We start from the raw sequence: 144179 nt of genomic DNA, 5'->3' as shown, positions 1-144179 counted from the left end.
AACTCTTTTCTTTATGTATTGGAAACTAAACTCAAAACTCTTCCAATTCTTTAGGTATTGGAAATAAAACTCGTAGACTTGATATGCTAAACATTAAATTTATAAACTTTAAGTGTTGATTTTTTTTTTTTGGTACCAAACTCTATTCCTATATAGAGGTTTTACTGTAGTATAATAAATTCAATAAAACCAAAATTCCTTTAACTTATTTAATCGAAGCAATTGCATAATAAATTCAATAAAACCAAAATTACTTTAATATTTTTGAAAGTTTATCATTATTCCTCTTCTCCAAGTTTCCATATTCCAATGGACCCTCATTCCGAAAGTTTTCTGATGAATCCCTCCTTCCCAAAGTTGGGTAACCCCTCCTTCCCAAAGTTTTCTGATGAAGATACATGAGGATGAAGGAGGTTTCCGAATTAGATTTGCAAAACTCTCTTCCATGCATGCTTATATTTGAATGAGATTTCCTATTTGTTTAGAGATCTTTTAAGATGACATCGAAGAAACATCCGTTTAGTTCATTTTCTAGTGACATCGAAGGCACATCTGAATGATGTTCTAATTTGTTCAGATTTAGAGGAGGTTTCTGGTTTCCAAGTAGGAGGTTTCCCATTTTTGTGAAATCCGACATTTACTTCCCATTTTTTTTCCTTATAAATGGGGTGCTAAAAGGCTTTGTTAAGCTGAGTCGGGGTCTTTGACAGAAGGATCCTCTTTCATCTTATTTATTTTGAATTTGTGCGGAAGGGCTATCAGCTTTGATTAGAAAATCAGAGAGTATTAGAGCTTTGCATGGTCTTCGGGTTAGCAACACTGGGCCTATTATTTCATATCTTTTTTTTGTAGATGATTTAGTTATCTTTTCCGAGCAACTTCTATTGAGTGTTTTGCTGTTTCTAAGTTGTTGAGTATGAATCAGCTATTGAAACACATTTCCACACTAATTTTGATTTGACAAATCTATTTAAATTAGAATTAAATCCCTAAGATGAATTCCCAACACATTAAATTAAAAAGCTTTGATTTTTTTTATTACTAATGTGTTTGTTGAGTAGTTTGGATAAATTAAATCATAAGTGCAAAAGAAATTAAAGAGAAAGCCCAAGCCCACCAACCAAGTCAAAGCCCAAGAAAGCAAAGAAGAAAGTCAAACAGATCAAAGGCTTTCGGATCCACTCAGCCCAGCGGAAAGAATGATTCAGAAGGAAAGCCAGTGCCTTCACAACGAAGTTGCTGACTTCGAAGGGCAAAAGAGAATGTAGAGAAGCTACAAAGTTGACTTCCTAACTTGCAGACAAAGGTTATCTAATTGAGGAAAGATTCAGACGCAACAGAAGAGTTGTCGTTGTGCTGTCTTGGAATATTTGCCAAAAATGGTGAGACCATCTGAAGACTCTGAGTAAAGCGACTGAAGTGCTACTGAACAAGACACAAAGAGACAGAAAGACTTCATTCTTATTGGCCGTGGCACTGAGCGATGAGGGTGAAAGGGACAGCAGAGCCGTTTTCCTCCAACGGTTATTTCGAAATTTGAAATGACTGATGCCTTGAAGTGTCACTATAAAAGGCATGTCATTTGCTTCATTGGAACTTGATCTTCAACAAGCCAAAAATCTGAGTAAATTCATACTTGAAGTTCCCTCTGAAAGCAAAGCAAAGACATTTACACAAACTCTTATTCTTCTGTGTAAACAATAGATTAGATCATTCAAGCGTTCTTTATTATAGAACAAAACTTTATCAATCACTAAATTTAGTTAGGAGACTCTGAGTTGCTCGGCATTTAGCACTCAGAGTTAGATAGTGCTGAGTATAGGTTTATAGAGGATGGTACTCTGTAACTGCTCGCAGACTATTGTAAGGGGTTTGTGCTCTACCTAAAAGAGCTCAATAGTGGATTAAAGCTCGGAAAAGGAATTCCGGAGACTGGATGTAGGCAGGAGGCCGAACCAGGATAAACTGCTGAGTAGTATCTCTATCCCTTATCTCATTTACTTGCTTGCTTTTATATTTGCTAAGAAAATGTTTAACTTGAACTGCTGAGTTGCTTGATCTAGTGATGTGTTCAGGAATAGACTACCAAGTGCTATTTTCTGAACTAACCTCAGAAACAATTGCTGACCAAAACTAAAGTTGTCTCTGACTGTACTCAGCATCATTGTGCTACTTAAATTTGTGAGGATAAAAACAGCCTAAATACTTAAAATTTTAAATAGTTCCTTTAACCCCCCTTAGGAACTTGTTCTCGTAACACAAGGGACCAACATCAACTTCTGTACAACAAATAAATTTTGATAAAACGGATATCACATTTAATAAGGGTGTGGCTGTTGATAGTCCATCAGATATGCGACATTGTTAGGGGTAGGTGAGGTGCAGTCCTTTGTGAAATATTTGGGATTACCATCTGTGATTGGATGATAAAAAAAATAGTCGTTAATTTTGTGAAGGAAAGATTATTAAAGAGGATTAGTGGCTGGAAAGAGAAGTGCTTACCTTATGAGGGTAAAGAACTATTGTTAAAAGTTGTGGCACAAGCAGTCCCTCAATATATTATGAGTTGTTTTTTTTTGCTTTCAAAGACTTTATGTGATGAGTTACAACAAATTATGGTCAAATTTTGGTGGAATCATGATTATGGGCAAAAGCGATCCATTTACTTAGTTAGGAAAAAATGTGTTTATCGAAAGATGAGGGTGGATTGGGTTTCAGGAATATTTTTGCATTTAATCTAGCTCTTTTTTGCAAAGCAGGTTTGGAGAATGGTTGAATTTCTTGATTCTCTCTATTTCCAAGTTTTTAAGCATAAGTATTTTCCAATGGTGGGTGTGATGGAGGCAAATGTTGGTTTTATGCTAGTCATGTCTGACAGAGTCTTTTAAAAGTTAGATATGTTATTACTGATGGAAGTTATTGGAGAATTGGTGAATGTAGATCTGTTAACTTGTTACAATCTCGTTGGGCTCCTAATGTTCAGTGTAATCGTCCACTCTATCTACTGAATCCAACGCCCTCATAAAGTGTTTCTTGTTTGATTGATTTTGATGAATTCTGTTGGAGAAAAAAATTGATAGATTTTTGTTTTTCTACAGATGTTGCTGCAGCTATTCTGAAAATTCCATTAAGCAAAATGATTATCTCTGATTTTTTATTTTAGTTTTTTTCAAAAAAAATGGGGAGTATCTTGTGAAATCAGGTTAGAAAGTTACAATTAGTGGTTTATGTTGAAACCCGATTTCGATGAAGTTTTTTATATGACAAAAACTACAATTAAGGAATTAGATCCCCAAGTATCAAAAATTCAGAATTAATTTTGTATGTTTATTTGCTAACAATTGTATTAAAGTTTTTTAATTGTTCAGAAGAAATATACACAAAAAAGCAAAAAAGGCTTAAAGAAATAAAGGTCCAGCCGAAAAAGTCCAGAACCCAGAAGTAAAAGTCCATGTGAAAGTCAAACAGAAGACTTTCCTAAGCTAGTAATATATCAGAAGACAGAAAACTCTGTCAGAAACTCATCTCTCTCTGTTATCACAAAGAAGGAAATGCACAACTTGCAAGTTTGCAAATTCATATTCAGAAGAAGATCATTGGATGCCCTCCCTTCTTAACGGTCGACAATCTTTTGAATTTAGAAACGGCTATTTTCTTAAATGGCAAAATGGGCGCAGCAATTAGAAGCTCTAGAGAAGAATAGAAGTTGGTTCTTCCCAACGGCTCTCTTCTGATTCAAACGACTAGTTTGAATTCTCCACATATAAAAGTCAAGTCCAAACTCCATTTTTACAATGGTTGGGATCTGATGCTGCAGACATGAGAAATTCAAGAAAAGGTTTTGGAATAAAATGTTGAGATCTGATATTGTAAACATGAGAAATTCTCATTAGATTTTGATTTTGTTAGCAAATACAAAACTAAATTCCTAATCCTTTGTATGTGTTCTATAAATAGTGTCAAGCGGCAACGGTCAATATTAACAGGTAAAACTTATAATGGAAGTAGGGGTGAACATGATCCGGTATGGTTCAAAAACCGAATCGAACCAAATAAAATGGAACCAAACAAATGTAATTTTTATAAACAAATGTAATTTTTACATGGTATCAGAGTCATGATTCAATGTTGGGGGTCTTAATGACATTAGCATCACACACCAAATGAATTGAACGAACCTCAAAGTGGCTCTATTTCATTATATTCCATTAATATATCAATTCCATTCATTTAATATCTCCGTGAGAGAGCGTATTAAATATCTCACATTGTTAAATTAAAAAGCTGTATAGCTCCTTATAATATATGAAACAATTTTAACCCTTTGATATACTTTTTAGGATTAGCAAGATATTTATTTACAATTAGTTTCCAAAGCTGAAGATGTATATGCATTTACAATTTATGCTTATTAATCAAATAACTTATATTTTTTTCTTTTAAAATGAAAATTTGCTATTTGTAAGTTTAATTTAGATAGATTAAATATATCAAGTTTTTCGAATCGAAGCAAGGAATAGTAATACATAAATATGATAAGTTAGTGTTCATTTATTTTATGTGGGTGAGTTTGTTTCTTTTTAATTCTGTACATGCAATTACATGGGTGGGCTTAGTGTTAAACTTCAATTTTAGATTTTTGGGCTTGGCACACTACTAAAAACCCTAAAATAAAATAGAGTAATTCGGTTTTTGGTTTTTTTTCGATTTATACTCAAAACAAACCGACAAAAAACACCAAAAATGCTGAGAAATCAGAACCAAATCAAACCGAATTACATTTTGGTTCGATTTGATTCGGTTTTTTCGATTCGATTTTTGGTACGGTTTTGCTCACCCCTAACGGGAAATGTTAACGGCTCTACCGTATTTTTATATTTATTTTAAACACTTCAAATTTATTTATTTAGTTATTAATTTTTAACCATTCTTATCCAAAACTATCTTCTTTTTACATCTAGGGTATCAGAAATTTGTTTATTAGTATTATAGATATTAGCTTACCTTCCTCCAAATTGTTTCTCAATTCTAATCAAATATACTTTTATATTGGATTAAAAAGACACTTGGTAACTTCTTCTTTTTTTTCTCAAGATTACAATTTTAGGTATTAGCTTAGTAACTTCTTTTTTTCTTAAGAGACATTGTAAATTTTTTTCTTATGGTATTTGAAAGTTATTCCATTGTACTACTCAGGAGTGATTTCTAATTTTGAAATTCAGGAGCATCATATTAATAACACTAAAGTTGAGGGTCATTGATGTATTTTACAATAATAAACTATGTGAAAACCAAATATAAGCATAAGCAATAAGAAACTAGACCAAAATAGGGTTAAATGCATTATTGGTTAAGTTGTGTTAAACTAATGTTCATTCAACTTCAATTTGTCACATAAAATCATTCAACTAATATGGCGTGGCTTTCATGTCAGCAACAGTCAACTTTTACCGCTGAGCGAAACGACGCATGACTACCACCTAGCTAACATGTGTCATTTCGATCATCTAGGTGGAAGCCACATATCATTTTGGTGAGCTGTGAAAGTTAACTATTACTACTAATATAACAACCTCATGTTTTTCAGTGTCTTTTTGCTTTTAAAGTGGCTATTGACTTAATTGATATAGAATTCAAAGTTGAATAATTTTATTGACACAAATTGAAATTTTGTTACCATCTTTGAACAACCATAAAATTCAGTCAGCAATGTGCCTTTAACCCGATCAAAATATGAACAAACATACATTCAAGAATGTAAGAGAACGGATTACAAATTGTCCAGATGCAGATAACAGTTGCACAATAATTAACTAGGCCTGCCAATTATTAACACAACAAAGACTTCATACCTCAGTATTATAATCCAAGATTGCTTCAGAAAAACTCTTTCATCAGATGGAAAATTATATGCCTCAATTGCATTAGAAGAAAAATCTAATTCCATATCTTAATAACTGAGACAATCAAATATACAACTTCCAAGGAAAAATTTAGAATGATGTAACTGACAGGACTAAATCTTCTGTTAGCACAGACTCCAAGTAACACAAAATATGTGATCTTTTCTTTTCAACCACTTCTCAGCTATGTTGAGAGCGCGCGAAAACGGAAATGGATACAGAAACCGAGACCGGAACATTATTTCTAAAACACAACCTTCGTATAATAACCTTCAAACAAAAGCAGACACAGAAATGACACAGATACAAGATGCAGAAACACTACTAAAGAGAATCAATAGAGAGATGGCAAAGAAACTCCATTGCTCAAGCATAAAGCCGAATACTAACTGAATTCCCAAAAGATGTCTTTCACAATCTAAAGTCTCACACATATATATAACCTATAGTGCTCTCTCCTTCTCTCTCAACAAACTCCAACTAAGCCGATAAACCTCATATGTCATTCGGTTCCCAATTTACCCTCTTATTCCATTATCACATTCTTTAAAAGACTCCAAGATAATTAATATTCCATGGATCCAAAATTCTGGTATTATAGGAAAATTGAGACCATGAAGCACAGCAGAATTTATAGACACTTGATTGAGGAGCAAATTACTTATGAAGTGTGTTCCATTTCAAAATTTACCATACCTTGCAAGTTCAAAATTCTTAAACTCCACCAGTTACATATTTGCACTATGCACAAATATAAAACTGTACATCTATCAGTCCAACAAGCCGGAATCACTGAATTAACTTTAGAAAAAAGGTAAAGAAACCGAAACCAAAATAACATGCTCTTTGGTATACTAGAAAATAACCAAAAGGACTATACCTTCAAAGCTTGTAGAGAAGAATAAACTTGAGCAGTGATCGAAACCGGATAAACTGTGCTAAACCAATGATCGATTCCAACCCAGTATGCTAAAAGAACTGAATTGAGTCGATTCAGTTCAGTAATTCGCCTAATTTTACCCCATTTCTTCCTATATAAACATGCGTCTTCCTCATGGATTTCAACAGAATACATAACTCGTTTTATATACCCTTTTGCCCCAAATATCATATCACCATGGCCACTCTTCAATGCATTCAAAAACACCAGCAACATCAGGAAGAACATGTTCAAACCCACACTATCCATGAATATGATGAGCACAAAAACAGCCATGGCCAAAACATGTTAGCTCAGCTATGTCACAACCAAACCAATGGACAGGAACAGAACCACCAGGCTGAGCAGGCTAAGATCGAAAAGCACTACGAATCAAGCCATGGCCAAAACATGTTAGCTCAGCTATGTCACAATAAAGGCAATGGACAGCAGTTGAACCATCATGCTCAGCAGGCTAAGCTCGAAAAGCTACACGAATCGAGCCGTGGCCAAGACATGTTGGCTCAGTTATGTCACAACAAAGGCAATGGGAAGCCAATTGCACAATCTGCTAATCTTTGCCTTTTGGGTCACATCTCCAGCAATCATTTATGAAATGCAGAAAGATCACTCAACAAAACAGAAAGTTCAGTATCCAAGTCTGAAATTTATGAAATGCACATTGCAAGTTCCATCATTCTTCAGCTTCACCAACCATACATAGACCCATAAATATTAAAAACATGTAACAACCAGTGAAACAAGCCTGAAGCATTGAATTAACTTTAATTTTTGATTCTATTGAAACAACAACAAAAAGAAAAGTTAGCAAGACCATGATTTTAACTTTGAAGTGCCTCAGTTTCAAAAGCATTATAAAATGAAACTATAACTCCTCTAGTTACATAATCACAAGGCATACTACAAAAGATGAATTTAACTTGGTATAGACATCCATATCGCATCGACCAATTGACGACAACATTTCATCCCAACCTATCAAAGAGAGGTACCAATCAAAAGAGAGATACATAGCAATAAATACTTTGCTATTTCAAATAAAAGTCAACAAATTATAAATCGGAAACTCTAACAATAAAACTGGAATTGGAGGGGTGAGCCAGGCCAATGCTATAGTGCAACACAATAAAGTCAACAAATTATAAATCAGAAACTCTAACAATAAAACTAGAATTGGAGGGGTGAGCCACGCCAATGCTATAGTGCAACACAATAAAGTCAACAAATTATAAATCGGAAACTCTAACAATAAAACTGGAATTGGAGGGGTGAGCCAGGCCAATGCTATAGTGCAACACAATGGCGACTCTTGAAGACCCCAATGGCAAGCCATTGATACAGGCCTTCCCCCTAAAAAAATTAATTTAATATCGTGTGAACCATTGGTCCACATATCAGATATTAAACCGATAAGAACAGATACTACACTTGATCTTAGCCAAAAGGCCGAGAAAGGTATGCTTCTACTAGTGTTGGGTTTCTCTTTTTATATTTCACTTCTTGGTCCTCAAAGATCTTTCTTTCCAATGTGGGATTTCTGTATACACTAGCATCAACAACTAGCTTTCCCTCTGATCCCTTAGTAAGTTAGTATCATCATCTAGAATATCAAGATGGCCATAATACTTCACAACAAAATAGCAAGAGTGCTACGGGTTTCCTTTGTGACCCCGACATGCCTAATAGATTGAAGTGAAAATTCTACCGCGCGGCAATCAGACTAGCACTGTTATATGGTACGGAGTGAGTGTTGGGCAGTGAAACATGTCACATTCATAAGATGTCGGTGGCGGAGATGCGTATGTTGAGATGGATGTGTGGTCATACGAGAAATGATCGGGTGAGTAATGAAATAATTAGGACAAAAGTAGGGGTTACACCTATTGAGAATAAAATGAGGGAAAACCGACTAAGGTGGTTTGGCCATGTAAGACGAAGAGCGCTTGATGCACCGGTTAGGAGGACTGAAGAGTGGCAAAGGGATGTAGTGGTGAGGGGTAGGGGAAGACCTAAGCAAACTTGGAGGAGGGTAATCGAGAGTGATATGAGTTTATTGGGGATTGAGGAAAATGCTATTTCGCACATAATCACAAGGCATACTTAAAAAATACAATCCGCTGTCCGTACTCCATGAGGTAGATTTCTTTCAAGCTACTCGACTAACTAGGATCGGAGTGGAATTAAGACTCCCCCCTCGGAGTTTAACTGTGAACTGACTTAGCCCTTCACTTCTTTCTTTCCCTCACATTTACCTCACATCAAGGAGAGCATTCTTCAAGACATTTGAGAAGCATCAAGGGGGAAAAATCAATATACTTTTAATGTCGAATCAGGATCAACTAGGAGAGAAATAAAGCATTGGGTACAGAAGATGAATTTAACAACATGGTATAGACAACCATATCAACATTTCCTCCCAACCTATCAGAGATACATAGAAATAAATTCTTTGATATTTCAAATAGATATAAATACTTTGATATTTCAAATAAAAGTCAATAAATTATAAATCAAAAACTCGAAAGATAAAATTGGAATTGGAGGGGTGAGCCAAGCCAGTGCTATACTTTAACAAAATGGCGACTCTTGAAGACCCCAATGGCAAGTCATTGATATAGGCTTTCCCCCTAAAAAAATTAATTTAATATCGTGTGGACCATTGGTCCACATATCAGATATTAAACTGATAAGAACAGATACTACACTTATCTTAGCCAAAAGGCCGAGAAAGGTATGCTTCTACTAGTGTTAGGTTTCTCTTTTTATATTTCACTTCTTCATCCTCAAATTGTTTTCTTTCCAATGTCGGACTTTTTTATACACTGGCAAAAACTAGCTTTCCCTCTGATCCCCTTAGTAAGTTGGCCATAATGCTTCACAACAAAATAGCGAGCTGGTTGCTTACATTCATCTAGCATATCAAGATCCCCTTAAAAGAATAACCAACAACAACAACAAAGCCTTAGTCCCGAAATGATTCGGGGTCGGCTACCTTAAAAGAATAACCATGTGTGTAAAATTCTAGCATCACAGGTAATATTGGACAATGAATCACAAAAAGATATCACGCTTTGAATCATAAGTAATATGTTGAGACTTTTGGATGTCCAATTTAATGTCTTTGATTATGTTGAAACAATAGAACAAATAAACAAGCATCTGATCTCCATGATTTGAACTTTGAAGTGGCTCAGTTTCAAAAACATCGAACAAAACGAAACTATAACTCCTTCCAGTTATCCATATACCCAAACAAAAACTTCTTTCATCACATACTAATGAAAAAAGGGAGTTCAAAATTTGATGAAAACCTAAAGCTAGTTCAATTTTTACCTTGCAATGGATGCCCAGTAGATAATCTTTGCCCCAACATAGCCTCCAAACAGAAAGAATTGATTACCTAATCGATAACGAGAAGCAAAATAAGCAATAACCTATACATTGTTTGATCAATAAATAAATAAACAAACAAATAAACAATCGCTATTGCTGGACTAATGAAATGATAACAGGAATTACATGTTAAATTTCTTGTTTGGTTACTGAGAAAAGAACAGAAACACATCTTTTGCATGATTATAAAGTGGATCAAATTAACATAAAATAAAGCTGAAACTAGGATTGGAAGGGGCCGCGCGAACGCAGGCCCCAACTGCCACAAATTAAGTTAAAGAAAAAGATAACTAACCACATTCCATCCACGAACTGACCCATGAATTCTGTATCCCAATAAGACACAATGTGACTTTGTTTATCCGCTTCTCAGCAAGAGCATTTGCAGTTCTTCCTCCATATCGAGTAATAATCAACATTGCAAAGATAATAACCCAAGACTCGAAAGCATTGCCTTGTGGAGCACATCTGTTTCTGATTTGGCTAAATAACATCACTCCAGAGAGGGGGGACCAAAAATATTAAGCTCATTGGAATGCCTCAGAAGATATGATAAATATTGTGTAGTTTGAGGGACTCCAAGATAATTAATACCATGGATGTAAAATTCTAGCATTACAGGTAAAAGGGAACACCATGAAGCACAAAAAAGATTATATAATTTGAATCCCAACTGAATCTAACTTTATAGAGTGAGCAAAATAGCAAACTACCTTTGAACTATTTATCACTCAACAAAACAGAAACTTCACTATCCAAGCCTGAAATGCGCACTCTCTTGAACTCTTAAGTCCACTTTCTAAAAATAATATAAACAATTGAATTGAATATCAAGCAACAATATTTCAAATAAAAGCCAACAAATTACAAATTTAAAACTCTAAAGATAAAACTAGATTTGGAGGGATGAGCCAGGCCAATGCTATAGTGCAAAACAATGGAGACTCTTGAAAACCCCAATGGCAAGCCATTGATATAGGTCTTCCCCCTTAAAAAATAAATTTAATATCGTGTGGACCATTGGTCCACATATCAGATATTAAACTGATAAGAACAGATACTACACTTGATCTTAGCCAAAAGGCCGAGAAAGGTATACTTCTACCAGTGTTAGGTTCCTCTTTTTATATTTCACTTCTTGGTCCTCAAAGTGCTTTCTTTCCAATGTGGGATTTCTGTATACACTAGCAGCAGCAACTAGCTTTCCCTCTGATCCCCTTAGTAAGTTAGTATCATCATCTAGCATATCAAGATCCCCTTAAAAGAATAACCTCATCAGGGACTCCAAGATAATTAATACACCATCTGTGTAAAATTCTAGCATCACAAAAAGGTATCACTCTTTGAATCACAATATAATTTAATGTCATTGAAAGATAAGACTTTCTTGATTGAGCGAATTACTTTGAACACCCAAGTACGAAATTTACCAAATGCACATTGAGAATTCCATCATTCTTCAGCTTCACCAATCATACGACCTATAAAATATTAAAACGTTTAACTACCAGTACAGCTTCACTGAATTAATTCAAAAACAAAGGTAGAGAAAGCAAAACTAAAGTAATATGTTGAGACTTTTGGATGACCAATTTAATGTTTTTGATTATGTTTGAAACAATAAAGCAAATTAACAAGCATCTGATCTCCATGATTTGAACTTTGAAGTGGCTCAGTTTCAAAAGCATCGACAAAATGAAACTATAACTCCTTCCAGTTATTCATATACCCAAACAAAAACTTATTTCATTCACATACTGATGACCCGCGAAGCCAAACCGGGCCGAATTCATTACACGGGCCCAGCCCATACTTAGACCCATGGTCTAGGATCGGATGGGACCCGAATAGAGCCCGAATAGAGGAAGCGGGTGAAGTAAGTAACTGCCCCGAATTCCTAAATGGAGCATCAAAACTCCCACTCAGAACAAACGATACCACTTTTGTTGCCACGAAAGCCACGAAAGGGACATGGCCTAAAAAGGAGTAACCGCCCTCGGAACGTGGCCTGGAAGGAGTAACCGCCCTCGGCGGTTACTTAAGAACACTTATAAAAAGCCATAAGGCCAAAGGGGAGAGGTACGTTCACATTTTTCCCCGTAATGCTATTATTACCAACCCTCATACAAAGAACTGACTAGATCGTCGGAGAGTTTTCCCGGAGATCCCGTCTCCGGTTCTGTTTTGCAGGTAACTCCGACGGAGATCATCAAATCGGATTCAGCAAGTTATCATTGGTGCGGTGATCGTGGACCTTTTTTACCAACATTTGGTTAAAGGTACACAAAGAACATGTTAGAACCATCACGAACGACCGGCGTTACAACCAGATCAACTAGTATGAACTCAAGGGGTCCACGGACTGCGAATTCGCAGCCTGCGAGTACACAACCTGTGGTGCCTAGCTCGACGAACCCTTCGGGACAATTGAGTCCATTATTGGAAGTCCAAGTGCAAACTGAGATGGAGATGTCCAATAGCGATTTCGTCCAAATGGCAGGACAAGTCTTGGCTTCAAATATGAGCCAAGCGGCGGGGGATCGGATGATTGGTTTACTAACCGCAATCGCTGATCACAATAACACTGTGGCGGCTGCTCCTCAACAACCTGTTGTCATCTCCACACAACCATCGACTACTGCCACCATATCTGCGCTTCCGCAGCCATCTCGAGAGCCAAATCAGATAGGTCAGAGTAGTCGCATGAACCCACACAGCCACCCAGGCAACTACTCGTATCGCGATCCTAGTATGACGATCCATCCGACCTGGCAAACATCCCAACCAACGTCGGGAATACCAGGAATCCTTCCACTACAACACACGGAGCCTTTGGTTTGCGGGCATTCAGAGTTAATGACGTCTGGGGCGAATACGTCTGGGCAGGGGCACACTTGGAACTTTGATCCTATAACCGGACAGCGGCTAGAACCACGGCGAGAACAAATCTCAACATCAATTGGCGGGTGGATGTCACCCAGAGTTCACCAGCAGCGGATGGAGGAGATTCGGCGAATACCCCATCCTGAGTTGGAAGATCAACTACGGAACATGATGGAGCGAATGGGGTACACGCCTAGGGCGAGAGCAGAGGTGCAGAGTGATTCGCCTTTTGCTCCGTCGTTGCGGGAATTTATACCAGATCACAGGATAAAGGCGCCGGCGATACCTAAATACTATGAGGATCCAAATTCTGATCCTGAGGCTCATGTCAGGAACTATAGAGAATTAATGGATGTTGCCGGAGCGAGTGAAAGCATAATTTGCAGATTATTCTCGACCACTTTGGGCGGAGCGGCATCTGATTGGTTTCGGTCTTTACCTGCTGAATCTATTCACAACTGGAATCAATACAGTCGTGATTTCTGTGCAAAGTTCGTGGGCTGTAAAGCAGCGGATGTGATGGATAGGCAGCTGAAGGAGATCAAACAGAGGAACTATAATTCCCTAAGGGAATTTGTTGTCGCATTCAACGATATCCTGGTGCGGTTGCAGAACCCGGATATCGTGAGCATTCGCAACATCATGGCGGATGGAACCACGGATTGGAGCATGCGGGAGGAAATCATCCGCAACAAGCCGCGCACAGTGGCCGAACTCATGAAGATAGCAAAGGAATTCATGGAAGTGGATGATGTCAACAGAGAACATAGAGCTCAAACCCGGAGAGAGAGAGATGCTGCTAGATCCACTTCGGAAAATCGGCGCCTGACCCAGTCCAAGGGTAATTATGTTCGCAGAAGCGATCGCTCCTTTCAAGGGGGAGGATATCAAACACCATTGAATACGACTCGCCAGGAGGTGTTACTTTGGATCGAAAAGAACCCCCTGAAGAAGGATGTGCGGTTCCCCGAGGCGAAAGGCCGAACTAGTTTGGGGCGATATCCTAACAAATATTGCAGGTTCCACAGATTGAACGGCCATGACACGAACGATTGCTATGAACTGAAGAAGGAAATAGAAAAGCTGATTGAGAGGGGAAAGCTAAGCCAATTCGTAAGAAAAGAAACGATTGATGAGAAAACAACGCTCCTGCATGAGGGAGAAGCAAGGCCCAAAAAGAAACAGAAGAAAGGGGTGATAAACGTGATAGCTGGCGGGATCTATGAGCCGCCAACAAAAAGGGCTCGCCTTGAACAGCGAAAAAGCAACACGCATAGGGGGGATGCCCTCAATTACTCATTTGCGCGAATCACGGAGCCGCATGCGGATGCCTTGGTGATTACGATGGCCGTAGAAGGATGGGACGTTAAGCGGGTCCTTATTGATACCGGCAGTTCTTGTAATGTTATTACTCGGACTGCATTCAACAAGTTGGGAATTAATGACGAGCGAGTGGAACATACATTCATGGATGTAACTGGTTTTGGGGGTCAATCATCTCAAACAAGTGGACAGGTGGTGTTGGAAGCAGAAATGGGCGATAAGAATCTAAAATGGCGAGGTGATCTAGAATTCGCAATTGTTGATCTCCCGTTGGCCTACAACATAATTCTAGGGCGTCCGTTCCTATCGGAAACGGAGTCGCTCATCTCAATGAAGCATTTGACATTGCATTTGCCAACACACCAAGGGCGAGTCATAGTTGAAGGAGATCAACTTGTGTCTCAACAAGCTTATACATTGTCACTTGAACTAAAGCCAGATGAAGATGATAAAGTTGATGAGAAGTTGCCGGCAGAAGCATTAGGAGAAACAGAACTATTCGCCATCTCAAATGACAAGAATGTACGAATAGCGGCAGGACTCCCCGAGGAAACGAAGAAAGCCATTACTGAGGTGTTGATCCAATGCGAGTCGGCATTCGCCGCTCCGAATGAAGTGCTGAAAGGAATAAGTCCAGATATAGCAACCCATCGGTTGAATGTGGACAAAGGTGCAACCCCAGTGCGATAGAAAAAGAGAGGACACGCTCCAGAGCGGCAGAAGGCGATTGAAAAAGCAGTGGCAGATTTGCTAAAATCGGATGCGATTCGAGAAGTCACGTATCCGGAGTGGCTAGCCAATGTGGTGCTAGTCAAAAAGCCAAATGGAACGTACAGAATGTGCGTCGACTTCAAAGATCTGAATAAAGCATGTCCGAAGGATATGTATCCGCTGCCTAACATTGATATATTAGTAGATGGAACTGCAGGATTTGAGGCTTTATCGTTCACCGATGTGAAATCCAGCTACCACCAGATACCCATGGAGAAGGCGGATGAAATCAAGACATCATTCATAACTCATCAGTCAACTTATTGCTTCAAGGTGATGCCCTTTGGACTGAAAAATGCGGGAGCAACATATCAACGAATGATGAACAAAATATTTTCAGACAAATCGGGCGAGAACTTCTCGATCTATGTGGATGACATGATCATTAAAAGCAAGAAGATGCAGAACCACCCGAAGGACATTAAGGAAATCCTGGAAGTGCTAATCAAATATGGCCTCAAATTGAATCCAGAGAAATGCACATTTGGGGCAAGAGCGGGAAAATTCTTGGGTTTCATTGTTAGTGGCAAAGGAGTCGAGGCAAATCCCGAGAAAGTTAAAGCGGTAATGGAGATGAAGACACCGAGGAACATAAGGGAAGTACAGAGACTGAACGGGCGGCTGGTGGCATTAGGGCGATTCATATCATGCTCAGCTAGGAGATGTCTACCTTTTTACAACACCATCAAAAAGTCTAAGTCCTTTGAATGGACGGCGGATTGCCAAGAAGCATTCGAAGGGATAAAGCGACTGCTATGCTATCCGCCCCTAATGAGCAGGCCGGAGGATGGAGAAGATTTATTTCTTTACGTATCCGTCACCAGTATGGCGATATGCACTGTGATGGTGTGAGAAGAAGAGGGCCAACAATATCCAGTGTACTATGTGAGCAAAGTCTTGAAGGATGCAGAACTTCGGTATTCGAAGTTGGACAAAATGGCTCTCGCGGTGATAACCACGGCGGCTAGGCTAAAACCATACTTTCAGGCGCATACTATCATTGTGAGAACCGGAATTCCAATGCGGAAGGTACTGCAGAAACCTGACGCATCCGGCCGATTAATGGAATGGTCAATTCGCCTGGGGGAATTCGATATTCGCTACGAAGGAAGACCAGCACTAAAGGGTCAAGTACTTGCCGATTTCGTGAATGAATTCACGTGGGATGAAGATGAACGTCCAAAGGCACAAAAAGAAGAGTGGAGCATGTTCACAGATGGGGCATTGTCCACGGATGGAGCTGGACTAGGAGTCGTCATCAAAGGTCCGGAGGTTATTCGCCTGTACTATGCGGCAAAGTTAACATTCGAAACTACCAATAATGCCGCAGAGTATGAAGCAATGATATGCGGATTGAAGCTGCTTAATGAACTTACGCCAGAAAGAGTGGTGATCTACAGCGATTCTAAACTCATGATAAATCAGATCACAAAAAACTATCTGGTGAAACAAGAAGATCTGGTCAAATACCATCAGGTAGTAGGCAGATTGACGCAGGAGTTAACACACAAGGGAGTCATCTAGGAAATGGTGCATGTTCCAAGAGGCCAAAACACAAAGGCTGATGAACTGGCAAAAGCAGCGGCGAGTAGAGAACCATGGAATCAAAAAGCATGCAATTTGGAGATAAGATCCGCACCGGCATTTGAAGTCGATCAGATTATGGTCATTGAAGAGCTGGAAGATGATGAAGATTGGCGGATACCCATCCGCCAATATCTGGAGCAGGGAGATTTGCCGGATGACAAAAGCCTAGCCAGAAAGCTAATTGGACAATCAGCGAGATACTCAATTCGAGATGGAACTTTGTATCGAAAATCATATACATGTCCATGGTTGAAATGTGTTAGCCGCAATGAAGGAGACTACGTACTGCGAGAACTCCATGAAGGAATGTGCGGCGCACATGAAGCATCCGCGGCGTTGGTAAGAAAAGTCAAGCTAATGGGATACTATTGGCCAAAGGTGATGGAGGATTCCCAGAAGATGGTAGCGGAATGTCACAGTTGTCAAATCCATGCGAATGAAAAGCATGTTCCCGGAGCCGAACAAATCTCTATAATGACGGCATGGCCATTCGCAACATGGGGAATCGATATAGTGGGTCCATTCCCAGAAACGACAAAGAAAAGGAAGTACTTGGTAGTCGCAGTTGACCACTTCAGCAAATGGGTAGAAGCGGAGGCAGTAACCGCTCAAACACCTGAACGAATGATCGAGTTCTTACGAGAGAACATTATCATGCGATTTGGAATCCCGCAAAAGCTTATAACTGACAACGGCACCCAGTTCAACTGTGTCAAGTTCAAAGCATACTGCGAAAGCATGGGGATCAAGAATCATTTTTCTTCCGTAAACCATCCCCAATCGAATGGTATGACAGAGGTTACCAACAGGGCCATGATTCAAGGGATCAAGAAGCGGCTAGGCGATAAAAAAACAGGTTGGGCGGATGAGATACCCCATATGTTATGGGCATACAGAACTTCTGTAAAAGCAGCAACTGGCAAAACACCTTTCTCGCTGGTTTATGGAGCCGAAGCAGTCCTACCTGTTGAAATCAAGTCGCCTACAGATCGAATAATTTATTATTGTGACACACAAAATCCTATCAACATTAGAGATGCATTGGATTCTGTTGAAGAACGAAGAGAAAAAGCTTACATGCAAATGGCAGTATACCGCAATAGGGTCAAGAAATATCATGACAGAAGGGTGCGAAAAGTGATAATCAACGAGAATGACTTGGTCTTGAAAAAAGCGGATAAAATACAATCCAGAGATGGCAAAGGCAAATTAGGCGTCAACTGGATCGGACCATACAGAGTATCCAAGAAGTTGGGACCATCAACTTTTGAAATAGAAGAAATGAGTGGAAAAAAGCTCCCGCGCACCTGGAATCTAGAAAATCTGCGCCTATATAAACGGGCTGGGTAGTTCAGGGAAATGACGAGTACTCTTTTTCCTTTTATGAGTTTTTTCCCACTGGGTTTTCTGATAAAAGGTTTTAATGAGGCTTTGATCCCACACATTTCATATACCAATGTAACAAAAAGTCTTTTCTTTTATCAATAAAGATATTCAATTGTTGCATACAGCGTCTGAGTACGGATCCTTTTTAGGACAACCACTTCAGTGTGTTATCTACAAACAAAAGGCGGGTAAATCGCGCAAAAACCTTATGGTTAAACTTAAAAACACATAAATGTGTTGCCTATTAAGAAAGGCGGATGCATGATTACGCATCACTCGCAAAAACCTTATGGTTAAACTTAAAAACACATAAATGTGTTGCCTCTTAAAGAAAGGCGGATGCATGATTACGCATCACTCGCAAAACCTTATGATTAACCTTATGATTATATTATTTTCGAAAGAAAAATTATAAGATAAGGCATAAAATTAAGCGAATTAACGAGTACTCAAAAAATTGCAAAAAGGGTCTGGCCACCCTAGCGGAAACGAAACTAAACTACGAGGAAATACAAATATGGAGTCGGCAAAAGGCAAGGGTCACGTATGAAAACAAAGGGCAATAAGGAATAAAACAACAATCGCACGTATAGGTAAAGCGGCAAGCAAAAGAAAATATATATATACGGGCAGTTTGTTACATACAACAGTCCAGATATAAATCAAACTATGCTACAGCTTCCTCTCCTTCACCCCTATGGCCCTCCTCGCCTTCAGCGGCTCCCTCATCTCCTCCAGTGGGCGGATCTGCTTCAAGCGAATCCTCAACCCTCGAATCAGTAACCGCTTCAGAGGGCGGTACCTCTTGCTCAGGCTGAGAAAGGTCTTGTGGTGCCTCTTTTTCCGCGTTCTGAGTAGGGATCTCGCAGCTAATTGGAGAGTTCTGAAAACTCTGCCAATCTAAGAAGAGTACCTCATCCATATCAGCATCCTCGGCTTCCAGCTTGTCCCACTTCTCAGTTAGATCCTTTTCGGGGATGGGAACCTTGGGGCGGCTAAGTACTCGATCTGGATGCCCATGCTCATAAGCGGCATGAATTCGCTCCCCATACCAATAGATGCGAGCACCATCTTCGGCTAGAATCTCCTCAGCTTTCTTCTTTTGCATCTCCAGAGCCTCCTTGGATGAATTTAGATCATCAAGGACCTTTAGCAGCTCGTCGGACTTAGCCTGGAGGGATCTGAGAGCTTCCTCCTTCTCGCTCATAACCTTCTGACAAGCGCCTTCAAGAGCCTTTACCTTCCCTTGGACATCATCATAAAGCGACTTCTGAGTCGCCAATTCAGTACCAAGGTTCTCCAACTCTTTGGCTCGTTCAGCATCCCTTTGGAGAGCGCCCTCCGCGAAATTGATAATCTGCATATAAGACGGCTCATGAATAAAAAGGGCGAATAGAAACATACGATTACTATGGACACAAGATCCTTGAAAGGGAATGACAAGCCTCTACCCCCAAAACAACAATATACCTCTATGGCACGCTTCTCAATCCCCTCCATTGCAGTAGGAAGCGGTACTTGTTCTCGCACACGGGAAGCAGAGGGGAGCCGCCCAAGGACATTGCATATGGAAGAGACAATGTCCTTACAAGAAAAGCTCACGGCCATACCAAAGGTCCTAGTCCACCACCCGCTGATGTCGGGAATCGGCTGCGAATGCATAAGGAGAAAGATCAGGAGAACAGCAGATAACTCATGAGGAAAAGTTAACAACATAAAAAAAGGGGGGAATGGATTGAGATACCTCGTGAATTGGAGTACTGCTCTTTCCTTTGGACGGGGCGGATACGGGTGTGCCGCCAACAGTGAGGGACACAGAGGTGTTTTTCTTTCTGGAACGAGAAGACTCTGTATCCGCATTATGCTTCCGCTTCCTAGTTAAGGGAAGGTCCTCGGAAGCAGAAGCTGGACCTTGTGAAACGGAGGCCCTTACGGGAGAAGCCGCCTCAATAGAAGTAATCGCCCCTCTAGGAGAATTCGCCCCTGCAACGGAGGTGGTCCCCGCCATCCGCCTCTTCCTTCTCGCTAGGGCTTTCGCCTCCCGATCTGCAGCGAGTTGAGATAAAGGATCACCCCTGCAAAGGGTTAAAAGAAATCATCAACTTGGAAATAAAAAAAATACCTTGAACAAAAACGCGATAAGGGATATAGACAACGCGATCTCCCTCGCGGTAGGCAATCGCTACTCGGCTCCTTAGCATATGGAAGGCCTGGTCATATGTCCATACGAAAGGAGGCGTACTCTTCAAGAACTTTATAACAGCGGATTCTTCCTCACTGGGGTAACCGAAGTTCAAACTCTTTACATTGGGCCGGCCCCAGCAGCGAAGGAAGTTTGGATTCCCTTCATTAAACTTGATAAAGAAGTAAGATCGGTCCCACTCGCGGATCTTCTTCAGCTTCTCGTCGAAACCATAGTAACCGCTCTGACGGATGAAAGTGAAATACCCCGCCGAACTTTTGAAATGATGAAGCTTGGAGAAAATTTTGAGCGAGAAGGGAACCTCCAGACAATCCGCCAGAAATTTGTCCAGAGTTAAGTCGGCCCATCCGTTGGGATGCAATTGACCAGGTGCGATTCCGTAACCGCCAAGGACGGAGGCAATCTCATCCGCCAGCGGATACGTGAAACCGCAGATAATCTGGGCGACGAAAATGGTGAAATACCCCTTTGGGTAGTCGCCCGGTCCTCTATCCTCCCCGGGAATGAGGGCTTCGAGACCTTGAAGCCATAAATACTGCTCCCGCAAGTCATCAATTGTCTCCTGACAAACTAGGCTTCCCGATCTGTCCTTCTTCCGTAGCAAACGAGGGGTTGGGACAGGTGGCGGAATCAACTTTTTAGGGTCAAAACCTAAACCCTCATCGGATGTATTCGCTAGGTGGAGGAAGTCGGCGGGATGAGAATCAGACCCAGGAGAGCTGGTTGAAGCTTCATCAACCATCTCATCGACCTCATGAGATACCTCGCGGACGTAATTTTCGTCGAACGGTGCGAAGTCGAGGTCAGGGTTCGACATATTGATGAAGAAAAATGAACAGAAGTAAAGAGTCGAGCGAGGTACAAGTTGTGGAAAGGAAAACTTACATATGAAAGACTACACAGAGAAGAATGAACGCGAAGAGGTTGATGCCGAAAAAGAAACGACGATGCCGGAAAAGAAACGATGGATAAGGAAATTCACAATTTTTGAATTTTGAATATCCAGACAAAAACGAAGAGTCCCCTATAAAAAGACCCTAAAGGGCTCTTGCCAAACTAAGGGGGAGGCATGTGATGACCCGCGAAGCCAAACTGGGCCGAATTCATTACACGGGCCCAGCCCATACTTAGACCCATGGTCTAGGATCGGATGGGACCCGAATAGAGGAAGCGGGTGAAGTAAGTAACTGCCCCGAATTCCTAAATGGAGCACCAAAACTCCCACTCAGAACAAACGATACCACGTTTGTTGCCACGAAAGCCATGAAAGGGACATGGCCTAAAAAGGAGTAACTGCCCTCGGAACGTGGCCTGGAAGGAGTAACCGCCCTCGGCGGTTACTTAAGAACACTTATAAAAAGCCATAAGGCCAAAGGGGAGAGGTACGTTCACATTTTTCCCCGTAATGCTATTATTACCAACCCTCATACAAAGAACTGACTAGATCGTCGGAGAGTTTTCCCGGAGATCCCGTCTCCGGTTCTGTTTTGCAGGTAACTCCGGCGGAGATCATCAAATCGGATTCAGCAAGTTATCACATACTAATGAACAAAGGGAGTTCAAAAATAGTTCAAAATTCGATGAAAACCTAAAACCAGTTCAACTTTTACCTTGCAATTGATGCCCGAGGGCTGTCTATAGCACGGAAGAATAAAACTGAAACTAGGATTGGGAAGGGGCCGCGCGAATGCAGGCCCCAACTGCCACAAATTATGACGTAAGCTCTCCCTCTTGGGGAGACTTTAGGGAAGCACCCCTCCAGAGTGCAATGGAGGTCACAACCCTAGGCCATGAGCCTCATTGATCACCCATTGACCCCGTCCAGGTAAGTATGTTGATCTGTTGATCTAGAGTCGTTTTTATACCATGATGCTTCATTGTTCCGGTCGTGCAATTCCGATGTGGGATTGGCTCTGAAGTGAATATTTTTCTTCCTTCGTTACGAGTTACCACCGGAGAAGGACTGTGCCGCAGTAGAGGTATGAGCCGGGGTCGGCTGCGAGACATTGCTTTTCTAATTTTTTTTTTTTTTTATAAGACATTGTTTTTCTAATTCGAATTAAAGGTTTTAAAATTAAAAAATAAAAGAACTTAAAGTGTTATTTAACTCTTGAACAACCTAAAATTTTGCCATTTCGCTACTATTATTTGGTTACATGAGTTCTCTAAACTATTTAAATCCGTAAAATCTATATCTATATTCTATATATATATATATAATATATATAATATAAAACAGTAACGATGGAGCTGAGGTGTCAACTCCTCGATTTTTGTTGATTACAAATAATACGAAAGAATTATCTATTTTTTCTTTAATTTTTTATTTGATGGGATAAAAATATATAATCCAAAATATAGTGGTACTACAATTCGTTTTTTATAGTAATTATCCATAAATTCATAAAATATACTACAATCCAATCCAATGACATCTCTTCTATATCTAATCCAAAATACAGTGGCACTACAATTCGTTTTTTTTATAGTAATTATATATGAATCCATAAAATATACTACAATCCAATCCAATGACCTCACTTTTTACCAATTAAAAAGAATATTATCTTTTTCTTTTTTACTATTATAAAAATTCAAATATTAAAAGATTGAGTCCCAGCAATAAACTACATGTTAATCTCAATAATAAACTACACCTTATATGTTTAATAGTTTCTTAAGTATTTTTTTCAATCTTTTTGCTATATATTTTAACTTGAGGATAAGCATATCACTTCCTTCTTTCTCTCTTTCTCTTCACCACTTCTTCTTCAACTAAGACTTTAACTCCTCATCTTTTAAATCCTTTTTGTTATAAATTTTCGCAAATCCTATTGTTTTTTTTTTGTGGCTCACCGTCTCTTTCAGGTAAATTCTTAGGTTTCTCTCAATCTATCTCTCATCAGTTTTTTTATTGTAACAATTCATCTCACTAGCATTGTTTGATCTTCATCAGGAAGCTTGCTCTTTATTTCCATTATCAATATTTAAGTTTTCTCCACGCTTACTATTTCACATAAAGAAAAAGAAATAAGAATAATTTTTTTTTCTTTGTCTGATATACAGAATTGATCCGGCAAGGTTATTGCATCCTTTTGTTTTGGTGGTATATTGGTTAGTATTTCTCTATTGATTAGCTGGAAAGTTGGATAACTTTGAATCGTTTTTTATACCTATTATCATGAGAGTAATTGCATTTGGCATAAGTATTTTTAATCCTAATATTGACCAGGAATATGTTTAGGTATATGGCATTCTAGTGTTAAACTTTTTCACTGCAATAATATATGTAATGTTGGTAATCTATGTGTTATACAAATAGATGTATAACCTTATATAGGCTAATTTTCTATCTTATACTATTTTTGTAGGAATCGTCCTTCCTGATGAAGGACACGCTCATATTATAATGTCCGTTAAATTTCCTCTATTGACTAGCGGTTCTGATCAAACAACCAGTTGATTGGTATGGCCTATACAAATAGATGTATAACCTTATATAGGCTAATTTTTTTTATCTTATACTGTTTTTGTAGGAATCGTCCTTCCTGATGAAGGACATGCTCATATTATAATGTCCGTTGAATTTCCTCTATTGACTAGCGGTTCTGATCAAACAACCAGTTGATTGGTATGGCCACATCTTTGTTTCAATTGCTATTTGACCTTATTGATTTGTCTGAATTTATGCTTGAGAAATCCTTTTTATGCTTTGTGTATGTATAATTAAGCAATACATTTTCAAAATTTTGTGCTACTACTGTATGTTTAAATGCTTTTTTGGGAATTGCTTCCATATATTCGATATGGAAGCTAAAAAAATGTTAATATTTATTTTTTATTCATTTAAGCTATATACATTTACTGTTAATAGTAAAAAACCCATGTTAATAATTTTATTTTTTTCTTGGATTGTTCTAATAGGTTTTTGCTGCACTTTTCTGTTGGTGAATGACAATAAAATTATTAAAAAAAATATACATTTCTATTATTTTTATTAATTTAGTTGGTATATTTGTTTTTGTACATTATTAACAATTAAATTATCTTAAAATTAGTCAAATTTTATATAATATTTAATTTTTTCCCCAAATAATAATTTTTTTGTGGAAGAAAAATAAATTTCATTAAACGGAATCAACATACAAAGAATGTAAAATAAAATCTGGCCCCACTCCACAAGTTCTCATAAGGAATAAGAAGACCTAGCTAAAACATGAATCACCTTATCCCAAATGATCATTATTCGGTTCAAATGATTATAAATAATAATGATCAAAAAGTATAATTTGTTACTTATATAGAGTTGTTAAAAATTAAACTTCTTTCCAAAAAAAAAAAAATTAAACTTTTTTCTCAAAAAAATAATATTTTGGTATTAGTAAAATTAAATTATAGTATTACTAAATATGGTGTTCGCTATGGTTACTTTGTTTTTAACAAAGTACCGTTACTTGGTGTGGTTTTCACCATTGGATTAATTTTATGCTCTATCATCCAATGGTGAAAACCACACCAAGTAACGGTACTTTGTAAAAAATAAAGTAACCATAGCGGGCACCAATATACTAAATATATTAATTTAATTTAATTCTATTCTATCATAGCGTAAAGTACATGGGTTTTTTTTTTTTTTGAGAAAACGTGAAGTTCAGGTTTTAATATAATAATTTGTATTATATTTTAATTTTTTCTCTAATAAAAATCATTGTTAATTTTAAATTCATTGTTAATTACTACAGCATAATATTTTAGTTTCATACATTAAGTAATGAATCTTGATTATTACTATAGATTTTTTTTTGAGAAAATTATTATTGATCTTTTAAATTCTAATGAAATAAATAAAACAAAAAATTATAAGATAAAATGTATATTTTAATTTAAAGTAAATTGTTATACTGATTAAGTAACGGGTTACATATTTTTTTTCTTTTCAAAATTTATATTAAGTTAAATTATTATGATTCATTCATTTATGAATTTGATAGTTAATTATTACACAAAATATTAAATAAAAATATATTAAAAATGACTTCAAATATTTCTGTTAAATAATATATATATATATATATATATATATATATTAAATTATTTATTAACATTAAATAATATTATAATAACTTATAAAAAAATAAAGCAATAACTTAAATATTACTATTGAAAAACAATAAACAAAAGTTACAATTCTTTCAAAAAAAAAAAGTTACAATTCTAATACAATATTTTAAACTACTAATAAAAACATAATTAAATGGTCTTTAATAAAAACATAATTAAATGGTCTTTTATATTCCGCGCAACGTCGCGGGTCTAAAACTAGTTTCATGTAAACTTGACAAAATCATTATTTTTATGGTGATATTTGGACACATGGATTTCATACATCGCATGGTTTAAAATTTATTTGCCACATAAATTTTTTTATATGAAAATAATTAATTAGATTACAAAAATAAAATCAAATTCCTAATGTTTCGTGTAATCGTCCACTCCATCTGCTAATCCAATGCCCTTATGAAGTGTTTCCTGTTTGATTGATTTTGATGAATTCTGCTGGAAAAAAGAATTGATAGATTTCTATTTTTCTACCGATGTTGCTGCATCTATTTTGAAAATTCCATTAAGCAAAAGGATTATTTCTGATTCTTTATTTTGCGTTTTTTTTCAAAAAAAAAAATGGGGAGTATCTTGTGAAATCAGGTTATAAAGTTGCAATTGGTGGTTTAGGTTGAAACCCAATTATGATGAAGTTTTTTATATGACAAAAATTACAATTAAGTAATTAGATCTCCAATGTATTAAAAATTGAGAATTAATTTTGTATGTTTATTTGCTAACAATTGTATTAAAGTGTTTTAATTGTTTAGAAGAAATATACACAAATAAGCAAAAAAAAAAAAGACTTAAAGAAATAAAGCTCCAGCCAAAAAAGTCCAGAACCAGAAACAAAAGCCCATGCAAAAGTCAAACAGAAGACTTTCCTAATCTGGCAAATTATCAGAAGACAGAAGGCTCTGTCAAAAACTCATCTCTCTCTGTCATCATAAATAAGAAAATGCATAGTGTGCAAGTCCACAAATTCATAATTCAGAAGAAGATCATTAGACGTCATTCTCAATGGTCGACAATCCTTTGAATTCAGAAACGACTATTTCTTTAAATGGAAAAATGGACGCAACAATCAAAAGCTCTAGAGGAGAACAGAAGTTGGTTCTTCCTAACGGTTCTCTTCTGATTCAAACGACTAGTTTGAATTCTCAACCTATAAAAGCCAAGTCCAAGCTCCATTTTCACAATTGTTGAGATCTGATGCTGCAAACATGAGAAATTCAGGAAAAGGTTTTGGAATAAAATGTTGAGATCTGATGATGTAGACATGAGAAAATCTCATTAGATTTTGATTCTATTTGCAAATACAAAACTGAATTACTAATCCTTTTTATATGTGTTATGTAAATAGTGTCAAACAGCAACAGTCAACATTAATGGGTAAAACTTATGCGGGAAGTAGGGGTGAGCATGGTCTATTTTGATTTAAAAACCGAACCGCACCAAACAAATGTGATTTTTACAAACCAAACCAAACCGAATTTTAATTCGATTCGGTAAACCGAATTGCATTAGCTATTAAAAGTTTCGGTAATTTTTTCATTTTTTTGGGTAAATTACAGGCATGACCACTGAACTTTACTCATTTTGACATTGTGGCCACTGAACTTCAATTCTTAACGGTATGATCACTAAACTTTATACTTTTTAACACCAATGGCCACTAAAATCCTTAAAACGACCAATGACGGTCTCAAAATAAAAAAAAATTAAAAAGTTAATGATACTCTAAGGAACTTTAATTCTTGAAAATTTTCGTTTTGAGGTCATTTAGGTGTTGTTTGGTTAGGAGAGAGTGTGAATTTTTAGAGATAGAAAGCTCCAAAAAATGTGATTTTGGAAAATAAAAAATATGGTTTCATGGTAAATGTCATTCTGAACAACTTTAATTCTTGAATATTTTCATTTTAAGGTCGTTAATGGTCATTTTGGAGAGTTAGTTAAAGTTGAGCGGCCACCGATGTTAAAAAGTGTAAAGTTCAGTAGCCACATCGTTAACAATTGAAGTTCAGTGGCCACAATGTTAAAATGGGTAAAATTCAGTAGCCATAAATATTGTCATAAAATTCCACCATTAGTAGCCAACTAAACCATTTTTAACCAAGGCCCGATGAGAGTCTCCTTCTATCATTCATGTAGCTTATTGTTTCTTCTTCACCTTTCTTTTTCTACTTCATTTTTTTTTCTTTGCTTCTTGTCTTCTTTTGTTTGTTCATCCTTTTCTTTTCTTAAATAACTTATAGCTCTCATCCCTCCCGTTAGACCGTTTGTCCTCTTCTCTCTTGAGAAGTTTTTAACCTAATTATATTTTATATTACAAGCTAGGGTTTCGACCTGATTTTTAATGGACAAAGGGAATGGATCAATGGAGGCCCATTCCTGATTATGTTTAGAAGACGAAGAGGAACAAAGGGTGATTTTGGGAGAAGAACATGTTGTTAATTCTACGAATCAAGCTTTCTACTCTGCTGTTTTTGTAACAGCCAAATCTATACACCTTGAAAGTATGAAGAATATGCTAGCATCAATATGGAACCCTGTGAAGAGAGTCACCATCACTGAATCGGACTTGGAGGGGAAATGGATGGCTGAGGAATCCATTGGAGGCAGTTGATGAAGATAATTTAGACAGTTCAAATGTTGATGAAGTTGTTGTAGGGGATAAGTCTAAATTCAGGGCATTTAGGAGCAAGAATATACCAACAAGTGGTGGCCCCTCCCGAATTGACAGTTCAAACAATAAGGAGAGTCAGAATCCCTCTATTGAAGACGGACTTATTCACGATCCAAAATGGCCACGCATGGAGAATGTCAGTATGGAAGTAGAATCTGATATCCTATCAAAAAAAGGACATGGGGCGGGTCTTGGAGTCCAGTCTCGCCTGAGGTTATTAGTCTTGTCATGGAACCATTTGAACTAAAAGCTTAAGTGATAGTTAAAGGTCCACTTCATATTAATATCTGACACCCCCCCCCACACGCGAATGCCCACTGGGCTTGAAGCGTGCATAATACGGGCCCATATTACTATGTCCTGCAATTAACTCAACAAATGGGGGCTTCCGAGAATCAAACCCTGGACCACTTGGTCAAACCATCTCTGATACCATGAAATGATGAAAGCATTTCTTATTCATAATTTTGATAGCTAAGCTTTACATATATATACAGTGATGAAAGTATGGGTGTAGGAAGAGACCCATAACTAGTAAGGAGACCCATGACCTATACAGACTCAATAATATAATAAAACAGACAATAATGATACACACTCAATAATATAACAGACTTAACAGACAATAATAAAATACATACTTATTTAATTTGTAACACTCCCCCTCAAGCTGGAGCATAGATATTTATCATGCCCAGCTTATTACAAATATAGTTTACCCGAACCCCGTTCATGGTATCAGAGCTGCCCTTATGAGCAGTGATTCTGGAAAAAAAAAATTGAGTGGTTCTGGATTTTTTTCCACTACATCTGGTTTGTGTCTTGTTCTGTCCCAAGTACAAAACAGTTAGACACTTCTTTTTTGGGGTTTCACAATACACTTGAGCAGCAAGTCCTCTCGGTCGATGGTTTCGTACAAATCCAGTCACCAGAATTGAAGCGCGTCCGGCGACCCTTCGGCTTTCTCCTCCGACATTGTCCAGACTTCCGGCCTCCTTGGTTAGTTTTCGGTTCCTCCAACTTTCGGGTGTTTGTTGGTCACTCTCCACTGTCTGGGCTATTTCCTTCTTTCTTAGAAGCTTCTGCTGCTGGTTTCTTGTGTCTACATACTACTTGCTGTCCTTTTTTTTTGGGAAATTTGTTATCTATTTGTGATCCAGTGTCATGGCTGCGGAACAAAAACAAACCCCTAAAACTGCAGTCACTACCAGTATTATTCCTGTATCTCACAAGATCACAGAACACAAATTGAATGGTTCAAATTATTTGGACTGGTCCAAAACTGTGAAGATTTATCCGCATAGTATTAGAAAAGGTCGACACTTGACTGATGAGCCCAAATCAGAGCATGAGGATTGGTCAGAAGATGATGCTCGTCTCTTCATTCAAATTAAGAACTCAATTGACACATCCATTGTAAGTTTGGTACAACATTGTGAGTATGTCAAGGAACTAATGGATTATTTGCATTCTTTATATACTGGTAGTGATAATATGTCGCGTGTATTCGATGTTTGTAAAGCTTTTTATCATTCCGACCGGAAGGGTCAACCTGTTAAGACATATTTTATGCAGCTTAAGCAAGTTTTTGAAGAATTAAATGAATTATTACCTTTGGGTACTGATATCAAGGTGCTTCATAAACAACAGGAATAGATGTTTGTCGTTAGCTTTTTATGTGGACTTGTATCAGATTATGAGTCTATCACCTCTCAAATTTTGTCTAGTGCTGAAATTCCTGATGCAAATGAGGCACTCACTCGTGTTCTACAGAGTGACATTTCTTTTTCCACACCTTCAGCTCCTCTTATGGCTCCTGTATCTAGCGCACTTTTTAGCAAGTAAACTGGGTATGCTCGCCCTTATCCAGGAAAAGCTTCTGATGAAGGAAGAAAAGTTGTGTGCTATTACTATCACGAACCTGATCATACCAAACGTAATTCTCAGAAATTACAAAACAAGTCGAAGAGGAATCGTTTTGCTTATGTTGCCACCATTAATGCCACATCCTCTTCCTCAAGTCCAACCTACACTCTTACTGCAGAAGAGTATGCCAAGTACCAAGAAACATTAGCTTCGCAGCCTTCATCATCGCCTATTGCTGCAATTGCTGAGTCAGGTAATACAAATACATGCCTTCTTTCATCCTCTTCCAAATGGGTCATTGATTCTGGTGCCACAGATCACATGACAGGTAATTCTTAAATTTTCTTATCGTATTCTAATAATGTTCCTTCACATGTCACCCTAGCTGATGGAACAACTTCATCTGTAATTGGCATTGGCACTATTAAACTCACCCCTACGCTTTCTCTTTCATTTGTCTTAAATGTACCTGGTTTTGATTTTAACTTGATATCTGTGAGTAAACTTACTAGCTCCCTCAACTGTTCTATCTCATTTTTTCCCGATCATTGTTTGTTTCAGGATCTCCTGACGAAGCAGATTATTGGTAGTGGACGGGAATCTGGGGGTCTCTACATGTTGGGTACTCATGTTAGAAGACCTATTGCTTGCTCTAGTGTATCCACTCCGTTTGATGAGCACTGTCGGTTAGGACACCCCTCTCTATCCCTTTTGAAGAAGTTGTGTCCTCAGTTTCAAAATTTATCTAGTTTAAATTGTGAGTCGTGTCAGTTTGCTAAACACCATCGCGTGTCTTCCTCTCCAAGAGTCAATAAATGGTCCAATTTTCCCTTTGAATTAGTTCATTCTGATGTTTGGGGACCATGTTCGGTTATGTCTAACTCAGGTTTCAAGTATTTTGTTACATTTGTGGATGATTTTTCACATACTACGTGGTTATATTTAATGAAAAATCGTTCCGAATTATTTACTCATTTTATTGCTTTCTATGCTGAAATTCGAACTTAATTTAATGTTTATGTGCATACATTAAGAAGTGACAATGCTAAAGAATACTTTTCTGGACAATTCCAAACTTTCATGCTTCATAATGGTATTCTCCACCAATCTTTATGTGTTGATACACCGTCTCAAAATGGTGTTGATGAGCGCAAAAATCGTCATCTTCTTAAAACCGCTCGAGCTCTTTTATTTCAAACACATGTTCCCAAACACTTATGGTTTTCATTGACTTGGAGAAGGCATATGATAAGGTACCAAGGGAAGTACTTTGGTGGGCCTTAATGAGGAAAGGCATTTCGCGGCAATATATTGACATCATAAAGGACATGTATGATGGAGCATACACGAGTGTACGCACCAGTGTTGGGAAGACTGAAGAGTTCCCTATTATGATTGGAGTGCATCAAGGTTCTGCACTAAGCCCATTTCTTTTTGCCATCGTTATGGATGAACTAATGAGTTCACTTCAAGATGGTATACCATGGTGCATGTTGTTTGCAGATGATATTGTGTTGGTTGATGAGACGAAAGAAGGCGTGGAGAGGAAGTTGGAAGGGGTGCACACAAAAATCCGAAAAACCGGAAAACCAAACCGAAACCAAACCGAAAATAAGGTTAACCGAAACCGATGGACTAGTGTACGGTTTTTAATTTTAAAAATAATGGTTAATGGTTACGGTTACGGTTTTTTTATTCCAAAAACCGTGGTTAACCGAAACCGACCGAATCTCAATTAAATATTAAAAAATATAAAAATAAATTTATTTATACGGCTAAACAATTATTTAGTCTCTATAGTTTTTTATAATTCATTAATCAATCCACTATTTAATTATAAGGTCTCTAATTTTTTTCACTTTTAATGATTTAGTCCTTATATCAAATATTAACATCAAATGAGATGAAAATGTGTAAATAACTCTGAGTTAATTTCTTACTATCTCTCTAATTTCAGTTTATGCGGTTTTTTTCTTTTATGTTTTTGGATGTTTGATTAGGGGCATTTTGCCTTTTTTTATCCGTTTAATTGTTTTTTAACATGTTGTTAGCCGGAGATTTGATATAGGGACTAAACAATTTAACGGAATTAAAACTGAGGGATCATAATGCACGTACATCTCCCTCTCCGCAATTAATTTCTTCAACTCGCTATTGACCCGCCGTCTCTCTCACAATAAAAATTATAATTCTTTTATTATTTTTATTTTTATTTACTAATGGTTAGAAACCGAAATAAAAGGTTAACCGACCGAAATAATTGGTTAACCGATTAGTGGTTAACCGAATTTAATGGACTAGTGTATGGTTAGTGTTTTTAAAAAACCGATTAAATGGTTAACCGACCGAATTAACCTTAATGGACTGGTTAACCGATCACGTGCACCCCTAGTTGGAACTATGGAGACAAACTTTAGAATCTGGAGGCTTTAAGTTGAGCCGAAGCAAGACAAAATATTTGGAGTGTAAATTTAACGGCGATAGAAGTAGGGAGACATGGACAATCACCCTAGATGGGAGAGTTGTTCAGGCATCAGAGTGTTTTCGATATTTAGGATCTATTATCCAAACTGATGGAGAAGTATATGGAGATGTTGCTCATAGGATTAAATCTGGTTGGGCGAAGTGGAAGAGTGCTACGGGTTTCCTTTATGACCACGACATGCCTAATAGATTGAAGGGAAAATTCTACCGCACGACAATTAGACCAGCACTGTTATATGGTTGATGACTTGTGGAGAAATTCCGTTCAGCTTCCGTCCCTGTGGGGGCGTCGTTGGGTTCGACGGGGGGAAGCTCCGATGCCAAAGTCAGTAAGGAAGAACAAGAGAGCAAACTGAATTGACAAAGGGTAAGTGAGTGTGTACCTTGATAGCCTGAGACACAGGCTATATATAGCTATGAAGTTGTAACTTCCAGTAACTAGAAAGTCTACATTAATGCCTCATTAATGGCGGTTACAAATTACCCTTAAGTTGGCGGTGTAGATACCCATTTTGTCCGGTGTAAATTAGCATATTTTGTGATTTTACGGTTTTTTAACCAATTTATTTCATGACTAATCATGATTAGGGAAATGACCTAGGCCTTCTTTGGATCGTTCATTCAACCTTTAACCTACCCTTACATTATATTCTTTTGTTAGCCCCTTTGAGCCTTGATAGCCTTTCTTTCATATCACCAAATTTTCATTTTTTATAAAAAAGCTTTCTAAAGCGAGAAAGCCAGTTGATAGAAGACATGAACCAGAAAAAAGCATTGACACCACAAAATCTTACTTCAAATCGATTTAAGTGAGATCATCTCGACAATACAAAATCTCGAGTCAAAGAAAAAAACCCATTAGATTGAATCCTGCAAAGGCAACCTAGGCAACAATTAGGGCGAGAGAAAAAGAAAGGAAATGCCTGATAGATTGAAAACTCCTAAAGAACAATCTATGCAACAATTAAGGCAATAAGAAAAAGAAGAGAAAGAAAGAAAATATATGATGACAGCAAGATGGTACAATGTATGAAGTCAATGTGATGACCATAATGAATCTTCGAACCTTACAAATCAAAGAGTGAATTCCTTTATGGTGATACAAGTCCTTTCAAGCTGTCTTTCAGTCTTATCTCACATATCCATGTCAATCCCTTCTAGCACACTGCTACCCCTAACTCCTACAAAGCCTAAAAAGTCCTTTCGATCCCTAATCATGATGTTAGTTACGGTTAGTGGAGAGGAGTATGAAAAATAAGCATATGGTAGTTTTAATGCAAAATTAATTTGGTTCAATAACCTTGAAATTTTACTTGAGAATGCATGTTATCATAAACATTGATTGAGGAAGATGAAATTATGCTCAGGATGAACACATGGAACAAGAATAAGAGTTATGGTGTACCATCGCCAAATGATAAAAGGAATACTCTCATCATTCAAGGGAAAACATTTACTCTGGAACTATTGAGAATTTATCAAGATCAACAACTATGAATGAATTCAATGACGTATATTCATTCACGACATGTGCAAAGACGTCAAGCAACGCATCGAAAGAAGATAAATCAAGTCAGAGGATGGAGTAAGTTCATCTTAAAAGCGGGCATAAAAAAAAACGATTAAGAAAAAAAAGAAAAAGAAAATTTGGCCTGTTAGGTTGAAAACCCGCAAGGGCAATCTAACTAGAAAATAAATGGCAATAAAATAAAGAGCCCGCTGAGTGAGAAAATTACAAAGAATCACTCAGGCAACAATCAAGGCATGTTAAGTCGAAAACCCACAAAGGGCGATTTATGCAAAAGTTGTAGCACACTCCATTTTGGGGGCATCATTGAAGCATCAAAGTAAAATGACATTTGATTCTGATGACAAAATTCATTATTCAACGACAAGGTGGGAGCACTCAAAGTGCTGAAACCAATGAAGATTCAAGATTTTGGACAATGACATCATATAGGAATATGTTGAACAATGAAATCTTCCTTATTTCGCGATCATTAAAAAATTTCAAATAACTTTATGGTCATAATCACTTTTGGATAAGCCTTTTTGAACCGAATCTCACAACGAAAATCCCACATCATTGAGGTATGACACTCATTTTCAACCAGATATAGCTTTCATGCTTACACTTACTTTATGCTTTGCCGAATCTTTTCCCTGAAAATGGTATTGTGCATTTATTAAATAATTATGATTCTGAGAATATTTGAAATGAATGTTTTCCAATTCTAGTGTCATGTTTGCTTTGGACAATGAGGTATCAAGATAGTACCCCAATTTTTGTGGTTCAACATCCATACACATCATGAAGATGACGATTCTCTAGAAACTTAAGCATGCGCAATTGATGAATATCAGGGGCAATGTGGGTGACCCTTCTAGCAAAGTTGAACTCTTTCTTTTTCAAGCAGTTAAGAGAGGAAAGAGTCAGGGGCAAGATACCTTTCGACAAACATGAAGAAAGAGAATGGTTTGAAAAATACACATTATAAATAACCATAATCTTCAATAGCACAATGATTCGGGGATTTCAAGACTAAAAGAGTTGCTTATTCTTTGTGGAATGAGTTTGCATGATTCATCACGAGTTAATATCGGACAAGGTCACTGACCATACACGAAATTCTGAAAAAAAAAATCTTCTTAAACCACTTCAAGAAGAAATGTTGCATATCGAGAGTATGTTTATCGAATTCGAAGAAACAATTGTCTACTACAAGGGAAGGCATGAACACGTGCATTTTGACGAGATTAAGATGAGGTACCAGGAAAGCAATCTTGATCTTTCTTGGAATCTATGCATATGAATGAGCCAAATCGATAATTATGTAAAAAATTGACCTCGACAATTTTTTTTATCTCATTATGGATGTTTCAAAAAAATAGCCACATCACATTTTCATAAAAAAATACAGTTTTCTCAAAGGTTCCTCTAGTGACATTTTGCTTTTCTATTTAAAATAGAATCTTCTGTTCCTTTTAGTTTAATGAGATTAAGTCTCAAGATTCATTTTTACTTGAGATAAAAATCTTTATTATTTCAAGTCCACTGAGATCAAGTCTCACGAGTCATTTCTATTCCATATAGAAATCTTTAATAGATTTTAGCCCGCTGAGATCAAGTCTCATGATTCATTTCTATTCGAGATAGAAATATTTATTCATTTTGGATATGCTGAGATCAAGTCTCACGATTCATTTTTATTCCAGATAGAAATCTTTATTCCATCTCGAGTCCACTGAGATCAAGTCTTACGATTCATTTCTATTCCAGATGGAAATCTTTATTCATTTTGGATCAGTTGAGATCAAGTCTCACGATTCATTTCTACTCAATGTAGAAATCTTTATTATTTCGAGTCCACTGAGATCAAGTCTCACGATTCGTTTCTATTCAAGATAGAAATCTTTATCCATTTTGAGTCCACTGAGATCAAGTCTCATGATTCATTTCTATTCGAAATAGAAATCTTCATTTTGGATCCATCGAGATCAAGTCTCACGATTCATTTCTATTCAAGATAGAAATCTTTATCCATTTTGAGTCTGCTGAGATCAAGTCTCATGATTCATTTCTATTCGAAATAGAAATCTTCATTTTGGATCCATCGAGATCAAGTCTCACGATTCATTTCTATTCAAGATAGAAATCTTCATCCATTTTGAGTCCGTTGAGATCAAGTCTCACGATTCATTTCTATTCGAGATAGAAATTTTTATTCTTTTTCGAGTCCGATGAGATCAAGTCTCCTGATTTATTTCTATTTAAGATATTATTCCCTTTTCGAGTTTGCTGAGATTGAGTCTCACAATTCATTTCTATTCAAGATATGACTTTTTGTCGCTTTTTGAGTCCACTGAGATCAAGTCTCATGATTCGATTTAAGATATAAATTTTTGTTACTTTTTAAGTCATTTTTATCCAATTTATAATAATTATTTTTTTCACTTTTTGAGTCCACTGAGATCAATTCTCACGATCCGTCTCTATTTAGGATAAAATTTATCCCATTTGAATTTATTGAGATCAAATCTCAAGATTCTCTGTTCCTTTTAAATTCCCCAAACATCAAGCCTTCAGGATTCACTTCCACTCAAGATAAAAGTTTACCCATTTTGAATTCATCGAGATCAAGTCCCATGATTCACTTATAGTCAAGGTAGAATTTACCTTTTTTTAATTCTCTGAGATCAAATCTCAAGATTCACCCCTACTCAAAGTAGAAAACTATTTTCAAAGCGAATCTGATAAGATCGTGCATCTTTTGAGTCGGATCATATTCGATATAAAAATTTATTCTTCTTTAAATCTTTTGAAATCACGTATCTTTTGAGATCAAATTCTATTCAAGATAGAAACCTTTGTTGTTTTTGTTAATCCTTTGATCAGATCTCACGATCAATTTCTATTCAATATAGAAATGTCTGCTTTTTTAATCCTTCAAGGTTAAGTCTCGTGACCCCAATCTATTCAAGATAGAATTTACCCATTTCAATTCCTCGATATCGGGATCACTCTCATTTAACAACCAATTCCTTTAAGGTTTTTGGTCATGAAACCTTATATTCATCTCTCTCTTGAGATAAATGCCTCTGTCACAGGGCACTAATCTTCGAACTCGCGGCGAGCTGCTATAAAAGCTCACTTCATTCGCGGGGAGCCGCTCTAAAAGCTAGATTCAGTTACAGGGAGCCGTTTTAAAAGCTCATTTCCGTCACGAAATAAAAATTTTGGCATCCTATCTTAGATATAAACCTTCTTCTCACGAATCCCCTGAGATCAAGTCTCATGATTTTTTTTAGTTAAGATCCAAACCGTTGAATCCTCTGAGATCAAGCCTCACGATTTAATTACTTAATCCTTCAAGATCTAGTCCCGCAATTCATTTCAATTCAGGGTAGATATGTTCATCCGTCCAGAATCCTCTGTGATCAAGCCTCACGATTCGGTTCTGTTATTCCTTTGAGATCTGGTCTGACAATTTATTTCTATTCAAGATCGAAATGCCCATTCCCTTCCGAATCTCCTGAGATCAAGTCTCCGGGATTCGAACCCTAATCATGTGGATCCCTCGAGGTCAAGTCTCGGAATCAACGTCTATTTAAGATAAACAACATATTAAAAGCGTGCAAAATGTATATCTAGAGCTACTTTGTATATCTTTATTGCATAAAGCTATACAAAGGGGGGCAACTATAGATACCCATTTTGTCCGGTGTAAATTAGCATATTTTGTGATTTTACGGTTTTTTAACCAATTTATTTCATAAATATTTTTATTATGGATAGTTACTTAATAAACTAATATTTGCGAAAAGAAACTGGTTATTATGTATATAATCCCTATAATCGATTAAATGTTTATGTTATAAAAATTAATTTGATTGATTAGGATGTTCATTATTAATTAAAGGAATGTTATTTCTTTAATTAAATATGAATGAAATAATATTTAATTTTATTAATAGAGTTATAGTAAAAATATAAACATGTATAATCAAGTTATAAGATACTAATCAATTTTTAGTTGTAAACTCTTGATTAAGTAATTAAAGACAAGAATAAAACCTATATACTAAATGTTTATGTGATGAACACTTAATGAATAAACATAAGTGTTTATTAAATAACTTAAGAAATTACAAGGGTCCAAAGGCCCAAACCCATTATGAATTCTGAAATACAACCACCAAATGATACTCAAAAACAATACAAGCTCAAATACGAAATACACACAAAATACACAATAACAATACATACAAGTAGTAATACATAAAACAAAAATACTACTTAGCCAACAAGTTATGTTGGTTCTCTATTAATAGAGACCCAAATCAGACAGAAAAAAAGGGCAGGGCCCTCCATCTTGCTTCTTCCACTTTAGCCAGGTTTTCTTCTTTTCTTAATCTTTCTTTTCTTTTCCTTAATCTGCTTTTTCTTCTCCTTTGGTTTCTAGTTTGGAGGAGTTCTGTCTTCCCTTCTTACTCTTTTGTTCTTCCTTCTTTAATCTTTTATTCTTTCCCTTTCAAACCAGGTTCTGGTTTGGAAGTGTTCTGTCTTGCTCTTTAGACCAGGTTCTGGTTTTGAAGATAGAACAATACCTCTCTTTTTCTTCTCTTCTCTTAAAATTTCTTCTTAGGCCCCCCAATTTTTTACAGATTTGAAACTAGTTTTAGAGGGGGCCTCCATTTTTTTCGACAAAATGTAATTCTCAATTATCAATAGATATTTCTACTGCATGGATAAAGATCAACATTGTTGATCCCAAACTGATATCAGTTTGGCCTGTATGCTTTAAAATGATATGAGTTCACAAATCCCTTTATATTTATTCATTTATATACTACTTTGTTTATTGTTTAAACACACTAATATCTGCAACTCAAATACATGACATTCAAATTTCAGTTTCAAAAACCTTTGTGCTTAGTGTAAAAACAATAGAGGTTCGAATAAACCAATCTTTTCTGGTTAGAAAAAAACATAAATTAGTTTAAAACCCTTTTGTAAATAATAAAAAATCCAGATCATTCATACTTAATGAAACTAAACTCTTTCCATTAATTTCTTTTCCCAAAGAGATGTTTGTAAACTCTTCTTGTATTTTCCGGTTAAGGGACTCTACCACCCAAAATATAGAAATGACAAAAATCAAATAATAAAAACTAACCAAAAATAAACTCTAAAATGTGTATACATGCATTTTTATTTCCAGCTTTGCCCTCCAGGAACTCGACCACGTCGTGATCGGTGAAGACAACACCAGCCACCTCCGTTCACCGCCGTCTCCTGATGCTCGTAAAGTATATAGCATTTAATAGGACAAGTGTATCCTATCGCAACAAGTAATATTGTGCTAAGCACGAGATCGAACCACAAAGACTATTCGTTATAACTAGTAAATCTACCTAGAATGATCTAATTGTTTAGAGGGTTGGATAAAGATTTGGGTTTTTAATAACTAACTAATTGAATTAAAGGAAATAAACATAACAAAATAAAGTGAACAATTGACAGGGTAGAAGGTGAATTGACGGATGACACAATATAGGTTGAGGATTCCTTTGATTAAATCCTAAGTATGGGTTTAGGGAGTTCAGATTTGTGTTTTACCAATGATTGAAGGTAATTGTCCTAAGTGAAAGACAAATTTGTATGGGATTTGTCTAACCTATTCACATGCATTCGGGTGACGGCTTGATTAGGCATATACCCTAGGTCATGCAAAGCATTAGGTTTATTGACAACTAAGGCTAAAGCCGTAGCCCAGCCACAAAGCCTCATTCCTAGTGGTCTCTAGCGAAGTCAGATTTACACAAGTTCGGTATAGACGATTCCGTGGTCAGGTTCTCATCTATCTGTAATCCTATTTAATGTCAGGGTCACAGGCATTAAGCACATTATATACATAAACAGGCTAGTTGATCATTATCAATGTTCATTCTAGCATAAATCATGTTCCTAACAATTTTTAGGCATTAAGCATGCATAAACTGATCAATCAAAGGTCCTAGATCCCTAATCATACATATTCATACAACCAATTTCATCCCCATCCCAAATTGGATGGAGATAGTTCATAGACAAACCAATCATAACAAAAAGGATAATAGGAACAATGGAAAAGGCTTCAATTAAATATAATCGCAAAAGATAAAAGGGAAAGAGATAGAAATCCAAAACCCGTTTTGCCGATTACAATTATAGAAATAGAAGATGAGGAACTTCTCCCATCAATTGTTCTTCGACAAAAGAAAATAAAAACTGAAAATAAACCTAATCTAGAAAGCAGGAAAACTAATCTAAAAATATAAATCTACATTTTGGAGGAGAGAAAACCCTAGCGGCTCTCTAATTTATTAAATGGCTAATCCCCCCTCAAGGATTAGGATTAGCTCCCTATTTATAGAGTTAGAAAGGAAACCCTCATGCCTCAGGGGTAAAAATGACATTTACAAAGTGTTAAATGGGCTTTTAGGGCCCTGATCCGCGAATTTCAGCAAAGGGGAAGGCGCAGGCGCGACTTCCCCCGCCTCATCTCGTCGAGACAAGGCCTGTCTCGACGAGACGAGGGCCTGTCTCGACGAGACAGGTGATGTCTCGCCGAGACAGGTCCTATTTGAGGAACTGTGGCTCCGGCTTTTATCTGTTTAGGTCCATGGGCTTCCGAAAAGTGCTCTAATGGTCCCTGACGAATCCCAAAAGTGCTCTGATGGTCCCTGAATGATCCGAAAATGCTCCAATAGGCTTGGGTCTGGTTCGGAAATGCACGAAAGGTCCCTGAAAATCCATGAAAACACCAAAAATACCATAAATAAAGGAAATTACTAATTTTAACTAAAAAGTAATAAAACGATACTGAAATTAAATAGAAACAAAGGGAAAACAAACTAAATTAATCCCAAAAACCCTATATAAATGGGAGCTATCAACCTCCCCACACTTGAATCTTGCTTGTCCCCAAGCAAGACAGAATTCAAACCAGAGAAAAATCAACAAATAGCTCCCTTACAAAAACAAGAATCTTCTACACTTTATTATTCACAACAGTTCAGACTACTCATTTTGCAATTAAAAACATAATGAACCTCAGGCAAGTCTCCAAAACTGATTAATTGGTTTTATCAATCAACACTTCATGAAAACGAAAGAAAAGAACTAAAATTGATAGCTCACAAGTGGTCACTCTAACGCTCAAGTGTTTGGGTGTAAATTTTTTTTGGAAATGCTCTACATTTTATTGCACAAAGTGGTCACGTTGGGATTGCATCATCCATCCGGTCAAAATTAATGCATTAAAATTAAACAAAATCATAGGTCTTTAAGGGTTGTAACATTGGCTAAAGGTTGGGGTAGGAAAAAGGGAATTTATAGGCAAAAAGTTAATGACTCAAATAGTTAAAATTTTTGCAAAAAGGACACATTTTTCGCATTTAGGGAGCTATAAACCACCTCCCCACACTTAAAATCTTGCTTGTCCTCAAGCAAGTCAGAATCCAAAAGGGTCACGTTATCCGCTATAAGAAGGTTTAAGCTCAAGGTTGTGTTTGTGAATTCGGGAAGCAACTAAAATATAAACACATCTTTTATCCTTTCCTCTATTATTTTTTTTATTTTTTTTTTTAATTTGGTTTTTAACCATTTTTTTTTTCTTTTGAATAGAGGGGAAAAAGAGTGAAATTCAATTGGGCACAGGTTGCTTTTTCTATTAAAATTACAACCTTTTAATGATTGCTAGCAGGAATTTGAAGGATAGGTGTGTCTAAGGATTTATCAAAACTAAATTGAGTCAATTAACTTGGGTGAGAAAAGGTATTTAAGAAGGCTAAGGTTTGTAACAGGGTGATCAAAGAAATGGGTAAATATAGGCTCAAAGGGGCTTATCTAGTGGAATTGTTAAGCGATTTTGGCTAAACAAAGAAATAGGCTAAATTCACAAAGGGCTATACCTAGGGTGCCTAATCATGTCAAGTTTAATAAAAACACAAAATTCAACCAGTATTGGATGCAATTCCTATGAGCACAAAGACAATAAATGTAATCACACACCTAAGAGATCAATTGTTCCTAATCATGAGTCTAAAAATATTGATCTTTATGGCTCTAACTCACAATTGAAGGGTTATTGGTATCAATCCTAGCCTCAACTAACGTTCCGTTCCATGTCAATTTTAGGCAAATAATACTCTTTGGAGACTCAAACGTTGTTCAAGATTTTTCGCATGTATCAATTTCATTTAGAATGTGCAAATTTTTAAGCGCATTGTCAACTGTATTGTCGGGATAGCTAAATGTATCAAATTCAACTGTCTAGGATTCTTTTATTCCTAGAATTAAAAAGCAAACAAAAACAAAAAGCATGAAATCCTAAAATTAAAACAAAAACATGCAACCTAATATAGAAAAACAAAAAGAAAATTAAAAACATGCAAATGGCAGAATAAAAAATCATCATATCCTAGTATCTCCTCCCCACACTTACAACATGCATTTACTTCCATCATTACATTAAAGTAAAACATAAAGTGCAGAAAAGAAATAGGATAGAAAAACTCCCTCAGGGGTGGCTTGCCAATCCAACCCCGAATTTCCGATGCTAAATTTTCAATCCAAGCTGCAGTCCTGAAAATCAATCCGGCGTCGGTGAGTATTCCGATTAGACGGTTCTGCCAATAGAAAAAAAAGAAAACAAACATAAGAATAGAGAAAGCAACAGAAAAGAAAAAGAAAAAACGTTTAATTTAATTTTTTTTTTTAATACTTTTTTTTTTCGTGTCCGTCTCGGCGAGATGAACAGTGTCTCGCCGAGACGAAACGGAAATTTTTTTTTTTTCGGAAAAAAATTTTCGGGAAAAAAATTTTTTTTTCCTTTTTTTTTATGTGTCTCGTCGAGACAGCCAGGTGTCTCGACAAGACGACACGAAAAACCCAAAAAAAATATGTTTTTTTTAATTTTTATATACAAATCTAAACAATTGTTTCAACCTATTCAATTTACACAAATTATAAACGAAATAGTCCCCGGCAACGGCGCCAAAAACTTGATGCTCGTAAAGCATATAGCATTTAATAGGACAAGTGTATCCTATCACAACAAGTAATATTGTGCTAAGCACGAGATCGAACCACAAAGACTATTCGTTATAACTAGTAAATCTACCTAGAATGATCTAATTGTTTAGAGGGTTGGATAAAGATTTGGGTTTTTAATAACTAACTAATTGAATTAAAGGAAATAAACATAACAAAATAAAGTGAACAATTGACAGGGTAGAAGGTGAATTGACGGATATCACAATATAGGTTGAGGATTCCTTTGATTAAATCCTAAGTATGGGTTTAGGGAGTTCAGATTTGTGTTTTACCAATGATTGAAGGTAATTGTCCTAAGTGAAAGACAAATTTGTATGGGATTTGTCTAACCTATTCACATGCATTCGGGTGACGGCTTGATTAGGCATATACCCTAGGTCATGCAAAGCATTAGGTTTATTGACAACTAAGGCTAAAGCCGTAGCCCAGCCACAAAGCCTCATTCCTAGTGGTCTCTAGCGAAGTCAGATTTACACAAGTTCGGTATAGACGATTCCGTGGTCAGGTTCTCATCTATCTGTAATCCTATTTAATGTCAGGGTCACAGGCATTAAGCACATTATATACATAAACAGGCTAGTTGATCATTATCAATGTTCATTCTAGCATAAATCATGTTCCTAACAATTTTTAGGCATTAAGCATGCATAAACTGATCAATCAAAGGTCCTAGATCCCTAATCATACATATTCATACAACCAATTTCATCCCCATCCCAAATTGGATGGAGATAGTTCATAGACAAACCAATCATAACAAAAAGGATAATAGGAACAATGGAAAAGGCTTCAATTAAATATAATCGCAAAAGATAAAAGGGAAAGAGATAGAAATCCAAAACCCGTTTTGCCGATTACAATTATAGAAATAGAAGATGAGGAACTTCTCCCATCAATTGTTCTTCGACAAAAGAAAATAAAAACTGAAAATAAACCTAATCTAGAAAGCAGGAAAACTAATCTAAAAATATAAATCTACATTTTGGAGGAGAGAAAACCCTAGCGGCTCTCTAATTTATTAAATGGCTAATCCCCCCTCAAGGATTAGGATTAGCTCCCTATTTATAGAGTTAGAAAGGAAACCCTCATGCCTCAGGGGTAAAAATGACATTTACAAAGTGTTAAATGGGCTTTTAGGGCCCTGATCCGCGAATTTCAGCAAAGGGGAAGGCGCAGGCGCGACTTCCCCCGCCTCGTCTCGTCGAGACAAGGCCTGTCTCGACGAGACGTGGGCCTGTCTCGACAAGACGAGGGCCTGTCTCGACGAGACAGGTGATGTCTCGCCGAGACAGGTCCTATTTGAGGAACTGTGGCTCCGGCTTTTATCTGTTTAGGTCAATGGGCTTCCAAAAAGTGCTCTAATGGTCCCTGACGAATCCCAAAAGTGCTCTGATGGTCCCTGAATGATCCGGAAATGCTCCAATAGGCTTGAGTCTGGTTCGGAAATGCACGAAAGGTCCCTGAAAATCCATGAAAAAACCAAAAATACCATAAATAAAGGAAATTACTAATTTTAACTAAAAAGTAATAAAACGATACTGAAATGAAACTGAAATGAAATAAAAACAAAGGGAAAACAAACTAAATTAATCCTAAAAACTCTATATAAATGGGAGCTATCATCTCCGATCACCCGGAATCCCAGGGATCTAAAAAGAAAATAAAACGCTAATGTTAGATCTGGACCGTAAATGTGCGGATCTAAGCAAAAGATGGGAATCGGAGAGAAGATATGTGGAAGGAGGAGAGAATGCTTACTGAGGGAGTCATCGCCGTTCATAAAGCCTCTGCGATTCGCTGTCGTTAACCACCGATGAAGCCGTCGCCATCCATTGAAGAAATCACCGCGTCGAAAGGAAGAAACCATCGAAGTCGAACGAAGCAAGTGAAGAAAGGAGAGAGCTGGCCAGATTTGAAAGTCGTTGTTTACGGAGAGAGAAGTCAGCCATGGGAGATGAAGGTCAAGTGCTGTCTAGGGTTATGAATCAGATTTGAGAGAAGGAAGAAAGAAAAATGAGATGGTGGCTGGAGATGAGAAAATAGGGTTACCTAACCCTAAGGATGGATATATAATGGGTCTTTTACTTTTCTAACCCTGTTGATTCAGTCCCTGCTAATCCAAATTTGTGTCAATTAAATCCTTCCATGATTAAGAGTCATTCAAGTGAATCAATTGGATGAATGGGATTTAACAAGCCCATTTCGCCCTCCTCAACAATGACCAGACTAGGTAAGTATTCTAAGCCCACCTTTTTTTTTTATTCATTTGCACATGTATATATTTTGTTAATTCATAACTAGTTTATTATTAATTTTTGTCTAAATCAATTTATGTAGTATGTGTTAAATCTAATGAAAGACGAGTTGATTCAAAATGTTAGTTTGGATCTTCGAAAATCTAAATTAAATTGGATGACTCAAAATTTTATTTTGAACTATCCATAATCTAAACAAAAATAAATTAATTCGAGATGTTATCTCGAATTCATAACTAAATTAATTCGAATTGATGTGAAAACATCATTCGAATCCATAAACCAAGTTAATTCGGATTGATGTGAAAACGTCATTCGAATTCACAACTAAATTAATTCGAATCGATGTGAAAACGTCATTCGAATTCGTAACCAAGTTAATTCTAAATGATGTGCAAACGTCGTTAGAATTCAATATAAAAATTCAAAATATCTCTTATTAAAATCCATATTCTATTTATCGTGTATGTGATGTATGTTATATACGTAATTTTAAATTAAGTCCAACCTAAACCCAATAACCTTAAAATACACGAGTGTCTCGTTTATATCAACAATTCGAAGCATAACAAACAATTAACACATAAATCACGTTTTTAGTACCAATATTTAGACGGGGCAGGGTGATTAATCAAGTTTTTCTTCCCTACACGTAACCGACAAACGAACCAAAAATTTTTATTTCGCAGACCTCCTTATCCGTTAAAATTCAACCATTTTTGGTGTCCAATCACGCCTTAATTCTGATTGGTGGCGACTCTAAAAAATAGTGTTAATTAGGAAAGACTATTAACCGATCTAGCTTCCGGCGTTCGTGTCTGAAAAATCCGGTAGCGACAGCTGGCGACTCCGCTGGGGACTGTCAAGCTAATCCAAGATGTGGTTTGTGTTAATTTACTTGTTTGTTTTATTTGATTTATTTCTTTAATATATGTGATGTATTTTTTATTATTATCTTATTTTTTATTTATCACATTGTTCAGTACATATCATAATCCTCATTATCACACGAACACTCAAAGGCCAGGTTCTGATCTTACCCTTTTTAGGATTTTAGGTGAAAACAAAGTAGGGGTGCCGCCATGGGAAACCTGGTTAGGCCCGTGAAACGTTCTCAACTCAAACCACTTTCTCTCTAAGTTTTGGTGGGAAAGATTCTACTAAACCCGGTTCGGGAGTTGGTATCAAAAAATGGTTTGAGAACCCACCCGTTAAATTAGACCAAAAGCTATCCTGTAAAAACTATCCGTATTTTTAATAATGTCTTTTAGGAACACATTTTCCATAATAATATTACTTTAACTTCGGATTGCATTGTAATTGTAGTACATCTAACCTTTATCCACTTATACTAGTTGATTTAGTTTAGTTTCTAAATAAATGTTTCTAATATAAATATATTATTACTTTTCTATGCTCTTTCAAAAAAGGAATAGTTTTTCGCTTTTATTTCAAATTTATGGATTACTTTTTTCCGTGAAATTGAAAAAAAAAATCGTTTTACTATTTTTATGGTTAAATATTTTAAAAGGAAAATTAAAAAAAAGGAAAAAAAGAGATAAATTTTATTTTAATTTTGTATTAGTATTAATATGCTTTTTTTATAAATATTAATATGCTTTTAAGCCACGTTCTAAAAAAAAAGACGAAATTATATTCTTTTAGTTTTTCTTATGTTTGTTTAAAAATCACATAAAATCTTTTTAGACTCATAAAATGTTTATAGTTTATTGTTCGACATATTCTGATTGATGGAAAATTATCTTTTATTAATCTAGTTTAGATCTCTAATAAAAAGCAGTTTGAAATTTATTTATTTTTCCCAACTATTATTCAAAAAAACTCTCGAGTAATTCTTCAAAAAAAAAATTATTGACATCTCTTTTAATATTTGTTTTTTTATTCAACACTTAAATAAATAATTTTTTTTTAAAAAAAAGGGAGAAAAAATACATAACTATTTTATTTGGCTCGTTCATATAGTCCAAGAGAAAAACAAATGTCATCGATAAATAGTTACCGTAAGAGGTGAAAGACGACGTTGAGAAGATAACTCAAATATTGGGTTCACAAGAGAAACATGAAAAAATAATGACGAATTTGGTTAAAGAGCAGAGCGAGGTATGTCAACCTTTTGGAGCTTTATTATTACCATGACCTAGAAGGCAATCCAATGAAAGGAAAAAACCAAGATGTTTGACGGAACAGAAAGAATTGATTTCTCCTTAACCATACAAATTTGGTTTATAGTTTGTGCATTTTTTATTCAGAAACATGAAGAAATAATTGGCATTAACTTATTGGAATTCTGCCTCAATTTAAGGAAAGAATTGTAAAAACGGGAGTTCGTTTCAAATATTCTCAGGATTATCATTTTATAATGAATGCACTTTATCATTTCCATGTCATGCCTCAGTATTTCATTCTTTTTTTTTCATCATAATACTCGCCATATGTTTGTACATACCTTATAAAATGACCATAAATAATTTGAGAAATTATAGTGTTCATGAATAAAGGGAAAATTTTCATTGTTCTGGCACACATGATAAGTGAAGACGTTTTTAGACTCTGACTGATGTTGATACATGAATATGTCTATGTAAAAAAAAAATCTTCAGAGAACAAGTGCATATGACTATCGACTCAAATATTGAGGAAATCAAGAAGTCCTGTGCAACATAAACTCAATTTCAGATATCTCAGTCTGCTGCAGATAGTTATGTTAGTGATTTGTGCATGTCTTAGAAAAAATTATCTTGGTTAATGGATTAAATTAATTTCAAAACTCTAGAACTTATTTGATTATTCCTCGAGGCGACATACCTGACTAATCATGATTAGGGAAATGATCTAGGCCTTCTTTGGATCGTTCATTCAACCTTTAACCTACCCTTACATTATATTCTTTTGTTAGCCCCTTTGAGCCTTGATAGCCTTTCTTTCATATCACTAAATTTTTATTTTTCATAAAAAAGATTTCTAAAGCGAGAAAGCCAATTGATAGAAGACATGAACCAGAAAAAAGCATTGACACCACAAAATCTTACTTCAAATCGATTTAAGTGAGATCATCTCGACAATACAAAATCTCGAGTCAAAGAAAAAAGCCCATTAGATTGAATCCTGCAAAGGCAACCTAGGCAACAATTAGGGCGAGAGAAAAAGAAAGGAAATGCCTGATAGATTGAAAACTCCTAAAGAACAATCTATGCAACAATTAAGGCAATAAGAAAAAGAAGAGAAAGAAAGAAAATATATGATGACAGCAAGATGGTACAATGTATGAAGTCAATGTGATGACCATAATGAATCTTCGAACCTTACAAATCAAAGAGTGAATTCCTTTATGGTGATACAAGTCCTTTCAAGCTGTCTTTCAGTCTTATCTCACATATCCATGTCAATCCCTTCTAGCACACTGCTACCCCTAACTCCTACAAAGCCTAAAAAGTCTTTTCGATCCCTAATCATGATGTTAGTTACGGTTAGTGGAGAGGAGTATGAAAAATAAGCATATGGTAGTTTTAATGCAAAATTAATTTGGTTCAATAACCTTGAAATTTTACTTGAGAATGCATGTTATCATAAACATTGATTGAGGAAGATGAAATTATGCTCAGGATGAACACATGGAACAAGAATAAGAGTTATGGTGTACCATCGCCAAATGATAAAAGGAATACTCTCATCATTCAAGGGAAAACATTTACTCTAGAACTATTGAGAATTTATCAAGATCAACAACTATGAATGAATTCAATGACGTATATTCATTCACGACATGTGCAAAGACATCAAGCAACGCATCGAAAGAAGATAAATCAAGTCAGAGGATGGAGTAAGTTCATCTTAAAAGCGGGCATACAAAAAAACGATTAAGAAAAAAAAAAGAAAAAGAAAATTTGGCCTGTTAGGTTGAAAACCCGCAAGGGCAATCTAACTAGAAAATAAATGGCAATAAAATAAAGAGCCCGCTGAGTGAGAAAATTACAAAGAATCACTCAGGCAACAATCAAGGCATGTTAAGTCGAAAACCCGCAAAGGGCGATTTATGCAAAAGTTGTAGCACACTCCACTTTGGGGGCATCATTGAAGCATCAAAGTAAAATGACATTTGATTCTGATGACAAAATTCATTATTCAACGACAAGGTGGGAGCACTCAAAGTGCTGAAACCAATGAAGATTCAAGATTTTGGACAATGACATCATATAGGAATATGTTGAACAATGAAATCTTCCTTATTTCGCGATCATTAAAAAATTTCAAATAACTTTATGGTCATAATCACTTTTGGATAAGCCTTTTTGAACCGAATCTCACAACGAAAATCCCACATCATTGAGGTATGACACTCATTTTCAACCAGATATAGCTTTCATGCTTACACTTACTTTATGCTTTGCCGAATCTTTTCCCTGAAAATGGTATTGTGCATTTATTAAATAATTATGATTCTGAGAATATTTGAAATGAATGTTTTCCAATTCTAGTGTCATGTTTGCTTTGGACAATGAGGTATCAAGATAGTACCCCAATTTTTGTGGTTCAACATCCATACACATCATGAAGATGACGATTCTCTAGAAACTTAAGCATGCGCAATTGATGAATATCAAGGGCAATGTGGGTGACCCTTCTAGCAAAGTTGAACTCTTTCTTTTTCAAGCAGTTAAGAGAGGAAAGAGTCGGGGGCAAGATACCTTTCGACAAACATGAAGAAAGAGAATGGTTTGAAAAATACACATTATAAATAACCATAATCTTCAATAGCACAATGATTCGGGGATTTCAAGACTAAAAGAGTTGCTTATTCTTTGTGGAATGAGTTTGCATGATTCATCACGAGTTAATATCGGACAAGGTCACTGACCATACACGAAATTCTGAAAAAAAAATCTTCTTAAACCACTTCAAGAAGAAATGTTGCATATCGAGAGTATGTTTATCGAATTCGAAGAAACAGTTGTCTACTACAAGGGAAGGCATGAACACGTGCATTTTGACGAGATTAAGCTGAGGTACCAGGAAAGCAATCTTGATCTTTCTTGGAATCTATGCATATGAATGAGCCAAATCGATAATTATGTAAAAAATTGATCTCGACAATTTTTTTTTATCTCATTATGGATGTTTCAAAAAAATAGCCACATCACATTTTCATAAAAAATACAGTTTTCTCAAAGGTTCCTCTAGTGACATTTTGCTTTTCTATTTAAAATAGAATCTTCTGTTCCTATTAGTTTAATGAGATTAAGTCTCAAGATTCATTTTTACTTGAGATAAAAATCTTTATTATTTCAAGTCCACTGAGATCAAGTCTCACGAGTCATTTCTATTCCATATAGAAATCTTTAATAGATTTTAGCCCGCTGAGATCAAGTCTCATGATTCATTTCTATTCGAGATAGAAATATTTATTCATTTTGGATATGCTGAGATCAAGTCTCACGATTCATTTTTATTCCAGATAGAAATCTTTATTCCATCTCGAGTCCACTGAGATCAAGCCTTACGATTCATTTCTATTCCAGATGAAAATCTTTATTCATTTTGGATCAGTTGAGATCAAGTCTCACGATTCATTTCTACTCAATGTAGAAATCTTTATTATTTCGAGTCCACTGAGATCAAGTCTCACGAGTCGTTTCTATTCAAGATAGAAATCTTTATCCATTTTGAGTCCGTTGAGATCAAGTCTCATGATTCATTTCTATTCGAAATAGAAATCTTCATTTTGGATCCATCGAGATCAAGTCTCACGATTCATTTCTATTCAAGATAGAAATCTTTATCCATTTTGAGTCCGCTGAGATCAAGTCTCATGATTCATTTCTATTCGAAATAGAAATCTTCATTTTGGATCCATCGAGATCAAGTCTCACGATTCATTTCTATTCAAGATAGAAATCTTCATCCATTTTGAGTCCGTTGAGATCAAGTCTCATGATTCATTTCTATTCGAGATAGAAATTTTTATTCTTTTTTGAGTTCGATGAGATAAAGTCTCCTGAATTATTTCTATTTAAGATATTATTCCCTTTTCGAGTTTGCTGAGATTGAGTCTCACAATTCATTTCTATTCAAGATATGACTTTTTGTCGCTTTTTGAGTCCACTGAGATCAAGTCTCATGATTCGATTTAAGATATAAATTTTTGTTACTTTTTAAGTCATTTTTATCCAATTTATAATTATTATTTTTTTTCACTTTTTGAGTCCACTGAGATCAATTCTCACGATCCGTCTCTATTTAAGATAAAATTTATCCCCTTTGAATTTATTGAGATCAAATCTCAAGATTCTCTGTTCCTTTTAAATTCCCCAAACATCAAGCCTTCAGGATTCACTTCCACTCAAGATAAAAGTTTACCCATTTTGAATTCATCGAGATCAAGTCCCATGATTCACTTATAGTCAAGGAGAATTTACCTTTTTTTAATTCTCTGAGATCAAATCTCAAGATTCACCCCTACTCAAAGTAGAAAACTATTTTCAAAGCGAATCTGATAAGATCGTGCATCTTTTGAGTCGGATCCTATTCGATATAAAAATTTATTCTTCTTTAAATCTTTTGAAATCACGTATCTTTTGAGATCAAATTCTATTCAAGATAGAAACCTTTGTTGTTTTTGTTAATCCTTTGATCAGATCTCACGATCAATTTCTATTCAATATAGAAATGTCTGCTTTTTTAATCCTTCAAGGTTAAGTCTCGTGACCCCAATCTATTCAAGATAGAATTTACCCATTTCAATTCCTCGATATCGGGATCACTCTCATTTAACAACCAATTCCTTTAAGGTTTTTGGTCATGAAACCTTATATTCATCTCTCTCTTGAGATAAATGCCTCTGTCACAGGGCACTAATCTTCGAACTCGCGGCGAGCTGCTATAAAAGCTCACTTCATTCGCGGGGAGCCGCTCTAAAAGCTAGATTCAGTTACAGGGAGCCGTTTTAAAAGCTCATTTCCGTCACGAAATAAAAATTTTGGCATCCTATCTTAGATATAAACCTTCTTCTCACGAATCCCCTGAGATCAAGTCTCATGATTTTTTTTAGTTAAGATCCAAACCGTTGAATCCTCTGAGATCAAGCCTCACGATTTAATTACTTAATCCTTCAAGATCTAGTCCCGCAATTCATTTCAATTCAGGGTAGATATGTTCATCCGTCCAGAATCCTCTGTGATCAAGCCTCACGATTCGGTTCTGTTATTCCTTTGAGATCTGGTCTGACAATTTATTTCTATTCAAGATCGAAATGCCCATTCCCTTCCGAATCTCCTGAGATCAAGTCTCCGGGATTCGAACCCTAATCATGTGGATCCCTCGAGGTCAAGTCTCGGAATCAACGTCTATTTAAGATAAACAACATATTAAAAGCGTGCAAAATGTATATCTAGAGCTACTTTGTATATCTTTATTGCATAAAGCTATACAAAGGGGGGCAACTATAGATACCCATTTTGTCCGGTGTAAATTAGCATATTTTGTGATTTTACGGTTTTTTAACCAATTTATTTCATAAATATTTTTATTATGGATAGTTACTTAATAAACTAATATTTGCGAAAAGAAACTGGTTATTATGTATATAATCCCTATAATCGATTAAATGTTTATGTTATAAAAATTAATTTGATTGATTAGGATGTTCATTATTAATTAAAGGAATGTTATTTCTTTAATTAAATATGAATGAAATAATATTTAATTTTATTAATAGAGTTATAGTAAAAATATAAACATGTATAATCAAGTTATAAGATACTAATCAATTTTTAGTTGTAAACTCTTGATTAAGTAATTAAAGACAAGAATAAAACCTATATACTAAATGTTTATGTGATGAACACTTAATGAATAAACATAAGTGTTTATTAAATAACTTAAGAAATTACAAGGGTCCAAAGGCCCAAACCCATTATGAATTCTGAAATACAACCACCAAATGATACTCAAAAACAATACAAGCTCAAATACGAAATACACACAAAATACACAATAACAATACATACAAGTAGTAATACATAAAACAAAAATACTACTTAGCCAACAAGTTATGTTGGTTCTCTATAAATAGAGACCCAAATCAGACAGAAAAAAAGGGCAGGGCCCTCCATCTTGCTTCTTCCACTTTAGCCAGGTTTTCTTCTTTTCTTAATCTTTCTTTTCTTTTCCTTAATCTGCTTTTTCTTCTCCTTTGGTTTCTAGTTTGGAGGAGTTCTGTCTTCCCTTCTTACTCTTTTGTTCTTCCTTCTTTAATCTTTTATTCTTTCCCTTTCAAACCAGGTTCTGGTTTGGAAGTGTTCTGTCTTGCTCTTTAGACCAGGTTCTGGTTTTGAAGATAGAACAATACCTCTCTTTTTCTTCTTTTCTCTTAAAATTTCTTCTTAGGCCCCCCAATTTTTTACAGATTTGAAACTAGTTTTAGAAGGGGCCTCCATTTTTTCGACAAAATGTAATTCTCAATTATCAATAGATATTTCTACTGCATGGATAAAGATCAACATTGTTGATCCCAAACTGATATCAGTTTGGCCTGTATGCTTTAAGATGATCTGAGTTCACAAATCCCTTTATATTTATTCATTTATATACTACTTTGTTTATTGTTTAAACACACTAATATCTGCAACTCAAATACATGACATTCAAATTTCAGTTTCAAAAACCTTTGTGCTTAGTGTAAAAACAATAGAGGTTCGAATAAACCAATCTTTTCTGGTTAGAAAAAACATAAATTAGTTTAAATTTTAAGTAGTTAGATTTTAAGATTAAATTTTCGTTAGCTTAATTTGTATCATTTACTTTGATTAGTATAGTTTACCATATTCTAATTAATTTAATTGATATATTTTTACATTTATTAGCCTGGATGTTAATATTCGTATTTGTAATTGTCATTTGATGTTAAAAACTGTTTCGTTTCTTTTTATTAACTAAGCTCAATCCTAATTAGTTTAACCGTAACTATTTCGATCATCTCAATGTGTTAATTTAATTGAATTAGGACAATCATTCATAGTATATTTAAAATGCATGAATTTAAAGTTTCATGACTTTTTTTACGTATATGTTATATGCGTAAAAGTAATTGAATTAATCAATTTCATACACATGTGATGTGTTAAATCTAATTAAAGACGAGTTGATTCAAAATGTTATTTTGGATCTTCGAAAATCTAAATTAAATTGGATGACTCAAAATTTTATTTTGAACTATCCATAATCTAAACAAAAATAAATTAATTCGAGATGTTATCTCGAATTCATAACTAAATTAATTCGAATTGATGTGAAAACATCATTCGAATCCATAAACCAAGTTAATTCGGATTGATGTGAAAACGTCATTCGAATTCACAACTAAATTAATTCGAATCGATGTGAAAACGTCATTCGAATTCGTAACCAAGTTAATTCTAAATGATGTGCAAATGTCGTTAGAATTCAATATAAAAATTCAAAATATCTCTTATTAAAATCCATATTCTATTTATCGTGTATGTGATGTACGTGAAATAAAATGGGATTTCAATTCGATAAAACACGATTATGTGTATGTTATATACGTAATTTTAAATTAAGTCCAACCTAAACCCAATAACCTTAAAATACACGAGTGTCTCGTTTATATCAACAATTCGAAGCATAACAAACAATTAACACATAAATCACGTTTTTAGTACCAATATTTGGACGGGGCAGGGTGATTAATTAAGTTTTTCTTCCCTATACGTAACCGACAAACGAACCAAAAATCTTTATTTCGCAGACCTCCTTATCCTATAAAATTCAACCATTTTTGGTGTCCAATCACGCCTTAATTCTGATTGGTGGCGACTCTAAAAAATAGTGTTAATTAGGAAAGACTATTAACCGATCTAGCTTCCGGCGTTCGTGTCTGAAAAATCCGGTAGCGACAGGCGGTTAGCTAATTGATAGCTCATTAATGGTCTTTATTGCCGGATCGGCCCAGCCGTTCTAATGGCGGATTGAGAGCTTATGGAGATTCGCCTCACAGGTTCGCCCGCGGGTCTCTCTTGGCAAGTCCTAGGTGATCCGCCCGTCGGATCTCTTTACTTTGATACGACGCGGAATTCTTGTATCAGGTGACCAACACGTGGCGTTCTTTAGGCGAATATCTCTTTTGATCCTTGGGATAATATCACAATGTTATCAGAAGCCCCCCCAAAGTTCCCTTAAAGTCCTTTAGGGCTTTTCATAAACCGTCGAAGCGAAAGTCTGAGTCTTTCCTTACTTTTGCAAAATTTGGAGTGTATTCGCCGTTTAGTGGCAAAATGTCCAACGTCCATTGTTGGGATGAAAAGTTCTTCTACGTAAAGCTAAACGAGGGCGAATCACTGGGTTTTCCAACATTCTGGAATCCCAAACCTTTGCATATGGCGGGCGATATGCGTATATTGACGGATAGCGATAAGGTAGTGGCGGAGCTCATGAAGAGTGTCAAGGCGGATGCCTGGACATATGCGGATGCTTTAGCCTTCATGATGAGCGATATTCCCCTGATTCGCCAGGATGGGGACAAGTTCATTTACTCGAAGATTACACAATTTGACCAAGGTAACTTTGTTTTCTTCTTGAACCTTGATTACTTTATTGTTTTCTTTGGCAGGGGCTTATCTAAGGCCAATCACGCTCTTGCAGAGAAGCGTAGGAAGTTGTTGGAGGATGAGGCTCGCAAGAAAGCTCAGGTGGCGAATCCCTAAAAGGATACTGGGAAACGTCTGGCGGATACAGTGGCCGATCCGCCTCTGAAAAGGAGGAAACCTGCAGCTTCTGGTGGTCCAAAGTTTATGGCGGATGCCATGAGATCTTCCATGCCCGTGGTGGATATGGAACAGGTAGGTTGTCTTTATCTCTTATCTGTTAGCTATGTTTGGAATCCAAGTTTTGATCCTTTCATTTTCGTGCAGACGGCGAAGCCTGACCTAGGCAGATACTGGTCCGCCAAGTATGGTGTCCAGGGATCTTTGGAGAATGAATCCGTTATCAATGACCTTGATGAGGCTCTGGGTCAGCTGGGCGAGGTGCAGAGGAATCAGAACCAGATTCCAGGATCAATCCATGCTCAAAGGGGAAAGACGGAGCTTCTTACGGTAGGTCCCCTTGCTAGAATGGATCTCTTTTTTTAGAAAAAGTTGTACCTTTGTTCTTTTATTTTGACAAAACTATTTATCTTTGACAGATGTATACTCGCATACGCGCTATGGAAGCTGGGCTCCTTCAAGGCGTGGCGGATAAGGCTACCATAGAAAGGTTGGAGAAAGAAATAGCTGATGCCAGCGCGAATATCGCATCCGCCACGTCCGCCATGGCCCTTAAGGATGCCGAGATAAAGAAGCTAAAGGAGAAGATTGAGGCAGATGCCAAGGAGCATGAGAATGCTTTAGGAGAGGCTGAATACATGGCTGGAGAGCAAGCTTTCTTTTATGGCGAACTGATCATGGCGTATGTCCAGCTGGCGCATCCCGAGATCGATTTCACAGATCCGCAGTTCGTCGTCCCGGATCCTGATGATGTTATCAGATATAACAAAATCCCAGACATCAAGGACTACCTCCGTGACTATGTTCGGAAGTGGATGAAGGGACCCATTGAAGAAAGCAAACCTTCCACCAATGTCAAGATAGTGGACCTCGAGGAGGTGCCTCCGAAGGCGGATGAGGAGCCGATAACTGATGGCACCCTTCTTCCTGGTGGAACACCTTCTGTGGAAAAGGAGGTCTCCTTGGTGGGCGTATCTGGGGCTGCCGAGAAGGAAGCTTCTCAAGCAGGTGCTTCTGGCGAGAAGAATGTTAAGGAGAATGCTCCTGTTGTTACTTGATGTTTATTTTTTGTAAAACTTTTAAGTACAATTTTTAATCCTTATGTTTGCTATTTATTTTACCTTTACGTTTGCGTAAGTAAATATATATAGGCTTTTAGGATTTATTTTGGAGTAGGTGGCCAGCCATACTCCATTGTGCGAACCTTTGTGAAGGTTTGAAGCTGTTTTATTCCTTTAGAGGAAGTAAAGCTGCCTTTAGGGATCAACTTGCTACCTATCTTTGAGGTGAAGTGATCCGCCTGTAGGACTTGTGAACCCTTCTTTGGGAAGGGAGTAAGAGAGTGTAAAGACCTTGCGTCCAAGGAACGTTTTAACTCTATCTCGAATGGGGATCATCTTCAGATGGATCCGCCCATGAGATTGTTCTCCTATCTTTGAGGAGAAAAAGTAGCTATGAGATAGCAGTACTTTTTAATGTGGAGAGCGAGCGTTTGATGCCCCCCCTCTTTTTGAGACTGGAATATTTATATTGCTGCAAGAAAATACTTAAAAATAATATGGACAATAGAACAATTGCTTTTTATTAATAGGAGATACGCTTCAGTACAGCAAGCAGGTCTTATATGTGAGCCTCATTAAAACCTTTAATAAGAAAAACCACATGGGAAAAAAGCTTATCAAAGGAAAAAGAGTACTCAAGACCTTGTTTACATTCTATTTTCTGGCGAAGTATTTGCGGAGATTTTGGAGATTCCAAGTGCGTGGCAATGTATTTCCGTCCATGTCCTGTATTTTAAATGTGGCGAACCCAATCTTGTCCACTATGCGATATGGACCAGTCCAGGTGAGCCCTAGCTTGCCCTTCCCTTCTTTTGATTGGAATTTGTCGGCCTTGCGGAGCACGAGATCTCCCACATTCAATTCTACAAGTCTGGCATTTTTGTCATGATAAGCTGCGATCCGCACATATGCCTTGTCTCTCTTATCCTCCACTTGATCAAGACTTTCTCTTAATCTCTGACCGTTGTCCTCCTCGCAATAGAATGCAACTCTGTCATTCGGAACCAATATCTCGACTGGGATTACAACTTCCACGCCATGAGAAAGGGCGAATGGGGTTTCGCCTGTGGCCGTGCGAGGAGTAGTGCGATACGCCCATAAGACACTTGTTAACTGATCCGCCCATTTCTTATCATGCTCCCCCAGTCTTTTCTTTATTCCTTTTACGATTGTCTGATTCGTGACTTCAGTCATACCGTTGGATTGTGGGTAATATACGGAGGCGAATCTGTTTAAAATGCCCAATTTTTCACAGAAAGCTTTGAACTCGCCACAGTTGAATTGCGTTCCGTTATCAGTGATGATCGTGTGAGGAACGCCATATCTTCCCACGATATTATCTTTGACGAACTCTACCATTCGCTCAGCAGTGATGGAGGAGACAGCTTCAGCTTCTACCCACTTGGTGAAGTGATCTACGGCTACTACCACATACCTCCTTTGTCTACGAGTAGGAGGAAATGGTCCAATGATGTCAATTCCTCAGAGGGCAAAGGGTCGACCTTTAAGGATGGGCCTTTGGAGATGTTTGGCAGTATGAGATTCATTCGCATGAATCTGACAACTATGGCAAGATTCCACCAGTTTCTGTGCATCAAGTTCTATTGTGGGCCAATAAAATCCTGCTAGCCTGGACTTTTTTAGGATGGAGGTGGATGCCTCATGGGCTCCACATGCTCCTTCGTGCAGTTCCTTGAGGACCTGTTGTCCCTCTTCTGGCAAAATGCATTTTAACCAAGGATGGCTAAAAGATTTTCTATAGAGGCAGTCATTTACCATGGAGAAATAAGCCGCTTTCCTGACTATCTACCGAGCCTCCTCTTTGTCTGTAGGTAGTGCTCCATCTAACAGATACAGGCGGATGGCGGACCTCCAATCACCTTCTACTGTCGTGAGTAGGGATACTTCTTCCGAGGCGAATGCCAGAGCTGCCTTAATTTCGAATGGACATTGCGGATCCACCCAGTTCTCCTTGCTGGAAGCCATTTTAGCTAGATGGTCTGCTTCAGTGTTTGATCCGCGGGGTACATGGATCAACTCCCATTTAGTTTCTTTGGCTTCAAGGTGATCCAGCAATTTTTTAACTTCAGCAACGTATTTGGCCAAAACGTCATCTTTCACCTCGTAATTTTTGATCACTTTGTTGACCATCAGCTTGGAGTCACTATAGATCACGATCCACTCGGGAGTGATTTCTTTCAGCAGATGCAGTCCCAATATCAAGGCCTCGTACTCCACGGCATTGTTGGTTGCCATAAAATCCAATTTTGCTGCGTATCAGAGTTTTATAAATTGGGGGCCTTTGATCACGATGCCGATACCAGCTCCTTCGGCTGAGGAGGCTCCATCTGTATACAGAGTGTTGGGTAGTGATGATCATGGTACTCTTTTTTCCTAAAAATGCATTATTTCCTATCTCACCAAGGATTTTTGGAAGTACTTGCTTTGTTCGGGATGTTCGCCCACAAGTCACTAAACTCGACCCTAAATCCCTCAAATGTGTCTTTTTTGGCTATTTTCATCTTCAGAAGTGATATCGATGCTTTTGTCCCTCTCTTAATAAGTATCTGATATCTTCTGATGTCACATTTATGGAACGTCTTTCCTTCTTTTCCATATCATCTGATATGCCTGCTACTACAGATGATGATACTGTGTTAGTCTATCAAGTCCACCAAACTCAACCGCCTGTACCTACACAGCTGCCTAAACCACCAATTGTTCAGGTATATTCAAGACGTCAGAATCCTCCTACTTCTGCTCCAGTACCAATATCTATTTCGCCATCGGATCCACCGTCTAACACAAGTCCCGATGACTTTGTTCTCCCTATTGCACTACGCAAAGGTAAATGTTCATGCACTTACCCAATTTCGGCTTTTGTTTCTTATGATAAACTGTCGTCGACTTCACGTTGTCATGTTGTTTCCATTGATTCTACTTCTATTCCTAAGTCCGTTACGGAGGCCTTATCACATTCTGGTTGGCGTGATGCTATGATAGAAGAAATGAATGCTTTGGATGCTAATGATACTTGGGATCTGGTAACTTTGCCTGTTGGGAAGAAGTCTGTTGGATGTCGATGGGTGTATTCTGTTAAAGTCAATTCTGATGGATCTGTGGCTCGTCTAAAAACTCGTCTTTTTGCGAAGGGGTATGCTCAGACCTATGGGGTCGATTACTCCGACACTTTTTCTCCAGCCTCTAAGATGGCTTCTATTCAGTTGTTTATCTCACTAGCAGCATGTTCTCAATGGCCCTTACATCAACTGGACATCAAAAATGCTTTCTTACATGGGGACCTTCACGAAGAAGTCTATATGGAGCAACCGCCAGGGTTTGTTGCTCAGGGGGAGTATAGCAAAGTTTGCCATCTCCGTAAATCTCTATATGGTTTGAAACAGAGTCCTCGAGCATGGTTCATGAAGTTTAGTCAAGTAGTTGAGCAGTTTAGGATGAAGAAGTGTAAATGTGATCACTCTGTTTTTTATAAACATTCTGCATCGGGCATCCCTAAAATCCTTTCTTCATGGTCAATTTCATCCCTAAAATCCTTTCTTCATGTTATTACAGGAAGTGACGTTTTGGGAATTTCATCCCTAAAATCCTTTCTTCATGGTCAATTTAATACGAAGGACCTAGGTGCTCTAAAATACTTCTTGGGAATTAAAGTATCAAGGAGCAAGAAAGGAATCTTTATATCTCAAAGAAAATATGTTCTTGATTTGTTGTTAGAAACAGGAAAATCTGGAGCTAAGCCATGTAGTGCGCCTATGACTCCGAATTCGCATCTTACATCAGAAGGAGAGTTATTTGAAGATCCTGGGAGATATAGGTGTTTAGTGGGAAAACTGAACTATTTGACAGTAACTCGACATGATATAGCCTATTCTATTAGTGTTGTTAGCCAGTTTATGTCTTCTCCCACCCGTGCTCACTGAACTGCATTTGAACAGATATTATGTTACTTAAAGGGGACTTTCATTCATTGAGATTCAATGTTTCTCCGATGCAGATTGGGCAGGAGATAAGGACAATAGAAGGTCCACTACAGGCTATTGTGTTTTCATTGGAGGAAATTTGGTCTCTTGGAAGAGCAAGAAGCAACAGGTTGTATCTCGCTCCAGTGTAGAATTTGAATATCGAGCTATGTCCCGATCAGTTTGTGAAATTATGTGGATTCGCCATCTTTTTTCTAAACTTGGATTCAAGGTCAATACTCCAGCTAAGCTATGGTGCGACAACCATGCAGCACTTCATATTGCTTTCAACCCCGTGTTTCATGAACATACCAAGCGCATTGAAATATACTGCCATTTTGTCCGAGAAAAGATAGAACAAAATATCATCTTTACAGCCCATGTCAGGACGAATGAGCAACTTGGAGATATATGCACTAAAGCTTTAAACGGGGTTCGGGTAAACTATATTTGTAACAAGCTGGACATGATAAATATCTATGCTCCAACTAGAGGGGGAGTGTTACAAATTAAATAAGTATGTATTTCATTATTGTTTGTTGAGTCTGTTATATTATTGAGTCTGTATCATTATTGTATGTTCGGTTATATTATTAAGTCTGTATAGGTCATGAGTCTCCTTACTAGTTATGGGTCTCTTCATACACCCATACTTTCATCACTGTATATATATGTATATAAAGCTTAGCTATCAAAATTATGAAGTAAAAAATACTTTCATCATTTCAAGTCTCATAAGCTAGAACTGTCGTGGGCTGGGCAACCCATGAACAGTTAGTGTTCTAAAGGATCTGGTGCAGGTCCATAGGCCTATGTTAGTGTTTTTTATGGAGATAATGGTTAACTCAGAACGCATCTCGAAAATATATAAACACCTTGGTTTTGAGGTCATTTTGTCTTGTGTTAGTATCTTAAAAGAGTTAGGCAATTGATTAGTCTCTTATGTAAAACGTTCAGCAAATTCGGTCGCTCATCTCTTAGCTAAGGCGATCAATTCTTAGTCTGTTCGTGGTGTGTAGGCATGTCCACCAACCTATCTCAATGTTGTTCTTTCTTCCGATTCTAATAATTAAGAAGTGTTTTATTTCAAAAAAAAAATCATTTTTTTATATAAAAAGAAAAAAGAAAAAGTAAGGATGACAAATGAGTGCTAAAAATTGGCAACATTGCTATAACCATTTTGGCAACCTTTTTATTCCAATGCAATGCACTCTTTCAAGCACCCTCCACCTTATCAAACACCCTTTTAAACACGTTGCATTGAAGATTCTCTAACTCCGTAAATTTTTTCATAATTATATATTAATTAATGTACAATAATTATAATTCCACAATAATAGAAAAGGTTGATTTCCAAACCAAATTAATAGTCTAATATTGGATTGGGACTTATGTTGGAAAGTTTATGTAACTTTTACCTTTTTAAGTTCTTATTGTTTCTAATAAAGGAATATAATAAATGGCAAAGTATGAAAAAATGCCCGTAGTTTACTTTATTTGTAAATAGAGATATGTGGTTTAAAAATTTACAAATAGAGGTATATGGTATGTTTTTTTACAAAACAAAGTATTTAAAATTAAACTTTTAAGTAATTGATGATAATTAAAAATATTTTTTAAATTTTTTTCAATTACATTTATATATTGACAAAATAGATAATCCAAAATCAAATTACAACTGTGTAAAATGAACTTAAATATCAATTTAGTTTATAAACTGTCAGATTAGTAAAAAACGTTAAATTCCACCATATTATTTATTGTTTCGATTTTAGAAAGTTGTTTTTTCTGATGTTGTGTTTTGCTGATATGTAAAAATAATTTTTTAAAGATAAAAATGTCTTTGGTTGTAATCGGAACTTAACTGTGTAATTGTAATACTTTGTTTTGTAAATAAAATATACCACAGATCTTTTTTTTTTGTAAACTTTTAAACCACACGTCTCTATTTACAAATTGGGTAAACCACATGTCATACTTTTCCCTGTAATAAATATGATAAGTTTTAGTGTTGAATTTGTATGGATGGGTTTGTTTCTTTTTTTAATTGCAAATACATGAATGGGCTTAGTGTTAAACTTTAATTTTAGATTTTTGGGTTTGGCACACTACTAAAAACTGTAAAATAAAATAGGGTAATTCGGTTTTTGGTTTTTTCGGTTTATATTCAAACCAAACCGAACCAAACAAAAAACAAAAAATGCTAAGAAATCAAAACCAAATCGAACCTAATTATATTTTGGTTCAATTTGATTTGGTTTTTTCAATTCGATTTTCGATTTTTGGTACAGTTATCATCCCTAGCAGGAAATGTTAACGGCTCTACCATATTTTTTTAGGGATAATTACTAATCTAGCCCAATGAAGAACCCCACTTTACATATCTAACCCACATTCCTTTCATTTTACCAAATTAGACAAATAAACCCATTTTGGACAAAACTACCCTTATTCTCATATAACAACCATCTCCTCTTTCCCTTTCATTTACTTTCACATTCTCACAGAAAAATTTATCAACTCAACCCAAGATCTAAAGATATCCATACCCCATTCAAGTTCATGTAAATATCATTCCATCATTTTTCATACATATTACTAGAAATACACAGTTGGTTTTCGAATACATTTGTTTGAATCTTGACATTTTCCGATTCCGCCATTGTCTCCCGATCTGTCGCATTCGGTGGTCAAATGCGACACAGATAATAAAATGCGACAAGGACTAATATATAGCTTGTCGCATTCATATCTATGTCGCATTTGCGGTCGCATTTGGCGGTCGCATTTGATGTACCATGTCGCATTTGGCAGTCGCATTTTGGTATAGCTTGTCGCATTTGAGTCGCATTTTGGTGTATCATGTCGCATTTGAGCTTCATTTACATATGAATTGGCTTTATTATGTTTTGATCACGTGTCCATTTTACTAAATGTAGAAGTATGTCAATCAAAGAGAGGTGTACGTGTTTTTTATCTTGGAACGGACAGTGGACTACAGAAGGAAAAGTGATGACATACGTGGGTGGTAAAGCGAAGTTGTTGGTTTTGCCAATAGATATTGACTTGCAAAAGTTGAAAGAGAAAGTTTATGGTGCACTCCGCGTTGACTCAACCTCGTATGATCTCCAAATGTCAATGCAGGCGACATATGGTCCAAATAAACTACGTGATGGGATAGCAGATATTGATGACGATGGAGATGTCATGGGATTCATAGAGTACTGCCGAATGAATCCGACCGATTTGATTCCATTGTATGCTACTCTAAACATGCGAACAATACAAGCTTCAACATTGCGACCTAACAAGGATGGACATGTTGGTCAAAGCAAACCAACGGAAGTAGTAAGTAATGATCCCACCATCGTCTAAACATGCGAACAATACAAGCTTCAACATTGCGACCTAACAAGGATGGACATGTTGGTCAAAGCAAACCAACGGAAGTAGTAAGTAATGATCCCACCATCGAACTGGATGCTCCTATACATGGTAAGGATGACAACGATTGTGGAAATGGCATCGATGATTATATGAATAATGATAATCACGATCATTATGATGAGCATTATGATAATGATTATTGTTACGATAATGGTGCTAATGTGGAGAATGAAGATACCACTCAGAATGAAATTCCTGTTAAAAGTGTTCACGAAACAGTTAAGCAATCTAAATGCGTCCAACGTATCCCATATGAGGATGGCGATGAAGATAGAATGAAAAGGATGACTGATCCATTTCGATGGTGTCCAAAGCCATGCGATGCGCCCGTGAATATGATTGCACCTAAACAATCAAACAGAGGTACTGCTTTGAGGGTCAATGATATATTTTCAAACAAAGTTGAATTGCAAGATTCACTTGGAAAATATGCAATTGAAAATAAGTTTGAATGGAAGGTTTACAAATCAAACAAGTCTTTGTTTGAGGTGAAATGTAAGGATGTGGGCAAATGCAATTGGAGGGCTAGAGGGATCATCATTCCAGGTTCCAATTTGTTCAGGCTTTCAAGAATAGATGGTATGGACATGCATGCTTGTGGGAGAGATCAGATATGTCCGCACCATAGGCAAGCGGGGAAACGTGTTGCAGGGATACTACTCCGAAGCAGGTTTGATTTGGAAAATCGGGTGCATCGACCAAAGGATATTGTTTTTGAATTTGAACGAGATTTTTCCGTCAATCTTTCTTATATGCAAGCATGGAGAGCAAGACACTGGGCATTGGAAGCACAAAGTGGTTCCCCGGAGGAATCGTTCATGTTGTTGCCGGACTACTGTGAGATGTTGAAAAGTACAAATCCGGGTACCGTGACACATATCGAGACAGATGATGATGATCAATTTAGATTTTTCTTTATGGCTATGGGTGCATCATTGAGAGGTTTTAAACTACATATTCGACCTGTCATTGCCGTTGATGGAACGTTTCTAAAAGGTAAATATCCCGGCATATTATACATTGCAGTTGGTGTTGATGCGAACAAAATGATCTTTCCTGTTGCATTTGGAGTTGGACCGAAAGAAAGTAATGAATCATGGCTCTGGTTTTTCAACAAATTGAAAGAGTGTCTGAATGATGTTGAAGATCTAGCCATTATATCAGATCGGAACCAAAGCATTATACATGCAGTTAGTTTGGTTTTTCCTAATGCTGTTCACGGGGCGTGCGCACGTCATCTGCAACAAAATGTTAAGGCCAAATTTCGTGGAATTCGTAAGATAGATGAGGCATTTTGGAAATGTGCAAAATCCTATCGGGTATCTGATTTTGAGGAATCCTTTGCAACACTTCGTTCACTACATTCCGGTGCTGCCGAATATTTACTGCAAGCTGGAAAAGAGAAATGGTCCCGTGCATTCTTCTGTGGTCGTCGATATAACATTATCACGACGAATGTGGTAGAATCATTCAACGCGTTAATGGTGGAGGCTAGACGTCTACCAATCACAATGTTGGTTGAGTTCATACGCATGACACTACAAAAATGGTTTTACGAAAGACGTACAGAAGCAGGTTATAAACGTGTATTCTATTTTATTTTATTTTATTTAGACATACGTAATTATTTACGAGATTAATATGTTTCTGCAGAAGAACGTGTGGGCTATTTGGCAAGGAAGCCGGAAGAAAGGATGATAAAGCGTGTAGAGACAGCGATACGTTGTTCATATTTCCCTGTGGATAATCACACCTTTCAAATCGGTGATCGGGTTAAGGGGGGACTTGTTGATTTAAATGCAGGAACATGTACGTGCAGGAAATGGCAACTAGCACAATTTCCATGTGAACACGTATGCAAAATTGCTTCCAAACATAGGATGGATAACGCCTATAGGTGGGTACATCGCTACTACACCAATGAGTCAGTTAAGTTGGCATGGGGTGAGTCGATATATCCACTTGGTCATCAATCAGAATGGAAAGTGAACGAGAATCCTATGAAAGTGCTTCCTCCTAAGAAGGAGGGACGGTCTGCTGGTCGACCAAAAGGTCAAAAAAGAAGGCCATCTGTGGGTGAAGACGTAATTCGCACAAGGTGTAGCAGATGCGGAAGCATCGATCATAATCGTTTGAATTGTCCATCCATGCTTCCAAACACTAGTCGGCTTCCTAGTGTAATCTCAAGTTCAGCAAGTTGTTCTAACACTACTACCTCGAAGCATTTATGATCATTTGTCTTTATCATGTGCTTGTATGATTCTATTGGGGACAAACAAATTTATATTGTATAATACTTTATCTTGTTATCTTGTACAAATTGTGAATACTTCACGTCGCATTTGAGCGCATTCCACTCAAATGCGACAGCGTTTATAAGAATCCTAGTCGCATTTGTGCGTTGAATGCGCTCAAATGCGACTCAGGAAATTCATTGTGAATACTTCACGTCGCATTTGAGCGCATTCCACTCAAATGCGACAGCGTTTATAAGAATCCTAGTCGCATTTGTGCGTTGAATGCGCTCAAATGCGACTCAGGAAATTCATTGTGAATACTTGACGTCGCATTTGAGCGCATTCCTTTCAAATGCGACAGGGTTTATAACAAATTGTGCATAAATATTACATATATAACAACATCATGAATCAGAGTACAATATCATTTGAAGTCTAACAAACGTCCATGAAACAACTCAAACGTAAGTCGTAAACGAAAGAAAGCGCCATCCGTAGAATTGTATGGATATACATAAGAGTCGTCATGCGGGAGATCATGTAATCCACTTAAGAATTGTGCGTTTATGCAAGTCCAAACGCCACAGTCATTTGAGCCGGACATTTGTTGTGGCACCCCTGTAACTCTGCTCCAAGTGATCATCCGTCGCACATTTTCCCGTCCATCTACGAAATAGCCACTCAATTCCATTACTCTAACAATGACTTGCAAGGGTGTTTGGAGAACCGCATCCAAAGGTTGCTCCGACATGTTTGATACAAGACTGTCATATATATATAAGTGCATATTCCCCAACTCGAACACTCCTAGGATCCAGTGCTCTTGCTTGTAATTTATCGGAATAAACACTCTCTTCACTGTGTGCCAAGGGCGTACAAAATTATATGCATCACCTTTTACTCTTCGTACGAAATAGTCTTCACTATCCCACCCCGGTTCATTGAACCCCTTCACAAACATGGCTTGGCACATACATCCAACAAAGTCAGTATCAACAGTGGTCCATTCTGCAGCCACATCAGTTTGTACTGACTGTCGTCTAAGTAAATACAGCCAACCATTGATATGCTACAATAAGATTATGCAAACATTTAATACCGTAAAAGTCACATACTTACAAATGAATATGATATAAGATTAAGGTTACCTCATTCCAGATATATGTACCCACATCCCGAAGTGTATTGAAAAATTTTGCATCCAAACTGTATATTTCTAAACCTTTCAAACGTATTCCCTGAGTTGATTCAGGCCCGTTGATCCACGATTCCAGCTCTTCTATCAAACATGCATCTATTCGGTGGCGCTGATCATCAACATTACAAATGACTGGTCTTTCCTCAAATCCGGACTTGATATGGCCACCATATAATGCTACTGGATCGGTGTACTTTAATGGATCGGTCCACGGCGAATTCAAATACTTGCTAACCTTAGCAACCCGTTTACCTTTTCCACGTACTACTTTTGTTCCACGTCCTGCTCCTTTACCTCTAACTGTGCCTCCACCTCGGGTTGGAACTATACCTCCTCGAGTATTTTCCTTAACTTCATCTTTTCCGGTCCCTCGACCTTTATCTTCTTTTGGATCAACCACCTACAAAAACATGGTAATGAATAATTCATACGTGAAAGCTGTAATTCAACATCTTGTCGCATTGGAGATGAATGTGCTCTAATGCGACAAGCCATATTGCAACATCTTGTCGCATTGGAGATGAATGCGCTCTAATGCGACAAGCCATAGTGCAACATCTTGTCGCATTCAAGCGCATTCCACTACAGAATGCGACACAGAGATACGATATGTATAAATTCAACCAACTTATACCTCTTGCTGCAACTTTGGTGTCACTTCCTCAGGCACAGAATCATCAAGATGGACAACCTCATCTAATTGCGCAACTTCCTCCTGCACAGAATCGTCTGGTACCACAATAACATTCTGAACCTCCTCATCTTGAACCATATCTGCCTCTTGTTCCTTTCCATCTTTCATCGGCTCCTCTTGAACCATACCTGCCTCTTGTTCCTTTCCATCTTTCATCCGCCCCTCTTCGACCACTGGCTCCTCCCGAATTTTACTGGCCTCAGCCTCCTCATTCTCCACATTAGCATTGGGTCGACCCATCGCCTTTAATTCTTTTATATCTCCCTCAATCAATGATACCCGTTCATCTAGGTTGTCTAACCTACTATCGACCTTACTAAATTTTCCCTTGCACCACGTATGATGCCTCTCAAGCACATCCGTTAGAACTTTTTGAAGTTGTTTTATCTCGGTCATTTGTGACCGTGATGCAATGATATATCTATCAACTTCATCCCCTTCCTCACCACCCTCTTCATCATCACCTCCATCACCTCCATCATCACCCTCCTCCTCATCACCTTCCTCCTCATCACTTTCCTCCTCCCCATCACCTTCCTCTTCCTCAGCTTCAACCTTCTCCTTACCTTTCATTATTGGGGCAAATATAACATTTATATCAACTTCCCGTCCTTCAACATGGTCCACCAAATACGTGTACCAATCGAACTCTTTCTCTCTATCCTCAACCACAAGACACGAGTCTGGAGGATCAGCAACCTTACATTGAAAAAAAATAGCAATGTATTGGTAAACAAATACAAAGTAAAGAGAAACACACGAATCTCATTCCACTTACAGAAAACGTTTCTTTGATTGCTTTGTTTGAGGGGACTATTCTCTGGGACCATCTAAACAAGCGTGGAAGTGGGCTGCCACTTCTCATTGTGTAATATGCATGAGTCACATTCCACAACTCAATAATCCAAGTCTGCAAATAAGAGGTATCCATTGATAAGAATTATAACATTGTCGCATTCCATTTGAATGCGCTCGAATGCGACATGGTTATAACCTAATCATGTCGCATTCCAATTTCAATGCGCTCGAATGCGACACGGTTTATAACCTAATCATGTCGCATTCCATTTTCAATGCGCTCAACTGCGACACGGTTATAACTCAATCATGTTGCATTTGAGCGCATTCCATTATAAATGCGACACAGATGGAAATTGGGCGCATTCAAACACTAAACATATATAGACAAATCATACACAAATTATACAGAAATCATACCTGGAATACGTGTGCAAATCCAATAAGTTGATATGGCACACGTTTCCTATTTCCCGCTGCATTTGCCTCTAATTGCTTCAGTCTTTTGCTAATGACCCAGTCCAAGAACCTATACGTCTCCTCCCAAGCCAACGTCCCCCATGGAAACTCATTAAACAGGCTTGGATAATCTGCAAGATCCAAAACCCAATCCTTTGCATGCCTCTCGTTAGCATTATCCAATACATTGCCATGCACAAAGTACAACATGGCAATCATCACAGCATCTTGGTTAAATCGGTCGGTCGCATCCTTCTTCTTCTATTGTACACTTTTCAAAACTTCAAAGAAGTGAATTGTCGTTATTGTCTCGTATTTCTTGAAGTACTTATTTCGCAACCTATGCGGCATCTCTAATTCATACATTCTTTCCATGAATTCCCCAATGTTTACCCCAAACCTTAAACCACTTATCAGGCCAAACTCCCAATCTCCAAACCGCATATCAACTCCCCTCACCCTGAACCACATCTCCCTGTGTTTACTTTCTTTATGTTTAATCTCCCGTGATAGGACATGATGCACTATTCCAGCAGAGAAACTAGCAACTTTCATATCCAAATATTGACCAAAACATGTTTTCCTATACATTTCTAGCTGCTTTTCACTCAAATACTTCTTTATCATGACCCCAGAATCCATATTAAACCTGACTGTTACTTGAGCATCCGAATTAACCGCCTTGGGATATTTGAAAATGGAACTATGTTTTCTCTTTTTAGATTCACTGGGATCATGCTGTAACAATTTTAAACATACACACATTAAATTCTCTAACAAAACTGTGTATAAGGCTTACAATCATGTCGCATTCGTCTGTGAATGCGCTCAAATGCGACAATGTTTCATGGTGTATAATGTCGCATTTGAGCGCATTTAGGTAATAAATGCGACAGTTTAATGGAATGGCTCGTCGCATTTAGGTAACAAATGCGACACTATGTTCGCCTATTATACCTTGTCGCTTTTGAGCGCATTTAGGTAACAAATGCGACCATATCTACATACAGTTAACATACGAGCGCATTCGAGCGCATTTAAACCATTAATGGCGGTAACAGGGAAGAAGATGATGCATGCTTACCTTATGCTTTGTCCGTCCTTCCTCTTCGCTTGCCGCCGCCGCCGTCGCCGTCGCCTTCCGTTTTCTTGCCATCACAGTCGCGCTTCGCAGGGAAGAAAGAAACCGGAGATGAAAATGTCGAGGTAGGAGAAAATGAAAATGAAAATGTAGAGAAGAACAACCCGGATTATATATAGTGATGAATTCAAAACGTAAAATGCAGTTGAAACGAACTGAAAATGAAGAAGATGAACCACAATGAAGTTGAATGGGAAAGGTCAGGTGAGGAAGTGGAAGTGGAAGGAGCGGGAGGTACCTTCAAATTAAAATAAGGGTAGTTTTATCCAAAATGGGTTTATTTGTCTAATTTGGTAAAATGAAAGGAAGGTGGGTTAGATATGTAAAGTGGGGTTCTTCATTGGGCTAGATTAGTAAGTATCCCATTTTTTTATTTATTTTAAACACTTTCAATTTATTTATTTAGTTATTAATTTTTAACCGTTCTTAACTATCTTCTTTTTGCATCACAAATTTGTTTGTTAGTATTATAGATATTAGCTTAGTTTCTTTCAAAACAAAATTCTCAATTCTAATCAAATTCTAATCAAATACGAAATTCTAATCAAATACTTTTATATTGTTTCCCAATTCCAATCAAATACTTTTATATTGAATTAAAATGACACTTAGTAATTTCGTCCGTAAAAAAATTTCTTATGGTATTTGTAAGTTATTGCATTCTACTACTCAGTTATTGCATTCTACTACTATTCAGGAGCATCAAAGTTGAAGGTCATTGATATATTTTACCTTATTATTATTAGAAACTATGTGAAAACCAAATATAAGCATACGCATAGGGTTAAATACATTATTAGTTAAGTTCTCTTAAAATAATGTCCATTCAACTTCAATTTATCGCAATAAAATCATTCAACTAATATAACGTAGCTTCCATGTCATCACCAGAAACGATGCATGACTACCACCTAGTTAACACGTATCGTTTCGGTCATCTAGGTGGAAGCTACGTATCGTTTCGGCCAGCGGGGAAAGTTAACTATTGGTATCTTTATACTCAGAAGTGGCCATACAAAATTCAAAATTGAATGATTTTATTGTTGTGTTACCATCTTGAACATCTTGAACAACCATACGAATTCAGCAACCAATATGCATTTAACCCGATCAAAATATGAACAAACATACATTGAAGAATGTAAGAGAAAAGATTACAAATTGTCGAGATGCAGATACACAAAATGCAGATGCAGAAACGGACACCAGAACGTTATTTCTAAAACAAACCTTTATATAAAAACAAACCTTTATATAATAACCTTCAACAGACACAAGATGCAAAAACGCTGCTAAAGAGAATCAATTGAGAGATGGAAAAAAAAACTCCATTGCTCAAGCATAATCTGAAGATGTCTTTCACAATCTAAACTCTCACATATATAGAACCTATAGTATTATCTCCTCTCTCAACAAACTCCAGCTAAGCTGATAAACCATGCATTCGATTCCCAATTTACCCCCTTATTCCATTATCACATTCTTTAAAAGACTCCAAGATAATCAATATTCCATGGATCTAAAATTCTGGTATTATAGGAAAATTGAGACCATGAAGCACTGCAGAATTTATAGACACTAAATTGTTATAATATGATCTAACTAAATGAAAGAACACTCTTGATTCAGGAGCAAATTACTTATGAAGTGTGTACCACAATTCATCCAAGTATCACAATTTACCATACCTTGCAAGTTCAAAATTGAGCAGTCACCGAAACTGGATAAACTGTGGTAAACCGATAATCGATTGAGTCGATTCGGTTCAGTAATTCGCCTAATTTTACCCCATCTCTTCCTATATAAACATGCGTCTGCCTCATGGATTTCAACACATACATAACTCGTTTTACATACCCTTTTTGCCCCAAATATCATATCACCATGGCCACTCTTCAATGCATTCAAAAACACCAGCAACATCAGGAAGAACATGTTCAAACCCACACCATCCATGAATATGATGAGCACAAAAACAACCATGGCCAAGACATACTATGTCACAACCAAACCAATGGACAGCAGCAGAACCACCATGTTGAGCAGGCTAAGATCGAAAAGCACCATGAATCGAGCCATGGCCAAAACATGTTGGCTCAGCTATGTCACAATAAAGGCAATGGACAGCAGTTGAACCATCATGCTCAGCAGGCTAAGATCGAAAAGCACCACGAATTGAGCCGTGGCCAAGACATGTTGGGTGAGTTATGTCACAACAAAGGCAATGGGCAGCAGGTGAACCCAAAAAAATAAAAAAATAACACATTAGATATGATAACATGAAGGATAAAGTTTGTTTGTTTTTTTGAGAGGAAAGAGCTTCTAGTTGCTTAAATACTCGGTTTTTAAGTCAGATAGTAGACATCCAGACTAATAATTTAATAAACTCCCTATCAGCTACGCATAGGAAGAGCAGGAGAAGTAAACCAGTATATCTCAATCACTACAACCAGACAGCTAACTTGTATCAACTATGGTAGTTCACACATAACTGAAAAGCATACACTAGAATTAAGTTAAACGGAAAATATTATCTGCTTCTCAGCAATGGCATTTGCAGTTCTTCCCCCATATGGAGTAACAATCAACATCAAAAAAAAAGATAACGACTACAAAAGGCAGTATAGCCAATGCTTGGTCGAGATTACAAGAGAGGCATCTATGTGCCTCTGCAATAACTAACCCAAGCCTCGAAGGCATTGCCATATGGAGCACATGTTTCTGATTTGGCTAAATAACCTCTGGGGGGACTAAAAACATTAAGCTCCTTGGAATGCTTCAGAAGATATGATAAAGATTGTGTGGTTTGAAGGACAAACAAAACAAAAATAACCTTATCAGGGACTCCAAGATAATAATACTCCATGGATGTAAAATTCTAGCATTACAGGTAAAATGGAACACCATGAAGCACAACAAAGATTATATACTTTGAATCCCAATTGAATCTAACTTTATAGAGGATCGCTCTCTTGAGTGAGCAAAATAGCAAACTACCTTTGAACTATTTATCACTCAACAAAACAGATAGTTCACTATCCAAGTCTGAAATGCACGCCCTCTTGAACTCTTAGTCCACTTTCTAGAAGTAATATAAACAATTGACTTGAATATCAACCAATAATATTTCAAATAAAAGCCAACAAATTACAAATTTGTAACTCTAAATATAAAACTATATTTGGAGGGGTGAGCCAGGCCAATGCTATAGTGCAACGCAATGGCGACTCTTGAAAACCCCAATGGCAAGCCATTGATATAGACCTTCCCCCTAAAAAAATTAATTTAATATCGTGTGGACCAATGGTCCACATATTAGATATTAAACTGATAAGAACAGATACTACACTTGATCTTAGCCAAAAGGCCGAGAAAGGTATGCTTCTACCAGTGTTAGGTTCCTCTTTTTATATTTCACTTCTTGGTCCTCAAAGTGCTTTCTTTCCAATGTGGGATTTCTGTATACACTAGCAGCAGCAACTAGCTTTCCCTCTGATCCCCTTAGTAAGTTAGTATCATCATCTAGCATATCAAGATCCCCTTAAAAGAATAACCTCATCAGGGACTCCAAGATAATTAATACACCATCTGTGTAAAATTCTAGCATCACAAAAAGGTATCACTCTTTGAATCACAATATAATTTAATGTCATTGAAAGATAAGACTTTCTTGATTGAGCAAATTACTTTGAACACCCAAGTACGAAATTTACCAAATGCACATTGAGAATTCCATCATTCTTCAGCTTCACCAATCATACGACCTATAAAATATTAAAACGTTTAACTACCAGTACAGCTTCACTGAATTAATTCAAAAACAAAGGTAGAGAAAGCAAAACTAAAGTAATATGTTGAGACTTTTGGATGACCAATTTAATGTTTTTGATTATGTTGAAACAATAAAACAAATTAACAAGCATCTGATCTCCATGATTTGAACTTTGAAGTGGCTCAGTTTCAAAATCATTGACAAAATGAAACTATAACTCCTTCCAGTTATTCATATACCCAAACATAAACTTCTTTCATTACATACATACTCTAATGAACTAAGGGAGTTCAAAATTTTATGAAAACCTAAAACCAGTTCAATTTTTGCCTTGCAATGGATGCCCAGGGGCTGTCTATATCACGAAACAATAAGCTGAAAAACATAAAACTGAAGTCGATCACATTAACATAAAACTGAAACTAGGATTGGAAGGGCCGCGCGAACACAGGCCCCAACTGGCACAAATTATGACGTAAGCTCTCCCTCTTGGGGAGACTTTAGGGAAGCACCCCTCCAGAGTGCAATGGTCACAACCCTAGGCCATGAGCCTCATTGATCACCCATTGACCCCGTCCAGGTAAGTATGTTGGTATGTTGATCTAGAGTCTTATTTATACCCTGAAGTTTCATTGTTCTGGTCGTGCATTTCCGATGTGGGATTGTTCTGAATACTTTTCTTCCTTTGTTACCAGTTACGATCCGGAGGACTATGAGCCGCAGTATATGTATGAGCCGGGGTCGGACTGCCAAACATGGTTTTGCTAATTCGAATTGAAGTGTTTAAAATTAATAAATCAGTTGGGACAAAAATGGATATTTTCAATCTAAACACAGAATGAAAATGAGAAAAATAGTTACATATCCTCACTCCAATTATTTAATTTGGCCTTTTGAAAGTTATATACCTTAAAAAATCTTAAATTGTGAATTTTGACGCCCCTATAATTACCTCTAAATCAGCTATAGTGGACGTTTAAGGAGAGAACAGAAGTAAACAAATGGTAGTTCTAACATTGCAACTATGGGTGTAGCAGTAAATATGCTCGTTCAAGATTTTCATTTTTACACTCTCTTTGGCCTCTTGGGTCTGGCCGATTGAGGCTCAGGAAAGGGTACCGAAACATTATTTCTAAAAGACAAACTTTATAAAATAGCCTTCAAATAAAAGCAGACACAGAAATGACATGCACACAGACACAAAATAGAGAAACACTAAAGTCAACAAATTATAAATCACTCTAAAAGTAAAACTGGTATTGCAAGGGTGAGCCAGGCCAATGCTATAGTGAAACTCTAAAAATAAAACTGGTATTGGAGGGGTGAGCCAGGCCAATGCTATAGTGCAACGCAATGGCGACTCTTGAAGACCCCAATGGCAAGCCATTGATATAGGCCTAAAAATATTAATTTAATATCGTGTGGACCATTGGTCCACATATCAGATATTAAACAGATACTACACTTGATCTTAGCCAAAAGGCCGAGAAAGGTATGCCTTTACTAGTGTTAGGCTTCTCTTTTTATATTTCACTTCTTGGTCCTCAAAGAGCTTTCTTTCCAATGTGGGATTTTTGTATACACTAGCAACAACAACTAGTTTTCCCTCTGATCAAAGCCAAATATAACCACAAGATGAACAAACTTAGTTCAAGAACGTGAGACACAACAGGTTAACAAAGCATCAAGATTCAGATAGTAGACACCCAGAATAATAATTTAATAAACTCCCTAGAAAATCAGCTAGGTTTAAACAAAAGATAATGACTCTGGTTAGCCAACAACCAATCCCTAAGTGATCAACAGAGAACACGCTTCTACATAAGGCACAGTAGTCAATGCTTGGTCGAGGTTACAAGAAACGCATCTATGTGCCTCTGCAATAACATACCAGAACCTCAAAGGAATTGCCTTATGGAGCACATCTGTTTCTGATTTGGCTAAATAACATCATTCCAGAGAGGGAAGACAAATGAACAAAGGGAGTTCATATACCCAAACATAAACTTCTGTCATCACATACTAACGAACAAAGGGAGTTCAAAATTTGGTGAAAACCTAAAATCAGTTCAATATTTACCTTGCAATGAACTAACTATGCATTTATTGAGGATAAAGATGTCCATTTGGTCCTCCAATTTGGCTTGCATGATCAATTTAGTACACAATTTGGCATTTGAGTCAAATAGTTTGTAAGTGAAACTGTTGATAATGACGTGTTATTTTGGACTAATTCAACAGAAAAAGTGCCAAGTTTGAGGACTAAACTGTCGATAATGACGTGTTATATCAGTGCATGTGCATTAAGTGGTGTCTATACCTGAAGGTGTCAAACACATAAATAAGAACACAACAAAGGCAATGAATTCATTATTAACTCTTCTTTTAGAGTGATTACCATGTCTCTTGCAAAGATTATCCATGAAGGTTCATCTTGAATTACTGCAGATCTTGAAGTTCCTGGCTTTGGAGTCACTGGATCGTCGTTTTGTGAATCCGTGACAACGTAAACTTTTTTCCATCCCTTCCTCCTATTGCATGTTTTCCAAACCCAATTGCACAATCTGCTAACCTTTGCCTGTATTTTTCCCAATTTGGGTCACATCTCCAGCAATCATCAATTGGGTTCCCATTACCACAGGAATGAAAACCCAGCTTCCTCCTTGAGCCATTGATGCTCCTGAACCCAAAAAAAAATAAAAACACATTCGATATGATAACATGAAGGATAAAGTTCTTTTTTTTTTTTTACACTAGAATTAATTTAATGGGAAAAGATAACCACATTCCATCCACGAACTGACCCATGCATTCTGTAATCCCAATAACACACAATGTGATTTTGTTTATCTGCTTCTCAGCAATGGCATTTGCAGTTCTTCCAATAATACACAATATGGAGTAATAATCAACATTCCCGGTATATACACATCAAACAAAAGATAATGACTCTGGTCACGCAACAACCAATCTCTCAGTGATCAACAGAGGATGCACTTCTACATAAAGGCACCGTGTCTAATGCTTGGTTGAGGTTAGACGAGAGGCATCTATGTGCCTCTGCAATAACTAATCCAAGCCTTGAAGGCATTGCCTTACGGAGCATATCTGTTTCTGGACTAAAAATATTAATATCATTCCATAGAGGGAGGACTAAATAATATCATTCCATTATTTTAACTTTGAAGTGCCTCAGTTTCAAAAGCATCAGTGAACTATAACTCCTCTCAGTTATACATAAACCCAAGCAAAAACTTCTCTCAAACACGTACTTAAAGGGAGTTCAAAACCAGTTCAAATTTAATGTAAAACAACCTAAAAGGCATCTCCGCTACAAAAGATGAATTTAACAACATGGTATAGACAACCATATTGCATCGACAAATTGACACAACATTTCCTACCAATCTATCAAAAGAGAGATGATAAATACTTTGCTATTTCAAATAAAAGTCTACAAATTATAAATCCAAAACTCAAAAGATAAGACTGGAATTGGAGGGGTGAGCCAGGTCAATGCTATACTGCAACGCAATGGCGACTCTTGAAGACCCCAATGGCAAGCCATTGATATAGGCCTTCCCCCTAAAAAAATAAATTTAATATCGTGTGGACCATTGGTCCACATATCAGATATTAAACTGATAAGAACAGATACTACACTTGATCTTAGCCAAAAGGCCGAGAAAGGTATGCTTCTACTAGTGTTAGGTTTCTCTTTTTATATTTTACTTCTTGGTTCTGAAAGATCTTTCTTTCCAATGTGGGATTTTAGTATACACTAGCAGCAACAACTAGCTTTCCCTCTGATCCCCTTAGTAAGTTAGTATCATCATCTAGCATATCAAGATGGCCATAATGCTTCACAACAAAATAGCAAGCTGTTGCTTACATTCATTAAACAAATCTTCATGGATTCATTAAACAAAAGAATAACCTCATCAGGGATTCCAAGATAATTAATACACCATGTGTGTAAAATTCTAGCATCACAGGTAATATTGGACAATGAATCACAAAAATATATTACTCTTTGAATCACAATATAATTTAATGTTGTTGAAGGATAAGACTTTCTTGATTGAGCAAATTACCTTTGAACTGCTTATCACTCCACAAAAATGAAACTTCACCACCCAAGTATGGAATTTACCAAATGCACATTGAGAATTCCATCATTCTTAAGCTTCACCAATCATACGACCTATAAAATATTAAAAACGTGTAACCAACAGTACAACAAGCCTGAATCACTGAATCAATTCAAAAACAAAGCTACAGAAAGCAAAACTAAAGTAATATGTTGAGACTTTTGGATATCCAATTTAATGTTTTTTATTATGTTGAAACAGTAAAACAAGCTAACAAGCATCTGATCTCCATGATTTGAACTTTGAAGTGGCTCAGTTTCAAAATCATTGACAAAATGAACAATAACTTCTTTCGTCACATAATAATGAACAAAGGGAGTTCAAAACCAGTTCAAAATTTGTGAAAACCTAGAACCAGTTCAACTTTTACCTTGCAACGGATGCCCGGGGCTGTCTATAGCACGAAAGAATAAGTTGAAACTAGGATTGGAAGGGGCCGCGCGAACGCAGGCCCCAACTGCCACAAATTATGACGTAAGCTCTCCCTCTTGGGGAGACTTTAGGGAAGCACCCCTCCAAAGTGCAATGGAGGTCACAACCCTAGGCCATGAGCCTCATTGATCAGCCATTGACCCCGTCCAGGTAAGTATGTTGCTATGTTGATCTAGAGTCTTATTTATACGATGATGCTTCATTGTTCTGGTCCTGCATTTCCGATGTGATTGGCTCTCAATGTTTTTCTTCCTTTGTTACGAGTTACGACCGGAGAAGCACTATGAGCCGCAGTAGATGTATGAGTCGGGTCGGACTACGAGACATTGCTTTTGCTAATTCGAATTGAAGGGTTTTAAATTAAAAAATCAGTTGGGACAAAAATGGAGATTTTCAATCTAAAGACGAACGAAAATGGGAAGAAGTAGTTTCATATCCTCACTCCAATCCACCCCATTATACGCCTCAATTGCATTATGGCAAATTAAACTCTTCTGTCAGCACACACTCCAAGTAACACAAAATATGTGATTTTTTCTTTTCAACCACTTCTCAGCTACGTTGCACACGCACGGAAATGGATACGGATACAGAAACCGACACCGGAACATTATTTCTAAAACATAACCTTTATAAAAAGCCTTAAAACAAAAGCAGGCACGGTAACGACACGGACACAGACACAAAATGCAGAAACGCTACTAAAGACAATCAATAGAGAGATCTACTGCCTAAAGTAACTATCAGTGGAAAAAACTCCATTGCCCAAGCATAAAGCCGAATACTAACTGAATTCCCAAAAGATGTCTTTCACAATCTAAACTCTCACATATGTATAACCTATATAGTATTCTCTCCTTCTCTCTCAACAAACTCCAGCTATGCTGATAAACCATATGTCATTCGATTCCCAATTTGCCCTCTTATTCCATTATCACATTCTTTATCAGACTCCAAGATGATTAATATTCCATGGATCTAAAATTCTGGTATAGTAAAATTGAGACCAGAAAATATGATCAAAATTTATGCACTGAAATTGTAATATGATCTAACTAAAGCTGCATGTTTGGATACTAGAAAATAACAAAAAGGAGTATACCTTCATTGCTTGTAGAGAAGAATAAACTTGAGCAGTCATCCAAACCAGATAAACTGTGTTAAACCGATAATCGATTCCAACCCAGTATACTAAAAGAACTGGATTGAGTCGATTCAGTTCAGTAATTCGCCTAATTTTACCCCATTTCTTCCTATATAAACATGCGTCTCCCTCATGGATTTCAACAACATAATAACTCGTTTTACATATCCTTTTGCCCCAAACATCATAACACCATGGCCACTCTTCAATGCATTCAAGAACACCAGCAACATCAGGAAGAACATGTTCAAACCCACACCATCCATGAATAGGATGAGCACAAAAACAGCCATGGCCAAGACATGTTAGCTCGGCTATGTCACAACCAAACCAATGGACAGCAACAGAACCACCATGCTGAGCAGGCTAAGATCGAAAAGCACTACAAATCGAGCCATGGCCAAAACATGTTGGCTCAGCTATGTCACAATAAAGGCAATGTACAGCAGTTGAACCATTATGCTCAGCAGGCTAAGATCGAAAAGCACCACGAATCGAGCTGTGGTTGGCTCAGTTATGTCACAACAATGGCAAGAGGCAGCAGCTGAACCACCATGCTCAGCAGGCGGAGATCGAAAAGAACAATGATCAATTCCAAACATGACTTCCTCCTAATATTGATACTCCATCACCATCTGATATTGTTCTCCACCCATAATGTTCTAGGGAGTCCATCACATAAGCATTCCCTCCACTCTTACAATCATTTATATTCATACCATGTATTATAACATTTGTTACATACTGAATTGTTATACATGGTCATGGACCTTCTGCTATATGAACATTTGCTCCTCTTCCATCAATTGTTTTGAATAAGTTCACTGGTAACTCTTCTTTTAGAGTGATTACCATGTCTCTTGCAAAGATTATCCATAAAGGTTCATCTTGAATTACTGCAGATCTTAAAGTTCCTGCCTTTCGAGTCACTGGATCGTTGTTTTGACAATGGAAATTTTTCCATCTCTTCCTCCTATGGCATGTTTTCCAAACCCAATTGCACAATCCTATGCCTGTATTTTTCCCAATTTGGGTCACATCTCCAGCAATCATCAATTGGGTTCCCATTACCACAGGAAAGAAAACCCAGTTTCCTCCTTAAGGAATTGATGCTCCTGAACCCAAAAAAAATAAAAAATAAAACTCATATTAGATATGATAACATGAAGGATAAACTTTGTTTTTTTTAGAGGAAAGAGCTTCTAGTCACTTAAATGCTCGGTTTCTAATTCAGATAGTAGAAGTCCAGACTAATAATTTAAAAAACTCCCTATCAGCTACACATAGGAAGAGCGGAGAAGTCTAAATAACATCAGTCCAGAGAGGGAAGACTAAAAATATTAAGCTCATTGGAATGCCTCAGAAGATATGATAAAGATTGGGGCTGAGGGACAAACAAAAACGAAAATAACCTAATCAGGGACTAATTAATACATGGATGTAAAATTCTAGCGTTACAGGTAAAATGGGACACCATAAAGCACAAAAAAGATTATAGACTTTGAACCCAATTAAATCTAACTTTATGAAGGATAGCCACACTCTAAAAATAAAAGTCAACAAATTATAAATAAAAACCTCAAAAGATAAAAACTGGAATTGGAGGGGTGAGCGAGGCCAATGCTATAGTGTAAGGCAATGGCGACTCTTGAAAACCCCAATGGCAAGCCATTGATATAGGCCTTCCCCCTAAAAAATTAATTTAATATCGTATGGACCATTGGTCCACATATAAGAACAGATACTACACTTGATCTTAGCCAAAAGGCCGAGAAAGGTATGCTTTTACTGTGTTAGGCTTCTCTTTTTATATTTCACTTCTTGGTCCCCAAAGAGCTTTCTTTCCAATGTGGGATTTTTGTATACACTAGCAACAACTAGCTTTCCCTCTGATCCCCTTAGTAAGTTAGTATCATCATCTAGCATATCAAGTTGGCCATAATGCTTCACAACAAAATACCAAGCTGGTTGCTTACATTCATTAAAGAAATCTTCATATGAGTATTTTCAGTTAATCTATATTCAGATCCTCTCTGGCCATACCTATGCTTGCTGGAAACCGCAGCCCTGGTACTTAAATTCCCCTGAAAATTGAGAGAACTTAGCCTCTAATAAGGGAATGGATGACACGAAGTATCAAAGCCAAATATTACCATAAGATGAACAAACTTAGTTCAAGAACGTGAGACGTGAGACACAACGAGGTAACAAAGCATCAAGATTCAGATAGTAGACGCCCAGAATAATAATTTAATAAACTCCCTAGAAAATCAGCTAGGTTTAAACAAAAGATAATGACTCTGGTTAGCCAACAACCAATCCCTAAGTGATCAACAGAGGACGCACTTCTACATAAGGCACAGTAGCCAATGCTTGGTCGAGGTTACAAGAAAGGCATCAATGTGCCTCGAAGGCATTGCCTTATGGAGCATATCTGTTTCTGATTTGGCTAAATAACATCATTCCAGAGAGGGAAGACTAAACACATTAAGCTCATTAAACTGCCTCAGTAGATATGATAAATGATAAAGATTGTGCAGTTTGAGGGAAACAAAACAAAAGAATAACCTTTGAATCTAGCATCACATGTAATATTGGATAATGAATCACAAAAAGATATTACACTTTCAATCACAATATAATTTAATTTCATTGAAGGATAAGACTTTCTTGATTGAGCAAACTACCTTTCAACTGCTTATCACTCCACAAAAATGAAACTTCACCACCCAAGTATGAAATTTACCAAATGCACATTGAGAATTTCATCATTCTTCAGCTTCAGCAATCATACGACCCATAAAATATCAAAAACGTGTAACCACCAGTGCAACAAGCCTGAATCACAGAACTAAAAAAAAAAGGCGGCCAGTGCACTACGCGCTACGGGTCCACCACAATGGTGTATTGGGGGCAAACCTTGGCCACTCTTCAGGCTTGAACCCATGACTTCTCGGTCCCATAAAGACAACGTGCCAATTTAATTCAAAAGAAAAAGGGCACAGAAAGCAAAAGTGAAGTAATATGTTGAGATTTTTGGATGTCCAATTTAATATTTTTGATTATGTTGAAACAATAAAGCAAATTAACAAGCATCTAATCTCCATGATTTGAACTTTGAAGTGGCTCAGTTTCAAAAGCATCGAACAAAATGAAACCCAGTTATTCATATACCCAAACAAAAACTTCTTTCATCACATACTAATGAGCAAAGGGAGCTCAAAATTTGATGAAAACCTAAAACCAGCTCAATATTTACCTTGCAATGGATGCCCAAAGGTTGCCCACAGCACGAAAGAATAAGCTGAAAAGCATAAAACCAAAGTTAATCAAATTAACATAAAACTGAAACTAGGATTGGAAGGGGCCGCGCGAACGCAGGCCCCCACTGCCACAAATTATGACGTAAGCTCTCCCTCTTGGGGAGACTTTAGGGAAGCACCCCTCCAGAGTGCAATGGAGGTCACAACCCTAGGCCATGAGCCTCATTGATCACTCATTGACCCCGTCCAGGTAAGTATGTTGCTCTGTTGATCTAGAGGCTTATTTATACCTTGATTCTTCATTGTTCTGGTCGTGTATTTCCGATGTGGGATGGCCTCAATACTGTTATTCCTTTGTTACGAACTTACGAGTTACGACCGTAGAAGGACTATGAGCCGCAGTAGATGTATGAGTAGGGGTCGGACTGTTATCTTACAACTAGTCCGTAATCTTCAACTCTTCCTAAATCATCAAACTCACTTAGGCATTGAAGTGGGTTCGTTGGACTTCGGACCCGTTTTCCCTGCGATTCTATTTTACATGTTGATATCGAGAAAGTTCAGAGAAACGTTGGGCCACATGGCGAATACAGGTTAGGGGAGCCGAATACAGTTTAGATACTCGGTTATCATTATTAATATTTAAAAAAATGACATTTTTTGTTGTCTTTTGAGGGTCCGCTCTAGATTTAGAGAGGTCTAACGCAAATTATTTAATTTGGCCTTTTGAAAGTTATATATACATGATTAAAAAAAGTTATACAATTTTTTAACTTGTATTCTTCTATGTAAATTCATTAATTAAATTTTCATAATTAATTTCTTATAGTAAGGTCTTATTTGATAACACATTTAATCACTTATAAATTAAAATGTTAAACACTTATATTATTTAAGTGTGTTTGACATAGTTATTTCTTCATCACTTAAATTGGTCAATTAAGTTAAAAATCACTTATTTTGGTAAGTCAAAATATTTAACTTAATATTTTAAGTTAAATATTATCAACTAATATTTTTATATCACCACTTATTTTTAATATTTATCAAACATTTACATCATTTAATATTTTCAATACTTTCAGTATTTATTTTTTCAGCACTTAATTTTCAGTTTTATCAAACAACATATAAATGTCATTCTCTTGTAAATGTTACATTGTTGTAAGTTGTAATGGGTACAAAAAAAAATGGAGAGAGCAATCTCGTTGTAACGGGTAGATAAAAAAAGATAGATATTAAAAAACCATACTAATAACTTTCATTTATTATAAAATTATAGAAAGCTAAAATGTTAAATAATTTATAATAATTACATAAATTAAAGATCTTTTCCTTAATTTATTATATAGTAAGGTACTAGTTTTAGTTATTTATGTGTTGATTTTTTTTATGAATTAAAAATATATTTTAGTTTTATAAATAAAATCTATTTTATTTAAAAAAAAATTGAGGTCTTAAAAAATATGAGACTTAGAGAGTTTACTTTAATGGTTTCATGGTTAAGTTGACTAGGTGTCTTTTTCATTAAAAAAAAATCTGTTTTACTTGTAACTCTTAAAATTGTCATGTATATTTGACAATGGAAGGAAAATGAGGAAAAATATGTATTTCGCCATATGCAATTGTAATGGAGAAGTGAACAACTAATATTATTATCTTCGTTGAGATCTGAAAGGTAATTTAATAGCTAATGGAAACAAATCAAGTTACGAAAGGAAACCTTATATAATTATATTCAATGTTATAATATGTAAACTTTTTCTACTAAAATCAAATGTTATCCTTATTTAGTTATCACTAATAGAGTGTCATTAGATAGTCTAAAAATTTGAATGTGACTATCAATATAATAATTGATAATTCAATATTGCTACCGGTTATTATTTAAGGTCTTTGTATATGTTTTTTATAGTCGAGTATCATGATAAATGTACAACTACTTAAATGAAGATTTTTTAGGAATGTTTAAGAAATTCAAAACTTAATTGGTCCTAAAATTAACACATAACATCTATTTGGCTCTCCAAACTAAAGATCAAAAGTCAATTAGAACCTTATACTACCAAAATCAATAGTAAGATCCCTGAACTAAACAAAAATCACTAATTAAAACCAATCTAACACACATAACTAATTGGATCTCAATGAAGCATATAACACTTATGCCACTGTGAGCTTCTTATCTACAACCGCAAAAAATGTTGTTCAACAATCTTCTTTAGGGTTTCAAATGAAAATGCAAAATCTGCTCAACTTGCCTGTAAATGTATACACACGATGATCCATTTGCACAATTTTACACTTAGAATTAAGGTTGATTATGTTTCAAATAGAAAGGGATGAAATTCAACCCAAAATGACAAACCATTACTAACCTAAAATGTGATAAATGGCAAAAGTTTAAAAATATTTTACAGAGTTACAAGAAGCAAATCAAATCTAAAATGAAACAATTGATTATTTTCAATTTAAAATAGTTTAAATAATTACATAATTTTCAATTTATTCCCATAGCAATTAGGGATTCAAAATAGTTTACAACGTTAAAACGGAGCAACGAAAATTGAAAAAAAAAAGTAATTGGAAACTAAAAATAGCAAAAGAAAATGCACAACAAATTACAATTAAAGTTGATGCTTAATGGTCGAGCATCTAATTGTTTAAGTTAAGCTGCATTCTAATTGTAAGATTGGATTAGGTTGGGTTCAATTGGTGATTTTTTTTTAGTTCATGGCCTTGTTGCCGATTTTGGTAGTATAGGGTTCTATTGATTTTGGACATTTAGTTTGAGGGGTCAAATAGTTGCTATGCCTAAAATTAACGAATTGAATAATATAAAATCTTATAGGTCGTGTCTCGGTCCCAGTGTGGCTGATCATCCTCTCGGACCAACTATTGATCATCGCCTTAGTTAAGTATTATCACTAAAGATCGGGATAACATCATCATTGTCGAATCAATATATTTATAATATATATGTTCTATAAATAAGAACTGAGAAGGAGGGTGTTTGTTTCAACTTTTTGAAAGAGCATTTAGCGTTTCACTCCAAACTGCAGGAAACGTAATGGTTGGTTAAGTTTATATAACAGCAGCGTTTAACATTTTCTATGGAAAATGCATCGTTTCTTAGCTTTTCACAAACTATTTGTAATTATTTGCTATTAACAAAATTCTCCTTCTTATTTCAATAAAATATCTTTTTTCTTTAACATCATTTCTATTTCTATAACATCACTACCGAAAGAATAAAGTTTTGTTGTGTTCAATAAATTTTATTTTTTATTTAAATTATTTTTGTTAATTTGTATAATACATTTTTTATTTTATAATTTATTTGTTAATTAATTTAAAATATGTCCACATTACAACAACAATTCAATATAATTTTACCAAACACTAATAATTAAACAGCTAATAACAAATACGCAACAACAAACCTCTATTAGTTTGAACCAAACCTTCAGTTTTTTCATATTATATTATTTATTATTTTAATTTATATCGAGTGAATAAATTAAAAATCAAACATGTAATTATAAGTTTAGTAAATACATTAAAGCAAATCAATAAGTATTTTATCTTTATTACTTCATTTGCAAAACTTTAGTTTGATAATAATTTATCCAACAAATTCAAATTCAAATTCAAATTCAATGTCATTATATTCCTTTGTACTTGTTCCATTTCTAAAAAACTTTCGGTTACTTTTGTGCAAACCCCTCTTAAAACTCAAACAATTAAAGACCCGTTTGTTTTACCTGATGTTTGATATTGTTGTCTACTGTTTTTTTGTTACCGTTTGCTGTTTGAAAATGCTGCCTTTCCAAAAAGCAGAGATTCCGTGCTTTTATAAAAATCTACTTTTCAACTACAAAAAACAAACAGAAAGTGTCTAACCGAATACATAAAACTATCCCTTTCAAAGTGAAAAGACAAAAAAAAAAAAAAAAGTCAAAAAACAGCAACCAAACATCCCCTAAAAAAACTTGTTTACCATTGCAAATATCTATTTACTGGTGGATGTTAATTGATTGACCATCTATTGACTAGTAAATATTAATTTAATCTTCTAGGATATCTAGAAGTATTTATTTTCAATCATAACCAACCACTGTATCTACTGGTTTAGAATAAAAAACAAGAGAAACTAAAAAAAAACCCAAATGATCACTGAATATGTTCTTAACAAGTCTTGAACTTGGACTAATACCCAGTAAACCACACCCCAACAATCAATCAGTACATATGGACATTAGAATAAAAGCATTTATAGATAAATCTCTTGTTTACATAAAAGAAAACTTAGACATGGATAATTATTAGTCACAGTAATAAGTTACATTTCAACTCCTTGAGACTATGTTTATTCAAAATAAGTAAAGAATCATCCTAAAATATCATATGTTTTAATAACTGCAAAAATTTTGCATCACCATTTCTTCTATGGCTGCATAACTCACAATCAATCAATCTCAATTAAGCCCCGCCGGAACCATATTTCTTTCCGAACACAATCACCTGAAGCTTGTCATATCCGGCGAGCACACCAGCACCAGCGACTGCACGGAGGATGTTTGCACCAGCACCCTTAAAGAGGGATTTGGCACCCTCATTTTTAAGGATCTGAGAGAATGCATCCATTGAGCTTTTGTACTTGACTGCTTCTCCTGAAGTCATCATCATTCTTCTGCGTACCGTGTCGATCGGGTACGAAGCAAGACCAGCACCGTTGGTGATAACCCAACCAAGGGCAAAACTAGCAAAGAAACTATCCTGAAATCATATCAAGAGAAGAACCAAAACAATTATAAGATGATAAACATCTGCGAATAGCTATTTTAAAAGTAAAATCAGCTAATATCTACCCGCTAAACCAAATACCAAGCAACAAACTAACCTAATCATACATTCCGAAATACAAATTTTAAAAGTAAAATTAGCTAATATCTACCCGCTAATCAAACACCGAGCAACAAACTAACCTGCATCTTTCCAGCCAGGATAACTAGCTTCAGAAAATCATACATTCCGAAATACAAAGTTAAAAATAAAATTAGGTAATATCTACCCACTAAACCAAATACCGAGCAACAAACTAACCTGCATCTTTCCAGTCAGGATAACTAGCTTCAGAAAATCATACATTCCGAAATACAAAGTTAAAAGTAAAATTAGCTAATATCTACCCGCTAAATCAAATACCGAGCAACAAACTAACCTGCATTCTTTCCAGTATAACTGGCTTCAGAGAATCATACATTCCGAAATACAAATTTTAAAAGTAAAATTAGCTAATATCTACCCGCTAAATCAAACACCGAGCACCAAACTAACCTTCCAGTTAGGATAACTAGCTTCAGAGAATCATACATTCCGAAATACAACTTTTAAAAGTAAAATTAGCCAATATCTACCCACTAAATCAAATACAGAGCAACAAACTAACCTGCATCTTTCCGGTCAGGATAACTGGCTTCAGAGAATCATACATTCCGAAATATAAACCACGGTATACAATGATGCCAACACAGGAAATGTTAAATCCACGGTAAAGCCCTGCAATGCCATCTGATTGCAGTGTCTTCCTGTAGACATCAACCATCCCGTTGAATTGCCTTCCTCCTCCTCCCTTCTTTGCAGCCTTGGCATCATTAGCGAGACGGGTTCTAGCATAATCCAAAGAATAGACAAAGAATAAAGAAGAGGCACCAGCAGCACCACCGGATCCCAAGTTACCAGCAAACCATTTCCAGTAGCCATCACGGTCTTTCTTAAAGTTAAAGAGTCTTTTGAAGTAATCTTTGAATGCAAAGTTCAAAGCCTGGAGATCATGAAACAATGTACTAGTTAATAAGCATAGTTTTCAAATCGAGATTCGACCCGTGAATCAAAATCCACATTAATATTAGTCTAGAAATGCAATTTAAAAATCATATCAAAAGTACCATTCAAATCTAATGCAAATGCAATCCTAATAAAACTAATTCACAAATTGAACTCTGTTTAATAACTTAATGGAAATGGATGGAAATTGAGAGTTTGAGCTTTTTGACAACAATGATAATGATGGAATAAAACTAGTTTGAGTTGATAACTTAGTGGATTTAGCCGTTAGTATTGTTGAAGTTTTTAATGAACAATAATGAAGATCCTACTCGAAATAGAGCTAAATCGAATCATCGTAAGATTCTGTTACAATTTAGATTCACCCTATAAATTCAGCTGTAAATATAGAAAAGAAGACATGCTTACAAAACAAGAGAGTTGCAGTAGAAGAACAAGCGAACCTGAGTGGGGAAATAACGGATGACATTGGCTGTGTTCCCTCTCCACAAGGACATAACTCCTTCCTCTCCCATTGTTCGGCTGAAACAATCTCCGATACCCTTGTAGGGATGAGAGAGTCGACCAGCCTTGATCATCTCGTCCTGATTTTGGATCAAGAGCTTCACACGCTCAATGGGAGCTGCAGCAGTTTTGGAGACAGCTGCAGAAACTCCGCCCATAAGGAAATCTATGGCGAATCCAGTAAAGCCTTTCTCCGCTGGTGCCTGTATAAATACAGGTGATGTTGCTGATGCAACTACTGATAGATCAGGGGAAAATTGGCATGCCTTGCTCAATCCGACATTGGAATAATTTCGAGATGCGAATTGCCTCTGATGCAGAGCAGGTTGCCTTTGGAAACACCTATATTGGTGTTGAACATCATGGGATAGGCTAGAACTGAGATCCAACTGACTGGTCATCTTTTGCAGAACAGAAGGATGACGGTTCGTATCAGCCATTTCTTCTCTACAATGAGAAAAACCTGCAAGCATTGCCAAACAAGTTGATGTTAGAGTCATTTTCACAAAATCATGAGAAATTTCACCATCAAGTTGGAAGGTCACAAAGGGAAAAATAAAGATATATATATGTGTTTGGAATGGAGGATCAAAGTTCAAAAAAATATAGAACTTCTCTAGTATACAGTTGTAAATTAATCACTATGAACAAAGATTGTCCCACAAAATCATCACTCATTCGATCCTGGAGTAAAGAGTCCTATTAATCAACAAAATTTTATGAACCCTAACTAGAGAAAAAGTGTCTAATTAAACTGTCTTTTACAAGCAAAATCGAATCTGCAAGATCAAATCCACGGCCCTCAAACAGCATTGCATACAAATCAACTACTCTCAGATCAAGTTTTTCCACTAAAATAACAAGATGCATACACTGATTCAATAAACAGAAAATGTGAAATCAAAAAACAAACAGGAAAACTTGAAGATTGTAAGATCCTATACCAGGAATGCAGAAGTTTCTGAAGGAGCAAACTTCTTCTGAAAATTGCAGAAGAATTGGGGGAAGAAGTAATAGATCTAAGAGAGATAGAAGAGAAGCATGAAAAGAGTTATATAACGGAAGCCGAACAAGTAGGCGTATTTGACACAAACTCCCGAAATTTCGGCAGAGCCAAGTAAAATAGTGATCATCATAAAACGGCCGATGGGCACGGTGGTTGCGATCAGATAGAAGTAAAGAGAGAGAAGGAAAAAAGAGTTACCTCATTTGTCCCGAGTGTTTGGTGCGGAGAGAAAGTAGGAGGGATAGGTTTGAAGTTCCCATTTTTTTGGAAAGTAGATGTGAAAGGAGGAAAGATGTTCTCCGTTCCCGGCGAGGAGTGAAGTTCCCATTTTTTTGGAAAGTAGATGGTTAGAGTTGCACACATTTGAATTTTGGAAAAGTAGTACGAGCCCTTCGATTTATTTTTATTTTTATGTATTTAAAAATTTAATCTTTCAGTTTAACAAATTAAAGATAATATATTCACAATGTGAATTTCACATTAATCATAATAAATATATTTAGGACCTGTTTGGTTCAGCTGTTAGCTGTTTGCAGTTGCAGTAAGCTGTTAGCTGTTTGTTATTAGCTGTTTAATTATTAGTGTTTGGTAAAACTATATTGAATTGTTGCTATTCGGATTTAAAATGTCTAAAATGGACATGTTTTAAATTAATCAACGATGAAATTATAAAAGGGAAAATGTGAAAAAATTCTCATAACGTTTACAACTAGAAATAATTTTACTCTTAACGTCTAAAATGATACAATTTTACCCATTATGCTGGCAGCTACAAGCAATTTTACCTTTAACATTGACAAGTTAGGTCGATTTTAGATATTATTAGAAAACATAGATATTTTATTTCTTATTCTACACCAATTGCACGTAATCAGTAGTTCTAAAACAGAGATTTCATTTTTTTTTTTGCGATTTAATAATAAAATTGAAAATTAATATTTATGGATTCGGCGAAATATTTGAAATTTTTTTTATCCAACTCGTACAAAAGACAATATATATCTTTTTATTTTCTTAAAAAAAAATTCACGTCTAATCATATGTTTGTGATCTCTTACTAACAATGATAAAATGGTGCACATGTGAAGTGTAGATGACAATATTCATGACCAAAAAGACAGTTTGATAAATTATTTCTCATATTGACCCAACTTGTCAATTTTAGGGGTAAAATTGCACAATTTTAGACGTTAAGGGTAAAATTGCTCATAGCTATAAATGTTAGGGGTATTTTTGCACCTTATCCTATTATAAAATAAAAAATATGTTGCACAAATTAATAAAAATAATCTATATAAAAAATAAAAAAATTATTGAACGCAACAAAACCTTATTCTTCCGGTAATTATGTTGTAGAAATATAAATAATGTTAAAGAATAAACATATTTTATGGAAATAAGAAGGATAATTTTGTCAATAACATATAACTACAAACAGCTGTTTATGAAAAGCTCCAAATAGGAGCTTTTCGTGAAACGCTCCAGAACGCTGCAGTTTCCAGAGAAAATGCTAAACGTTGCGGTTATAAAAACCTAACCAAACGCTATATTTCCTGTGGTTTGGAGTGAAACGCTAAACGATCCTCCGAAAAGCTGAAACAAACACCCTCTTAATCATATTGATAATATATTCACATTAATCATACCCCAATAATAAAATATGGTTTTTAACAAGGAGGGGTTAAACCCGGTAGCAAGAAAAAAAAACAACTAGGAACACTATGGAGGATATCAATGATATCAGCAGAAATGAGAACATGGAAACATGCAGGCGACACATCAAACTCATGACGACTTAAGAAAATAGTTCATGCGAAATTCACCGCAGATGCATCGTCATGAGTCCATTAAGGGGAGGACGACTCGGCTCAATTTATGGCCTTTAGTAGACCAATCGTAGGGCTGCTTGACGATTTGTGCAAGGAGAACGAGAACTTAGTATCCACAAGAAATTAGCACAAAGGGAACATTCTGCGGGTTCCATCAGCAGAATGATTTGTTATATTTTCAGAACCGTTATTTTATTGGCCAACAATCTCAATTAAAAGAGGTTCTGCTCCCATAATTCCACGTGACTCCGAGCTTCGATCATTACGGTGTGAAGACAATGTTGGTAAGATTTTCTGTTATTTTCTATTGGAAGGCCATATGGTTATCTATTGAGGCTTTTGTAGAACGCTGCTTAGTGTGTCAACAAACTAAAAATTCAACACAGGCAACAGGTGGATTATTACAACCCTTACCTACTCTAGAGAGTGTCTGGGAGGATATCACTATAGATTTTATTAGTGAACTAACTTTTAGTAAGGGGTACTCTATCATTTTGCTAGTGGTAGATCGATTAACCAAATACGCTCATTTTGGGCTTGGAACAGTACTTACGAGCTATGGTCTTCGACCGACCTCAAAAGTGGGTCTCGATGTTGGGTTGGGCGGAGTATAGAGTTATCATAGCAGTATCAAAATTTCTCTTTATCAGGCCTTGTATGGAAAAATGCCTCTGACAATAGTTCCTTTTGTTCTTAGATCCTCCAAAATCGCGGCAATAATAGAGATATTGGCCGCGATGAGTTACTACAAAAAATTGAAGACAGACTTGGCGGCTTCTCGTAATCGGATGGAGTTGGTCGCCAAAAGAAGTGTCAAGGTGTGGAATTTGCAGTGGGAAATAAGATATTAGTTAAATTACAGCTTTATCGTCAAGTTAGTGTAGCATCTCGCTTGTCTAATAAATTGGCTAAACGATTTTATGGGCCATTTACAATCGTTCCTCAAATTGGGGAGGTCATTTACCGATTGTATTTATTAGATACTAGCCGCATCCACCTGATACTTCATGTCTCGCTCTTAAAACCTTTTAAAGGAACAACTATGATGTTGGCTTGCGAGCTACCTTCTTCAGTAGAAAACGGACAACCTATCGAACAACCCCTAACGTTTTGTGATGTACGGCGAGTTTGGAGGCATGGTAAGATGGACATACAGGTTTTAGTGGTTTGATCGGGTTCTGGTCCTGAAAATGCCACATGATGAAGGAAAATAGATAAGCCTAAGCACAACAGAATTATAAATTTTTTATCTATTTCTCTTATCCCAAGATCCGTTAATCGTTATTTCATATAAAAAGGGATTAAATACATGTACCTTTGTTAACGAACTATCTACCGTTGCAAACGAAGTGCCCACGTGGATGTCACGTCAATCACGAACACAGTCACGAACACAATCAAGAAACCAAAACTGAAAGTTAGTAATCAACCAAATAGCAACCAAGAGTAGATTGCCTCTAACGGTATCTACACGAACTAAGAAACGAATAGAACGAAAAGGTAATTTATCGAATGAGAGACATGAAGAACTTTTTTTCTCTAAGAATGGGGATAATGGAAATATGCAATATAGGGGTTATTTATAGTGTTTGATACTTCTAACGCTTATTCCCATTAAGTTTAATTTATTAGACTTTCAATCCCATTGGTTTTTCTAATAAATAAACATTTATAAAATAACTTACATTTAACAAGTCTTAATAAATACAACTCCAATCTTATTAGAGCACTTCAATTAAGTTGTGATATTAATTTAGAAATATAATCAAATTATACTATCCAATAAATATTATCCTTTAATTGATTTTACCATAAATATAATCTAATTATAATTATCTACATAAATCAATTAGTTCAACTTAATAATCCCCTATATATATATTTCGGCCTATACATGTCCTCTCTCTCAAAATTAACATTCCGTCCTTCGGTCTTAATTCTATGTGTGACCCATTAGGTTCTTACCGCAGCTAGCCGTATATGTTTATTTAAATTACTTTCATCAAACCTGTTTAACTAAACACATAACAGAATGAGTGCGCAGACTGTTTTTATTAGAATCGTCATATTCCCCCAGAGCGATAAAAAGTCAGGTTGATTCTGACAGTTACCTTTCCGTATTAGGTGCAGTATAATTCGATCCTTCATCAGGTATATCCTGTGGACAATTTCTTATAACCATGGAATGTGTCAAGGTTACATATAACGAAGAGTCCGTTTTTACTTGTCCAGGTTGAAGTTACTCTGAAAGATAAGTTAAGTGAAATTCTATTTCTACTCTTAACTATATCACCTTGCAAGGATTTCAGTCAATTCACCACAAGCGGACATTTGGATATATCTCCTATTTATCAGGAGTGACGAATGCTTAATCTAACATTAACTATCCTGCAATTACTTTATGTGATACTCAACCCTACTCTCACACACCCCAGGGCCTCCCCTGTAATGGATCATGCTTACACAGAATCAAAGCATCACACTCCATAATCCAGAATCACTAATTAATGAATGTTTGAGTCTGAGGATTAGTTATACCTACTAATACCAATAAGATGAACAGTTGACACTCAGATAAATCAATGCATTCTGTTATCTCAAATCGGGTCTCAATCCTAATGAACTTCTTCACCGGATCCATGTAACTGTCTAGATATCTCCATATCTAAAACTTGTAAGATCAGCTCTTTGTCTCAATAGAAAAACTGTTACATGCAAGTCTCAACAGTAATATGCTAACCACTATAACACATTACTTGACTTGGGTTGATTTTAAGTTTATTGGTCTATTATAAAGTATAGTCTCACTTCATGCTTGTATGAACACTTTATAACTACTTAAATAAACTTGGGATTATTTTTACTTATAAAAGATTAATGCCTTTTATATATAGTTTTAATTATACTATATCTTATTAAAACAAACGATTTAAATAAACAATTTATTCATTAATATTTATATCCTAAAACAATTGTCTATAGGACATAAACCCCAACACATGGGAATGGTTGTCGGAATTCCAGCGTGCTTATCCTTCTTTCCACCTTGAGGACAATGTGCTTTTCAATGAGGGAGAGAATCTTACGCCTATTATTAGTTCGGTCTCGGGAAAGACGACGGATAGTTAGAAGTATGGTTGTCAAAACCGGACCGGTCAAAGAACCGAAAAAGACAAAGGGTTAAGGGTTTGAGGTTTAACCGGGGTCCAACCGAGGTTTAACCGGTATTAAAAAATCATATGAAAATTATAATTCTATTCGTATTTAATCTTATAACATAGTATAATATTAACTATATTCATCAAAGTTATACTAATAATATTTATTTAATATCATAACAAATAAATATAAAAATTAAAAAAATATATTTTAAAAATTAATAGTGATTATTTTTATTAATAACTAACATGTAAATATGTTAATAGGATATGTATTTTATAATTCAACTTTAATCTTAATTTATTAGATTTTTAAAATTTATTTGTATATATTTAAAATTTAATACTCATTAAATTTCTTCAAAAAAAATATTAATTAAACTTTGTTAATATTGAGAAAATAAAATAATTTTTTAATGATATTTATCTAAATAGAAAAATAATACTAAATCATATTTTAATTATTTTTTTTTTTTGTAAGAAGGGAAGAAAAAAAAAACAAACAAACAAAAACCTAACCCGGGATCAGTCTAGGAAGACTGACCCCAATCCTATATTGGTGAGCATTAAAGTTTACATGCTAAAGGTCCAAGGTTCGAATCTTACTTTTGTTAAAATTTATATTTTTTTTAAGTAAACATGTCTAAAATCAAACCGGATCAAACCGCATAACCGGCACTGGGTCAATCGGTTTGTGGTTGAACCGGTCGGTTTGAACAGTTTTAAACGGTTTTTAAAGATTTAATAACCGGACCACCTCCGGCCCGGAACTGTGACCGGTTCCGGTCGAACCGGGTTGAACCGGCCGGTCTGGTCCGGGTTTGATAACCTTGGTTAAATGTTGATTAATGTTTTCCTAGTTAGATTAGGATTCTTTTTAGCATTGGCTATAAATACCCAATCAAGTTTGTACATTAGAAAATATAATAATAACTTTCTCATTCTTCAATCTTATTTAAACTTTTAAAGAGTTGACACTTACTCGAAGAGTGTAGTTTCATCGATACTAAAAGCATATCAAAATGTTCACAGATGCAGGGTGTCATTTTTCTGAAAAATGGTCTAGACCAACACATGGATCCCTCAGCTATAATGTCGACGTTGGTGTCTTCTCTGATGCAGGGTATTGCTCATATGGTTTTTTTTAATTCAGGACCATTTTGGTTTATGTTCAGCATCTAAAATGGGGGCTTTTGTAGGAAACTATGACCCTACTGTGGTAGAAGCTCTAGCTATTAAAGCTTTGAGCTGGATCAAAACTAATCATTTTAAGGGCATTATTCAGGTGTAATCAGACTTTCGTGTTGCAATTCAATTCAGGCTATCAAACTTGGTTCCTTTGGCTCTTATCCGGTAGATATTATCTCAGGATGTGTTGTCTTATTACGAGATGTAGAGCTTTGCTCCATCTCTTTTGTTAGACGTTCAATGAATTTGAAGACTCGTGCTTTAACTAAGACGGTTAATTCCAAGTCTAATTTGTGGTGAGTGAGTATGTCCACCACCTTTTATCAGCAATATTCTTTCCCTTGATTTGGTTTTAATAAATTTGTTTCTTTAAAAAAATATAAACAAAAATTTACATTCATTTTGAGAAATTTTTATCAATAATTATTTATTGATAATTTATAATAAATTTGTTTCTTTAAAAAAATATAAACAAAAATTTACATTCATTTTGAGAAATTTTTATCAATAATTATTTATTGATAATTTATAATAAATTATTAATTGTATTTTGAAATAGTTTGATTCTATTATATAATTATTTCAAATTTATAAACATCACAATTATTTATAGTTTGTATAAGTAATTAAAAAAGAATCAAGTAACAACTTTCAAATACATTTTTATTATTAGTAAAATGAGCTAAAATTTCAATCATAAAAGTAAAATGAGCTTTAATTTCAATCAAAAAACAATACTCTTTGGAGAAAGAATAAAAATCCAATAAAATCTTCAAACAAAATTCGAAAATGGAAACATTTTCGTCATCATCTACGGGAAGCAGAAAAGTGAAGTGATAGTTAATTAGGCTCCACCGGAGCCGAACTTCTTCCCGATAAGAATGACTTGAAGCTTGTCATATCCAGAAAGCACACCAGCACCGGCAATTGCACGAAGGATATTTGCTCCGGCACCTTTGAAGAGCGATTTCGGACCCTCTTTTTTTAGTATTTGAGAGAATGCATCGTATGAGCTCTTGTACTTGACAGCTTCTCCTGATGTCATCATCATTCTTCTTCGTACTGTGTCGATCGGATACGAGGCCAGTCCGGCACCGTTCGTCACCACCCAACCAAGGGCAAAGCTAGCCATGAAACTATCCTGAAATTGCATTATTTTTTAACAAAAGTTTAGCGGTAAATTACATTTATAGTCTTCAATTATAGTATTAATTCCAAACTTTGCATACAAATTCATGAACTTACACAACTATAATATTACGGTCCAAATTAACAAAAAAATCATTAAAAATTTAATTAAATAATAAGGATAAAATAGGTATTTTATAATGTAAATCAACGTTGTCCATCACATTTTTTGTATGGATTTTTGTTGATTTTGGACTAGTAATAGTGTAAGTTTAAAATTCTTGAATCAAATTAAGGTTATTTTTTAATCTAAAAATAATACGAATATTTAAATTAATATTACCATATTTTCTTAATATATTTTTTTTATATAAACCTTAACGTAGATAATGTAGATAATAAATTATATGTGACTCAGAAATATAATATGAATCATAATTACTTACACACGACAATCCTACATAAAAGTGGATAAGAAATTTATTAAATAGGTTTAAGATGGGTCGAGGTTAATCTACTAATCTAAATCAAATAAATGTCATAAATGTATAAAAATTATTATATTCTTTTATATTTCTAACATGTTACCTTTAATATCAGTAGTAAAATTATACTCTAACCCGCAAAAGAGACAGAAACCAACGCCTTATTGAGTGTCTATGAGATTTTTTGCATGAAATTAAGATTGACTCAATAGACATTGGCCCTGTTGGCCTGTTTGGTAAAGATTTTTTTTTTTTGAATAAAATTAGAGGTTTGAGCCACTTTAGAGATTTTGACTAGTCAAACCTCTAGTAGTGGTGTTTGATGAACGGAGATTTGAAAGAATTTATTGAATCCAAAAATCTAATTTTGAAAAATCTCATTTTAGAAGCTTTTTCAATTAGCTTTATTGCTCCATATCTTTTTAAGCATATTTTTACCCTTAATTATTACCTTTTATCACTAAATAAATATTTTATCATGTTTTTATTTGTCACTCAAGTTTTATACAATCAGCTAACAGCTATTTGCCAAACAATACGTTAACTCACAAAAATATTAACACAACCTACACAAATTTTCACCCCTAATTTGGATTTAACTGAAAACTAAACATAGCAAAATTTACTAACCTGAAGCTTTCCGGTGAGGACAACCGGCTTCAAAGAGTCGTACATTCCAAAATACAAGCCACGGTATACAATGATACCAACACAAGAAATGTTGAATCCACGATAAAGTCCAGCAATACCGTCAGACTTTAGAGTTTTCCGGTAAACATCAATCAAGCCATTGAATTGTCTATCCCCTCCTCCTTTCTTTGCCGACTTGCCGTCGTTGGCAAGACGGGTTCTAGCATAGTCTAAGGAGTAGGTTAAGAAAAGGGAAGAGGCTCCGGCAGCACCGCCCGATGCTAAGTTACCCGCGAACCATTTCCAGTAGCCATCACGATCCTTCTTCAAGTTGAAGAGACTCTTGAAGTAATCTTTGAATGCAAAGTTAAAGGCCTGTAAGTAGAAGAAAAATATATTGTATATGGTCAAAGCAACTAATAAAAATTACTAGATAATAAGAAACTTTTAAGCAATGTTATAAAATTCGGATAGGAGGTCGAACCAAACCGAATTGATAACTAAGTCAAGGTTCCATTAATCAATTGATTGATTCGGATCAGTTAAACCGGATGACATCATAATATATATTTTTTATAATTAAAACATAAAAAAAACTAATTAAGGTTGGATTGAAGCTCTGACGAACCTCGAACTAAGTAGCCGGATAATTTATAAAAAAAACATAAAACTATATATGTAAATATAAGGCAAAAAGCATCTTGAGGCCCCTGATCTTTCATTGTTTGGTGCATTAAGCCCTCGATCTTTTATTTAGACACATTGAACCCCTGATCTTTCACCATTTGGTGCATTAAGCCCCCGATCTTTCATTTAGACAGATTGAGCCCTTTATCTTTCATATATGGGTGTATTAGGTCCTTCCATAAATCAATTAATATATAGGTTTATTAAGGGCATGTTTGGTGTGACAACAAATGATGTTCTAAAAATGACAAATTCTAAAATAAAAAATATATTATACAAATTAATAAAAATAATTTAAATAAAAAATAAAAAATTTATTGAACACAATAAAACCTTGTTTTTCGATAATTATGTTCTAAAAATAAAAATATTGTTAAAATTGAAGCACATTTTGTGGAAATAAGAAGGGTAATTTTATCAATAACAAGTAACTACAAACAAATGTTCATGAAAAGAGCTTTTCGTGAAAAGCTCCAAAATGTTGCAGTGTCCAGAGAAAATACGAAACGCTGTAGTTATATAAACCTAACCAAACATTATTTAAAATTATTGATAAAATTACCCTTCTTATTTCCACAAAATGTGCTTCAATTTTAACATTATTTTTATTTTTAGAACATAATTATCGAAAAACAAGGTTTTATTGTGTTCAATAATTTTTTTATTTTTTATTTTTTATTTTAAATTATTTTTATTGATTTGTATAATATATTTTTTATTTTAGAATTTGTTATTTTTAGAACATTATTTGTTGTCACACCAAACATGCCCTTAATAAACCTATATATTAATTGATTTACGGAAGGGCTTAATACACCAATATATGAAAGATCAAGGGCTCAATGTGTCTAAATGAAATTTGAGGGCTTAATGCACCAAATGATGAAAGATCAGGAGCTTAATGTGTCTAAATAAAAGATCGAGGGCTTATTACACCAAACAATGAAAGATCAGGACCTCAGGATGCTTTTTGCCTAAATATAATATAATGTATATTTTTTTTTATGTAGTTTAATTATAAAATTTACTATACTTTTAAATTTTGTATATTTAATATTAAGTAAACTATTTGACTATATTGTAAGATAAATTAATTTTTAAAATATTTATGAAGATACATATAAAAAAAATATATTGAATAATATTTTAAATTTTTAATTTTTAAATATTAGTATAATATATAAATTTATATTGTTTTTTAACAATAAATTTATATCCTTGGTAATAGTCACAAATTGAAAGTTATTTTAGTGATAATATATGTATATTTAATTGTTAGCGCAAATTCGAACATTTACCTATATATATAAATTAAATATGAGTGAAACATTAATCGGATAACCGGTCAGGTCCAATTTGATGGACGTTAAAAAATCCACATCAATCAGATCAGAGACCTGACTGGTTCGGTCCCATTTTCACAACAATGCTTTATAAGATGAACATTTTTAGGTGGGAACCGATAAGTTAGACAAAATCGGCTCTACCGACTTATGAAGAGATCTAGTTATACCTGAGTGGGGAAGTAACGGATAATATTGGTAGTGTTGCTTCTCCACAAAGCACCGACGCCTTCTTCTTTGATAGTTCTACTAAAACAATCTCCAATTCCGTTATAAGGTTGAGATAACCGGCCGGCCTTGATCATCTCGTTCTGGTTTTGGATCAAAAGCTTCACACGTTCAAGTGGAGCTGCAGCTGTTTTAGAAACAGCTGCAGAAACTCCACCCATCAGAAAATCTGTAGCAAACCCCGACAACCCTTTCTCCGACGGAGATTGAACCACAAACACCTCATCATATGCCCTTGATCTGTACTGATTCCTCTGCTGGAAATTATAAGATAGGCCAGGCGCGTTTTGTGCTAGTGTTGGTAATGTAGTTTGTTGATTTTCAGCCATTTGTTGTTACTTTGTGTTTGTGATCCTGCAAAAGCTGTGAATTGAGTTGAGAATTTTTAGAAGATGATTTTTATAGGTAACGTGAAGATGTTGCAGGTGAAATTGGCTTCTTCTTCCTCTTTCAACTTTTTGAAATTTCTTCTAAGGAAAGTAACAATTTCCCAACTTTGACTTTTTTTTTATTTTGTGATCTTTGACCCAAAAATTGATTAGGCTCCCGACATGATTAACCTTCTATGAAACCATTTTGGATCAGTTGAATATAAACAAATTCATAGAAACTAATAAATCACTTTAATCAAATTCACGTAATCACTATTGTTTTAAATAAAATCATTAAATAAAGAGGTTAATTAAGAGATTAAAATGATGAAAGTCTTAGACCCTGTTTGCTAAAGAGTTTTTTAAATCAAAATTAGAAATTGGTATTTGGTGGAAAGATGTTTGAAAGAACTTATCGAATCCAAAAAATCAATTTTAAAAAACTGAGATTTTTACCCCTATTTACTAATATCTAATCCAAAATAAAGATTTTATCATAATTTTATACAAACAACTATTAACAATCAGTTAAATTTTACCAAACAAGTTTATACAATCAGCTAGCAGCTATTTGCCAAACAGGATCTTGATATGTTAAACCTTTTTTTAGAAGGATCGGTCTTCCAATACCCAAAGTCGAATGTATAGATGACTGGAATTTCTTTTTACAATAATTCAAGTAGTGACACATCAATTCATTATCCGATGATTGGATTCAAAATTGTAATCGAGCAAAACCGAACAAAGCTTTGACATGCTCATTCTCGACTCGCGGCGAGCTCAAACTCAGCATCCTGCTTGCGAACAACTCGTTAATTTTGTCCATAAACTTCGTTGCATTTGAATTTTCTTTAATACAAAAACTACATAGTATAAAGTTTGCACAAAACTACATTATTTTACATTTTTCCGTTTATAGAAATACTATTATTAAAAAAAATGATGGAACCAAGCTTACTCATAAATGTGTTCATAAACATTATAATCGAGCTTATTCATGAACTATAATAGAACCTGCTTTCGAGTCGCGTACAACAACAAATAATATAGTAATTACTGATAACATGAATCGTCCCTATATTGATTTAAATATGAAACTGTTTCAACAATATAGGAACCGTTTGGTTCGATTGTTACTATTATTGCTGATAATTAGTAAATTTTAACTGATTTTTCTTTTGGGAGTACAACAACAAACACGGAAATTAAACGGACACAGTTATAAATAATTCCCCCCAAAAGAAATTTCTTAATGAAGTTCTTAAAGTCTGAATTTTGTACTCTATCTAGAAAGAATCTGGTCAACCAATAATATAGTAATTACTGCAATTCAAAAAATAATATTAACACATCTAATTAGACATTTGAAAAAGGTGCAGAAATTTTTCAGTCAAATTTGGCTATCAAGCAGGTTGAACATCCACATGCTAAAAAGAATATAGAATATTCAGCATCATTTCAACAACCAGCAGCAGCTTCTCATCTACCTACACATACACTTTCCCTAAAGAATCTTCTAAATATAAGTAAACATCATCAACAGCAAAACAATGCTGCTTTTTCCTATTATCTGGGAAGAAATATTAATGTCGTCGGGTTGAGAAATAGGGCTGGTAATTTCTGACAAGGCAACTCGATGTACAAAGACAATCCGCCTAACATGATCCCTTTGATGCGATTCTCATTTTTTATTGCATTTATATCATATATAATCACGTGAAATATATATTGGGACCTTATCTTGAACTGTGTAGGTCTCTCAACTATCTGTGGATGTCGAGGCCTCGCTGATTGAGAATACGAATACCAACCAAGTCGGCCCTATTTTCCAGCAATGACCGGTCAAGGTCAATCAAAGTAATGCCATGCGCTTTGCTGGATGAGAGAAAGAACCATAAGCATTAGATAGAGTAGCGGGAAGGGCGGAGTGAATACTCGGCAAAGTCAGCCATCTTACCCAGCAATCACCATAGGCTTGGTTTCAGCGAGTTCAAGAGATGAGGATTAAGTGAGTTCAGTGGCGGTGGAAGAGTTCAATAGAAAGCAACTGATTCAACACCTAATAGGGGAATCTCAAGAGGTTTCCTTTCCTTATCACAATCACAATTACTAATAGAAAGAGTAGTTTTCCTGTTCCGCTTGTTCCCGCCCATTCTGTCTCGCCCTAAATGGAATTGCTCTCTTAGTTAGGCTGTGCCCCGACCTGAGTCCCCACTTCCGTTCTTTCTCTGCCCGCAACCCAAGAAGTTGGCAAAGCCAACACAACATTAGTTAGGCCCGTCCCCTTCATTCTATGTTGACCCCGGCCCGGGACTGGCTTTTTGGGAAGTCTGTTCCCACCACACTCACGGCCCAGCTGGCCTGCCAGCAGTAGTGGGAATTCTCCCGTCCCCTGGTCAAAGATTTGGTTGGATGCTGTATCTACTCCATGAGATCATGTTACATAACATGATTATGACACGACAACTGTATTGACACCCCTAATAAGAAAGGATATTACGGCAACTGAAAACTCAATACCAATTTGGAAGTGCCAATCCAAGAAACTAAATGCATAAATTTACAGGCAATAAATGAACAAAATAGATGGTGTTTCTAAATATTTTACCACTCAGTCAAACAGAATAAAGTTGCAAGCAACCAAGTAGATGGAACAATGGTAGATGAGTGCTCAAAAGGCTGCTGAATATTAAGTTATATGAAAATCAATCAGACAATCCTAAGGTTAATCTAATGACATGCACCTTTTCAACTTTATATCAAATATTATTATTAGACAATCAGAGAACCCTAAGGTTAATGTAAAGTATATAGTGGGGAAAGCATACCACGTAAAAGGCGCGGATGGTCAGTTACTTGAAGTAATCATTTATGTCTACATAAATCAATTTGATCTCTTCCTTGCAGTCTCTCAATACCCAGAGAAGCAGGGGATGTTTCGGAGTTTCGAATATCCATTTCCAGTTGCTTCTGCCTCATTTGCAATATGCTTTGTTCGTTCTCGAGTCTCATCCTCTCATTTTCCAGCCGCAACCTCTCAAACTCCCTGTCTTTCTTGTGGCAGTATCTCAACCACTTGAACCGTTGTTTCTCGAGCTCAAAAGCTTCAGCCTGGATGTTGACTCTATGCTCCAGGAGCTGCAACTTTTTCTTTTTAATCCAGTCCCTTTTCTCCCATAAAGGTACGGTAGGATCTTGAAAATTCCTAGCCATTTCAACTTCAAAGCTGTCGTATCCCACTGATTGAGACCAACGATTGGCGTCCCCTTCGTTTCTCATATTCCTATCAGCATACTGGCCCATCCTTTCAACATCTTCATTAGCATGGTTATCGTCTTCATTATTCGATTCATCATCTTCGTCACTGTCATCATGGCCCTCAGCTTCCTCTTCCTCCGAGCCATTAATGTCTTTCGAGAATCTTTCAAGAGGTAATAGACAGCCTTGAGGATCTATATCATGGCAATCGGGTAACCTTTGCCCATTATGGTAAGCACACATTTCCTTATAGAACAAATGTTTCGAGCTCAATATCTTTCTAACGTCATGCTTCGCGTTAGCTGAAAGTTGAGGCATCGAATCCATAAGAGCAGGGTTCTCCACCACTCTACAACTAGTCCCCCTTCCAAGAATCTCATTCAATCTCTTGTACCTCTTATTCAAATCGTTAAACTTATCTTCACATTGCTGAGGCGAAACATGACAGCCCTTACTGATCATTATCTTCGACACTGTTTTCCACTTTCCTTTCTTCTGCAAAATCCCCGATTTCCTCTTGACACCCTCACCACCATCAACTGCACCGTCATCACCTACACAAGTAACCACTGCTATAAGAAGCCTAACCACTTCATCTGTCCATTTCATCCGCTGCCACGGAGATCCATTTTTACCCTTACCCCCACTCGAGTGCTCACCATTGCCATCTTCCGTGAAACTCGGCTCATCATCTTCACTCATATTGCAGGTATTTGTGGCATTAAAATGGCTAACTGCTTTCCCTTTATTGATATTGGAACAGTATGCTCTTGGTATTGAACCTTTCTCTTCCATCACCCGATCATTATCGAGTCCCCCTAGTAAATTCATGTGATGATGATGGTGGCCTAAAGAGGGATGATTCAATAGCTGCTGTTTATGAATTGGTGCCTCGAGGTCTAATAATCCACCAACTGGACTACTTGATAAATGACCTCCCAAACCTGAACCATCCATATGTCAATGAACTAAATCCCCAAATTCTAAAACCTAATGTGTTCAGCTCAGTTCAGTTGCTACAAATACCAGCAAGAAGAAACAATCTAAAATCTCATATTTTGCCTATTATAAAATTCAAAAAAGCAACAAAAAACACTTGATTAAACCGAATCTAACAACATGCCTCATCCAAACTGATCTCTCCATTATTACATACTAAAGCAACCCCCAATTCCCGAATTCCACTTCTTCGGATTTCCCTCCATTTGTTCATCAACAGCAACAACGGAAAACGAAAACCACAAAACTGAGACTCCACAAAGTCAACAAACAAGTATAGATTGTATCAAAACCTAACAATATGAAGCATCCCCAATCCTTGATCAAGGACAATTCTCTAAAGATTGTTGAGAATACGAGTCAGATCAAAACTCCAAAATGAGCAATTAACTTAATCCAGAGTCTGGCATAATTAATATCGGAAAGGAAAATTGGAAGTTTCCGAAAGAATCAAAGGAGGGACAAGTATGAAATGAAGCAGAGCTAAAAATAGTAAGATCATAAACTAAAAGGTAGTTCCAGCTTACCTCTTTAATGATCTATAATGGAGATTTCACCTTGTGGAAGAGAAGGAGACAGGAAACAGGTTCCGGTCAAAACAATTTCAAGGAGAAAGACAGAGAGAGTGAGAGAGATGCGTGATTTTGGTATGATGCTGTGTCTTTGAAAGAGTGTTTTATCACAGCTATGTGATGTTATTACTAACTAACTTCATCTTTCTTTCCCAATCTATTATGGGCATTGGTGCAAAAGTACATATGACTTTGCTTATTAACTTTGAGTAAATAATTTATTCATCTTGAAGTTTGTGCACACTAAATTATATACGTGGTATATAACCTTTATCTATTTTCACACCTTACCGTATTATCTAAAATTTTTCGCACCATGTTTTTTGTGATGCTTCCCCATTTACACTCTTTCTTTAGGTAAATTTCATCAATGGTGTACAACTTTTACCTTAAATCACACTTTGGTGTACAACCTTCAATTTGTCTCACTAATATATACGAACTTAGGGGTGACCTCCCACTTTAGTGTACAGTAGGTAAAAATGACCTGTTTGACCGGTCAACTCGAAGTCAATGCGCCACATCAGTATTTTTTATCATATTAATTAATTAATAAAAGTTGGACCCACAAATTATAAAAAAATTAATTTTATCTATTTCTTTTTTTTACCTTTTACCTCAATCTCTCCATCTTCTTCCCCTTATTTCTTTCTTTCCCTCAAAATTTCTCTCTCTAACTCCTTCCCCCTTTCTCTTTCTCTTTCTTCTCTGCTGTTTAAGGTAATTTTGAGAATTCAGCCCCCAAAAAATAATTGGAAGCATTCAGACTTTCTTCTTTGATATTTAAGATAATTTTAAGAATTCAGCCCCTCAAAAATAATTGGAAGCATTCAGAATATAATAAACCTCATCCATTCCCTGTGTTCTTCTTTATTTCCGATATCGCCGGAATGTTTTCTGCACCATTCAACAACCTTCTTTATTTTCTGCACCCAGACCCAGAAACCATTACCCATATTCCAGAGCTCAAACAATTGCTAAAGGCCAGAAAGAGCTCGTGGAAATGGTTAGTAAGATTCCCGGAGTAATGGTTGAAATTGTGAAAATTGGCATGAAATTGATGACATCAAACTATAGAATCCGCAAGTAGAAGTTATGAACACTTGAAAGTTATAAATTGAACAATGAAAGAAAGAGATTAAAACAATAGAAAATAAAAAAACAGCAGCATCCACATAATTCTATCACAAGACTTGGGAGGAGAAAGATTAGGTTCTGCAAGGAATTGACGGTGTCCATTGTATCCATAAGAAGACGCCAAATATGCAACAGCCAATCAGAAAAGACAAATCGGAAAGAGCAGACTTGGTGATACGAATCTGTTTCTTGAGGTCCTGATGAATTCTTCATTAATAAAATCAGCAAACTGATTAAAACCTATCTTGAATAGTCTGGCTTCATCTTTGTTGAAGGATTGAATGATTCAATGAGAATTGGGTTGTGAAAGCTATAGGAAATGATAGATGTTGTAATGGATGATTGAGAATTAGGAGATGTTGGAATGATTATATACAAACTATATTTCTGCTCTCAAATGGTTTATCACAATGAAAAACAAGGTGTCCAGAAAAACATTATGATAGTAGCTAATCTTGTATTTGGATTTATAAATCTTTTATAGCTAATAACTGAATGTATAATGGTTTTTGGTAGACAAATATTAATTCTGATTTTCGTAGAGAGAGAAACAAGGTAAAGAGAGGTGTTAGAGAGAGAAAGGGAGGAGGAAGGAGGAATGGGGAAGAAAAGGGTAAATAAGTAATTTTATATCAGATTGTCAAATTTTGACTTTTTGACCGGTCAAATTGCTGACGTGGCGCGTTGACCGGTCATTTTTACCTGCTATACACTAAAGTGAGAGGTTACCTATAAGTTCGTATATATTAATGAGACAAATTGAAGGTTGTACACTAAAGTGTGAAATGGGACAAACGTCGTACACCATTGATGCAATTTACCCCTCTTTCTTTCTACCTTTTCTTTCTTTCTCTTCTTTAAAAAAAGACAACAGTCCCCTATTATCTTCTTTCTTTCCCACAAGATTGAAACCATAGCGCAACCCCTTTTTAGGATCGATCTCTCTCTCCGGAGTTGCATGCTCTTCTTCCTCGTATCATCAGCGGACGTTCCAATAGAGTTCTTCCTCCGCCGGTTCAACTCCTTCTGATGAAGGTAGAAATTTCCTTGTCTCGTTTTTGTCTCCTTCTATTTTTATTTCAACGATTTCTTGCTACATTTTGATTTTTCATTCAGATCTTTCTTCTCTAGTTTGATTCTGATTTGAAGCTCTATTTTTTTTTCCAGATCTAGGCTTCTGGTGCTTGGCAAGATATATTAACTCCTTCTTTGGTTTTTGTATGTTCATGATGACCATTAAGGGTGGCAATGGAGCGGAAAAACGAAAACCGTGGAGATCCGAACCGATGGGGCTGGAAAAAAACAAAAACTTTAGATGCGGGGCTGGGGTGGGTGTTACTATCTCTGAACCGCGGGTATCCGCAAACCGCCCGTAAAAAACCGATCGTAAAATCTCCGCAAAATTCTAAAACAATAAAATAAAATATTATATATATATATATATATATATATATATAAATAAGATAATTAGTATTTAAATTTGATTAAAATAATAATTAGTATTGTGATAAGTTAACTAATACTATTATCTACATCTACAACAATTTAATTTAGCTTAAATTATTAAAAAAAATCAGTACTTTAATTAAAAAAACTTATCTATGTATTTTATTTTATTCTATAGTTTCTTTTCTATCTATGATCTATCCAAAAGTAAAAAAAAACATTATAATAAACTAACCCTAAAAATCCTATCTATAATTTGTCGATTCTTTTATTTTCTTCTCTCCTTCGGACATAGCGCCACTCCTTCTTCACTTTTCTTCTCTCCTTTTCTTCACTTCAGACAACACCGTTCTCGATTCTTCTAGCATCTTCTTCAAATCGACCTTCTACTCTCGATGAATCATAAGCATCTTCAGGCTCCTCGGCTTCTACTCGACAACACAGTAGAAGCATCTTCAGGCAACTGGTTTATACCAGTAACACGTGGGGAATTTTAAATTTGGGGATTGGGTAACTTTTTAAATTTGAGGAATTTTTTAAATTTTATTTGGGGATTCTCCGAAACCTGTGGGGAACCATGCGGACAGGTGTGGGTGCCAAAAAAATCCCCGAATTTTTTTTGGGATTCTCTGAAATCGCCCTCGAAAATATTGGAAGCGGAATGGAGGATGCAAAACCGTCTCCGCCCCGTCCCGTTGCCACCCCTAATGACCATAGATGAAAACAGAACTAAATTGCTTCTTTTGTTTTTTTTTTTTTTTACAAACAAACTTGCTGGTTCAAAATGAAAAAACGGTTTTGGGAATTGAAAGCAGGAGTTTGAATAAATGAATTCTTCTCCTTTTTCTAGGAAAGTTAAACAAACATAAATGATTTTTTTTATTCTAATGAATGAATTTCTGGAAAATCAAGTGATTAGAGATGAATGAATTAAAAAATATGGGAGAAATTTGGATTCTAGTGAGGGAAACAATAGAAGGGTATAAAGGTTATTTGGTTTTTAGTGGGCTTTTTTTTAATTAGAAAAAAGTGAAAAATGATTGTGTGATATAGTTGACCTGCATTGAACGGTCACAAAAACCGACTGTACACTTTAGTGAGAAGTCATCTGAAGGTTGTACACTTTAGTGTGAAAAAATTTAGGTTCTACATCAAAATGTGAAAATAGATAAAGGTTGTACATCACATATGTAATTTACTCCATATTAATACAAGTGATTTCTTCTATTCATATAAAACAATAAATTTAATCATTTAGTATGTATTTAATTAAATTTTATATAACTTTGTATTATATTAATTACAAATATAAAAAATAATATTGGTAATAAAATTGTATTATTATTTATTACATTTGTAAGTAAAAATGTATAATGAAATTTATAATAATAAAAAGAAGAAATTTATAATAACTTATGGTGGAGAAGTAGGATTTCTGAAGTTAGTACCGGACAGAAATAGCAAAAAACTAAAATTAGCTAGTGAGAGTAAAAGAGAGAGTTCAAGGTCTTTTACCATAAATTAGGTTTTACTATTTACACAGATTGAACATTTGGTCCAATGTCCATAAATATCGTTGGACTATGGCTAAGTAGACATGTTTCTTGCTAGGCTTGCCCTTTGGATGGGCAAAAAGGACTGAAATGGAGTTGGCCCATGAGCTCATATTCTTTATTAATTAATCCCCTTCCACAACATGTGGCGACCGAACCATTTGATGTGAGGTCCTGAGAGGGAGAGCGAAGTGTAGTGCTTGACGTCGCTAATGGAAATGCACCCAACTTGGTTGCCTGACTTTGAGTAGTTTGTGTGAGTTACATGCGTCGTTTTTAGCGCTAAAGTTTATGGTTACCTGTTGATGTCTTGTGCTTGTAAAAAGCATGTGTCATTAAAAGGCAAAAATAATTGTTGTGTCAGAATGACATGTGGATCGAGTTTGCTGTACATGGTAATAATTAGTATGACTCTTCACCTTCCCTCAAAGGGGGAGAGTTTTCCTGCCAACAAATTTTCATCTTTGTAGATACCCATTTTTGTCCGGGACATTTTTTGAACCTTAACTGATTATATTTGGAATTCTAACAAATTCGTGAATTATATTAGAAATGCAAACTTTCAATTACAAGTATAATTTATTAAGAAAATTATATTTTATACCAATTTTTTTTATATCTCGATATAATTATCAAATTATATTAGAGATGTGATTTATTGGAATAGAAATATTTTTCAGGTCATAATTATATTTGAAACATAATTTGTTGTATTCTAAATATGATTTTTTGGAATAGTTATATTTCAAATTTATTAGTTAAACTCAATTTATATCTAAACGGTTAGATTAATTCTCCAGCTTATTAATTATGAAATCATATTGGAAAATGTTTGTATTTTTTTTTTTTTTGGTAGAAAAGGAAAAGAAAAACGAATAACAACAAACTACCCAGGAATTAGCCTAGGGAAGCTAACCCCAATCATATCTTCTAAGAGAAGATGAGAGATGAAACTAGGGGAAACAGGAAGGGTAGTAACGCCTAACGTCCCTTCATGGCCCGCCGCCGCCAAGCGATCAGCAACACGATTCTGCTCTCTAAAAATGTGTCTGAACTCTACGAACTCAAAGGAGGAGCAAAGCCTTATAATAGCTTTGATGAGGTTGCGATTGTTAAGACCCATAGAATGATTCTCAGAAATCATTTTGATTGCTTCCAAATTATCAGACTCCACAGAGAGCCTCTTAACACCCAGCCTTTTAGCAAGATTGATTCCAGTAAGAATAGCCCAGAGCTCCGCAGAAAAGGAAGAACCCAACCCTAAATTCTGGGAGAACCCAGAAAGCCAGACGCCCCCTACATCTCTAAGCACACCTCCAGCCGCAATCTTACCGTTACTGAGACAGGAACCATCAGTATTCAGCTTCACAACCCCCTCTCTTGACCTGCTCCATCCCACGAGATGGACATCACAACACTGAGAGGCTCTGGCAAGGGACTCTCCTTTGAAACTATCGATAATAGAGAAAAGTTTTTTCGAGAAGAAATCAGCTAAGTTTGTCATAAAAACAGTTTTATCTCCAAAAATCTCCTCGTTTCTCCATTTCCAAACTTGGTGACAGATAATAGCAAAGAAAATGTCACCATGCTCCATGTATGGAAGCAACTTTCCTCTAACACCATCAGAGAACCAGTCGACCTCAGAATGTGCCATGAAGGAAGAGAAAATATGGTGTGGGAGAATTTTCCTCCAAACCTCTTTACTATTAGAGCAATCCCTAAGAGTATGGCACAAAGTCTCAATATGGCCTCTGCATCTACTGCAAGCTCCAGAATCAGCCAAGTGCCTTCTGTGCCTATCCGAATTAGTAAGAAGCCTGTCCTTAACGCCCAGCCACAGGAAACTCCTAATACGGAAAGGAACTTTAAGGGTCCAAATCGACTTCCACACATCCGAGGGAGGATCAGATCTAAAGAGAGAGAAAGCTTCAAAGGCCGATTTGCAAGAATAAACTCCATTGTTAGTCAGCGCCCAACAGTGCCTATCCAAGTCTTCCTCTTGATTACTCACCTTCACTCCCCGCATTCTAAGGAGAGTCTCAAGGCTAAAGAAAGTATCAAACTTTGACCAGATCTAGTCCCCTTCCGAGTCAACCACATCGGCAATCCTCCAGTTGCGTATATCACTAGGGGGGGGGGGGGAAGAACACACCTCAATTAACGGTTTATCCCCAATCCAGTTATCAAACCAGAAACTAATGGACTTACCATTCCCCACCTCCAGGCCAACTCCCAAGCAGAACTCATCAAACACAGCACTAAGTCCTTTCCAGAGGAAGGAACAATTAGCAACTCTCTCTTTCGGGCCCCCGAAGATTTTGTCTTTCCGATACTTACCACAAAGGAGGCGAACCCAAAGAGAGGAGGGGTTTTGCCACATACGCCAAAGGAGTTTCATTAATAAAACTTTATTATTGTCCTTTGCTTTCCTAATACCCAGACCCCCAGAATCTTTAGGCTGGCAAACCTCACTCCAAGGCACAAGATGGATCTTCCTGCCCTCCGCAGCTTCCCCCCACAGGAACCTACGGTTAATCTTGTCAAGATCATTAAGCACAGGATCCGGAAACTTACAAGCCTGCATGATGTGATTGGGAGCAGCACAATTAACAGATTGAATTAACGTGAGGCGGCCAGCGAGAGACAGAGTCTTGGCTTTCCAAGTGGCACACTTCGAATTAGCTTTATCCAAAGTCTTTTTAAAGGAGCCTTTAGACACACGCTCACTATGGAAGGGAACGCCCAGATACTTCCCAAGAAAATCAGTAAAAGAAATACCTGAGAGATCACTTAATCTCTCATATATGTTTGTATTTTAAATAAGTTATGATTACAAAATTAATTATTTAGCTATCCATATAGCTTTAAAGATAATTTTTAATTATACACTATATTTAGAATATAATTAATTTCCAGATTTCAGATTTAAGTAATGGCAAGATGAATTAATAATTCATATCTAAATCATTAGATAAGAGTTGAAAATCAAATAAAATCCCTTATTAATAAATAATGATAATGTCATCTTTCACCCATAGGATCAAATCCAAATCAGAAATGGGTCAAAATCCACATCAAGTTCGGGTCACGATCCATATCAAGTTCGGGTCCAAATCCACATCAATGAAGTTCAAGTCAGAAACGGGTCGAAGTCTATACCAAGATCGGGTCGGGTCCACATAAAGTTCAAGTCAAATGGGTACCCAATCCAAGCCAATTTTCAAAAGCAGAAAAGACGAATTCACCATTTACAAGGGACAGCCACTGCATTCTGAAATTACAAAGAGACAAATGCATTAGTTGGTTTGAATTTAAGAGGAGAAAAAGACAAATTCACTATTAATTGGCAACCCATGCACTCCACCTTGAAAACAGTAAGGCATCTTGAGAATAGCTACTATCACAACAGACAGATACTGCATCTTGAAAACAGCCACACCTTTGAGTATGGACAAATGCAGGAGATGGACAAAGGCAGGAGAGAGTCAAGCAAAAGGACAATGTTTCTCAATCCCAGCCATATATCTCTGAGCATCTATAAATGGAGGGGTGAGCACCTGAAACAAAAAAAAAGAGATGAGAGCAAAAGGAGAGGGCGAATTTTAGAAGGATTTTGAGTCTAAGTTTAGGGAGCCATTTTTTAGAGTGGTGTATTTTTAGATAGAAATCAGAAAGAAATTCATCTAATTGTTTCAAATCCGAGTGAAGATCCAAAGAGTGAAATCTTGTATTCACCAAAGTTCAATACAAATCAATTCTTCTCCATTTGATCTCCAAAGCTTTGAGCTAGGAGTTTTTATTCTTAGTTTATAAAAACAGTGATCGGAAGCATCTATTTTGCTTTTGAAATGAACTGATTTTGTAAACTTTGAATAAAACTCTATTAGTTCTCAGCTCATTTAAATACATGTTTATTTAGTGCACTTTAACTTTATGCTACCAACCATTTATTTGATAACCTTACTAACTTACATTTTATTTGTATAAATATTGTTTATATTTATGTTCTACTAACTACTAACATTTATATTTATGCTCATATGCTCTTTACTAACTATTAACATTTATATATTCTTTACTAACTACTAACACTTGTATCTTTTTCACATCTTAATATCAAAGAAACTCTTTCAATGATAATGTCATTTTTGTTCTTGAGATACATTGTTAAGAATATCAATCCAACTGAGTTCAGTACCCTCTCCTGAAACTATTTTTACTCTTTTCAGTTTAGTGTATATATCACATTTTCAGCCATAACCCCAAAAAGTTATAAGCTAGCATTAACTATTAAAATTAGTTAGGCAAGCTTGATTACCTTTTTCCTTTTGCTCATCTTGCCCTCACTGGATGTGTCGAGGTTGTCCAGTATCTGTCTGATATAGCAAGTGTTCCGGGCTACAAAAAACGAGCAAGGTTTAGAATAGAACGACTGTAAATCCGAATAAAAGGTATTAACCCCAAACATGAGTTAACAAGCAGCTAAGTAAATGAAAAAAGACCAGAAGTTTAGCTGCAGGGATGAAATCTCACAGGTTCAGAACGGCCTTTCAATCAGAAGTTATTCCAGTTCGCCGACAGTCGAGCTAAAATGTAAAGAACAAACAGTGGGCTTTAGTAAAAAAAACAAATAAAATTTCTGTACAAAAAACTAAGATCGCGAAACTGGTACCTGAAGAAATACGGAAACGCCGAGACACGGACCCGCTCATCTCCGGTTACCAGAATCGCCTTTAGCCGGAACCAATTCACTGTAAAATGCAAAAAGAAAAACACTGGGCCTTAGTAAACAACCAAAACGAGCAAAGTTTCTAAACAAAAACCACGGAACTGGTACCTGAAGAATTACAGGAACGCCGAGACGCAGACCCGCTCGTCTCCGGTTACCCCTGTCGTCGGCGGACCAAGGTGAACGATGAAGGGATGAGCGGGGAAAGACAAAGCAGACACGGTGAAGAACGGCGACTGGTCGGATGACTGCTGCTTTCTTCTTTAACGGCAGAAATTTGAGAGAGAAGAGAGAAGAAAAAGGAAATGGAGGCGGTGAATGGGAAGGGATACAACCCTAATCCGTAATGTTATCTCACTTTTTTTATTATTATTTCAAATTGAACCCGTAATTGTTCAATCCTATGCAACGAACAGGGACGAATCTATGATTTTTAGACAATGGGGGCAAACTATATTTACGGTGTAAAATTACTAAATAACTTAAGTTTACAGATTGAAGTTAATTAACCTTAACTTAAGCATATCAAATATCAATTTAATGTTAAATTGGTTCAAATCAAAACCCTTTCTTAAATTGCTCAATTGGTTCAAACTCTTGTTAATTGGTTCAAACTCTTGGTAAATTCCTAATTGAGTCTACAATAATGTAGATTTGTTAATTTATATCAAATGTTAATTTAATGTACATTTTTAAATGATCCATGATCACTGGGCACATTACACCCGGAAACAGTTTTAATGTACAATTTAATTATCAAATGTTAATTTAATGTCAAACACTCCTCATCAAAAGTGAAAGCCAATTCAAAAGTAAAAGCCAGCAATAGCAGGGTAGGATTCAAGCAAACAAACAGGTTTTATACCCATTCAATAAATAAACATTTGACATTAAAACAACCTAACCCAATTGACAGTAAAAGAACTCAATATAGAACTCAGGTTTTATACACATTCAATAAAGCTGCTACATAAAATTTATTAAATCAATTTCAGTAAAAAAAAAACCCCAATGGACATTAATCAAAGATAATAACTTAACGATTGCATTAATTGAAGATAACTTAACAATTGAATCAATCAGCAGCAGCAGCGATGGGAAAGAGAAAAGGGAACGAGACGATGACAGCGGCCGGACGGGAAAGAGAAGAACTGTAACAACAGAGAATTAGGGATTAGGAATTCAGTTTGAGGAAGGAGACATCGAGAGAGTTAAGGATTCTTTTTTGGGGAAGAAGCCAACTCATTTCGTTTGGGATTTTCATTTGACTCGACAGAATGAGAGGGTAAGTTTGAGGGATATAAATGTAATTTTCTTGTTTTTCTTTTTTGACAGAAAACGATGTCGTTCCACTTAAGTGGAACGACATCGTTTTGTCTTACGGAAAGACAAAAGGAAAATAGGTTTTGAACCCTTCTCCTTCGTCCCCAAGTTCAGCAGCTTCTCAACCTCAAACATTCATCAATGGCGGCTTAGAGGGGCAAATTTGCAAAAATCACAAAAGATTAGCTGTGATTTTATTGCTTCTTAGATCTCAGTGGGGGCAAGTGCCCCCATTGCCCCCACTGTAGATTCGTCCCTGGCACTTACCCAACCTTTTTAATTTTGAATTCAATTATGCCCCTCCCCGGCACATTTACCATCCTTTTACTTATTTAAGTTTTAATTAAACCTATTCTCTACCCCATTAATCCAAAGGCCCATTTCCTTTCATTTTCTTATTTCATACGGTAAATTTAATTAGCTAATTATTGTTAACTCAAATGAATTAGATTTTAGTTTAATGTTAGATTAGTTAGTCTTTAATTAAATTTTTTGACGATAATAACCTTTATTCAAATAATATAATAATGTTTTTTTAAAAAAAGTCTCATTTATCGGATTTAAATTGTTGTATGGCAATACGATAATAACGTGAGCAGTTTATTTGGATCACTGGATAGTGGTCTCGATAAACGATTAATAACACACTACTAAAATATAATAATTTTTTCTATAAAAAAATAAATTGTGATTTTCTTTATTGAGCTTTAATCGGTGGATAACGGTTATAAAATGACCATATTATTCGGATTATTGAATAGTGATCCGAATTGATAAATCAATCTCGATCTTCTATTTAACTTCTAAAACCCAATGTATAAGGTTATGTTATAATCATATACACGGTTATCAAAGTCGTTTTACGATTTATAAATTTTATAATGCGATATTATTTTCTTGATATCTTTCGATTAATGAATCCGCTACACGTGGTTATGTCATAATTACGTGAATGGTTCACGAGTATTATTCCCGCTGATGATATTCACGAAATAAAAACATACCCTTCCGATAATTCCAGTTTTAAGCTCTCTGTACAAGGTTATGTTATAACCGCGTATACGGTTACAAAACTTAAAACACGATAGAAATTGATAAACAAACTCAAAGAGTCATCCCAGAATTAAAGACTACGCGTAAGGTTATGTGATAATTCATACGCAATTACAATTCGAGCAAGATAGCCAACATTATCGTGCATTACAACCTCCTCATACTAGTGGTATGGTCATGTTATGACCCATATCCATTTCCAAATCCATGGGACTTCATAAACAACGATGAAAGGCTTGGACAAACTCGGTCAACAACCAAAGCAATACTGAACGCGAACACGTAAAACAAGCAGGCAGAAGTACAACAGTACCGATTTATCGGGCGGGGTAGGGTGAGATTATGTCTCTTCCTTACACGTAATCGGAAACCGAACTTAGGATCATCGCAGACCACTATCTTATCCGAACTTACCCGAATGAGTCAATTTGGAACCAAATCGGTGTCCAATCAGACCGTGAAACTGATTGGTGGCGACTCAAAAACCCTTTGGATAGTCTCCTTAGAGGGACTATCCAGCAACGTTGATAAACCAGTAGAGCGGGAGTCGTATCGGAGATAACAGTTCGCGATCCACGGGCACGGGCGCGACAACCTTATTTTGAATTTCTTCTGAGAGTAAGAAGAAAGAACGATTCTTAGCAAGGAGATATCAGATTGTCGTTTGTGGTAAAGGGATTGTCAGTAAGGAGTGTCACCGTTGTTCTTTGCTTCGAGCCAGTGACTGTGAGGAAAGTGAGGTCAATCTCTTCTCATTCACTCTGTTCTTAAAAAATTTCGTTTTTTATGTATGCGTTCAGGTGGCTGAGGTATGTTTGTTGTTGAGTATTTCGGGTGAAGTAAGTGAGAAGAAAGTATGATTATTAGGTGGTGTCCTCAAGATTGGACCCTTGTTGATACTAATCGGGTGAGATGGAGCAAGAGGGAAGAGGTTGCATCGGAGGGTGGTCAATTGGTAGAAGCAAGTCGACAATAGGAAAACCACGAGTGAGAAAATTGTCGCTGATAAAAACGAAGCTTTTCCTGTCTTGGCTGTCCATTAGAGTACGGTTGAATAAGGTAAAAATCAAGGTGGTCATCCTCGCGAACATGATTAAACCTGGTCAAATGCAAATTATCCTATATGAGAACATGTGAAGGAAAGTTTGGTTTCGAGTGCATGGATCCGATGGAGCTCAGTTTGATCTGGTGGATAAGCAAAAAGCTCCTAATCGAAGAGGTTGGATGATGCGTGGATTATGATCATTCAAAAGGATCTGGTGACGCTCTTTATGGTGTTTTAGATTGGAAGGCCATATGAGTTATTGGCCTTTCCTCAAGCTGCTTGGGCAACGATTTGGTGAAGCAGAGTGAGATATTCGTTTGTGATATCAAACATTATGAAACACTAAACAAATTTATTGTAAATAAGTAAACTTGCTATTTTGGATATAATAATTTATTAAAATATTTTTTTAATATATTATATAAAAATATTTAGATGAAAAATTATATAAAACATAATTAATGAACCTTCATATACATTAATTAATAATAGAATTATACAAATTTATAGATGGATTTTTATTAATTTTTTAGTTTATGTATATTATAGTGGTGAGTGTTTTTGTTTTTTTAGATGTATTATAAAATTTCTAAGTTTTAAAAAAATTAACTGCTTAGTTTCTCATCTATAAAATTTATATAAAATGATAAATTTACTCATTTATCACTAATTAATTTTTATGTATATTTAATTAAATTTTATATAATTTTTTCTTATATTAATTCAACTTACAATTATGAAAAGTGATATTAGTAATAAAATTATATTATTGTTTATTATATTTTTAATTAAAAATGTATAATGAATTTTACAATAACTTTCTCAATTTTTTTTTATAATAACTTAGTATTTTAATTTGAAAAAATGAAACATAAATTAAAGTCAGTAATTCTTTTTATAACTTATCAGTAAAACTAACTTTTTGTACTAATTAAACTATTATTTTCTCAAGAAAATTAAATTAATTTTAATACATACTATTATTAATACTGTGTCTAATTTTTCGGTTTGAACCTCGTCAGACACCTTTTAGGTGGATTCTCTTTCAATTAAAGTTTTCTGCGTACGTTAGGACTCGAACTCGAGATCTAGTTTAAGCGACTTGAGACCTTAAGAGCATCTCCAAGAGACTCTTAGTGCACTCTCTAAAAATAATATAAATAATTGACTTTTAGTGATTTAAGAGTGACTAAGACATATCATCTCCAACAATACTCTTTATATTCACTCTTTATTTATTATTTTATCATTAAAATTATTAATTGTTGTTATATTTACCAATAGTGAGATGAGAGAGACTTCTCAATAATAAATTATTAATAAAAAATGAATTAAAAAGCGCTAAGAGGTAGAGAGACTCTCTATTAATAGAGAGGATGGAGATGCTCTTAGTAATTTGAGAATCCACTAAAAGTGTGTTGAAGCTGATTTTTCATTCTCCCTCCTCAAATTTTAACTTAAGAGCCAACTTAAGAGGCTGTTGGAGATGCTCTAACAACTCAAGCTAACCTTAATTGGTAAAATTATAGTTTATTTGATTGCTCGGTTCAAGACTCGTCACACAATTTGAGATCTCTAGTTTAAGCGATTTGAAACCCTCAACCACTCAAATCAATCTTAGTCAGCTTAGTAAAAAATAATCAAAAGTTACATTATTAAATTTTTAAATGTAACAAGTAACACTTAGTTTTTTTAATATATATAAAACAGAATTAAAGCCTTTATATACATTAATTAATTATAAAAGGACAAACATGTTATTTATATAAAATTTATAGATAAAGTGACTAAGTAATTAGTTTTGTTAAAAGCTAGACACTATATAGCGCGTTTTTTAAAATAGACGGACAGACTAGTGTAATATGCGTAAACCCAATATGAGGGAGACGTACGGATGTAAAGAGTGGAGTGCGATTTTGGTATGATAATGTATCTTGAAAAGAGTGTTTTATCACCGATATCTCATATTATTAATAACTTCATATTTCTTTCCCAATCTATAATGGGATAGGTGCAAAAATACACATAACTTGGCTTATCAAATGTAATTTGAGTAAATAATTTATTAATATTCGAGTTTAATTAAAAATATGTCATGAAATTTATAATAACTTTCTTGAAAAAAAGAAATTTATAATAACTTAGTATTTTAATTTAAAATAATAAATACATTGTATAATATTTATTTTATATATTCTTTGTAATTTTAGTAATATTAAAATTTTAATATATTATTAATGATCGATTAAATGAAATATAAATTAAATAATCATTAATTTTTTAAGGTAAATTCCAAAAAACTCGTTGTTACACTAATTGTTAGACGCAAGCTGCGTTTTTTTTTTTGCGACCATGAGATGATTGAAGTATCTCACTTTGCTAAAAACGATTATCTTTTAGCTTAGCATTGAAAAAATGATCGTTAACGACCTCCAAATGAAGTCAGCTGGTTGGAGTGGTTAGAATTTAAATAAAAGTACAAAAATAGATCTTGTAGTTTATCCGATTTACAAACTCAGTCACATGTTTTAAAACTTGACAAGAATATCTCTATGATTATTTGACCAAAACTGACACATCAACATTTGCCGACTTACAAACTCAGTCACATGTTTTAAACTTGACTAGAATATCTCTATGATTAATTGAACAAAACTGGCACATCAACATTTTATGATCCCGTTAACTATTTTTATTGTAATTGTAATTGTTAGCAGAACAAACCAAGAGCTATCTGTTTGTCAACTTTTAAACCACAACCATGAAACTGAACTTACGAATCAATCAAACCACAATATTTATTTTTATACTTACCCCGTCCCACCCAACTCCAGTTCAGATTTAACTTGATAGTGAAAAAAAGAAAATGAAAAAAGAAGGAAAAATGCACTATAGTTGAACAATGGAGATGATAACATATTACATTATAGCACGTTCTAATGCACATGTTTGCAATAACAAACAGCAATGGGAGCGTGAAAGCTAGCTACAATTTATTAGGATCAACTAATGCTATCATTATAGATTTGATCTCAAGAATTTCTGACCTGCAAAGGTTTCTTATAAGACTGCAGCAAGAGAGAGGAACAAACAACACTGATTGATGAAGCAGCCATGCAAGCACCAGCAAGCCAAGGAGGCAACCGGATTCCGGTGAATGGGTAGAGAATTCCAGCAGCAACAGGCAAGCCAAGTATGTTGTAACCAAGGGCCCAAACATAGTTAAGCCGAATGCGTAAAATGGTTTTTCTAGATAAATCTATGGCTGTAACCACATCTTCTAAGTTACTTCTGATGAGAACTATGTCAGCTGCTTCTATGGCTACATCTGTACCAGCACCAATTGCCATCCCAACATCCGCTGCTACTAAGGCTGGTGAATCGTTTATTCCATCTCCTACCATTGCTACTGTTAGTCCTTGTGCCTGCAGCATACAGCTCAATTAGTTCACCACCCAGTGTTTGTTGGATAAAAGATCAATCTGATTTGAACCACTCGTAATTTTTGATAAATCATTTCAAATGACACAATAAAAGATGAGATAAAGATACAAAAATACCTTTATTGTTGTCGGCTAAGAGTAATTTTGTCTCTAATCTTATAAATGATATAATTGAGGATTTAATTTTGCCAAGTTGAGCCAATTTCGGACATTATTTAAAAACACAATTATCATGTTCACGTGTTCTGTACCAGTTGCATATTAGTTGGTTTAGAAAGCAAAAGTTTGCGTTTTTTGAGATTTTTTTGGTTTAACGTGCAGAACACATGGCGATAATCCAGACAAGAGGAGACTCAACCAATACCACGTGTGTACAGATGGAATGAAATAGAGGAAATTATGACCGAGGAAAGAGCTCTACTGATGATGTTTAAAACTGACCCAGTTTGCCAACTTTAGGCCTTCAATTCTACTGTTTATGGCGGTAGGGTTAAAATTACTCTTGATACAGTATGGGTGTTTTTGTACCTTACCCCATCAAAGTTTGAAAGTGTAAAAAGTAAAAATAAAAACAAATCATATGTTGACATGTGTAACTTTTGGACTGATTTGAACAAAAAAGCCAAATTGTTAATTAAACCGATTCTAAACCATACGCAACCCATGAACTTGTCACTTTTGGTCATTTTGCCCCCTGAACTTACGGGACGACCTATTTGCCCCTTCAACTATTTAAAAGTGGTAGTAGCAACCCCCTAATTTCATTATAATGGAAACAATCATGACATGTTCTCATTGCAAGCACCAAGGTCATAATAAAAAGGGTTATGCACTAAAACAAGCTGCAAATGAGGTTACTATAGTCAGTACACAAGTCTTCTTGTAAAAATTGCATATAGCTTTAACTCCTTCTAAATCGTCTGTATATATGCTGGCTAGTTCCAATACTTCCATGAACCCTTGTACTAATGTTGGAACTTCATCTTGTTTCCGTTATAATAAAAATAGGGGTTCCTAATACCACTTTTAAATAGTTGAGGGGGCAAATAGATTGTGCCGTAAGTTCAGGGGGCAAAATGACCAAAATTGACAAGTTTAGGGGGTTGCGTATGGTTTAGGCCCAAAATTTATTTTGGACCAAATTGACATTGGAGGTCAAGTTGAATGTCCAAATTGACCCTTTATCAGTTAGCATTAGTTTCATGGCACACTCTTCATAATTGATGAATGATGACCAATGCAGACTTATTTATTTACTTAGCATACCTGCAAGTCTTTGATCCGATCAGCTTTTCCTATTGGATCCGTCTCAGCAAACACTTTTTCAATTCCAACCTCTTTTGCAATGGCTGAAGCTGTAGCCCAGTTATCACCGGTCACCATGATAGCTGAGATGTTCATGGAACGAAGAAAGGAAATGACACGCTCCGACTCTGGCTTTACAGGGTCAGTCACAGCAAAAGCTCCAGCAATCTTCCCATCAATGGCAACTAGCACACACGATCTAGCCAAATGCTCATGTTCTGAAATGTAGTTCTCGACCTCGGGACCAATTGTGACATTGAATACCTCCATCAGCCTTCTATTCCCGACAAGGACCCTGCTGTCACCAACTTTTCCACTCACCCCTGATCCAGTATGCACCTTAAAGTCTTTAGCCTCTGTAATACACACTGCCTTAGACCCGATTTTCTGTCGTAGCCTCTTAGCATGATCCACCACAGCTTTAGCAATCGGGTGTTCACTGTTTACCTGATGAATTTCAGATGTAAACAAATAAAAAATGGTCGTTATTCTAATAACAGCAGGAACTCATTGAAAACTACGACTTTTCTGTAGTACTATGAATATGGATGTCAATTCGGGTTACTGTGTCAAAAACGTGTTACGTTATCTACATATTACATATGATTATATATGACAAAACTGTGTCAATTGTATCGTATTATTGTCTCTGTATATCGTGTTATTGTGTCGAAAATTGTCATTCCTAACTATGGATGTGTTTCACTAACATACATTATAAAATAAATAGGAAATATTCTGCCGTGCGCTTGTGAGCAAAGTTGCATGCTAAGCCTCTTGTTTCCATATCAGAACATTGTGCACAATATGTATACCAACCTCAGCAGCAGTAGCCATGTCACAGAATTCCTCCATCGAGAAGGTGGAAAATAGAACAGCACTAACTACTTCTGGTTTTCCCACTGTTAATGTTCCAGTCTTGTCGAAGATAACTGTGTTCACCTGGAGAACAGAAAGTACACGAGTTGTCTCAGATGAAAGCATATTGACATGTTTAAATACGTCTGCCAATAAGGGTTGGATTAATTTCACATAAAGACGCAAAAGATTAAAAAAAATGAGTCAGAGCTTCCTCATATGAAAATGCTGTCACCATGACATAAAGGAATGACAAGCTCAATCCAGTCCCGATTTATTTTTCAACATGCTGAAAATTAGCAAAGAAATTACTTTAGGAGAAACCAAACTCTATTTGGCTTAGACCATTCAAAGTAAACTAACAGGATAAAAAGACAATTGGAACCAAAATTCTTCCGACGAAGTTGAAATACTCTAAGAAACAGAAGCCTACCTTGTGTGCCTTTTCTAGTGCATTTCCACCTTTGATAAGCACACCTTGAGAAGCACCCTTGCCTGTGGCAACCATCACCGCTGTTGGTGTTGCTAGTCCTAAAGCACATGGACATGCAACCACTAGTACTGATATACCAAACTGCAGTGCAAACTCAAATACACTCATTGCTTTTGGTATCCATTGTCTAGGGTAAACACCAGCTACTCCAGGGATAAACCATCCCAGCCATGTAATGAAAGCCAAAATAACAACCTGAAATGGGTTGACCAATCGACGGGTTATATCAGATACGATCTACTAAGTATATAGGAATTTGGAGCAAATTCAAACTAGAACCAAAGAAGAAGAAAGTGTCAGTAAAATGGTACACGTGTCAGCACAAACCATGAATGATAAAAAAAAATAAAAATAAAATAACCTTTACAAATCCCCATTACTGTTCATACAGGAGGGAGGGAGGGAGGGAGGGTGGGAGAAATTCATTTCAGTTACAGAGTATCTGGTGAGAACAACCAATTAACAGGGGCAGAAAACAGAAATAAGGCCAGTTAATTGTAGAGAAACGAGAGCACAGAAGTTTCAAATCGTAATACAAACGAAGTGTCCTTTCACCGTCACCATTCACAATATCTTTGATCTGAACTTTGTCTTTTTAGTTCTATTCTGTCCATTTTGTTAACTATTCTGTAAAGATATCAGTTTAATAATATCAGGATAAGATCCCCCAAAATGTCACATAAAAGTAGAAAGAAATCCCTTGTAAATCCAGATTTCAAAGGTTTATGCATTCAAATGGCTCAATCTTTCGGCAGTAAATTTCAGCATTTTACCCGAAAACCAACAAGAAGGAAAGGAAGATTTGAAGACCAAAGTAAATTAAACGACACAGAAAAAGTAATATGCTAAGGTAACACATAGCCCGATCTGCATAATATGTTCTGCACATTGTAATTTCTACTGAGCATACCCTCTTGTAGTCAGAAAGAGCCATGTTCTCGGTTGCAACACACTATTTTGACAGACAAGTAAACCAGCCATTACATGAAATGAAAAACAAGATATAAGATATAAAGTACTGACTGTAGGAACAAAGAACTTGGAGATCTGATCTGCTAATTTCTGAACAGGGGCCCTAGCAAGCTGAGCAGCTTCAACGAGTTCGACAATTTGAGAAAGTGCAGTCTCTGCCCCGACATGAGTAGCCTTAACCAGTAGGCATCCGTTCTCATTCATGGTCGCACCAATGACCTGTAAATAACAAAAATGGGAAGCAAAAGATAAATCTCCATTTGTGTAATTGCCCAATGCCATACGGAAGAGTCTATAAAACTCCAAATAGTACCTTGTCACCAGGTTTTTTAGCAATAGGCTTTGCCTCTCCTGTGATCATACTTTCGTTAACATGGCTTTCACCATCTATGACAATCCCATCAACAGGAACTTTTGCCCCTGGAACAATTTTTAGTATATCGTTCCTCTGTATCAAGTCAGTACTTATTTCCATATCTGAAATGACATGTCCATCACTGTCAAGTGATACCAAATTCGCTGTATCAGGAGAGAGTTCTGTCAGCTTTGCTAAAGCATCAGATGTTTTCCCTTTAGCCATAACCTCTAAATACTTTCCCAAGAGAATAAAAGATATCAACATGGCACTTGTCTCGAAGAAATCTTGCTCTTTGAATGTATCTGAAGTCATTGCTTTTATCACTATATATACAGAGTAAAAATAAGCAGTATTTGTGCCTAGTGCAACCAAAACATCCATATTAGCAGATTTTTGTCGCAATGCATGATATGACCCCGTGTAAAACCTGACAAGGACATTGACAAAGAACTGGTTAACGGTTGATCTTCTCAGCAATAGAGATACTTAATTCAAAATTACAGACAGTCAAGAAAATCAAAGAAAGTAAGTTACGCTTATCAAATACCTTCGCCCAACAATAAATTGCACAGGAGTGCATAAAATCCATCTAAGAAGCATCCCAATGGTGAGCATATTCAGAATCTTGTAATTCAACCAGTTACCGTAAGGATGAAGCATTGGGAGTACCATGGAAAATAGAACCACTGGAATGGAGAAAAGGCAGCTCAGGAAAAATTGGTTTCTATATGTCCGAGTTTCTTGTAGGTGCTCCGCTTCTCTTCTCCTTGGAGGCACATATAAGCTTGCATGATAAATGTTGGGACCTCCAGAAACTCCTCCAATGTATTCTATAAGAGATCTTGGACCAGTTAGGTCTGGGTCATAGCTAATAGTCACCTTATGTTCTGCAAGGTCCACTTCAACATGATTTACACCTTGTGTCGACTCAAGGGAAGACTGAAGGACAGTAGCATCTTCTAAGGAATTGATTCCTTCCACCTTTAAATGCACTTTGTTGATGTCATTCCCGGAACTGATAAGGTCAGCTCCAAAGCCAGCATCCTCTACTGCTCCAATGATGCGATCTGTATTAGTGAGACTTGGATCAAAGTGGACCTTTGCTTCTTCAAGAGCCAGACCAACCACTGCTCTTTTAACTCCATTTTCCATGCGAAGAGCACGCTCAACAGACTCAGAGCAGCTGGTGCATGCCATTCCTTTGATCCTCAGCCGGCATACAGATATTTCTTGTTCTGGAAACTCATCAACCGGATATCCAGCATCTTCTATGGTTTCCTTAATTTCTTTAACCTAAAAAAGTTCACACCATAAATACTTGTAATCCAAATTACAAAAGAAGCCATACAAATTAGCAGATGAACATGTCAGCAAATTTTCAAACTCCACTGGCACATAATCAAAAACAAAATCCAGATCCTGCAGCCTTCTATCTGCATTATAACAATATTTTTTTTATGTTTTTTTTTTTTGGAGGGGAACATGCCAATTCCGGAAATAGAGGGAAAATCATAAGAATTCTCCAAAATAAGAAAAATGAATAGGAACTCATATAAGCTCTTTAAGCAGGCTTACATTAATGAGATCTGGTATATAAGAGATAGCAGCACGGCCATCAAGAGGCGATATGACAGCCCTCTCAACTCCATCAAGCTCTCCTAACATAGACTCTATCGAAGTTGAACAAGAGGCGCACTTGATATTCCCTATTTTGAACTTAATGGTCTTAACCTTCTTCTCTATTTCATACTTCTGTTCAGCGACAGTAATTGCAACAGCATCTGGAGGCTGCAGCAGAGGTTCCTTGAAACCATCCCTCCCATTTACTTCCATTTTACCATTCTGGCCAATTTAACTTCATCAGTACTGGAGAATATATCAGCCAGTAAGAAAATCCAAGAGCTATAAATTCTAATGACTAACCTTCTTTCTTTCGTATTTCTGTTCGGGGACAGAAATTGCAACACCATTTGGAGGCTGCAGCAGAGGTGCCTTGAGATCATCCCTCCCATTTGCTTCCATTTTACCGTTCTGAACAATTTAAGTTCACCAGTACTGAACATATTAGCAAATAAGAAAGCCAACCGCTACACAGTATCAATGAACAGAGACGTAAATAAAATTTTGGAGTAAAACATTTCCATTCATCCACTAATCTCTTAAGCAGTAACAAAAATAAAATCGGAGAGCCAAAGAAAGAAAGGCTCAACGAATAAAACAGGAAACGAATAACAGACATAACCAGCAAAAATACAGATCTAAAAGAACTTTTCAAAATCTCAGCAGAGAAACAAGCAGCCAAAGATCGAATCCACAAAAATTACATATATATACAAAAAAAACTCTCTAACAAAACATACTTCTACATGATCAAGCAAACAAGCTAGCCTCCAACTGAATAGGATGATATAGACTCAAATTCATCCAAGTCAACTCTCGAACAATAATACTTAATACTTCCTGAGTCATAGCCAAGGCGAAGACAACATAATAATAATTAAAAAAGAAAAAGGGAGTTTGAATCAATCGAGAAAGGAAGATAGAAAGATGGATAAAAAGAAGGATTGTTAGGGTTCCTCCTTTATCAAATGAAATTGAAAAAAAAGATAAACTGAAAAGCACAAATTCCAATACCAGCGAGAAAACTCCAAATTAGGGCTCGCACTGAGACGGGAAGAGATATGAGATATGTCAGAGGTCAGGTCGGCCACCATGAAAGTAAAAAGCAAAGAAGATAGAGATAGAAAGTGGCGAGATGAGATAGGAAGGGAAAAGAAGCAGAATTGCGCCAGAAAGTTCAGAAATTCGGTTTGTCGCTTTATATATAGTGCAAATGTTAGCCGCTTTACTTTTTGTTTTTTCAAATATTTGAAATCTTAACGTCTTGTTTGGTTCCTCCCATTTCCCACCCGCTTGCAAAGACGGACGGTAAGATCAAAGATGTGGTAAAAAATAAAAATGCACTACTGGTAAAAATAAAAAAATAATTTACTGGAATGCACTACTGGTAATTGAAGCTTACGATTAACTTTATTTTCTTTTAATATAATCATATAAATTTGTATTTATCTATTTTCTAACCATTTGATATCATAGCGGATAGCTTAGATAGATTCCTTCTGGAAAGTCCACTGTTAAACAGTTGTTTGCCTCCTATTAGGTATTTTCGTTGGCTCTCGAACTTAATTAAAATAACATATTTTGTCAAAATAACATATAAACCGTTAAATATGTTTAAAATGATATATTCATCTCCAAAATTTAGAAAACTCTTCCTAAAAAAATCTCTCATTTCAAAAAGAAGAATATATTTTTTTTCCATCATTTATGTTTCTTCTTACTGATGTTGTGTTCTCTTTCTAAAATTTCTAGATCCACTACTAACTACATATAAGAACAATAACGTTTTAGAAATTTTTAACAGAGGACAACCCTAATAAAGAGAATAGAGGAGGAAGATAGAAGATGTTTTGTATAATGGTTGCATAATGTTTAAGATTTTATTTTATTTTATTTTTTAAAATCTAAAGATAATCGGGGTAACTTTGGAATTGATAATTAAGAAAGTTTTTAATTAAATTAACTTACATGTTTTATTACATTTAATGTCAAATTTAATCGTTTTAAAAGTATTTATTAGAATTCTAAACACACGCAAAAAAAACACGTGGAAATGATCTTTTAACAGTGGTGGAACCACAAGGGGCAGACCGACAAAAGAGGTGAAATAATCTTTTAACAGTCGGAACTACACGGGCAGGTAAGGAGGCAGCTTCCCCCTCCACTATGGATATATGCCAATGTGTAGAAGTATCAAAATTGGTCACCGTATCATAATCGAATTATGTGATATGTGTATTTTACATTATTATATCTGATATAAATGACAAAAAAAAAATGATAACTGTGTCAAACGGATCTCGTATCTTAATACTTCTATCTATAAAGTTGCTCTACATTTTCTTCTTTTCTATAGATTGAAAAGACGAATGAGAGCATGTAACTTTTCGCCTTTCTCGATGTGATCTTGTAATTTTTGAAACCTACCTTTGAGCACATGAATCAATTTAGGAAAAGAGGTAAAATCTACTAGTTGGGTTGTCTTTGGGATCACTCACCTCTCCAACGAGTCAGGGCACACCCTATATTGAATACGATCACTCAATTGGTAATCCATTTTGATATAAAAATGAGTCGTGTCAATTATATCTCGTACCATACTATTTTTATCTATAAAGTTGCTCTACTTAGCACTCAGTGCTCATTGTGTTCTTGTAGATTGGAAAGCCGAAAGAAAGCATGTGACTTTTTGACTTTCTTAAAATGATGTGACTTTTGGAGCATATCTTTAAGTGTCTGAATCAATTCAACAAAAGAGGCAAAATCCCTTAGTTATGATGTTTTTGGGATCATTTTCCTTCCGTCAGTTTGGGCACCTGTATATTGAATATTGTGCTGAAAACTCTTGTAGATCAGGTTGTTTCTCTTTGCTCTTCGATTATAAGAAAGTCTATAATTTGTATTATCGTGTTTAACAACTTTAAATATATACCAACTAAGTTCATGTCAAATATGTCTACATTTTCTGACTGACGTAATAGCCACATGTATCATGTTGCATATTATAAGTAACAAAATTGTTCTCTCTCAAAAGAAAAAAATAACGTGAAATTACATTTTTATTCAACATCACGCATTTTTTCAAGAGAACATTACGCATAATTGACATATGGGTTAATTACACAATATTTATTAGTAGATTAAATATGGCATTACACTCATTTGGGTTCCTAAATTAAAACTTCAAAATCAATTAAGATCCTAAACTATCAAAATCATCAATTAGGTCCCTGAATTAAGCAAAAATCATCAATTGAGTCTCTATCCTATCCTAAAATCGGAAACTGTGACTATTTGATATAAACTGTAATAATCTGTGTTGATTCAAAATGGTTTTGGGAAAGAATATATGAAATTGTTCAACCGAATGATTTTCGATGAGGCCTCAATTGAAGATTTTTGTTTAAATGGGGACTCAATTGATGATTTTTAGCTAATTCAGGGACCACATTGATGATTTTGATAGTTCGGGATCTTAATTGATTTTGAAGTCTTAGTTTAGGGACCTACATGAGTGTTATGCCATTAAATATTTACATGTGTCTAATATTAAAGAAAAATATTCTAATTATGTCATTAATTTAAAATTATCATAATTTACTATTTTTTAAAAATCTATAACTAAATTTGATAAAACTATAAATAAAATTATCATAATTTACAAGTGTCTAATATTAAAGAAAAATATTCTAATTATGTCATTAATTTAAAGAAAAATATTGCTGCTGGAGGAGTTTTTCGGGATGCTGGTGGCGCTTGGCTGGCTGGGTTTACCCATAACTTGGGAACGGGCTCATCCTTTTCTGCGGAGCTCTGGGGTATTCTGTCGGGTATTAAACTCGACATTCGCATGGGTGTTAAAAGGCTCTCGGTGAAGTCTGATAATTTGGAGGCAATTAACAGGATTTCGGATAGCCAGGCTGTTTGTCTTAAGAGCCAGAATCTCATCAAAGCGATTTTGAGGCTTCGTCCTGCCTTTGAGACTCTTAATTTCTCCCATATTTATAGGGAGCAAAACCGCGTGGCGGATCGCTTGGCAGCTGCTGGGCATGGGGGAATGTTAGGTGTTTCTACCCTCTCTGTTCCTCCTCCTTTTCTTTTGTCTTCTCTCCTAGAGGATAGGGTTGGGGTCAGCCTTCCTAGACTGATCCCGGTGTAGGCTTTTGGTTGTTTGTTAGATCCAAATTGGGATTTTTTTTACCTCGTACTTGAAGCAACCATAAAAACGTTTCCTCGGATTCATATCACGCCAAAGATCTGATTATCACACTCCACGAACATTGCAGCTTTTGTATTTCACGTGTTTTTTCAATTGCAGTCCATGTCAGCAATTTGGGTTTATGTTTTACAATTGGACAAGTTTGAGGGGTTATGTTTTACAATTGGACAAGTTTAAGAGGTAAGTTGTTATTGAAAGTTCGGGGGCAGTTACAACATTTGTATGTGTATTAGGCCTTAATTTAATGTTTAAAGTTTTTTTTTTTTTTTTTGAAGGTTTAAACCCTTGATTAAGGGGTTTTCTAATCAAAATTTGAAATATTTATACCATAATTTTGTTGCACGCATCAACAAAGGTAAATTTAAAAGATGTTGACATTTTAACCTCATTTCTAATCTGAAAGATGTTGACATTTTAACCTCATTTCTAATCTGACATACTCAACGATACAATTAATGCCACCATTTCTTTATAGTATTTGATATTTGCTAGTATACATACTTCATTGTTGTATAATTACGTGCAAATTCATATTATTATTTTTTTGTAAACATAAACTCTATTTTTTTTTATTTAATTGAATAATACTATAAACATTGCTAATGTAAATACTCTTAAAAGTTAAAACTATTATCCAAAAGATAATAAAATGGAAATGTAACAATCAAAATAATATTATAATGGGATAAGGTGGAAAAAAAAACTTTTAACGTTAACTTTACGTATAATGTTTAAAATGATACAATTTTACATTTAATGTTGGTAGTCAAGAACAATTTTAACTTTAAAGTTCACAAGTTTGAGAACTTATTTATCAAATTGCCTTCTCGGTCATGAACTTGGCATTTACACTTAACATGTACTTCATTTTATCACTCATTGGTAACAAGTCACAAACATATTATTAAGCGTGAAAAAAATTAAAAAAATTAAAAAAATATACTATATTTTGTACGAGCTGGACAAAGAAATTCAAATATTTCATCCAATTTAAAAATAGTAATCTTCAATTCTATTATTAAATCACAAAAAATATGAAATATTTTTTTTAGAATCAACTTGTGTAATTGGTGCCGAATAAGGAACAAAATATCAATGTTTTATTATAATTTCTGAAATTGACCCAATTTGCCAACATTAGGGGTAAAGTTGCTCTTGGATGCCAATATTAGGGGTAAAATTGCATCATTTTAAACGTTAAGGGTAACATTGCTTCTACCTGTAAACGTTAGGGGTATTTTTGCACCTTATCCCTATTGTAATTGAATTATAGGTATGGTAAATTATAAAATTGGGCCAATTTGAAGGCATGTTTACATATTAAGACTCATTACACAACACATTACATATTTAGACTATTTCATTTAGGAATTACTCAATATACCCTTCATATATATATATAACAACTTAGACCATTTTTCTTCTTTCTTCTTCCTCTCTTATCCTAGGAACTCGAAGTGTTGTGCTTCTGCGAACTCGAAACTTTCAATCTATGTGTTTCTTCTCTTCAATTTCAATGGCAAGAAACGACAATAAGGTACGTATGTGTTTTTGTAATTTCGTTTGGTTTAGGGTTCTGTGTTCTTATTTTTTATGTTTTTGCGATAATGGTTTACGGTTTATGGTATAGGTGTGTTTTTCCGTTAGTTTATAGCTATTTTATGCTAAATGGAACTTATAAATAGTTGGAAATGATAGTGAAGAGTCCATAGAGAATTAAAGAGTATTGAAGAAGAAGAAAAAGAACTGTAACTTTTATTAAATGTAAAACAGATATCAACTCTGTTTTTATACTGCTAATTACAACGGCTTTATTAATTACAAAGGTAAAAGTTCCTAACTACCCCTTTCCTATTTTCTTTATTACATTTATAATCCTATTACTCCCCCCCCAAGCTGGAGTATATATAGAGAAAACTCCAAGCTTGTTTAACAAAGTAGAAAAAAAAAATTGTTGGTAAAGGTTTTGTGAATATGTCTGCAATTTGCAATTGAGTATAAATAGGTAAAGGTTTAATTAGACCTGCTAAGAATTTCTCTCTAACAAAATGACAGTCGAGTTCTATATGTTTGGTTCTTTCATGGAAGGTTGAGTTTTTTATGATATGTAAGGCTGAAGAGTTATCACAGAAAAGTGGGATAGGGTGTGGGTGTGGTATTTGAAGAGCTTGAAAAATGTAGAGTAACCATTGCAATTCACTGGTTACAGCAAACATGGCTCTATAGTCAGCCTCTGTTGAGGATTTTGAAACAGTTGGTTGCTTCTTGCTTTTCCAACTAACCAACGAATTTCCAAGAAAAACCGTGTAGCTAGTTATTGATCTTCTGCTATCCAAACATGTTACCCACTCTGCATCTGAATATGCTTGCAAAATCATGCTTGAACTGACTGAATAAAATAAGCCCTTTCCTAGATCTTTCTTCAAGTAATGAAGAGTTCTTGTGGCTGCCTTTTGATGTATATCAGTTGGTTTTGACAAAAACTGACTAAGAGTGTGGACTGCAAAAGTGATGGCATGTCTTGTGTTGGTGAGGTAGATCAGCCTTCCAATTAATCTTCTATATGATGTAGGATCTTCTAATGGTGTGCCCCCTTCTTTTGTTAATCGGAGTGGAGACTGGTTTTGCTGCTAATAGTCCTGCGTCTGTCAACTGCTTAATATTAATTCCCATCTTTGATCTTGCCACCTCAAGACCTAATAAATACTTTAACTCACCAAGATCTTTGATTTTGAATTCACCATCCATTAACTGCTTAATATTACTAATTTCTGCAAAATCAGTTCCTGTTAATATTATATCATATACATAAATTAACAAAATAGTAGTAAGACCATTTGTAACTTTAGTAAATAAGGAATGATCTTCCAAAGACTGTTTGTATCCATGAGAAACTAAAAAATTTGACAATCGAGCAAACCATTGTCTACCTGCTTACTTAAGTTCGTACAAAAGATTTCTCAAGTTTACAAACCAACCCTGGTTTAGATATCTGTAACCCTAGTGGTGGAACCATATATACTTCCTCATCTAAAAACCATGTAAAAAGGCATTATTAACATCACATTGATATAATTTCCAATTTTGAATAGCAGCTATTGCCAAAACAAGTCTCACTGTTGTAAGTTTTACAACTAGAGAAAAAGTGTCAATGTAATCTAGCCCTTCTACCTGGGTGTATCCTTTTGCAACTAACCTTGCTTTATATCTTTCAAGAGTGCTATCACTCTTCAATTTTACTTTGAAAACCCACCTACAACCTATAGTTATTTTCCCTCTAGTAACTTAGTTAAAACCATGTTTTGGTCTTTTCTAATGCGTCAAGTTCTGTTTGCATTGTAAGTCTCCAACACTCATGTTTTTCTGCTTCTTTATATATCTTATGTTCTGGTATGATAGCCATATTCATAACATAATGCTTATGAATGTTATACACCTTGTCATATGCAAGAACTTGAGACAAAGGATATTGTATTGATTGTGTTACTACTTCAGGCAATGGTGTTAAGGATAACTGATTACAATGAAAATCTTGGAGATAATTGGGTGTTTGCCTTTTCCGGGCAGACCTCTTAACAGGATGTACAGGTTCTATAGATGGTTCATGTTGTTGGGATCCTGTGGTATTTTCTAAGTGAGGGATAGAAGTTGTATCAGAATTAATCTGAGTTGCCTCAATAATATCTTGTGTTTGTGATATATTTCCCCCATTAGAAACATTAGCATGTGGCAAAGCTTCTGTTGAAACAGGAAAACTAATATGATGACACAACTCTACATCAGTAAAGTTTAAATCTTGTGCAAAATCATTAGACAAAATAGGAAAATTCCAAGTATCCATAGATGATGAGTGTGAGGTATATGGAAAAATATGTTCAAAAAATTTAACATCACGAGACATGGTATATGTTTTGCTAATTAAATCATAGACCTTATAACCTTTGACATTTGCTTTATAACCTAGAAAAATACATGGCCTTGCTCTAGTATCAAGTTTGTTCCTATACCCTTTTAAATTTGAAATGTAAATAAGTGAACCAAAAACTCTTAAGTCTGAATATAATGGTTCTTTCTTATACAACATGTGATAAGGAGTACTATTATGCAACAATGGTGTAGGTAACAAATTAATAAGATATGCGACATATATAAGACAATCAGCCCAAAAAGGTAAAGGCAAAGAAGCATGAAACCTGAGGGATCTAGCAACATTTAACAAATGTTGATGTTTCCTTTCAACAATACTATTTTGCTGTGGAGTACAAGGGCATGAGAAATGATGTATAATCCCTTTTGACAAGCAAAAATCCTCCATTTTCAACTCTGGAGCATTATCTATTCTTAGAGTCTTAATTGACATAGAAAAATGTACTAACACATATTGGTAAAATCCTTCTAAACATTTAGATGCCTGAGATCTATTCTTTAAAAGAAAAACCCAAGTATATCGAGTAAAATCATCTATGACAGTCAAAAAATATCGATATCCAACATAAGAAACAGTATCAAATGGCCCCTAAGCATCTGCATGAACAATTTCAAAAGGTTCATGTGTTTTGGTAATACTTTCTGGAAAAGGGAGTCTTTTCATTTTAGAAAGAGGACATATAGTGCAATTAAAAAAAATCATTCTTACAACAAGGAACATCTGATGTAAGTTTATTCATCAAGCTTAATTTGGAAATAGGGATATGCCCTAGCCTATAATGCCAAAGCTGAATAGAAGATAAAGATGTCTGTGTAACTAAATTTACATCAGAAACAATTTTATTAACAACATCATAGTTTGCATTACAATCTGAATGCATTATGTAGATGCCTTTATCATATTCAGCTGAACCAATCATCTGCTGATGGTTGCTGGTTCTTATCTGACAAATTCCAGGTAGAAATAAGCAAGTAAGATCAGTGTTTTTAACTAACTTACTAACAGAAATAATATTAAAATGAAATTCAGGAATGTAAAAGACATTGCTCAAGATTAATTTTTCTGACAACCTAACAGTCCCAATTTTTGTAACCTGGATAGTATGATTGTTAGGCAATTTTACAATTATATTCCTAACTTCTTTAACAGATTGAAAGACATTCAGATTGTTAGCTATATGATCTATAGCCCCTGAATCAAGGATCCAAGTATAACAAGATGATTTAACACAATTAGATATTATTCCTACGGCAAATTTAACACAATTAGAATCAACTTTACCTGCATCACAAGTACCTATGACACTGTTGATGGTATGTGTTTCGTGTTGTTGTGGTTCATGTAGCATTGCCATTAACCTGTGAACTTGGTTTGGATTCAATTGTAAACCAGAAACGTTAGTAACATTATTAACAGGAAAAACATATTGTAGTTGTGTACCATTTGTATTCATCTGTGTGTGATTAAACTGAGTGGTCTGTTCTGGAATAGAACTTGATACTGTATTAGCAATAGTGGAATTCCATGAATTAGAAACCGATCCTCTTTTGGTGAATTTGAAATTCTGTGGAAAGCCATGCTTCTTGTAACACTGATCAATAGTGTGTCCTGGCTTATCACAATGGCTACACATAGGTCCTTTCTTCTTGTCATATCACTAGCCTTTAGAAAAATTAATAGATGATTCCATCAAAGGCATAGACTGACCTATGAGTTGTCTAACTTGCTGAAGCACCAAAGAAAACACAGTGGTGATCTCAAGTAATGGCTTTATTAAGAGAATCTGAGATCGAATAGGATCAAATTCTTGATTTAATCCCTTCAAGAATCTAATAACATAATCTTCTTCTTGATATGTTTTAGCCTTGATTAGAACTGATGCACAAGCACAGGCAGGAACACAAGAACACATAGATAATAGCCTAAAATTACTAAGCTCCTCCCAAACATACATTTGCCTAGTTAAATAATCTGTTATAGAGTAAGATCCTTGAACAAAAGAGTAAAACTCATCCTGTAATTCTGAAATCTTCAACGCATCGCCTTGAGAAAAACGTGCTTTGAGATTTTTCCACACATCACAACTATTATCAAACCACAGTATACTTTTAGCAATAGTTGGAGATAACTATATATCCAAGAAAAAACCATAGTATTACAGCGATCCCAAGCTACTCTGTTCGAATCATTTATAGGTGGAGGAGGCAAAGTTCCATCTACAAAAACTAATTTGTTCTTTGCCTTAAGAGCTCTTTCCATTTCTCGACTCCAAGAATGGAAATTACTTCCGTCAAGAACTTGAGAAACTAGAGTAAGACCAGGATTTTCATTTGGATGTAGATAGAAATGATTAGATGGATTTTGAGAAAGATCAAGATTGTTACCACTTGATATTCAACCAATCAGTGGATTCTGAGTTGAATTTGCTCCTTCTGTCGGCATTTTAGATCTGGATCTAAAATCAGAATTGAAAACAGCAAAAGAGAGATCTTGTTCTTTGTACTGGAAATAGAACAAGAGATAAGAGAATTCCAGTTAATTGTTGAAAAGAGATTGAAGATGAATTGAATCAATTGATTCAGAAGTTGAGTTGCGAAAACGTTCGCTCTGATACCATATTACAAATAGAGAATTAAAGAGTATTGAAGAAGAAGAAAAAGAGCTGTAACTTTTATTAAATGTAAAACAGATATCAACTCTGTTTTTTACTGCTAATTACAACGGCTTTATTAATTACAGAGGTAAAAGTTCCTAACTACCCCTTTCCTATTTTCTTTATTACATTTATAATCCTATTAACATTGGTAGTCACAAAACAATTTTAACTCTAAAGTTCACAAGTTTGAGAACTTATTTATCACATTGTCTTCTCGGTCATGAACTTGGCATCTACACTTAACATGTACTTCATTTTATCACTCATTAGTAACAAATCACAAACATATTATTAAGCGTGAAAAAAATTAAAAAATTAAAAAAATATACTATATTTTGTACGAGCTAGACAAAGAAATTCAAATATTTCATCCAATTTAAAAATAGTAATCTTCAATTCTATTATTAAATCACAAAAAATATGAAATATTTTTTTTAGAATCAACTTATGTAATTGGTGCAGAATAAGGAACAAAATATCAATGTTTTATTATAATGTCTGAAATTGACCCGATTTGCCAAACATTAGGGGTAAAGTTGCTCTTGGATGCCAACATTAGGGGTAAAATTGCATCATTTTAAATGCTAAGGGTAACATTGCTTCTGCATGTAAACGTTAGGGGTATTTTTGCACCTTATCCCTATTGTAATTGAATTATAGGTATGGTAAATTATAAAATTGGGCCAATTTGAAGGCATGTTTATATATTAAGACTCATTACACAACACATTACATATTTAGACTATTTCATTTAGGAATTACCCAATATACCCTTCATATATATATATATATATATATATATATATATATATATATATTACAACTTAGACCATTTTTCTTCTTTCTTCTTCCTCTCTTATTCTAGGAACTCGAAGTGTTGTGCTTCTGCGAACTCGAAGCTTTCACTCTATGTGTTTCTTCTCTTCAATTTCAATGGCAAGAAACGGCAATAAGGTACGTATCTACTGTGTTTTTGTAATTTCGTTTGGTTTAGGGTTCTGTGTTCTCATTTTTTATGTTTTTGCGATATTGGTTTACGGTTTATGGTATAGGTGTGTTTTTCCGTTAGTTTATAGCTATTTTATGCTAAATGGAACTTATAAATAGTTGGAAATGATAGTGAAGAGTCCATTTGCTCCGAAAAACTACTTTGCAAATATGAATTTGCTTCGCTATTTCTCCAACTGCGAAGTAAAATCTTCGCGCTTGGGCCAAAACCAGGAAACTCATATTTGCAAATCCTTATTTCCCTTCACGGTTGCTCAAAACCGTGAAGCTATAAGTGATTTTTGATTTCGCAGTTTCACTCCTGCTTCGCGGTTTTGAGCAACCGCGAATGAACATACATGTGATTTGCTTCGCCATTGTGATCAACCGCGAAGTAACCAAGTAATCTATGAAGCTTTTTTTATAGCATTATTTGCCTAAATTAAGCTACATTTTGTTGAAGGTTCAGGACCGATCCTGAGATTTTGAAAGTCCAGGGGTAAAGTAGTAAATGAGGAGCCTAATGAATAAGTATAAGTAAAAAATAAAATAAAATAATCAATGATGTAAAAGAATAATTACTTAAAAATGACACATTTTTATTACACTTAATAGGATCTAATAAAAAACATCTAATTTCATATAAAAACATTTTATTTCATTTGAAGTACTCAATTGCTCATAAAAAAAACATTATCTACAAATATTTCTCGATACAGAATCACTAAAAATAGTATATACATCAATATGATCTAACATCTGTCAATACATAAAAGTTCTAAATCATTCGACCTTTCTTGTGACGTCGATGACCTCAAATAGTTTTTCAATAATTTTAACTTTGAAAAGATTCTTTGAGCAGATAGAACAGTCACTGGCATAATTATGAGGATTGACAAAGGAATTGAAATATTTGGATAACAATATGTTGTTTTGACAAACTCGAGAATTTCAAATGCTGATATCAACAAGTTTGACAAAGTCATTTGCAACACTTTGATTTCTGAAAAAGCACAATCTCCATCAACATGCGAATTTTTTTTACAAAATATAGTCATAAAATTGTGTGTTGTGATTGTTTATGGATTAATTATTATTGGTGCATCTTTTGAGATTTTAATTTTTTTACTTTTTAATAAAAAAAGTTTTTTTTGGACCCTTAACTCTCTTGTACCTAGATGTGTGTTGTGATTTCTTTAGGTCTAGAATTATTTCCATAACTTTTGCATCTATTAAGATTTAATTTCTATATATTTTTTTAATAAAAATATTACTTTTGGACCCCTCCCTCCTTTGGACCCTGGACATGCACCCCTTTTGTCCATGCATAGGGACGACCGTGTGAAGGTTGATCCATCTAAGGTTGATTAAAATAAGAGGAAGAGGGTATCAGTTGATAATAGTATAAAAACATCAAGTTCAAGTATCCTTATAGCTTGAATACAAAGACATCAATCACAGTGAGGGGTGATTGGGATGCGATGAAGAAAGCCGAAGCAACTTCGATTCACCCCCTCATATGTCATGGATTTTCCCATGGTTTTTCATTGGCCTTTCCACATGATCACACAAAAGGCAATGGTCGATTGACATACTGCTACTATTAACAAACAAGAAAAACAAAGATAGTGTCAAACAATGTACTAAAGCAAGAAATAAAATGTGTTTCGCATTTACTTAAACTGCGAAACAAAGTACTAAACTGCAAATTCGCAGTTCTTCACGGTTAATGGAACTGTGAAGTATATGTATGTTTTGGCTTTGCGGTTTTATATGATCCGTGAAGCTGTCGGGAAAAATCTGAAAACTCCAAGTATAGGTTCAATACACAAAACTAACTTCAAATACACAAAACCTATAGTTCCAAAAGGATTTATGTATTACATAAAGAGTTTGGATCTTAGATTGATGTATGAAAATGAAGGATCCCCAATGAATATAATAAAAAAGTTCTGAAGAGATAAAGAAGAAAGAGGAAGAAAAATGGTCTAAGTGTTATATATATGAAGGGTATCATCGGTAATTCTTAAATGAAATAGTTTAGATATGTAATGTGTTTTGTAATGGGTCTTAATATGTAAATGAGCCTCCAAATTGGTCCAGTTTTGTAAGTAATACAAAAAAAATATAAGTAGGATTATAGTAATGAAAAATCACAAAATGGTAAATATAATAAACCTTTTAGAGAAGACTTTGATGTCTTATCAAGTTAGTCTTTTTAAAATAGATTTGGTTGCTGTTAGACGAGGTGCCGCGGCCTAATCTCCCGGGCGGACCGGGGGGTGGACACCTCATGGCGACGTAAGCGGTGATTGGCGCCGAAAGCAACCAATCGTGGAATCAAGCTGCTCGGCAGGACCGGAACTCGGAGTATGGAAGAGTCGCCACCCACGAATGGGAAAATGAACACCGATCCCTTGCGGGAGACCGGTGAGGGTTCGAGAAACTTAGGTACGAGCCGAGAATGCTAGCTCCTTTCCGGAGAAAGGCTACTAGGCACCCCGACACCGTCCGGTTATGAACCACCGGCCTCCTACTCAGCGTGTTAGGCGATAACAGACTAATCGCATATTTCTTTAAGTTTAAAATTCATTTGAAACCTTTTCTTTCTCATTTTGAAAACCGTTTTGAGCATATATTATCGAAAGCCATTTTGGTAAAGAATCACCCATTTACATCAGTTCAAAATACATAGGAGAGAGAGGGGGGAGAAGAAAGAATTGATTTGTTTACAATGTGATTTATGCTTCGTATTACACACTAACTCTAAACTAAACTCACTTCCCAAAAACGAGTTTATTTACATGGTTCGTACGTTAATCGTCGTTGGAACGATTTAGTACGTTTCAAAACCCCGTTTAATGACGTTCACACGAATCGCCGTTGGAACGACTCGAGCATTTGAAAATATTGAGATAAAAGTTTTAACAAGAAAACGTGATTAAGCATACAAGTCAATTTATTTTGTTCAAAAAAAAGCATTTAGTTAAGAAAACGATTCAAAAACTCTATTATTTACAATTAAAAGCAATTTTAATTACAAGGTTCGCTTAATCCGTCGTTGGAACGAATTAAGGTTTTAAAACGTGATGTTTTAGGAAGTGATTTAAAGTGATAAGAAAATCTTTTTATTTACACCTTAAGAACATCTAGAAAAGCTTTAATTTAAACCAACAAATTAAACTCTCTTTTTGTGATTTATTTTCTCCTTTTCCACTCAATTAACTCTTTATTCAAACATAATAGACCAATTGAACCAAAACTCACCCAATTAAACCAATTCAAAATGTCAAAGGAGTAAGAAAAGGATATATACATATATACATATACATTTTTAACTAAAAATAATGGTATATCTATAGATTTAAGGCAAGTAAATAAAAGGTAATATAGTACTTTATTACGTACATGTATGATAATAAAAGTAAGAAATATCAAATATAATACATTTTCATCCTAATTAAAACTATGTAAAAATAATGGAAAACCATAAAAAAGGTTTGATATAATAAGTATATAGAAAACACCCTCCCTTAAATAAGAGCTAAACCCACATTTTGATAACCCAAAAGAATATATATATATATATATATATATATATATATATATATATATATATATATATATATATAAAAATAGTGAGTCAAAACAAATTAAACTTTACATATGGAATAAATAACTACATAATAAATAATTAATGGTTATATGACCCCAAAAATAATTTTTATAATCATATTATATAATTATATACTTATATATATAAGAATCAAATACCAAAAAGTTGAGAAAATGGGTTAAAAGATGAATTTTCGGTTTCCAGCAGATTACCGACGGCAAATCCGTCGCCAATCTGCTGTTAGTG

The 144179-nt window shown here is 35.6% G+C and overlaps 4 protein-coding genes, 3 long non-coding RNA genes, 9 other non-coding genes and 5 pseudogenes across 24 annotated transcripts; all 21 read right to left on the bottom strand.

The window, feature by feature from the left end:
- Positions 1 to 8106: 8106 nt before the first annotated feature.
- Positions 8107 to 8302, bottom strand: LOC136215817 (U2 spliceosomal RNA). The gene has a single exon (XR_010682823.1). It is a non-coding gene; the product is annotated as a U2 spliceosomal RNA (small nuclear RNA).
- A 1081-nt stretch (positions 8303 to 9383) lies between these two features.
- LOC136215820 (U2 spliceosomal RNA) lies at positions 9384 to 9578 on the bottom strand. The gene has a single exon (XR_010682826.1). It is a non-coding gene; the product is annotated as a U2 spliceosomal RNA (small nuclear RNA).
- A 1097-nt stretch (positions 9579 to 10675) lies between these two features.
- Positions 10676 to 10738, bottom strand: LOC136216295 (small nucleolar RNA snoR127; annotated as a pseudogene).
- Positions 10739 to 11137: 399 nt separating this feature from the next.
- LOC136215812 (U2 spliceosomal RNA) lies at positions 11138 to 11333 on the bottom strand. Its single transcript, XR_010682819.1, has one exon. It is a non-coding gene; the product is annotated as a U2 spliceosomal RNA (small nuclear RNA).
- Positions 11334 to 22061: 10728 nt separating this feature from the next.
- LOC136215806 (U1 spliceosomal RNA) lies at positions 22062 to 22222 on the bottom strand. The gene has a single exon (XR_010682814.1). It is a non-coding gene; the product is annotated as a U1 spliceosomal RNA (small nuclear RNA).
- Positions 22223 to 40139: 17917 nt separating this feature from the next.
- Positions 40140 to 45361, bottom strand: LOC136222917 (uncharacterized). Its single transcript, XR_010685744.1, has 2 exons — positions 44884 to 45361; positions 40140 to 44585 (listed from the first exon to the last, which is right to left on the bottom strand). It is a non-coding gene; the product is annotated as an uncharacterized lncRNA (long non-coding RNA).
- Positions 45362 to 74171: 28810 nt separating this feature from the next.
- On the bottom strand, positions 74172 to 84195 carry LOC136222900 (uncharacterized). Of its 4 annotated transcripts, none has more exons than XR_010685737.1 (6): positions 83953 to 84195; positions 82670 to 82777; positions 80652 to 81808; positions 79061 to 79170; positions 77365 to 77646; positions 74172 to 74958 (listed from the first exon to the last, which is right to left on the bottom strand). It is a non-coding gene; the product is annotated as an uncharacterized lncRNA (long non-coding RNA). The 4 variants fall into 4 exon arrangements; XR_010685740.1 differs by having other exon boundaries at positions 82737 to 82777; XR_010685732.1 differs by lacking the exon at positions 82670 to 82777.
- LOC136215818 (U2 spliceosomal RNA) lies at positions 74379 to 74574 on the bottom strand. Its single transcript, XR_010682824.1, has one exon. It is a non-coding gene; the product is annotated as a U2 spliceosomal RNA (small nuclear RNA).
- Positions 75398 to 75554, bottom strand: LOC136215808 (U1 spliceosomal RNA). The gene has a single exon (XR_010682816.1). It is a non-coding gene; the product is annotated as a U1 spliceosomal RNA (small nuclear RNA).
- LOC136215824 (U2 spliceosomal RNA) lies at positions 76284 to 76462 on the bottom strand (annotated as a pseudogene).
- LOC136216290 (small nucleolar RNA snoR127) lies at positions 76735 to 76925 on the bottom strand (annotated as a pseudogene).
- Positions 78465 to 78660, bottom strand: LOC136215810 (U2 spliceosomal RNA). The gene has a single exon (XR_010682817.1). It is a non-coding gene; the product is annotated as a U2 spliceosomal RNA (small nuclear RNA).
- On the bottom strand, positions 79547 to 79707 carry LOC136215803 (U1 spliceosomal RNA). The gene has a single exon (XR_010682811.1). It is a non-coding gene; the product is annotated as a U1 spliceosomal RNA (small nuclear RNA).
- LOC136215822 (U2 spliceosomal RNA) lies at positions 82296 to 82474 on the bottom strand (annotated as a pseudogene).
- LOC136216289 (small nucleolar RNA snoR127) lies at positions 82993 to 83161 on the bottom strand (annotated as a pseudogene).
- LOC136215796 (U1 spliceosomal RNA) lies at positions 84054 to 84214 on the bottom strand. The gene has a single exon (XR_010682805.1). It is a non-coding gene; the product is annotated as a U1 spliceosomal RNA (small nuclear RNA).
- Positions 84215 to 88208: 3994 nt separating this feature from the next.
- On the bottom strand, positions 88209 to 91670 carry LOC136222894 (ADP,ATP carrier protein, mitochondrial-like). Of its 2 annotated transcripts, none has more exons than XM_066010586.1 (4): positions 91515 to 91670; positions 90250 to 90773; positions 89409 to 89783; positions 88209 to 88735 (listed from the first exon to the last, which is right to left on the bottom strand). In XM_066010586.1, the coding sequence occupies exons 2-4, from the start codon at positions 90748 to 90750 to the stop codon at positions 88439 to 88441; spliced, it is 1173 nt and encodes a 390-aa protein (XP_065866658.1). In that variant the 5' UTR covers positions 90751 to 90773; positions 91515 to 91670; the 3' UTR covers positions 88209 to 88438. The 2 variants fall into 2 exon arrangements, with proteins under 2 accessions (XP_065866658.1, XP_065866663.1); XM_066010591.1 differs by lacking the exon at positions 91515 to 91670 and adding an exon at positions 91255 to 91506.
- Positions 91671 to 98133: 6463 nt separating this feature from the next.
- Positions 98134 to 102364, bottom strand: LOC136222887 (ADP,ATP carrier protein 1, mitochondrial-like). The gene is made up of 3 exons (XM_066010574.1): positions 101935 to 102364; positions 99735 to 100109; positions 98134 to 98632 (listed from the first exon to the last, which is right to left on the bottom strand). Exons 1-3 carry the CDS (start codon positions 102319 to 102321, stop codon positions 98336 to 98338), a joined length of 1059 nt encoding a protein of 352 aa, XP_065866646.1. The 5' UTR covers positions 102322 to 102364; the 3' UTR covers positions 98134 to 98335.
- A 1328-nt stretch (positions 102365 to 103692) lies between these two features.
- LOC136222865 (uncharacterized) lies at positions 103693 to 107323 on the bottom strand. Of its 4 annotated transcripts, none has more exons than XR_010685699.1 (3): positions 105192 to 107323; positions 104321 to 104843; positions 103693 to 104238 (listed from the first exon to the last, which is right to left on the bottom strand). XR_010685699.1 is itself a non-coding variant. In XM_066010564.1 (3 exons), the coding sequence occupies exon 2, from the start codon at positions 106450 to 106452 to the stop codon at positions 105229 to 105231; it is 1224 nt and encodes a 407-aa protein (XP_065866636.1). In that variant the 5' UTR covers positions 106453 to 106565; positions 107148 to 107322; the 3' UTR covers positions 103693 to 104843; positions 105192 to 105228. The 4 variants fall into 4 exon arrangements, 3 of the variants coding, with proteins under 3 accessions (XP_065866636.1, XP_065866630.1, XP_065866632.1); XM_066010564.1 differs by having other exon boundaries at positions 103693 to 104843; positions 105192 to 106565; positions 107148 to 107322; XM_066010558.1 differs by having other exon boundaries at positions 103693 to 104843.
- Positions 107324 to 114254: 6931 nt separating this feature from the next.
- On the bottom strand, positions 114255 to 116407 carry LOC136222860 (uncharacterized). The gene is made up of 6 exons (XR_010685698.1): positions 116166 to 116407; positions 116001 to 116079; positions 115862 to 115914; positions 115647 to 115726; positions 114693 to 114885; positions 114255 to 114599 (listed from the first exon to the last, which is right to left on the bottom strand). It is a non-coding gene; the product is annotated as an uncharacterized lncRNA (long non-coding RNA).
- Positions 116408 to 122345: 5938 nt separating this feature from the next.
- Positions 122346 to 129713, bottom strand: LOC136222846 (copper-transporting ATPase HMA4-like). Of its 2 annotated transcripts, XM_066010551.1 has the most exons (11): positions 129542 to 129713; positions 129268 to 129367; positions 128831 to 128938; positions 128483 to 128749; positions 127455 to 128200; positions 126863 to 127334; positions 126601 to 126768; positions 125518 to 125772; positions 125046 to 125168; positions 124188 to 124673; positions 122346 to 122903 (listed from the first exon to the last, which is right to left on the bottom strand). In XM_066010551.1, the coding sequence occupies exons 3-11, from the start codon at positions 128927 to 128929 to the stop codon at positions 122511 to 122513; spliced, it is 3009 nt and encodes a 1002-aa protein (XP_065866623.1). In that variant the 5' UTR covers positions 128930 to 128938; positions 129268 to 129367; positions 129542 to 129713; the 3' UTR covers positions 122346 to 122510. The 2 variants fall into 2 exon arrangements, with proteins under 2 accessions (XP_065866623.1, XP_065866620.1); XM_066010548.1 differs by lacking the exon at positions 129268 to 129367 and having other exon boundaries at positions 129542 to 129712.
- Between the last annotated feature and the right edge of the window lie 14466 nt (positions 129714 to 144179).

The sequence above is a fragment of the Euphorbia lathyris genome, chromosome 1 (genome assembly GCF_963576675.1).
Source record: "Euphorbia lathyris chromosome 1, ddEupLath1.1, whole genome shotgun sequence".
NCBI lineage: Eukaryota > Viridiplantae > Streptophyta > Magnoliopsida > Malpighiales > Euphorbiaceae > Euphorbia > Euphorbia lathyris.
The sequence above is the reverse complement of the archived record's forward strand: the minus strand, read 5'-3'. Positions and strand labels throughout refer to the sequence as shown.

Excerpts from the sequence above, each read along its gene's own strand:
- LOC136222887 (XM_066010574.1), bottom strand. The coding sequence starts at position 102,321 with ATGGCTGAAAATCAACAAACTACATTACCAACACTAGCACAAAACGCG. Across the intron at positions 100,110-101,934 it reads TCCGTTACTTCCCCACTCAG|GCCTTTAACTTTGCATTCAA; the intron begins GTATAACTAGAT and ends TTCTACTTACAG. Across the intron at positions 98,633-99,734 it reads TCCTCACCGGAAAGCTTCAG|GATAGTTTCATGGCTAGCTT; the intron begins GTTAGTAAATTT and ends ATGCAATTTCAG.
- LOC136222865 (XM_066010558.1), bottom strand. The coding sequence starts at position 106,578 with ATGGATGGTTCAGGTTTGGGAGGTCATTTATCAAGTAGTCCAGTTGGT.
- LOC136222894 (XM_066010586.1), bottom strand. The coding sequence starts at position 90,750 with ATGGCTGATACGAACCGTCATCCTTCTGTTCTGCAAAAGATGACCAGT. Across the intron at positions 89,784-90,249 it reads TCCGTTATTTCCCCACTCAG|GCTTTGAACTTTGCATTCAA; the intron begins GTTCGCTTGTTC and ends CATGATCTCCAG. Across the intron at positions 88,736-89,408 it reads TCCTGACCGGAAAGATGCAG|GATAGTTTCTTTGCTAGTTT; the intron begins GTTAGTTTGTTG and ends ATATGATTTCAG.
- LOC136222846 (XM_066010551.1), bottom strand. The coding sequence starts at position 128,929 with ATGGAAGCAAATGGGAGGGATGATCTCAAGGCACCTCTGCTGCAGCCT. Across the intron at positions 125,169-125,517 it reads CACTAGAAAAGGCACACAAG|GTGAACACAGTTATCTTCGA; the intron begins GTAGGCTTCTGT and ends TCTGTTCTCCAG. Across the intron at positions 122,904-124,187 it reads ATCGGATCAAAGACTTGCAG|GCACAAGGACTAACAGTAGC; the intron begins GTATGCTAAGTA and ends TGTATGCTGCAG.